The sequence below is a fragment of the Mercenaria mercenaria genome, chromosome 7 (assembly GCF_021730395.1).
Source record: "Mercenaria mercenaria strain notata chromosome 7, MADL_Memer_1, whole genome shotgun sequence".
Taxonomy (NCBI): domain Eukaryota; kingdom Metazoa; phylum Mollusca; class Bivalvia; order Venerida; family Veneridae; genus Mercenaria; species Mercenaria mercenaria.
In genome coordinates this window covers 12,471,707-12,615,885 of record NC_069367.1, presented here as the reverse complement: position 1 = coordinate 12,615,885, position 144,179 = coordinate 12,471,707, and the positions used below count along the sequence as shown (strand labels likewise).

At 35.5% G+C, this 144,179-nt stretch overlaps 7 protein-coding genes across 8 annotated transcripts; 4 read left to right on the top strand and 3 right to left on the bottom strand.

Annotated features, from left to right (window-relative positions):
* Nucleotides 1-1,481: 1,481 nt before the first annotated feature.
* LOC123554908 (fibrinogen-like protein A) lies at nucleotides 1,482-3,653 on the bottom strand. The gene has a single exon (XM_045345332.2). The coding sequence runs from the start codon at nucleotides 3,651-3,653 to the stop codon at nucleotides 2,202-2,204; it is 1,452 nt and encodes a 483-aa protein (XP_045201267.2). The 3' UTR covers nucleotides 1,482-2,201.
* A 2,140-nt stretch (nucleotides 3,654-5,793) lies between these two features.
* On the bottom strand, nucleotides 5,794-7,624 carry LOC123554909 (fibroleukin-like). The gene has a single exon (XM_045345333.2). It carries the CDS (start codon nucleotides 7,462-7,464, stop codon nucleotides 5,929-5,931), a length of 1,536 nt encoding a protein of 511 aa, XP_045201268.2. The 5' UTR covers nucleotides 7,465-7,624; the 3' UTR covers nucleotides 5,794-5,928.
* A 6,943-nt stretch (nucleotides 7,625-14,567) lies between these two features.
* Nucleotides 14,568-27,150, top strand: LOC123554914 (acid sphingomyelinase-like phosphodiesterase 3a). 2 transcript variants are annotated; one of them, XM_053547584.1, is made up of 7 exons: nucleotides 14,568-14,645; nucleotides 20,658-20,684; nucleotides 21,601-21,799; nucleotides 22,056-22,300; nucleotides 23,174-23,337; nucleotides 24,502-24,676; nucleotides 26,294-27,150. In XM_053547584.1, the coding sequence occupies exons 1-7, from the start codon at nucleotides 14,588-14,590 to the stop codon at nucleotides 26,794-26,796; spliced, it is 1,371 nt and encodes a 456-aa protein (XP_053403559.1). In that variant the 5' UTR covers nucleotides 14,568-14,587; the 3' UTR covers nucleotides 26,797-27,150. The 2 variants fall into 2 exon arrangements, with proteins under 2 accessions (XP_053403559.1, XP_053403560.1); XM_053547585.1 differs by lacking the exon at nucleotides 14,568-14,645 and adding an exon at nucleotides 15,156-15,288.
* Nucleotides 27,151-50,486: 23,336 nt separating this feature from the next.
* On the top strand, nucleotides 50,487-54,845 carry LOC123555629 (uncharacterized). The gene is made up of 3 exons (XM_045346223.2): nucleotides 50,487-50,603; nucleotides 53,129-53,292; nucleotides 54,687-54,845. The coding sequence occupies exons 1-3, from the start codon at nucleotides 50,518-50,520 to the stop codon at nucleotides 54,785-54,787; spliced, it is 351 nt and encodes a 116-aa protein (XP_045202158.2). The 5' UTR covers nucleotides 50,487-50,517; the 3' UTR covers nucleotides 54,788-54,845.
* Nucleotides 54,846-66,903: 12,058 nt separating this feature from the next.
* On the top strand, nucleotides 66,904-72,047 carry LOC123554910 (fibroleukin-like). The gene has a single exon (XM_045345334.2). The coding sequence runs from the start codon at nucleotides 67,180-67,182 to the stop codon at nucleotides 68,713-68,715; it is 1,536 nt and encodes a 511-aa protein (XP_045201269.2). The 5' UTR covers nucleotides 66,904-67,179; the 3' UTR covers nucleotides 68,716-72,047.
* Nucleotides 72,048-75,690: 3,643 nt separating this feature from the next.
* On the bottom strand, nucleotides 75,691-76,755 carry LOC128558434 (uncharacterized). Its single transcript, XM_053547583.1, has one exon. The coding sequence runs from the start codon at nucleotides 76,751-76,753 to the stop codon at nucleotides 76,043-76,045; it is 711 nt and encodes a 236-aa protein (XP_053403558.1). The 5' UTR covers nucleotides 76,754-76,755; the 3' UTR covers nucleotides 75,691-76,042.
* Nucleotides 76,756-88,878: 12,123 nt separating this feature from the next.
* LOC128558433 (DNA polymerase alpha catalytic subunit-like) lies at nucleotides 88,879-142,482 on the top strand. The gene is made up of 39 exons (XM_053547582.1): nucleotides 88,879-88,997; nucleotides 90,302-90,398; nucleotides 92,165-92,242; nucleotides 92,625-92,746; nucleotides 93,193-93,323; nucleotides 94,326-94,413; nucleotides 95,147-95,270; nucleotides 95,728-95,881; nucleotides 96,851-97,023; nucleotides 97,686-97,798; nucleotides 98,522-98,638; nucleotides 99,375-99,449; nucleotides 99,954-100,027; nucleotides 100,953-101,017; nucleotides 104,535-104,572; nucleotides 105,221-105,343; nucleotides 105,774-105,858; nucleotides 106,308-106,369; nucleotides 108,877-108,972; nucleotides 109,749-109,865; nucleotides 110,598-110,779; nucleotides 116,364-116,493; nucleotides 118,389-118,502; nucleotides 118,840-118,942; nucleotides 119,388-119,506; nucleotides 120,385-120,534; nucleotides 121,316-121,438; nucleotides 121,724-121,756; nucleotides 124,313-124,405; nucleotides 125,016-125,221; nucleotides 125,469-125,601; nucleotides 127,538-127,669; nucleotides 128,200-128,275; nucleotides 129,210-129,308; nucleotides 130,341-130,525; nucleotides 133,366-133,497; nucleotides 136,867-136,983; nucleotides 139,426-139,519; nucleotides 141,453-142,482. The coding sequence occupies exons 2-39, from the start codon at nucleotides 90,329-90,331 to the stop codon at nucleotides 141,596-141,598; spliced, it is 4,272 nt and encodes a 1,423-aa protein (XP_053403557.1). The 5' UTR covers nucleotides 88,879-88,997; nucleotides 90,302-90,328; the 3' UTR covers nucleotides 141,599-142,482.
* Nucleotides 142,483-144,179: the final 1,697 nt, after the last annotated feature.

Genomic DNA, 144,179 nt, shown 5'->3' with positions numbered 1-144,179 from the left:
TCTTTGAAATTTATTGTTTATACACCAATTTAAGTATTGCACATACAGTCGAACCTTGTTAACTCGAACTCCGAGTGATCAGCAAAGTTTGGTCGAGTTATTGTTGTTCAAGCCATCAAGGTTTTAGCTTGCCTCAACTTGGTTCAGGTTGAGCTAATGGTATAGGTGGATGGTCCGGCATCAGTATTTATACTTGTGCATCTCCTTTGAAACTACTGGTCAGAATTACACCAAACTTGGTCAGTAGCATCCTGGCATGAATGTGCTCAAATTATTCACCTTTGACCTTTTAAGAGGTTTCCAGAGCTAATAATAAAAAATCTTTAAACAATTACATTTCATTAACCGCCAGATGGATGTTCATCAAAATGGTATGAAGCATCACTGTAACATACTCTCCAAAATTTGTTCAAATTGAGGTATTAGGCGTCTTCAAGGGGCTGCTAGAGATAAGCCTAGAATTTTTTTTAAACAACATCCAAGACACTAGTCAGAATAATAAAATAATTTCATACAAATGGTCCTTGTGTAGCTCACTACCAAGCAGTTCAGTTGTTCAGTTATTCCGATTCTTACCAAAACATGGCCGCTAGGGGGCGTTGTCACTTTCCCCTATATGTATATAGTTGAAAATTTAAAAATCTTCTTGTATGAAACGTCTGGACCAATATTTAAATAATTTAACATAACGGTCCTTATGTGACCCTCTACCAAGATTGTTGAAATTATACTGATTGGTAAAAAAAAATGGCGTTGGGAGCGTTGACTCTTTTTTTTCCCTGTATGCATATAGGCCTCCTTGCATGATATACGACCAGCAAATAACCTACATACATGTAGAGCAAAATCTCGAGTTATTCTGCAATAAACCACTCGCGTGCAGTGACGTCATCCGATTCAGGTGCGTAGCACGGTCGTAAAAAGTAGTTACCATTTTTTTTAACACTATTGATACTTGTATGTCGTGTTAGAATCGAAATAATAAGTTTCCAAGTGTGATTTATCGTAGAATAACCCGAGTTTTTTGTTCTTATGCGAAATAATATATCACTCAGGCTACGATAAACCACGTTTGGGAACTTATTATTTCTTAAATAACACAAATGTTTCTTGAGTTACCCTTTAGGAAGATTGTACGAATTTATTCTGTTTCTTCAAAAAGCATGGCCGCCAGGAGTGTCGTCACTTTCGCTGTATGTATACCTACGTTGTGGAAACTTAAAATCTTCTTGTTGGATGTTGTCTCTTAGTATCTTATGTCATAATTCCCCCCCCCAGCCTCTTACCCAACCTCCCGAACACATACGTACATAACTGGCCTGTATGTATCTAGTAGAAACTTTTAAAATCTTGTTTGATGTTGTCTCTTAGTATCTTATGTCATAATTGTCCCAGCCTCTTACCAGACCTCGCCGACACTTACACCAACACACATACGTACATTGCTCACCTGTATTTATCTAGTAGAAACTTTTAAAATATTCTTGTCAGAAAACTGGCTTTATTTCAAAATAATTTCACAGACATTTTGCGTGCACAACATTACCATTTACATGCACAAAAACTGTTCAAGCCAGCGGTAAAACTCAGATGGACAACTAATCAATTTGGCATGACTGTATCAGCAAACTTGGTATATAGCATGGAGTAACGTAACTTATATAAGGAGGGTGTGTTAGTACATTTTCTAGGGACCTGCACTGTGTGAACCGTAATCTTAAACCTCGGTATATTCCGTTTCATGACAGACCTTCAATATCTACGCTTGTTGTACCTTAGCTTCTGAATAGGGTGATTGGATGCAGTCAGATTTGTATAATCAACATTATATGGCATGATGCAAAGGCTGAAAACCTAATGTTTGTGGAACTTCCACGTTTCTTGATGAAACTTTGATTTTGTACAATACATGGATACGATGCAAAAATGCATTATGTTCAGTATGTGTATATAAACACTGAATACAAATTTTAGAATGAACTTCATATCTGTCTGACAAAAAGTATATGAGTCACAACTAAACATTTTAAACACACAAATAAGGAAATCAGTTTGGTTTGTGCATGGAAGTAGTATAGATATACTACCTCCATGGCATGTGTAATGACAACATGATTGTCTGCAAAGACAAAAATTATCTAAATAAAATATTCTAGGGTGTACAATCTCCATTTAAAGATGTTGAAGTTAGTCAATCAATCTTATCTAAACTTCATTTCAGTGAATTTCATGGATGTTTGTGAACCTTTCCATGTATTCCAGACAATGCACTTCCAGCTGGCCTTGCATTTTGACTGGTCCTGATAGAGTCCATTTAAATGCGAATGAAAACAATTATTGAACCACCATCCACCATCCCAGTTTGCAGCACAGTTTCCAGATGTGTATTCGTCGTTATCTGCATCAGTGGTGGTGAATTCCATTTGATCATGGGAGCCAAAAGATAGATTAGAATCTGCTAGCGAGTCACCAGCATTTCCTGTGTAACCACTCACGTATAGTTTGTAGTTTGTTCTCTTCGATCCAACCTTGAAACTGCTGTATTTGGCATAGGCACGGTTGCCGTCATGATCTTCTAGATCGATTCTCAGTTCATGTGGTGCATCATTATCAGTTAGTAGATTCAAATATTTGTTCCCGAGCCAAAATTCGCCCGTCATGTTGCCAAATCCAGTTTCATATTCATTCCAATCTCGGACAAAGTCGACAGAGCCATCTTGGCGTCGTTGAAATACTGTCCACCCTCCACCATCAGTAGTCATGTCACAATATACAGAAATGTATCTTTTCTTTTCAACTTCTATACTGTATTTAGCGTTAGACTTAAATCCGCTTTCATATAATTCCAAGCAAGACTTGTAAGAAGTCTTTGGATCATTGGGAGAAGGTGTCCTATTTACCGGACATGATGAAACTGAGCAGTTGCACTCCCTCTCATGGTAATCCTTTGTTATTGAATCGTTCTCTTTACTGACAAACTTCTTTCCATTGACAAGTTGTTCCACCAGTCTCTTTGTCAAATTGTTATTAATGTTTATATTTTCCAAACACTGTTCTTCAGTATGTTTCAAATCTTCTATGTTTTTCTTTATCTCTTCTGTGTCATTCTTTATTTTGTCAAAATTTTCTGCTTCAGTAAATTCTGTTTGTTCAAATTGTTCAAGCAAGTTTAATGAATATCCTTTTAGTTTAGGTATTTCATCTTCAAGCATAATAAAAGTTTCTTGTCTTTCTGTGTTCAGGGTTTTTATGAATTCAACACCTGTGAGAATTTGGTCAGGTTTGGTTTTCAAATCCTGAACTTGTCTTTGTAATTCTGGAATTTCTCGCCGGAACCGCTTGTTCAATATTTTCTCTTTCATAAAGGCATTTGTCAACAACAGAAATTTTTCCTCTAGCTCTGAATGAGTAGTTTTAGTGTCCTGGACAGTCTCAGTATCTTTGACTTCAACTTTATTCTCTAATGCTTGTTGAAGCATTGTTTTCAAGGAACCTATTTCATTTATGAGCGTCTTAAAGCCATCTCTTCTGAATTTGCTCTCTTTATTTAGTCTGTCTTCAATATAATCTACTCTCTCCATAACTTGCTCTAGAGTGAACCCAAAAGCTGAATTCGTAATCAGGAATAAATAAGAAACAATATAAATCCTCATTTTTCCACTTACTGTTGAATCTATTGGTATCAATAACAATGGTTGTAAACTTTGCTGAAATTATTTAATATGAAATATAACATTTCTGTAAGATGTAAATTCCAAATATACAATTTGATGTCTTCAGGAGCATTTGATATCTCTTTCTTAGAAAATTGTTAGAGAACATCACTATATATTTCTCAGAAAAACAGCTACGTGTCTATCATATTATAGGAGTATGAGTTATCATAAAATCTAATCTTGTTTATCTTTAGAAAACAGATCTGTGTTGTTAACATCTTAACAGTACTGTAGAGTTGATGCTTTTTGATTCAATTTTATCCCTCAGTTTAATAAGAAACAGACACATGTGTGTGATCAAAACGATCACGAGTTTGACTCTGTTCGCGATTATAAAAGGTTTATTAGATTCAAATTTCCTATTTTAAAACATGAACAATTTTTACATAGTGTATGTAAACATGAAATTAACTTTTTATGTGTATTAACAGTACTAAGCATTATCTAATTATACCCTTATGGGGATCAATTCATTCCGCATTCAAATAGATAATTATTATCTTAAAATTGATTTTTTTCATTTCTATTATTTCTATAGTTTTTTAATTATCAAAGTAGTGGGGGTGTTGACCACAGCGGTCAAAGTTAACAGAGAGGGGGTGGGCAGGTATCGGGGGTAGGGGGTGTTCTACACTCACATTACTCATCTGTGATTAGACTATGCTCTATTTTTTGCGTAATTCAAGTTTATCATAATTATTATATTAATCGAATGTTAATGATTTCTGCTTTACCATAGACCCACCCATACGGATAAAACTATAGCCATTTGTAAACGGATCGATATGACATGGTTAATTCTAGTAGAGAACCATTTAAAGAACATTTCGCGAATTTACGTCAGAATCGGTGATAAATGGGAAGGGGAGGATGGCGTTTCAAGTCAATTTCTATTTTAAGATCTAGTGGCCATTTTTGGACAAATTGAAATAATTTGAACAATCTTGGTAGTCAAAGAAGGCACATTTATACAGAACGAGAGCTAGCTGTTTGCAAAACACATGCGCCTATGATGGCGTAACGGGTTTACCTGAATATATAATTGTTAGTTGTAAGTGTTCTGTTACCTTACCCTTTAGTTTAATGACCCTTGGTTATGTGTTTATGGAATTTAAAGCCCTTAAACATACATATTCTTCAGTAGTTGATCAGAATCAGTTTTAGTCTCACGGTCATTTTGACATTTCCCTTTGACCTTTTGATCCCTAAAGCTATAGGGGTCGTCTTTTTTGTTTAACTCATACCGGCACAATTTAGGTCACAAAGCGACTTTTTCTGCTTTTTATGGTAGGGAAGACCCCATGCATCATTTCAGACATAAGCCGTCACGCACAGGGGTAGTACCATCGACCGTCTGTAAATCAGCTGGAACCATGAATAATTTCACACCTAAGCTAGGTTTCAAACACACATTGGTGTGCGGCAAGTGATTTGAAGTCAGCAGCTTTAAAGAGAAAGGCAATGTTGTTCTTATGTTAATTCCATCTGCTAGGATTTCTTAAATGATTTAAAGAAGTGAAAGAATTTTCAAAATCGGCTTAAAAATGAGAAAGTTATGAGGATTTGATCAAAATGACGGCCATTTTGTTTCCAGGGCAACAAAAACAAAATGGCGGATTTATTTAATTTTGAAATACATATTTGAACTGTATTTACTTATTTCTGTAAAATAATTTCTCTACTTTTTCCAGCTATAATGAAAGAAATTACCCTGTTTTACATCTTACCTTCAAGTAGCATATCAATTTAATTTTTTTGAAAGGTTATTTGCTAAATAAAGAATTCAGCAGTGTGTAAATAACGTCATAAACACACTTAAATGGCTGCCTCCAGGCTTGAGAATGGCTTTCATATTAAATTAACTTATTATCAAGCATTCCTTGCCTTTTAAGACCTCGGCCTCAGAGGTCCCTGTAGAGGGGATCAAGCACAATCATCTTGTGAAGTTTGACTAATGTATGCTAAAGCATTTTCCAGATATAAATCGGAATCTTTCTTACCCTCAGGTCACTGTATCCTAAAAATTCGACCTGCTGATTCAAAGGCAATAATATCTTGTATTGACCATAGGCAGTCATAATATCATAACTATTTAATAAAGGTTTTTTCTGTGGATAAATATCAATATAACGAAATATTTTGAGATGTACATTTTCTTTATAAAATTAAAGAAACTCATTGTTTAGTTTTTCAGAGTACCTCTGGCACTATCTCATCTAAATTTCATTTCAGTGAATTTTAGGGCGTAATATGAACCCTTCCATGTATTCCAGATAATGCAGTCCCATTCGGACTTGCATTTTGACTGGTCCTGATAGAGCCCGTTTAAATGCGAGTCATAACAAGCTTTGAACCACCATGCCCCTTCCCATAACGAAGCACAATTAGAAGATGCTTTGTCATTATCTGCATCTCTGGTGGTGAATTCCATTTGATCATGGGGGCCATAAGATGAATCAGATTCTGCTAGCGAGTCACCAGCATTTCCTGTGTAACCACTCACTTCCAGTTTGTAGTTTGTTTTCCTTGATCCAACCTTGAAACTGCTGTATTTGGCATAGGCACGATTGCCGTCATGATCTTCTAAATCGATTCTCAGTTCATGTGGTTCATCATTATCAGTTAGTAGATTCAAAAATTTGTTCCCGAGCCAAAATTCACCTGTCAAGTTGCCAAATCCAGTTTCATATTCATTCCAGTATCGGAAAAAGTCGACAGAGCCATCTTGGCGTCGTTGAAATACTGTCCACCCTCCACCGTCAGTAGTCATGTCACAATAGACAGAAATGTTTCTTTCCTTTTCAATTTCTATTTTATATATAGCGTTAGATTTAAACCCGCTGTCATACAATTCCAAACAAGACTTGTAAGAGGCCATCGGGTCATCGGGAGAAGGTGTGCTATTTACTGGACATGATGAAACCGAGCAGTTGCACTCCCTCTCATGGTGATCGGTTGTTACTGAATCGTTCTCTTTACTGACAAACACCTTTCCACTGACAAGTTCTTCCGGTCTCTTTGTCAAATTGTTATTAATGTTTATATTTTCCAAACACAGTTCTTGGTTGTCTTTGAGGTGTTCTATGTTTTTCTTTATCTCTTTTGTGTCATTTTTTATTTTGCTAAAATTTTCTGCTTCAGTAATTTCTGTATTTTCAAATTGTTCAAGCAAGTTTAATGAATATCCTTTTATTTTAGGTATTTCATCTTCAAGCATAATAAAAGTTTCTTGTCTTTCTCTGTTCTGGTTTTTAATAAATTCTATTCCACTTAGTGTCTCTTCGACACCTTTGAAAATTTGGTCAGATCTTGATTTCAAATCCTGAACTTGTCTTTGTAATTCTGGAATTTCTCGCCGAAACCGCTTGTTCAATATTTTTTCTTTCATAAAGGCATTTGTCAACAACAGAAATTTTTGCTCTAGATCTGAACGAGTATTTTTAGTGTCCTGGACAGTCTCAGTATCTTTGACTTCAATTTTATTCTCCAATACTTGTTGAAGCATTGTTTTCAAGGAACCTATTTCATTTATGAGCGTCTTAAAGCCATCTCTTCTGAATTTGCTCTCTTTATTAACTCTGTCTTCAATATAATCTACTCTCTCCATAACTTGCTCTAGAGTGAAACCAAAAGCTGAATTCGTAATCAGAAATAAATAAGAAACAATATAAATCCTCATTTTTCCACTTATTGTTGAATCTGTTGGTATCAGTAACAATGGTTGCAAATTTTGCTGAAAGTATTTCATTTAATGTAACATTCTATAAAATGTAAACTCCAAATAAACAATTTGATGTCTTCAGATGCATTTGATCCGTCTTTCACAGAAAATTGCTAGAGAACTCTTCACCGCTATATATTTGTCAGAAAAAAACAGCTCCGTGACTATCATATGATAGGAGAACGAGTTATCATAAAATCCCATCTGGTTTATCTTTAGAAAACAGATTCGTGTTGTTAATATCTTAACAGTACTGTAGAGTTGATGCTTTTTGCATCAATTTTATTCCTCAATTCATTAAGAAACAGACATAATATTAGGTGTGTATTGAATAGTTTTAGTGTTGTTTTTTAGCGAGAACGCTTCTTAACGTTCACGAGAGTTTTGAATTCACGCGTTGCTGTATCCGCGAACATCTGGAAAAAAGTAACGTTCACGAGAGTTTTGAATTCACGCGTTGCTGTATCCGCGAACATCTGGAAAAAAGTAACGTTCACGAGAGTTTTGAATTCACGTGTTGCTGTATCCGCGAACATCTGGAAAAAAAGTAACGTTCACGAAAGTTTTGAACATGAGTTTTGCTCTATCCGCGATTATAAAAGGTTTATTAGATCCAATTTTCGTATTTATAACATGAACAATGACTTCTTAAAAAGATATGTTAATATAAAATTAACAAGTTTATGTGTATCAACAGTAAAGCGCATATGGTTTAAATAGTGCACACTGTATACTATACATGTATAGATAAACATAGTGTAAATATGTACTTTCACATAAACATAAACAAAACGGCTGTTTTTTTTTCATAACATGATGTAGCCCTATATGTAAACTTAATTTATATTTTATTTAGTAAAGTTAAATATTATACATTTGGACTAAATTATCTAAAGATAAAATATTTAAGTGAAAGATGGCCACTGGATATTTAATAACGTTAATAAATTAAAGCTCACGTTTATTTTGAATTCGCGTATTGCTCCTACCACAAATATTCGAAAAAAATAACCTTTATGAAAAGAATATAATCTACAGTTACTGGAAAATCCTGCCTTCCCTGTGTGCCAAATTATCCAGAAGTCATCAGCTACATTTATGTTTTTAATGCTAAAAAACGAATATCTGAGATTGCTGGTAATTTATCTTTGGCTAGCTTTCAAAAGTTTTAAGAGACCTGAACGTCTAGACAAAACTATGCCTGTACAAGCTTTCACTATATAGTATCAAAATCAAAACCTATTAAATATTTTGAACTGAAAACCTATTAAATAAATTATTATAACGCAGTAATTTTTCATTTTAAACTTAGATTTACCCAAAAACTTTAATTGAAATGGGAATTAATATTTCAAGAGAAATTATTTTACAAGTGCTTCAAAAACACAAGGATGAACTAATGCCACATATGTTAACATTTCAAATAAAAGGAACTTTACGATGGAATTTTTTTTAATTTCAATAGAAAAAAAACAGTTTAGGTTCATGAATCAGTGCATGAACAAATTGCCAAAATTCATCTCTCTTTTATGGTGGCTGATTTCTGCCATTTTCTGTGTTCGTGCCGGCAAGGCGAAATGTCGAAGTAACGAAAACATGAAAGGTCGAAATAATGCTTATTTGTTGTGTGTTCGCCTTTCGACGTTCGAGGCGAATACGCGAAGTAACGGAACATTGAAGGCAAAATAACGAGCACACGAACTTCTGTATTAATCACTTTTCGTGTCGGCGGGTATTAAAGCTTCGTGTTGTCGCCCTTCTTTTGTCGTGTCTTCGTGTATACGCGTCGAAAGGCGAAAACACGAAAACTGAGCTGTTTTGACCTTTCGTTACTTCGACCCGCCGACATAAACAGGTTCTGCTTTCATACAGTAATGTACAGTAATGTAGCAAAATGATGCGTCAGGACGCAAAATGGGGCGTAATGTATATATAAGTTTAATACAAGAACTGAAATACTTGAAGTGTGACATGTTTTATTGCATATGAAACATTTTCTATCATAAATTGAGAAGATTTTTTGTAGAAATGGTAAAACACGTTATCTAGATAACATTCAAAGCTCAGGTCGGCTTAATGATATGCCCCGTAAGACTGACAGAAGCTTAATGTAGATTTAATACCAGTGGTAAAATATTTACACAATGACATCTTTTTATGGAATATAAATCATGATTTCATAAAATTAGGGCATCGTTTATAGCAAATTTCATTTCAGCAGCATATATGTAATTTAATGCATATGGTTAAAAAACAAAGGTAGATCATGCAACAGAGCGAAACGGGAGACAAATTAAGAACACACAGATCAGTTCAATGGATAACAAAAAGCATCACAAAAACCAACACACAATTTGTTAACTGTTGTAGGAATAAACAAAATATTCAGCTGTTTCAATTTCAAAAGCAAATAGTTTATCAGCTAGGATATTTTTACGCTACTTCAAAGCACAATTAACAGCTTTAATAGAAAACAGATTACGTCCTTTGGCGTAACGTTCAAGTGTAGCCTCCCTAGACATTACAATATCTCCTTTGTTTTCCAGGACTGTGGGAGGGAGTGGCGAACTCTGATCTACATTTGTTGGTTTGTTCGTTGGGATATTGTATCGTGGAACAAAGCACGGAATCAACGAAAATGTATGACTTAGATAGACGATTTTAAAGAAGCGCCACAAAATAACTGTATTTTGTATTTCCATGATGGTAATTATACGTGCTTAGCATTAAGAAAATGAGAAGTAACAAGTATCTAGTTAGAAATTGACAGTGACACATTTAAGACCAAGACAATCTTTTTAATGTCTAGATATATTATTATTAATGTTGTATGCAGAGTACTTGATGTATTAAGGAGAGTTTACACTTCACTCTGTTTCTGCAGTGTAAGACAATTAGGTGAGCTAGGCAGATTTCCATTGTCAATAATTGCAAAAGAGCACTCGATTAAGTTTTGGACAAAACTAATGAAAAATAGATACTTATATACTATTATAGGTAACTGCTGGGCTCGAAAAATCCATTCCATTATTGATCATCTCGGTTATAGGTACGTTAGGGAAAATTATAATATTGAGCATAGTTACTTTCAGACTTTTAAGAGACGCATTCGTGACCAATATATACAGGATTGGAGTGCATCTGTACATAGTATGTCTAAACTTGTCTACTTCTGTAAGTTTAAAAAGCAATTTATGTATGAACCATACTTCGACAAAGTGTTAAATGAGTCATCCAGAGTGTATTTAACCCGACTAAGATTGAGCGCATATTCCCTTGAAATTGAATTTGGTAGATATAACGGTATTGATAGAAAAAAATCGTCTTTGTAAAATATGTAATCTTAACTGCATTGAGTCTGAATACTATTTCTTACTGTGCTGTCCTAAATATATTGAAATACGTATGAAACATTTCGGAAATATTTCATGGCCGTCTTTAGGTAAATTTGTCGCTCTGTTTTCTTCTTATAAAATCAAACTAATAAACAAACTCGCAAACTTTGTTAGGGGCGCAACTAAGCTGACAAAATACTACTTTGATTTTTATGACCAAATCTTGCAGTCCTTCCATTTGAAAGTCAATAATTATCATGTTAAAAATTGTAGTTTATTTTTATTTTTCTGTTCATTTTCTCCTAGAGGTTTTATTTTTTCCAAAAAACCAAAGGCCTAGGTTAAATTGAGCAGATGGGGTTGGGGAGGGGGAACGTGTCGAGGATTTTGTCTTTCATTCAAATTTTTTTAATAATAGAGATAATCCACCTTTAATATAATAGAGACTGTATGACCTTTTAAACTTAAAACAGCATTTAGACAAAGCAAAGTCACAATTTTTCTTTTTATATTAATACCTAAAATATTGAATATGAAGTTGTCTAAATTATATTTGTTTCAAACTGAATTATTGAACAGACGTTGGCTAACTTAATGAAATAATGGGTATATAACGGTCAGAATGGTTAAGGTTTTAATATGTAATATGTATGTGGTATTTCAGTACCTACTATTGAAAGTTTACACACTTATTCGCTGTGATAAACTGACTTACATTTCACAGGTTCCATAACTCTATTTTGTTTTTTTTACAAAATTATGCCCCCTTTTCGACTTAAAAATTTTTGTTTAAGGTTTTATATGTAAGCTGGTATCTCAGTACCCACTAATGGGAATGGATTGAAACATGACACACTGTCTTATTCACTGTCATAGGTTCCAAAACTCTACTTGGCATTTTTACAAAATTATGCCCCTTTTCAACTTTGCAGCTTTGGTGAAGTTTTTGTATGTAAGCTGGTATCTCAGTACCCACTAATGGGAATGGATTGGAACTTAACACACTTGTTCACTGTCATGATCTGACATGTAATGCACAGGCTCCATTACTCTACTTTGCAGTTTTACAAAATTATGTCCCTTTTTTGACTTAGCAGTCTTTGTATGTAAGCTGGTATCTCAGTACTCACTAATGGGAATGGATTGAAACATTACACAATTTTCCATTGTTATGAACTGATATGCATTTTACAGGTTTCATAGTCCTGTTTTGCATTTTTACAAAATTATTCCCCTTTTCTGACTTTTATTTCCATTTAACTGACACCGAAGGCTGTGGCATAGTTGAGAAATTTAGGTAGGTTTTACGTCTGCCCCAAGATAATTTTGAATAAAGTAAGCAAAATTCAAAACAGAAACACAGGATTCGACCTTATTTTTTCAATGTTGAAGTTAGAATTCTGTCTCATTAAATCCGTTTACTTGAGGCACCCTAGAAAAAATGATATTGACATTTCATATTTTGTGTTTTATAATTGTTTACTAATAGTCTGATGTTTCTTTTATTAAAATTAATGATAAAATGAGTCCTCTGCAAATGTTTTGGATAGTGGCCATCACTTTGAAATTTGTCTCTACTTGAGCTTAAGTTATACAAAATTTATAAAAAAACAGCACAGTAAAAGTTGTTTAAAAATTGCAAAACAGTGCATAACACGGTCACCTTTAAGAATATACCAAGCAAATGCCATTTTGTAAACATTACTATTAGGCATCTAATACCTTAAGGTAGTTCTGCACGTTTAATAAACCGGAAGTAATGGCGTAACGTCATTTATCCGGAAAACATAGAATAATGCCTGGATTCGGCGTACGGAAACGAAAATCATTTTATAAATTTATGGCAACCAGTGAGTAAATTTATTAAAATGGCACTGTTACTATATTTATAAAGTTAAAATATGATATTAAAACATCTGATACTTAAATAACTCAAAATAATGTCTTAAAATTAGCTTAAAATAGGCGGTTCACTTTAATCATAGCCACATATCTCGAAAATAAGCACACGGACCTATATATTTTATTTCGTCATATTATAGGCCATATATATATTTACAACTGTGAGAAGTTTCATTAAAATCTACATTGTAGAAAAATTTCTATTCGCGAAAATGTTATGAAAGTTGCGATTTCCCCATAGACTTCCATTACGAAAACTTGCATGAGGTCGAAATTTTTCAAATCAGTCTAGCAAAAAATCAAGCACACGATCCTATCTTTTTTATTTGCTGGATTTTCTTAGTATATTCTGAAGTTTTGAAAAATCAGAGTTTAATCAAATTCTACATTGTAGAAAAAATTTCGACCGTAACGTGCAGAACTACCTTAAATATGAAAATCCTTTAGATAATATAAAGTAAAGATGGTATTAAACAGAATGATCCAAAGCAGAAAAAAATAATATCTGATCTGAAAAAAGAGGCGTAAATGAACAACTGGTTTGATATTATTTTTAGCTCATCTGATTTTTTTTGTCATCACTTGATCGACGTCGGCGTCGGCGTTGCCTGGTTAAGTTTTATGTTTAGGTCAGCTTTTCTCCTAAACTATCAAAGCTATTGCTTTTAAACTTGCAACACTTGTTCACCATCATCAGCTGACCCTGTACAGCAAGAAACATAACTTCATCCTGCTTTTTGCAAGATTTATGGCCCCTTTTGTACTTAGAAAATATCAGATTTCTTGGTCAAGTTTTATGTTTAGGTCAACTTTTCTCCTAAACTATCAAAGCTATTGCTTTTGAAACTTGCAACCTTGTTCGTCATCATAAGCTGACCCTGTACATCTAGAAACATAACTCCATCCTGCTTTTTGCAAGAATTATTGCCCCTTTTGGACTTAGAAAATCAGTTTTCTTGGTTAAGTTTTATGTTTATGTCAGCTTTTCTCCTAAACTATCAAAGCTATTGCTTTAAAACTTGCAACACTTGTTTACCATCATAAGCTGACCCTGTACAGCAAGAAACATAACTCTATCCTGCTTTTATCCAGATTTATTGCCCCTTTTGGACTTAGAAAATCAGTTTTCTTGGTTAAGTATTATGTTTAAGTCAACTTTTCTCATAAACTATCAAAACTATTGCTTTAAAACTTGCAACAGTTTTTTCACCATCAAAAAGCGGACGCTGTACATCAAGAAACAAACCATCCTTTTGTTCATTATCAGATCCTTTATCAAATCATAAAGAAAAATATGTTTACAATTTTTTTAACAATGTACCGCAGAATGACATGATGGGCCGAAATATACCTCCGTCCTCATACACTATAAGGCGGAGCTTAAATGTACCACATGACGTGTTACCTTACAAGTTGATACTGTTATCTTCCGTATAAGTTGATACAAAGCGATATCCATGACCTTCTTCATGGCATCAGAATTATTTCATTGTGCGATATAAATAGACCCGGCTGGCTTCAAACTACTATATCGCGGGCAAGTAATTGAAGGACATAGACCTTGACTGCTCTATGTGTGCGTGCGTGCGTACGTGCATGCGTGCGTGAGTGTGCGGCGTGTGTGCATGTGTGTGTGCGTTAGCAATCAGATAATGTATATTGATACAAATCTGTAATTGCAGAAAAATGAAATTGTTAGATCTGAACATTTGACAAATACTAAACGTATTGAAATTGAGTGAATGTAGTCTGCTGAAATTGAGAAAGTATAATGTATATTCATCCTATGCAACTGAATGATTATTTGATATAGACTTCTACATTTACTTTCTGATAGATTATATCTTTGTACTGATTAGTTTATGACAAACTTTCAATATCTTTCAGAGTTTTCTGCTACCTCGGAGAGAAGCATGAATTTTCTGTTCTTAGATTTTCTTCTTTTCACAGTCACTTTTGCATTTCCAGGAGGTATGTAAATATTTATCTAACATGTATATGTAAATTCTAACTTTAATTTCGGAATTTGTATTATCGAATTATGAGTACAAGTATTTGCCCTAGTAAAACAAAGTTTTAACCGATCAGTATTTAGCTGTGCATCATAAATATTATTCATTTGAACCGTGCCATGAGAAAACAAACATAGTGCGTTTGCGACCAGCATGGATCCAGACCAGCCTGCGCATCCGCGCAATCTGGTTAGGATCCATGCTGTTCGCTAACTGTTTCTCTAATTACAATAGGCTTTGAAAGCGGACAACATGGATCCTGATCAGACTGCGCGGATGCGCAGGCTGGTCTGGATCCATGCTGGTCGCAAACGCACTATGTTGGTTTTCTCATGGTGCGGCTGATTTTTCTATACATTGGGAACAAAATAAGTTTCATATCTTATAAAAACCTTTACATGGAATTCAAAGTAAAAACGGGGCATAATGCGTTAAATGTTGGTATCAGAGTTATGTCCTTTGTATCATATGATGATGCTGATGGACGTTGGACAACTGATCTGTCGAGTGATAACAGAGATAAGGCGAAAGTGCATCTTATCTTGAACCAACCTCTGGATTCGAACGCGGATGCGGACCCCACCCCCGACGCTGACGCAGTGGTGAGAATGATAGTTTTCCATAAACTGCGTAAAGTCAAGCTAACAGAATGGACAGGAGGTGCAGCTCATTTGGCATTTGTTAAATCAGTTACATTATGAACAAAATACAAGATGGCCGCCGTTCTAAAACTGGCTTCCTGAGAAACTATAAGGGCTATCAGAAAAGACAGCGCGCTCGACTATTTCAATGCTTGATGCTGGATAGTAGAATACTGCATATCTGAGGAGAGTAAAGCTCTTACTGGAATGATTAAAGCCTCAAATGCGGATTGCTTAAAATCAGTTCCGTTCAGTAATAACAGAGATAGAGTGAATGTACATAAAAACTGTTATCTAAACTTCTAAGTAGAAACGGGACATAACCTTGAAATATTTGAGCAGGGGTTATGGAACTTGTATGTTAATGCATGAAAACTACTGTAAGCTTAGATCAAACTCACTTAGTTACAACAGAGATAGAGTGAAAGTGCATAAAAACTTTAAGCTGGAATTCTAAGTGAAAACGGGTCATAATTCATAAGATATTGGTACGAGAGTCATGGGTTTTGTGTCTTACGATGTGGCACGAATGTTTTAAATTTAAAGCAAACCCGTTAAGTAATAAGAGAGATAAAAATAAAGTATAAAAAGGCTTGAGCGAAGTCGCCGAAGTGCACGCGGACGCTGTCGCCGAGGCGAGTTAGAAGGCTCTCCGTATCCATCGTATAGTCGAGCAAAAGCTTTTCAAATATAAATAGAAAACGATAACAAAAACATTATCGGAAAAGTTGATTATGTCTTTATTGGTAATTCAGGGTTTACTTCATGGTAAATCAATTCAAAACTAGTACAACTACTCTGTCACAGATAATGGTTTCACTACGCGATTCCCCTTTTCTCAATAATAGCATAAACATGTTATTGCTACAAATACTGTGCGCGAGTAATAATCCGTGTTGCACTAGAAATCGTAAGATTTGAAATAAGTAAACTCTTTTCACGATTTCAAAATGGCAACCTGAAGGAAGACAATTATAAACTAATTTATGAATAGGATGTAGCTGTCGAGTTATTTATTTCCGATATTAAAAAAACCCACCACAGGGTAACTGTTGCCTTTTGTGTTTTCATGGTGGTATCTATACATAATTTAGAGATACAAGTATCTAAAGTTACAAACTGACAGCGACATACATTAGGCCATAGTACCTGATGTATTTAGTTAAGTTTAGATCGCACTTTGTTTCTATAGTGCAAGATAATTGTTTATCTACTAGTATGTTTTGAACTATACTCAAAAGAGTTTGAATATGAAGTTGTGAAAACGCGTTTATTAAAAAAAAAGCCTAAAATATCCACCTGACATAGCTGTATTCCACTTGTGCAATCAGAATGATTTTAATTAAGTTTATATGGGCGGTAAAGTAAGTCATTAAGTTGTCGGGTGTCTTTAAATTACCTGACAGTTATCATCTTCAACAAAGTAAACCATTAAATTACCCAAATTATGTAGATTCTATATTCTAAATTTTTGCGATGTAATATTGTTCGTGATTTTATCTGTTCATATGCACGACTGAATAGTAGTGGGTATGGAAGTGGATTTTCCATATCCATCAGTCAAATATTCAAGTTTTATTTATGTTGTAAAATTAAAATATGAGACATTATTACTATATTTTGGGTCTGAAGTTGTTTTTAAGGACAATAACTGCATGCGTGTTTGATCAGTGTTTCAGTTTGTAGTTATTGTAGTTCTCGCCTGCATGAATTGCGATATGTTGAATGCAAGATTTGTTCAAAATTGTGATTACAAATTATTTCTCTAACTTTCTTCACTTTTATGATTTTTTTGGTAGATACATAATTTCCTATTTGGTCATGTGATCACTGACTGAGATTGGAATGATAAAAAGAAATTATTGCTGCTATCTGTTAATACTATTTATATGCTATTTGTTAATTAAAAAATAATAAGTTCCCAAACGTGGTTTATCGTAGAATAACCCGAGTTTTGAGTTCTTATGCGTAAGAATATATCACGAAGGCCGTAGGGACGAAAAACTTGGGTTATTCTATGATAAATCACACTTGGGAACTTATTATTTCGATTCTAACACGACATATTAGTATCAACGGTTTTAGAAAAAATGGTTACTACTTTTTACGACCGTGCTACGCACCTGGATCGGATGACGTCATTGCACGCGAGTGGTTTATTGCAGAATAACCGGAGATAGATTTTGCTCTACATGTATGTAGGTTATTTGTTAGTCGTGTTAGAATAGTATTTATATGCAGGTGGACCCAATCAATAATACTATAATCCTAAAGAAGGAGAAAGTGCAATAACGATCGGGACTCTTTACCACTGCCATAGGATACTATCTATAAGAAGAAATCCACATTTATATTAAATGGTGATGACCAAATTTTACGTCAGCTTTCACCAATATTTTCACACCATAACCTTATAAGGTGATCAGACTAGAATCCATCTGAAGATGGGCTTGTAATGGGCTATAAGTGATCATGGAAGACATACACATGTATTTACACGGGAAGTTCTGAAAGCTATGAGCTGACTTAATCTAAGTGCAGCTCGACTGCTTATGAGTTAAACTCCAAGAAACTCGAGATTTTACTATATAAAGGTACATGTGGTCCAAAGTTCCATAATGGTTTCTCCTGTGTTTCACGCTGTTCCCTTTCCAAGACCAAGTGACAGAATAGCAAATACATGTTTGTATCTAAGCAAACTCACATGATCCAGTTGTTATACTGAATCTTATGTTTATTTATTTTCAGATTTACCTTGTTTATGTTAATTTACCAATGCATTCTCGTGCTGCACATTGTTATGTGATATATTCAACATGGTTACCATCTGTCGCGTTTTCTAACACAATGAAAAAAAATGTTTAACGTAAGTCGATATAGAACTCTATTCAAAATGTTTCAGATCTTGATTCGGTTTGTTATTTACAATGTCAAATTGTTTTGCTCTGACGCATTCAACTGATGTAGTCGTCCCAGTTAATTGTCGTAATGTAACAACTATTTGCTTAAAGCTTTAAGACTTTAAGTGGTATTTCATATTGATACTGTGTCCACATATGAGCCGTGCCATGAGAAAACCAACATAGTGGGTATGCGACCAGCAAGGATCCAGACCAGCCTGCGCATCCGCGCAGTCTTGTCAGGATCCATGCTGTTCGCTTTCAAAGCCTATTACAATTAGAGAAACCGTTAGCGAACAGCATGGATCCTGACCAGACTGCGCGGATGCGCAGGCTGGTCTGGATCCTTGCTGGTCGCATACCCACTATGTTGGTTTTCTCATGGCGAGGCTCATACATACTTTTTTCTTTCCTTCATTTTTCGTTAAGGGGTATGTGGGTTGGGGTTAAATGTTACCCCGACACAAATACAGGTCATATGGCATCAATAATGCTTTGGCTGCAAAGCCATTGACCAATATTTCATGAATTATCCCCCCATTTACAGAGTTTCAGGTATATGTCTTGGTGCACTTTCACTCTACTATATCTCTGTTATTATAAAATGCATTTGATTTAAACTTAAAATATTTGCTCACCACCAGCATACGATACAAGGTCTTTAATTCTAGAATCTTTATTTCATAATTTTGTTCGTTTTGTTCTGATGGGTTTAACGTCGCACCGACACAATCCAGGTCATATGGCAACTTCTCAGCTTTGAGTGTGGAGGAAGACCCCAGGTGCCCCTCCGTGTATTGTTTCATCACAGGCGGGCACCTGGGTTGAACCACCGACTTTCCGTAAGCCAGCTGGATGGCATCCTTACATGAAGAATTCAACGCCCCGAGTGAGGTTCGAATCAACATCGGTGAGGGGCTAGTGATCTGAAGTAAGCGACCTTAACCACTCTTCTACGGAGGTCCCTTTTATTTCACGTATCATACCCGCCCCACTTTTTTTAGTTAGAATTGTAGGTTAATTTGATGTATTTCACTCTGCTATTACGAGAGGGGTTTAATTCAGACTAGAAATAATTGATCCACAGCATCACCAACATCATACGACACAAGGGCCATAACTCTTGCAACAAAATATGATAAATTATGCCCCCTTTTAACTTAGACTTCAGGCTAATTTTAACTATACATGTATCTTTAATATTACTTCATGAAAACAATTCAAGCCTAAAACAGTGTTTTCACATCATCGTCCTCATGAAATGACATAAGATCCACAGCTCTGGTGCAAATACTTTATGAAGTATGTCCCCTTTCGTATTTAGTATTCCAGTTTATTTTAGATGCTTTATCACCATATTTTTGTTGTTGCTAAATGAATATAATTTAGATTTAAAATCATCACCCGCATCATATCACCGATATATTTTGAATTATGCCTCAGTTTACTCAACAGATTTGATTCAAACCTAAAACAATTGATCCACATTTTAAGCCACATGATATGAGACACAGAGCATGACTCTTGCAGAAATGTTCCATGATTTATGTCCCTTTTGTACTAAGTTAATATTTTTGTACATAAACTTAACCTTTATCTCCGTTATTCCTAAATATATCTGATTCAGACTCAAGCTTTTGTCCAATATCTTAGTCCATATTAAGGTCAATAATCACTCCATTGAATGCATCAGCTTCTTTAGATATGCTCTATTTCATTATCCAGCATCGAAAATTTAAAAAACAGCTCTCGTTTATATTTTACATTTACATAAGCAAAGCACATATTCATTTTGTTAAGCATTCGCGTTTCCTGGTGGTTTATTCTTCCTATATATTCGAGTGTGTTTTGAAATCACGCTTCGCTCTGCTTGCGACAGTTAGCGAAAACAAAACCATCACGAAAAGTAACCGATCTACCGTACGAGGGTGGCCTGCTTAGGAGTGTTTAGCCCTGGCAGCGTACTTCCAGGAAATTTACTTAACTTTTTAAAATTTTTTAATATATATATACATATATATGGAAGAATGACTGACAAGCAAGCTCAGACCGACAACGTCGAGAGCAAATGACAAGTAGTAACAACTAGTTTACTCGGTAACAGAATGATTAGGTGTTATATATCTCAGTACCATGCTCTTGTAATCAGAAATATGCCCTAAAACATATTATATAAAATGTAACAACGCGTGTTTAACTTACATTCTAATATGCTTGTCTCTGTTAAAACACTCTTACGCTAGAATGACGTCACGTTAACGCGTGTTTTAACACTATTTATGCACTCGGGTGGTTATACGTCGTTAAAATAATTTCACTCAGGCTGGTCCCTCGTGAAATTATTACGCCAGACGTATAACCACCCATCGTGCATAAATAGTGTTAAAGCACTCTTTCGCTATAAATTATTTCTTAAATATGTATTTTCAGGGAGGTTTGACCAATCCAGTGATTACGGTAAGTGTGTACAGTTTTTGTTTTCTTTGATTAAAATATTAGTATCCTGTATTGATTAACTGCGACTTGAACTTGAAACCAGGATATGTGGCATATTTTCCGTGACTGAAAATATCAAAATGTTACCTGAACGACTGCATGATGTGGTAATTTTAAGTGTCTACTGTCTTGGTGTTGCATGGCTAACAGTAACATTTTCTAGTGGGAGCTGATATTTTGGTTCATGATGCTAAATAGATAACCTTAAGAATTTTAATTACAGTTCACAAATTGGATAAACAGAAATGTATGTGAGATATAATTCCACATTGATATTAGAACGGAATTATCTGAACATTACAGTTTAATACTATAATGGATCACGGGTATTTGCAAAAAAGCACTTCCTGTTTCTTACCATATTATCAAGGCCAATTTGTATTAATTCTGATCTTGGTGCGTGTGCGATACAGAACAGATATCCAGCTCTCCATAGTGATCCTTGTGTCCATTCCTATAAGATGCGTTTTAAAACATACTGAAATTACAACAAAAAGTTGGCAGGACGGAGGAGAAAGAGAAGGGGTTCTGACCCCAAGTGTCAATGAGAAGACACAGTTTCGGGTAAGAAAGGTTAACGTGAAGGTAGCTTATCAGCTGGACCAATGTATAAATTATCTATGAGACATACTCTAGCAGACTTTCACTATGCCCAAACATATTCTTCCAGGCTATTTCTGACACGTATCATAATTTCATCATGCTCGAACATATACTTCCAGGCTATTTCTGACACGTATCATAATTTCATCATGCTCGAACATATACTTCCAGGCCATTTCTGACACGTAACATGATTTCATCATGCTCGAACATATACTTCCAGGGTATTTCTGGCATATCACAGACTTTCACTATGCTTAACATGTATTTTCAGGCTATTTCTGGCATATCACAGACTTTCACTATGATCCAACGTACAATTCGTCATCATTGTCATGCGAGAAAAATGAGAGTGGGGCTCAAATGGGTCTTTTCGGGAACATATGGTGTGATCCACCTTGGACACTGGTAGAAAGTAGTGTTCAGGCTATGAAGTCAATAAAACCTGATGTAGACTTTCTGTTGTGGACAGGGTAGGTTGGCAAATATTTAAACAGTACTCGTGAAATTTCTTAACAATGTTTAATCATTTTCCGTTTTATAACACTGTTATAAAAGTTTCTCATAAAGCCTAAGAACAATAACATGAATAACGTGTCGTGATTTTATGATTCAAACAATATGTGTCTTTATTGTTTTGTGTCACAGCTAAGGGATAAAGCCAATTATTCTCTCGTAAATATCAGAAAACATCTGTTTGTTATTTGCTCTTTACAATTTCTTTCTAAGAGACAGTGTCCTACATGCTGATGTTGCAAAAATTAACCACACGTTTAACGGAATCATTCTGGACAACGCAACAGAGCTTTTTAAGACTACCTTTCCGGATACACCAGTTTATGCGTCATTTGGTAACCATGATTCATATCCAATGGACCAGTTCAAACCTAGGAACACAGCCTTATATAACGAAACACTTGCAAGATGGCGTACCTGGATAGACGATAGTTCACAAGATGAAAACTTTAGAAAAGGTAGATAGTTTTGCAATCTATGGGCTATCTTTAAGATAGAGATCTTTGGTTTAAGCTGGATAATCCGTCTCAATAAGGTTAAAATTTATACCATACATTAAAAGGGATTGCATTGCTTCATGCATATTACGGTCTGGGCAAGCAGAGAAATGATTTTTGACCCCAAGGGTAACCTTGATCTTTGAGACCGGGATCTTGCGTTTGCGCATGACACTCGTCTCATCGTGATTAACATTTATGATATATAAAAAACGATTTCTCTATGTATGTCAAAGTAACAGCCCGGACAAACAATAAAATAAACTTTGACCCAAACTGTGATCTTAACCTTCGAGAGAGGGGCTCGGGGTTTGCATTCGACACTCCATCTTATTTAGGTTAACACATTCGCCAAATGTGAAAAAGAGTGCTCCATGCATATCAAAGTTATGGTCAGGAAAAGATCTGACATGACATTTGACATCCTACTCCAAAATGTAACATCGACCTTAAAGACAGTAACCTGAGGTTGGCGCGCGAGTCGCCGTCTCATTGAGGAACACCTTCATGCCAATATAAACAAAATTGCTCCATGCATGTTAAAGTTATTGTCTGGAAATAATCAGAAGGACGCACTAGCAAATTAACACTCATACACCGAACAGACATTTCACGACTTTGCTGAGCTCACCACAAGCGGGCTTGACAGTAATAGTTGACCGTATAGTACCTTATATTAAATGCCTGGTTTCTCTTTCTGTCGTCTATAAAATATGGATATTGGATTCTGAAATCATCCAATACCATCAATTTCGTCGTATATTATCTTTTAATATCTTTAACGAAAAACAAACTTTAAACAGCAGATGAAGATTTAAATGTAATGTTTTATAGGTGGGTTTTACACAGTGAAGACTGCCAAAAACATCAGGATAGTGGCTCTTAATACGAATATCTACTACAAGGACAACAAAGCTGTACATGCAGAAGGTGACCCAGCTGGACAATTTGACTGGCTAACTCAAACACTTGAGGCTGCCAGACAGAAAAAGGAAAAGGTAATATTCATATATCAGTATTTACATTCCCTATGTATTTTGTATAGAAAGCAAATAACTTCTATTTTCGAATAAACAACATTAGATTTATGAAACCTAGGGCGACCTTTTCCTTGAGTCTGATCGTGCGATCGAGCACAAACTAAACGGCGTTGGTTAAAATAAATCTTTGAAAATCGGTAATCAAAATTTCAAAAAGAACAAATTTCGGTATAGAAAGTAGAACACGGATGAATATACAAAGGGAATGTCACCTTCCTTAATCACAGCTACACTACAACAATAGCGCAGACATTCATGTACCAAAGATAAACACACAACCACACGCAACTAACTAACATGAAAGAAAACCCCAAAAAAACAAGTAAGATGGATGGTGAAACTGGGCACATCAGAGGAAGCTGGAGCTGTTATTTGTGTGTTTAATGACTACAATGGCGGATGAAGATATTGCACAATAGCTTAAGTCTGAGTAAAAAAAAAGCTTGAGTCTGCGTCAAAAACATTAAATTATAGTAAGAGAGATATAGATAAAGTGTATCAAAACAAGATGTAGTGAAAACACTTCTCAATACATAAATGTTATGCCGTAAACTTGTCATAAATACATATTAAATATGAAAAAAAACAAAGCGTAATTATTTTCATTTACATACATTTTTGGGATAGATATTCTTATGATCGAATAATACATTGTATTTGTTTGAAAAACGCCGCACTTTTCAATTGGTTACAATCTATTCATATATCAAGAATACTGTGAAATCATTTTATTTCGTGAGCATGAAAATTTCGTCTTATTTTTTGGCCAAAACAGCTTTTTTATGTGGATAGAAATTCGTGAATTTGACCTTTGAATATAAAATGAATATTGATTTTCACTGACTCGTTTGGATTGAATTTCGTAGACTGACCCAGTCGCAAAATCCAATCAAATCTGTCCCCTTGAAAATTGATAATTTCCCAGTAGCAAATAATATTAGTATATGAACGAAGTAAGAATAATTGTGGCTCCTGTCAAATGTATTGTGACCGAGCAACAGCACTTGTCTATTTAAAATTCCTTGATTCTAGTTTCATCCTATTTTCTTGGATGCCTTTATTTAAAACGCACGTACTGCATTTATTCAAAATAAACATAATTTGTTCCAATTGTTTTTTGAGGTGATCATAACAGGTCATATCGCACCAGGATTTCAACTGAATCAGGAAACGGAATTGTATACGCACCAAAACGGCAGACTTGTCAAGATACTGAAACAGTATTATGACGTCATCTCCGCCATGCATTTCGGTCACGAACATGCTGATGTTTTAAAACTGCTGAGAAATGGAGATGGTAAGTTTGGTGGGGATGGTTTGTTAGTGTTTTACGCCGTTCAGAACAATATTTCAGTGACATGACGTGTGTCAGTTAATACACTTCCCCGGGCATCAGCCCATATATCCTGCTTACTAGTATCGAACATATAAATCTGCAAATGCATGACCGCTTGCTTTACATTTATTTATTTATCTATTTGGGTTTACGGCGCACCAACACAGTATAGGTTATATGGCGCCAAACAGGACTACAAATTTTGGTTTCACATCTCATTTACATCGAAATAAAAACATGAGATATGGAATCAAAATTGGCATACCTGCTGGAATAACAGAGTTACAGCAAAAAAAGTGTTAAGACCCTATTAGTCGCCTCTTACGATCATGCAAGGGTAAGGCAGTGGTTCCAATTCTTTTCATACACAGATCGTCCCAGAACAACACGGGGCAGCTTGCTTTACAGGAGGATGTGTTTGGCTAGTAACACACGTAACAAATGAATGTAGATGGGAAAGTATTACGCATTATTCAGACCGAGCATTTTTTATTGTCATTAGGGATTTTTTTTCACAGAGTTGAAATTTAAATTTTTACAACAATTATCTTTGATAATTTTTCTACATTGAATATTGGCGTCAGCAGTATGATGCTTTTATTGAATGGTTTTAACCCATAGACAGTTTATGAGAAGGGCTTTAACGGTAGAGGAAGAGTCCGAGTGACTTAAAGAGCTTCTCGATGCTAGGAAGGGCATTTGGGTAGAATCAATGACCTTCCGCAGGCCATGTGGGTTACTACCTTTTAATAACAAACTGAGCGAGGCTGAAACTCACTTAAGCTAGGGGCACTGATTCTTAGCCAGCCGAACCAAAACGCTTTGGCCACGGAGCCAAGTATGGTATTTAATCTTCAATATTCGGGAATTAAAGTTCATTCTTGTTCATGTTACCTTTATCTTCATCTTTCTCCTATCAAATACAAAAAAATGACAGCTTTTATTTAAGTTCAAAAGAACGTATATTTAACCGGTTGGTTTGTTGACCTTGTGCATTGTTTCAATTCAATTGGATTCAAGACAGATATCACATTTAGCAGGTTGTCCACAGCAACAAAACTGACGCGTGTTAAGAATTGCCTAAGCTTAATTTACTTATGGTTAAAGATAAAGAATGCCTCCACCTACCGAACAAGGTTTGAGAGACTATGTAGGAATTACTTTGTCCTGTCCCATCCGTTCCGCATTGTTTTCAAGAAGACATGCAGATATTGTAACACTTTAGGATCACAATAGAAGTCCACAAACCAAGTTTCATAACTCTATTTTTTTCAGCAGACACAATTATTTCAATTCTTACACTCAAAAAAAATCCCCTCCTGTCTTTTTGTATATTTTTCCTTCATTATCTTTTCAACCGATACAGATATTATTTTGAAACATAACGCAGACTGTATGGAAATAAAAAAAATCAGATACCAGTTTTCGAATCTGTGACTTCTTTTGACAAAATTTCTACCCTTTTTGCATTCCAAAACGGGTCCAATCAAACTAGCCATAACACCCTATAGGAATTTTACTAAGACTCATTAATTTTGCTGTTATAACTCTAGACAAGATATCTTTGTTATATTTAAGGAGTTCCTTTGATACCAGTGTTCTTAGCCCCTTCGGTAACACCGATCACTCTTGGTCCGCTGCACAATCCTGGGATCAGGTTGGTTAAGTATGACAGAGTCACTGGAACACACATCGACATATCACAGTACTATCTTGACTTACATGCAGCAAATAAAGCTGAAATCGCTAGATGGAAGCTCGAATACAACACATCCGGTGCATATGGTCTTCCGGATTTATCTCCTGAAGCACTTGACAACTTAATTGACAAAATGAAGGATCCGGCCAGCCACGAATTCAAAAGGTATTGGAAATATTATGTGGTCAGTCCCGCCGACGAGTTCATCGAGGATTGTGACACACTGTGCCATGCTACGGTTATATGTGGAATGACTGAATTTATTCAAGCGGACTTTGTGAACTGTTTTGCAGAAATTATAATATCTTTGTCAGTGCGAGTGACATATTGTATGCCTTTGCTTGGTCTTTCTCTTTCGTTATCACTGTTTCTTTTTATGTAATATTTCAACTTAAAAAATGATTATAGAAAGTAGTTAGTGTTAATGAAAATAAAACGTTGGTACTTGTCCTTAGATGTATTCCTAACAAGTTGATGAACTAAACTTTCGGGTAGGTGTATCTAGATGCATTAAATATCAGATATAAACATATTCGTATCATGAAAATGCTGTCTTCTATGTTTCATGATATGTTAATGTATTATATTATTATTATTATCATTATTATTATTATTATGTATAAGTTATGCGAATGCGTGCAATTTCAAATCCTGGCTCCGGTCATCTCGACTATTGTGCATTTTCAGTTATGAATATATTTATCGCTAGCAAGTTCTTTTTTTTTTTTTTTTTTTTTTTACAAAATTTGCAATTATATAATATGTTTTTAACATGTTCTTACATGTTTTAAAAAACTATTTTACATATTTATTTTTTTTCTGTAGAATATAATTCATTTTATGAAGTAAATAGAATACCAAAATATTATTTAATGTATTTTATTCAAATGTTTTTTTTTCTTCGAGATACAAGGTTCTGGATATTTTTTAACATTTTGTAGAAACAAAGTGAAAATTCGATACATGTTATTAAATGTTTTTTCTCAAGATTCAGTGTTCTGAATTTTTTTATCAAGTTGATATATACTATTTAAAAAGTTTTCGTCTCGAGATACAATTACACGTTTTTCAGCTTTGTGCAACTGAACTAAGCAGTACACAGATAATCTTTGCTATGATATAGTTTGGATCATCACTTTGTACATTCTTGCATACATTCGACTGTTCTTTATTTCATATTAAATCCGAATACTGGTCATTTCGTGTTAACATTTTTACGAATCTCCCATTACAACTATGCCTAGCTGTACATTTTGTGATATTGATTGCATCTCCGGACTCACATATTGTTTTTGCAACGGAAATCCTTTTCAAATGACGTCATTTAACGTCAGAAGGGCGTTAGATATCGTTTAGGGGCATTTTAAGACGGGGCGGCTGTTTTACAGACAAACAAAGTAACTAAATCACTGTGACAACTTGTTTTTTATCCAAAAGGGTAGGGGAATAAAATCACATGTACCGAAAAACTTTAGTCTGTGGTGACACCCCCCCCCCCCCCCCACCCCCATTTTGTTTGTTATTTGGACTCGGTATACTTTACAAAAACCGTGTATTGAAAAAAAAAGAAAAAAATAATTCAGGGACTTTTTAATATGTCAATTTGAAGCTGAAAAATGCAGCGAAACTGAACTTCAATTCTTAGACAAAAACGACGATTTTCTTCCCATTTATCAAATATTTGTCGGCGTATAACAATTATTTTTATATCAGCATAAAGGAAAAATTCATTATCGTCGAATAATGTAGAATTTGAGAAAATTTGTTTGCTGATGCCGTTGCAGTATCCGTATAAGTTGCCAAGGATACGCGGCGACGTCATTTTCAAAAACGGGCTTTGGTGGTCAACTTTGACGTATAGTGTACAAAACTGGTTGCTCTATTGCTATAAAATAAACTGCACCATGTTCTAAATATGGTCAACTTCACATACGCCAAATTTCAAGACGCTACTCGAAAGTTCGCAAAGTGTCGCGTTCTACCTAATGCCTAAGGGCGCAGTGCGATAAATTAGTCTACGATTTTCCTTGGGATTTTGGGGGCATCGTAGGTACTACAGAGTACGGCGTAGGTGTTCACATTATATATGAGCATCGTGCCATTTTTGTACAGGCTCTTTAGGGAAGGCATGAGAAATCGGTACGGATGCAGCGCGGAGATTATACGGAAATCATGCCATTTCAGTGCAGTTGCCGTGCAATCTCCGCAAGCTTCCCACGAAAATCGTACGACGCCTGCTGGAGATGACAAATATATATAACAATCTGAAAAATGTTTTGCCCATATCAAGGCCGCCGCACGACAATGGTGCGGCCGCCGTAGGATTGCTGCGCGATGATTGCTCAATATCCGTGCGATTTCACGAGTACTACACGGGCAGCAAGCGGCAAATTGCAGCAGCTGTGCGATGCCGCGTGCGAAGGTCTCACGAGTTGCTGTGCGATGCCGCGTGCGAAGGTCCTACGAGTCTATAATCTCCATACGATTTCTTTTGGACACCATGTCCACGGAAAATGCACGATCAGCGCGCGGCTTCCTAGCGATGCCCGTGCGGGTATTGTGAAATGCCAGCTGCGACATGTCTACGGGCTTGCAATTTTTTTTTCAAATTTGTAACTTTTCGCTGAACAAAATCGTAGAGGCTGCGGAGCCCGTGAATCCGTGTGAAAATCGCACTGCCGTCTCCTGTGTCAGCACGGAGGCCGCACGGAAAGGTGGATACAGGCAGTGCACGGGTTCTGAAGACGCATCACAGATAAAATGTTACCTAAGCATTAATGACGTTACTTCGACATTTTCGAGACAATCAGATTTTCATAGACTTATATTCTCATAAAGAACTGAATCCCTACAGCAGAAAAAGTAAAAGAACAAAAGGGGATGGGATTTGCGTGTGTGTTACTTTTATATAAACTATAATACGTCTGTAGGAGACAGGGTGTGTCCCCACTGGTACATTATATCACAAATAAGGGGCAAAATTTCACATATTTGCAGTCTTAAGTGGGTATAGCCTCAACAAACATTTTGAATAAAGGATTCATTACTCCAGGCCATATACTTTTTGAGCTAAGCTATGAGCATCACAAACAAAAATCCACTATTTTATCTCCGTAATTAGCGCTAAAATCTCAAGAAGAATGCCAAGTGTGCATAGAAATCTATGTTTAATCAAGGGACTACACGACGAAGTCAATATTGACCCTGGGATCATAATTTAAACAGCCTAGGAAGCCCATTAGACAATGCCCCATCTACACATTCCTAAGTTATTCCGCGGGGCGTGTTACTTCCCGTATCTCAACGTTGTTAGCACAGTAATGCGTTGGCAACACGTCGACTACAACATTTGGCGACGTACATGCGGCAAGAAGTAGTGCTTCCCCATTCCATCTACGTGTTTACATAAAAAAACATATTAGAATCGAAATAATATATCGCAGAACCATGTATACTTAAACTTTTAGTATATCGCAACAATACGAGTCGGTTACACGCTTCGTGGATAATTCACTCGGTCTACACTCGATATGTTAATATATGGTTATCTTATATATTATTTCTAACATAAATAATGAATGAATGAGTTAGGTTTTACGGCGAAATAACGGCTAACGTCCACGACGACGCGTATACTCCAGTAGAGGCCATTGTGTGCTGTATTTTGCAGACGATCGGATTTAGCGTTAAATGCTCTCGGAAAACGCGAGCCACTTCAAAGTCAGAAATAGTCGAAGAAGTAAAATGTAAGATGTTGTATGTCCACGATTCATTTTCCTTGTTAGAATTAAAACAATACAACCATTTCCAAACAGGGGCAAAATCTTGATTATTAGATATCCATAGGTATATATCACTCTGTAAACCGTTTCCTGCTCTTCGGATAGTTAAGGACCTGCTCCAGTCCTACCTTTTAACCTTAAATTGCCATTGAAAAAGCATGAAAATCCTGACTATGAACAGTGCCGCCTGTCAAAAGAGAGTCTATTTCATATAAATTTCTATATAAAATACCTGTGGTTTTGCGTGCTAAGTGTGGCGTGTGGCCGTTAACTGTTACCTATTGTAATCATGGGTTGCATACACACTAGTTCTATAAATAAACGTCGGACTTCAATATTTTACGATTTTGACATTTCATATAGTCCGACGTTTTATCGAAAGTATGAATTTCCCGGTAGAGCTTTCCGCAAAAGTTCTTGCGGAAGGTTTTACAAGTTCACGGTCGAAGTGACTTGAAAGCGATAGCTAAATACCAACAACGGACAAAGAAACCTAATTTACACATCCGTTGAACATACTGTCTTACTGAAGTTATTGAAGATCAGTACGCACTTTGAAAATGAAATTTACATCCAGTCACTTCCACAACACAACACGAACTGTCAAATCTTCTTTATTATAAAGATTAATTTTAGACGAAAAAATATTCTCACGGTCGGATTTGAAAAAAAATGCGGCCCGTTACTAACGTAGTGTCTATGTCTCCAAGACTCACCAGTTTCGACGCACATAACAAGCAACATGGCCGCGCTTTTTCATTCAGTAACATACGTGACTCTATTAGATGTTGCATGTGCACAAACCTTTTATGCATTGAATCATACCAATAACATCTTATTCTAAACAACTGACTGCCAGAAATCAAAAGGTAAGCAACAACTAGTGTGGTCGGCCATACTTTTTTCTAACACACCTATTTCGACGCACCTTACATGATACTTGTTACGAAGCTTTTGATTGGCTTAAATATTTGTGCAATCACTGTAAGTAATGTGCTACACCATAACTGTCATGGACGCTGCAATGTAACTTGACACAAAAGCAGATGCAAGTAGGTCATCAATATCAAGGCCAAATGATACAAATAAATCTGAAAACATTTAAACATTCACGAACATAAGGGGCTAAGAACATAAATAATCACTCTGCTTTTTTAATACACACTGTCTCCTGTTTTTTCTTTCATTTTTCTGGACTGCAGTGTTTACAGAGGAATTGGGTACATTTTGTTTTATACAAAACTTTAGATGAACCCAGTGTTCGCAGCCTACTTGACAAGAGAAAAAAAAATGAAGTGAGTAGAAATGATCGCATTGATATATAATCCGTACACCTTCCAAAACAGTGCATAAAATAGTGCGACTACATATGTCACATGGCAGTGATGTGACCTTGATAGCACCAAAGTCGGCTGCAGACGTACAACAACATTTCCAGTAACTTTTTTAATCTAAGCTTCCACAGTGACGCTTTTAAAATGGATGAAAATTTACATTTAATTTAGTAGAAACATTAAAAATCATGTATAGGGTAAATGTAACTTGATAAATATCTTCATATCCTAAACTTTCCAACTTTTTTATCGGTAAAATTAACCATGATGTTTTCTGTCATTACACCGAGTTACTACGTCATCGGAAACCCCAAGTTAATCGAGAACGAGGTCAAAACAAAAATGGCGTCGAAATAGGTGTGCGTAAAATTATGTGGTGCGACGATAGTATGCATATGTTTATAGTCGATGGGTGTAATCAGCATTTATTGGTTGTAATTTTATTAAAAGTTACTTAAATTAGTTGTAAAGTCCTATCAAAGCAGTTTAAAAGGCTAGTCCACATGCGTTCGGCGGTACCCATGCGTTAAATAATGGCCGCAGATTTTTACAAGTGTCGTAGGCTAAACGTATTTGTTTTCGTCTAAGCATGTATAACTGATTCTATATATTTATTCGGTGTTGTATTGTTCGTGATATTTCAATAAATTACGCTAGAAGTTTCTGTGAAATGCGCCGGGGAAGTGATTGGTGGTGCAGTTTTAGTTACGGTAAACCAATGTTTCACGTGTTTGAGAGTTTTCCTACATTACACTTCAATAAAATAAAGTCGTAATCTGTGCTATGCAAATGGCTGACATTCGATTAAACTTGACACAGGGACATGTTGAACGTCCAAATATTAAAAGGCGCCCTGTGCAAGTTTAATGTTATTGAACTACATACACACAACTGAATTTGAATAGCCGCGGAGCAGCGCTTTAATCAAAATTAATAACAACATCACTGATATTCTGGGGCAACTCTGAAACGTTGGTTTCCATGAATATATTTTCACCAACAAATCCGTCTACTTTTCCTACCGGAGAATATAAAATACACCGTAAAAGTTAAAAATAAAATTCTGCAAACGTTAGAAGTCCTATCTCTTGCTTTAAACTAGTTAACTGCAGACGAAGAATTGATTCGAGTACACTGCACATTTATAACAAAATTCTGGAAACTATCGTGACTCCAACATTCTCGTGACTAATAACACTAACGAACATGAGAGGTTCTCCAATATCATTAGGTCAAACACATGCCCATGGCAAGACAAAATTATATAAGGCTCTACAAGTAACACTTCTTGGAAAAATCAAGCACATTGCTTCTATATTCATTAGACGTGATGCGAGTTAATGAATTAGCCCAGCAAAGCTGCGTTGAATATAGATAGAACCGTCTCCAATATCATTAGGTCAAACACATGCCCATGGCAAGACAAAATTATATAAGGCTCTACAAGTAACACTTCTTGGAAAAATCAAGCACATTGCTTCTATATTCATTAGACGTGATGCGAGTTAATGAATTAGCCCAGCAAAGCTGCGTTGAATATAGAACCGTCTCCAATATCATTAGGTCAAACACATGCCCATGGCAAGACAAAATTATATAAGGCTCTACAAGTAACACTTCTTGGAAAAATCAAGCACATTGCTTCTATATTCATTAGACGTGATGCGAGTTAATGAATTAGCCCAGCAAAGCTGCGTTGAATATAGAACCGTCTCCAATATCATTAGGTCAAACACATGCCCATGGCAAGACAAACTTATATAAGGCTGTACAAGTAACACTCCTGGGAAAATCAAACAAAATGACGTAATGCGAGTTAATGAATTAGACCAGCAAAGCTGCGTTGAATATAGACCCGTCATACAGCACAAACTACAGACTAGCCTTTTATATAAGTGGAGTTCCAAGGAGCTGTGACCTTGGCCCTTGCAGCCGGGGGTCTTGTTTAAGTCTAAGCTACCTCTGTGCAAAGTTTGGTACTTTTGTCCGGTCTGTCTAGATTTGGAACTAAGCTGTATAATTATGTTTTACACTGTCTTGCCATATATCATGTACGTCCTCATGGATCATTTGGCCTAATGGAATATTGAAAATAAACTTACTATAAGGAGAGATGTTATAATTGTGACCAACAAACCATCCAACAAGTGTATCAGGTTGTAGGTAAAATTTGTTTGCATGTAATTTAGACTACTGAACAATGAAAATATACAGTTCTTGTTTTTTGTCGAAAAAAAAATTAACTGCCATGTACATTATGCATGTCATGCGCAGTAGTACACTCTAGTACCTTAGGATATTAATATGGTCATTTATTCGTTTAATTCTCCATTTTGTATTTCTCTCATTGCATACTGTGTATGTTACGTTTCATCTTCGTCACCATTTTTCATGTTACTTTGCATGTTACTCATGTCTAACTTTAATTTATTATTTGAAAATAAAATGCATGTACAAGTCTAATTATTTTCAGAGCACGACTGACGAAATCACAAAATGCACAGGTTTATGGACGTGTACTTTGTAACCCGCAAATCTCTACTTCGTTTTATGTGCACAACTTTTAAAGAAAAATGCCAAAAAACGGCGGAATATTTGAGGCGATACCAGTCTACATAACTTATCTCGAAAGATTTTCAAGTAATTTGAATACTGTATATGCTCATGTGAGGTGCCGGTTTGATGAAAAGTTCTTTTGCAAGAAATGCAAGTTCTCGATAAAATGAACTATAACATTTCAAAGGCACTGACCTTCAGATTTTGGCTAAAATGATCGTTCTTTAAAATTGATGTTTGGTCATATCATTAATATGAGAACACACATTTTTGTTTCTAAACTATCTTAAAAATGCGAAATCAAAAGAAAAAAAACATGTCCGTGTTTGGAATCGAACTCGGGCCGCGGCGGCAATAGAAATTTCCCTGCGTTCTTGACAAATACATAACGGAGGATTACGAACTTAACTATCGTTACATATAATAAGGTTATTAACTTATTATAATAGTGGCTTGAACTTATCCTTATGTGTTTCCGTAACATATAACGTAACTGGGTTTCAAAGCCTTCTTAAGATACGATGTATATAGAAATAAATTGTTTTATATCTAGAAGTTTTCTTGTTCTTTTTTTTTTGTCGTACGATCTGGAGATCAGTGCCTTAAACATATAAGACAAGAGCTCCAAAAGCGGGGCAATATACGTCCGAAGGGTTACATCAGAGGTTGGGAGCAAAATTTTAAGATCTAGATTGTTGTAGCCCAAAGGACAGGAACAAAAAATTAAAGAAATTCAATAAAAAATTCTAAGTCCACAAAAAAATCTTTACCAGGTACAGGTATGTCAAAATTCACCTAAAATTGGAGGTACAACCCATGTTGTACCACAGAAAAGTGGTCTCCGTTTTCCCTTCGGCCAAGAATAAAAAAAGTTTCATAATAAACTATTTATAGTAACATAAAAGGGAAGTAATTCATGTTTTAATTGTAAATTAACAAAAAAGGGATCTGCCAAATAAAAACAAGAGCACTGCAATGAAGAGTGATATACACAAAGCAACGTCATATATGACCATTGACCCCTAAGTGTGAACTTGACCATGAAGCGAGTCATCCAAAACATGCACTCTGCATCGGTGTGGTGAACATTTGTGACAAGTTTATTTGAAATCCTTCAAGCAGTTTAAGAGTTACAGAACGGGCACGAAACAAACTGGTATGACATTTGACCCCCTAAGCGTGACCTTGATCTTGAAGCGAGACATCCGAAACACGCGCTCTGCACGTCGTCTCGGTGTGGTGAACATTTGTGTCATGTTTCTTTGAAATCCTTCAAGGGGTTCAAGAGTTACAGAGCGGACATGAAATTGCTAACGGACGGACAGACGGACACTGGGGGTATAACATAATACGTCCCTTCGAGCGTATAAAAATGAATCTTTTATTGGTAATACATGCTATTTATTTCTATGTCTTTAGAAGCTTTTATGTAGTTCTATTGATTTTTAAAATGCATTGTAGGTGAGTAAACATTTTCTTGACTTTTTTTTCATTTTATCAGGTGAAACAGAAGCCCCTGTCTGTATTTTTTTCTAAAACTAATTTAACAGGATCATCCGGGCCGATATACTTTGCCAATAACACTTTTTTAAATTATTTACCCCCATAATGCTTCATTTTAATGGAAGTGGTAAGTAATAACATAGAAAAAGCCCTTTAACCTTTGACCTTCGAGTGTGACCTTGATCTTTAAGCTAGGGGCCTGGGTGTTGTGCATGACAAGTTGTCTCATTCTGAGGAACATATGTACAAAAATATTAATATCTTTTTATGGATGACAGAGTTATGAATGGCACAGGAAAAAAATTCCTATTGAGCATTGACGTTCAAGTGTGACCTTGACCTTTAAGCTAGGGGATTTGGTGACGTGAATGACACATTGTCTAATTATGGGATACATTTTTGACAAGTAATATTAAAATCGCTTCAACGATGACAGAGTAATGGAACGGACCGAAGCACTACTGACCTTGACCTTTGAAGTAAGGTTATTGGTTTTGCACATAACTTATCGTCTGTTTATGGGGAACATTTCCGCAAAGTAATTTTAAAATCCCATTATAGATGACTGATGTACAAACCGGACAGGAAAAAGTCCTTTTGGCCTTGACCTACTAAGTGGCAAGCGTGACCTTGACATTTAAGTTGGGAGCCTGGGTCTTGCGCATGACACACCGTCTTTTTATTGGAAACATTTGTGAAAACTAATATTAGAATCATTTGATGGATGACAAAGTTACAGACCGGTCACGAATTCTGGACGAACGAATGAACGTACGTACGGATGGACGGATGCCACAATTACTATATGAAACCTCTAAAATTCTCAAAAAGTATAACATGTTCGGAAAGAAAGTGTGTTAACGTTGGTGTTCTCGCGCGCGCTTTATTTGAATATTCGTTGATACTGAACAAAACGTTTTATCTTTGTGTCCTCAGAACAGCGATCTGTCCAACACGTGCAATACAACGCTTATATAACAGGACTTGTGTACCTTAAGACGATATTGACATACATAGCCCGCTTTCTTGTAACTGGTCTTGACTATTGATCTTCGTACCATTAATCAAGTAATCACGATAAAAATCATTATTGATATCAGACTATAGAAATAAGGATATTATATAATAGAGCTCGTAATTTAAGATATTAAATAGTTGTATTTTTGACAATTTGTCATATGATAAGGATGGTTATCAGGAAAAAATGTTTTAGCTTTGAAAAAAAAAGACAACAAATCATTAAGTAATTACAATTACAGAGCTGAAGTGAAAACTACACTGAAACTTAAGCCAGAAATCTGGACGAAGACGCAGACGCAGACGCGGACGCCGACACAGGGATGTGTAAAATAGCTCTCCATATACTTAGTATAGTTTAGTTAAAAGATCCTTATTTCGTCGGATAACGCATATGTTTTCGTGTTATAACATCTGCAGAGTCTCTAGTGATTGGTAGGTACCCGAGCCTGGTAGGCCGAGGGCACCAACGTATCCCGAGGGATTCTGAAGATGTTATAACACGAAATGAACATGCGCTTACGCTATTCTAGCGTAAAACATGACAAATATATTGTCCCTCAACGTTACCAAATTTCCATGAAATGTGCGGGAATGTCTGTGTCGTTTTATCACGTTGACGTCACATTTTTAATTATATGTTTCGGGGTGGTCATGCGTCTAAGCTTTGCCACGAACCGCTCATATATAACAAGAGCTATCCCTAAGTCAGCGCGCTCCACTATTCGGCGATTTGACAGTAAAATGAATATATATATATATATATAATAAGTATGAAAGGGGCATAATTTGGTCAAAAAATCCAAATCAGAGTTATGGGGATTGTTACCACACATGCAGATGATAATGATAAAGAACCATTTTAAGTTTCAAGTTATTATCTTATATTGTACTAAAGTTTTATCCAGAAAGCGAAGATTGCCAAAAAACTTTAAGTATGAAAGGGGCATAATTCTGTCAAAAGTACAATTAGACTTATGGGGATTATAACCACACATGCAGATGATGATTATACAGAAATGTTTTTAATTTCAAGTCATTGTAGGGATAATACCCGTTTTTTGTGTATAAACGTCTGCAGAAGCCCGCGGGATTGTTTGCAACATATCCCAAGGGCTTCTGCAGACGTTAATACACAAAACAAACGTGTATTGTCGCTATTCTTGCATAAAAAATATTTTACGACGATTTATGTATTGTTTTCATATGTGATGACTTGACGATTCCGGTACATTTTTTATTTACCATTCCTGTTGTTCTTGGAAACGGTAAACATGTTTTAAATATCCGTATCCAGGGCCCGGAAATAAACAACACTATCAAAAGCACATCCTGAAGGGTTCTAAGTGATTTTTTTATCTCTCATTATTACAAACATAAAATTACCAATAACTGTTCATATCATTTCACAATTTGGTGGACTCGATCACTATTTCAAGAATAATAACTTTGCATTCGAGTTATATTGAGTACGGACACGCAGTTGGAGTACGGATAAGTACGAACGTAGTGTCAAGTTTCCAAGCTGTTTATATAAATTCTTCGAGAAATTAGATAAAAACATACCGACTAATACTTACCAAAATCATAAATATAATACCTAAAAACGAACAATAGCACAAGTTACACGCGATACTTATTTATTCACAGTTATTTACAATAACTGAACAGACGCTTTGTAAAGGGAGTGAACTCTAAGAGAAGCTAGTGCGTACATTGATGGGGGCAGTACGTTTGGGGTTGGAAACAGGTACAGCTAAACATACTATGGATTACATTGTATCTATAATGCTACAAGATGAGGTTGTTAAGGAAGAAACAAGACGCAGATGCCAAATATTAGTGTGCGTAAAAATACATACATATATCCCTGGCAAAGCATTTCAAAAATAAAAATCATGTATTAACAGCACGTGAATTGCCTTGTTTGCACACGACTTTTCTCCCGTTTATACATGGGCGGATCCAGTGAAAAAAGTAGTTTTTATGCAAGAATATCTTTTAAAGTACCAAAGATATGTCTATAGACGAAGCTTTCGAAAGAAATTAACATGAAAATAATTCCAAGTATAACGACTTGGTGACCTTGACCTTGGGTATAATGGGCCCCTCCCCTGCATATACGTTGTTTGTATGCTGGACAATGTTTATGTGAAGTTACAGTAAGATATAAGCAATAGTAACACAGAAAAATCTGATATGACAGAAAACAAAGGTTACCAAAAAACTTTTAACCTTAAAAATAACCTAAGTATAACACCTTGGTGACCTTGACCTTGGGTATAATGGGCCTAGCACCAGCAATACTTTGTTTGCATGCTGAACAATGTTAATGTGAAGTTACAGTAAGCTATAATCAATAGTAACAAAACAAGAGCTGTCAGTTGACAGCGCGCTCGACTATTCTCAGTGCTTGATAGTATAATATAAGCGATGAGTAAAACATTAACATAACAATAAGCATATTCTAAGTCGAAAAGGGGCCATAATTCAGTCAAAATGCTTGATAGAGTTGTCTGCTCCTGTTTACAGACTGGGGTCATGATGGTAAACAAGTATGCAAAATATGAAAGCTATATCTCAATGGACTTTGAAAATATTTAGGGTGGTACGCAAACTTTAACATTTATTCTAAGTCGAAAAGGGGCCATAATTCAGTCAAAATGCTTGATAGAGTTGCCTCCTCCTTTTTACAGACTTGGGTCATGATGGTAAACAAGTATACAAAATATGAAAGCAATATCTCAATGGACTTTGAAAATATTTGGGTGGTACGCAAACTTTAACATTTATTCTAAGTCGAAAAGGGTCCATAATTCAGTCAAAATGCTTAATAGAGTTGCCTCCTCCTTTTTACAGACTGGGGTCATGATGGTAAACAAGTATGCTAAATATGAAAGCAATATCTCAATGGACTTTGAAAATATATGGGGTGGTACGCAAACTTTAACATTTATTCTATTATAAGTCGAAAAGGGGCCATAATTCAGTCAAAATGCTTGATAGAGTTGCCTCCTCCTTTTTACAGACTTGGGTCATGATGGTAAACAAGTATGCAAAATATGAAAGCAATATGACAATGGACTTTGAAAATATTTGGGGTGGTACGCAAACTTTAACATTTATTCTAAGTCGAAAAGTGGCCATAATTCAGTCAAAATGCTTGACAGAGTTGCCTCCTCCTTTTTACAGACTGGGGTCATGATGGTAAACAAGTATGCAAAATATGAGAGCAATATCTCAATGAACTTTGAAAATATTTGGGGTGGTACGCAAACTTTAACATTTGTGTGACGCTTACGCTCACGCTAACGCTCACGCCGACACCGGGCCGAGTAGGATAGCTCCCCTATTCTTCGAATAGTCGAGCTAAAAAAACAACAAACAAAGGTTGCCGAAAAACTTTAACCAAGAAAGCTCACGCCGACGCCGACGCGAGTCAAATAGCACCCCTATTCTCCGAATAGTGGAGCTAAAAAGACGTTTTAACAGCACGTGAGCACGTTTACTCTGTTGTTAAAACACCCCTAAAAGTGACAAAAACAACCGTTTCATGCTACCATTTTCATTAAGAAGATGTGTATAAAGAAAAGACGACGTTTTTTGATGGAATATGCAAGTCTTGTACATAAATCTGTTTAAACTGCCAAAACTAATTATCTAAAACAAATGTTACCTCAATGGCTGCTGCTTGCTCTGTTGGGGCAGGAGAATGCACGGGCACTGCGTTCAATGGCTATGAATAAATGGTGAGTCCACATCACTTGGGGTGCTTCTTTCTTAATCACAGAGACGTCAAAGACAAGTGATTCAACGAAGCGACATTCAACAGCCCTTACAGAAGACCCTAGGGAGAGAACTGCCTATTTATCTAAACATAAGTTACAAAGACATTTGAACCAGATTCTGAACAAATTTTGTCAAGTCTTACTTTAAATTAAGTTATTTTTCTTGATAAGTAGTCCTAAATCATAGCAAAGTGGAAAACAAACCATAATTATTACACAAAATTCAACAAGACGTGCGCGTGCTAGATAGTGAAATACTGTGACTCACTGTAGACCTGGAGCGCCTGTATAAATCAGAGACTCAGGTATATACCGGATTCAAGCAATTTGAAAGAAAAGATTATTTCATGTATATATTTTATAACTATGGTAATATTAACCCTAACCTTTAGTCAATATATTATACATATTATACACTAAATGCGTGCGGACATACAATTATTTGCGTATTTTTGCCGTGTGCCCCAATAGATAATCACTTCCGGACATGCGCAGAAGACCGCTTCAGGTCTGCAACGAGCAATAGTGAAATATGGTGCATCAGAGTAGCCTAAAGCTAGCACTGGAGAGATAAATGTCCGCAATGGTAATGTCGGCTTACAATTAAAGTTTGAGGTCTATTTAGTAAAAAGCAGAGAAATAAAGTGAAACAAAAAATAAAATAGACTTTCTAAGTATGAAAGGGACATAATTCATGAAATATTTCAGCCTGTCTCATATAACTTTGGTGATTATATGAAACAATTAAGTTTTAATGAAAACCATTTAATCATAATCGAGACAAAGGGCAGGCAGTGCAGCACAACTTTAACCTGAAATTCTTAGTACAAAAGGGGGCATAGATCTTATTCATGAAATATTTGAGCCAGAGTTAGGTGTCAAACGATATCATTAATAACATATGTTGAAATCAAATTTTTTTAGTCATAACAAAGCTATAGTGAAAGTACATCAAATTAAACCCGAAAGTCTAGGTAACAGGGGATATTGGTACAAGAGTCATGGATCTTGTGTTGTATGATGATAATGAGGAACAACTCTCCTTAGTTTGAATCAAATCAATTCAGTAAAAACAGAGATATAGTGAAAGTGTATCAAATATATCCTGGAATTTTAAGCAAAAAAGGGTGAATGATTAACGCAATACCGGTTCTAGAGTTATTGACCTTGCGTTGAATGATGGGGATGAAGATGTATATTAACAATTTTAAATTTTAAACAAATCCTTTAGTGATAGAGTGAAAGTGCATTAGAATTTTAATCTGGTATTCTAAGAAAAAGGGGACATAATTCATGAAATAATGGTGCGAGAGTTTTGGCCCTTGTGTCATATGACGCGGGTGGGAATGAGGCAAACGATTTTATATTGAAAGCAAATCCGAGATAAAGAAAAAATGCATCTAATAAAAATTAGACCATGGTATGAATGTCAACACTAATGTCGAGGAGAGTAGGATAGCTCTCCATATACTTTGTATCGTCGAGCTTTAACACAAAATCGTCATGTAAATTAATTTCAATTCTACAAAAAGAAACGAATCCTAATGTTGCAAATAACTGAGATAAATATACATATTTGCAACATCAGTTCACTTCGTACAGTCGAGGTAAAAATTGAGAAAAACAAATTTAAGACACCCCAAAACCGTTTAATATTATGTATATTATCATACAACCTATTTTAGATAACATAGTTGTACAAAATTGAATTTTATAACTGATGCCCATAGCCTGAAGCTTGCACAATAACCGAGTATTGGCATTCTATCCGACATTCAAATAACTGGAAGTTACGTTTAAATATATCATAACTGGAAATAAAGTACCCGCATTAGTTACTGGCACTCCAAATCTGGAACACTCTCATGTCAGCACAGAAATTGTTAAGCCAATACCCACTTAGGGCACGGAATTGCCGTAATAACGTAACGCTAGCTTTTTTTCATTGGCACCAAGTATATCAAAACCATTGGCTACACCTTTATGTATGGTCTAAATGTCTTGTAAGATGCCTCTCCGAGCAAGTTATGGTGAAAACTTGGTAGATCCACTGACCTTGGGCGAATACCAGTGAGACGGCTTTCTCATAGACTGACAGAAAATGGGCTCAAACACAATGACAAAAGTGAAGTCAGCGACTTTAACCAGTGTCAGCGACTTTAACCAGCTGGCCACCAGAGAACCGAGCCCTTACCTCATCAAGATAAAATCCGTCTAGAATAAGCATAACATCATACAATTATTCTAATATTACAGAATATTAAACAAGAGCTGTCGCAGGACAGCAACGATAGACTATTCAACAGCCTTGTCAACTGAATGAATACGAAAGTCTAAAAAGGGGCATAATCCTGTAAAAATGGGAAACAGGGCTATAGAACCTGCACAGTGCTTATCAGCTCATGACAGTGGACAAGTGTGTGAAGTTTCAATCCATTCCCATTAGTGGGTACTGAGATACCAACTTACATATAAGAATTTAAAGAAAAACAAATTTGTTGAAAAAGGGGCATAATTTTGTAAAAAATGCAAAGTAGAGGTATTGAACCTTTGCACTGCATGTCATATCATGACAGTGAACAAGTGTGTGAAGTTTCAATCCTTTCCCATTAGTGGATACTGAGATACCAGCTTACATACAAAAACTTAACCAAAAACTGCTAAGTTGAAAAAGGGACATAATTTTGTAAAAATGAAAAGTAGAGTTATGGGACCTGCACATAGCATGTCAGATCAAGACAGTGAACAAATGTGTGAAGTTTCAATCCATACCCATAAGTGGATACTGAGATACCAGCTTACATACAAAAACTTAACCAAACTTAACTGCGCTAAGTGAAAAAAGGGGGCATAATTTTGTAAAAATGCAAATTAGAGTTATGAGACCTGCTTAGTGCATGTCAGAAAGATGACAGTGAACAAGTGTGTGGAGTTTCAATCCTTTCCCATTAGTGAATACTGAGATACCAGCTTACATACAAAAACTTAACCAAACTTAACTGCGCTAAGTGAAAAAAGGGGGCATAATTTTGTAAAAATGCAAATTAGAGTTATGAGACCTGCTTAGTGCATGTCAGAAAGATGACAGTGAACAAGTGTGTGGAGTTTCAATCCATTCCCATCAGTGGGTACTGAGATATCAGCTCACATACAAAATCTTCACCAAACATTTCTAAGTCGAAAAAGGGGCATAATTTTGTAAAAGAAATAAGCAAAATAGAGTTATGGAACCTGTGCAATGCAAGTCAATTATCAAAGTAAATAATTGTATGAAGTTTCAATCCACAAGTGGTTACTGAGATACCAGCTTACATACAAAAATTCAACCAAATCGGTACACGGACGCGGACGCGGACGTCGACACATGGGCGAGTCCAATAGCTTTACTATTCTTTGAATAGTCGATCTAAAAATGTAAAATGGATTCAAATCAATAAAAACAGAAGACATCAAAAATAAACAAGTGTTCCTGGATTCTATAGCAGTACTAATATGTCCTCCTTAAGTTGCTGTAAAAAGACGTATGATTTTAGATATCACCATCTCTTCTATCAAATCGTGATGGAGATCATAAACCTTGCCCGGGGATCAAACTCAAGACCCAACGATCCGTAGATCTCATAAAACATTTAACATGTAATGTAAAAACGGTTAAAATGAAAAATATCAAATATCAAAATACAAAATATATATATGTAATCATTAAATCATATTTGTAAGTTCCTGATTAGAATGATTTAGGCAAAATAAAAGTACGGTTCCACATTCTTCAGGTCAAGGAAAGTGGTATATTTACAGATTATCTGTATTTACAGATAATCTATAAATTCACAGATTTTTCGATCTATAAATGTACAGATTGTGTGTATGAAAATTGATGAAATTACATTTATTCACAAAACCGCAGCTTGAAATTAATTGGTTTATTTACAGTATGCACAAATTAACATCATTGTTGAGTTTCAGCCATTCTTTATTGACTTTGAATTTTTGGCATTTTCAAAAAATCAAAGTCAACAGAAATGACTGAAAGTTACAACTGGCCTTTATTTATGCGTACCATAAGTAAATCAATTAATTTCAAGCTGCGATTTTGAGTCCAAGTATGATTTTAGCAGTTTTCAAACATTTGATCTGTAAATTTATAGATCGAAAAATCTGTATAAATTATAGATTATCTGTAAATTTACAGATAATCTGTAAATATACCATTTTCCTAGACCTGTTCTTAGGATATGGTATAAGTGTATTTTACAGAATGACATATAAGCACAAAATACTTTTATAAATACCTCATCATGCAAATTAACTAAAACACTTACCTAAATATATGTTGGTTTCTCAGCGCTGGTAGGTAGCCAAATGCATGGACATTCATTGTGTTAAAAGTGTTCAATTCGTATCGCTCTGTTCGTTATGACACAGCCTTTTGAAAAGAACAAAAGATAAAAACACAAATGTGCGAAAATATGATTGAAGGGCGATGAATTGGGATTAAGGGTTATAAAGAACGTATAAAAGTAACTGGATAACATACACTGTGCCTTTTTGACCTTTCGCCTAATTGATCTCTTTGACCGTGTGGGTGTGTTGTACAAATTTGTTGTAATAACAACAACAACAGTAATAATAATAATAACAAGAGCTGTCCGTAAGACAGCGCGCTCGACTTTTCTCAGTGCTTGCCTCTGAATTAAGAGCTTTGCCAGTAAAAAAAATCCCAAGTTAAGAAGGGACATAACTCTTCAAAATTCAAATCAAAGTAATGGAGATTGTTTCTCCTGGTGTAGATTTTGATAGTAAATAACTATTTTAAGTTTCAAGTAAAAAACTTTAATAGTAACTGAGATATTTGACTTTATCAAAAATTTTAACAAAAACATTCTAGGTTAAAAAGGGGCATAATTCTGTCAAAATTCAAGTCAGACTTATGGGGATTGCTTCTCCTGGTGTAGACTTTGATGGTAAATAAATATTCTAAGTTTCAAGTCAATAGCTTTGATAGTTACAGAGATATTTGACTTTATCAAAAAATTTAACCAAAAATTCAAAGTTAAACAAGAGTGCAAGAATGTCACAATATACGCCCGTCACAGCAAATTTCTTTACTCTAGCACCTGTATTTGCAAATGGAATTTTAATTTTGTAGTTGTTTAGTAATAACTAAGTGTTTTGTTTTTCTAAGTCCACAAAAAAACTCCTTACCAGGTAGAGATACCTTAAAATACACCTAAAATTGGAAAGTAACATCTATGTTGTACCACAGAAAAGTGGTCTTGGTTTTTCCCTACGGTCAATTATAAAAAAGTTACAATATAAGTTATTTATAGTAACAACTAAGGGAAGTTAATCTTAAAAAAAAAAAAAAAAAAAAAAAAAAAAAAAAATCAAAAAAAAAAATTGTAAGTCCACACAAAAATCTTTACCAGGTAGAGACTGGTCAAAATACACCTCAAAATTGGATGTAGCATGCATGTTGTACTACAGAAAAGTGGTCTCGATTTTTCCCTACGACTAGTAATGAAAAAGTTACAATATAAGCTATTTATAGTAACAACAAAGGGAAGTAATTCTAAAGAAGGGAACTGCGCATGACACTTCGTCTCATGATGGTGTATAGTTGTGTCAAGTTACATCAAAATCCCTCTATGCATGAAGAAGAAATGCTTCGGACAAGTCATTCTTGTATCTGACCTTTGGCCTCTAAGTGTGACCTTGACCTTAGACCTAGGGACCTGGTTCTTGCGCATGACACTACGTCTTGTGGTGGTGAACATTTGTGCCAAGTTATATCAAAATCCCTCTATGCATGAAGAAGAAATGCTCCGGACAAGGTTTTCATTCTTGTATCCTTTGACCTCTAAGTGTGACCTTGACCTTAGACCTAGAGACCTGGTTCTTGCGCATGACACTCCGCCTCATGGTGGTGAACATTTGTGCCAAGTTATATCAAAATCCCTCTATGCATGAAGAAGAAATGCTCCGGACAAAGTTTTCATTCTTGTATCCTTTGACCTCTAAGTGTGACCTTGACCTTAGACCTAGAGACCTGGTTCTTGCGCATGACACTCCGCCTCATGGTGGTGAACATTTGTGCCAAGTTATATCAAAATCCCTCTATGCATGAAGAAGAAATGCTCCGGACAAAGTTTTCATTCTTGTATCCTTTGACCTCTAAGTGTGACCTTGACCTTAGACCTAGGGACCTGGTTCTTGCGCATGACACTCCTTCTCATGATGATGAACAATTGTGCCAACTTTAATCAAAATCCCTCTATGCATGAAGAAGATATGCTCCGGACAAAGTCATTCTTGAATTTGACCTTTGACCTCCAAGTGTGACCTTGACCTTAGACCTAGGGACCTGGTTCTTGCGCATGACACTCCGTCTCATGATGGTGAACAACTGTGCCAAGTTTCATCAAAATCCCTTCATGCATGTAGAAGATATGCTCCGGACAAGGTCTGTGGACGCCGCCCGCCCGCCCGCCCGCCAGGGGCGTTCCCATAATACGTCCCGTTTTTCAAACGGGCGTATAAAAATGGCATAATTCTGTCAAAATCAAAATCAGAGTTATGGGAATTGTTTCTCCTGGTGTAGACATTAAATAATAAATAACTACTTTAAGTTTTAAGTCAATAGCTCTGATAGTAACAGAGATATTTGACTTTATCAAAAACTTTATCCAAAAATTCTAAGTTAAAAAGGGGCATAATTCTGTCAAAATTCAATCAGAGTTATGGGGATTGTTTCTCCTGGTGTAGACTTTGATAGTAAATAAGTATTTTAAGTTTCAAGTCAATAGCTTTGATAGTAACAGAGATATTTGACTTTATCAAAAACATTAACCACCGGGCGAGTGCAACAGCTCTACTTTTTCTTCGAAAAGTCGAGCTAATAATAATAATAATAATAATAATAATAGAAGTAGTAGTAGGAGGAGTAGTAGTAAAAATAATAAATTTGCTTATAAATGGCTATAGCCAGACTAACATAATATGGTCCTTTGGACTCTGATTTAAAATTCAATCTTTTTATTATCATATATATCAAATAATTTAATAGACCTTTCCAAATGAAATGCACGAGTTTAAAGCGACACTTGAGAGTTTAATATACAAATCCTTACTATATTTGGAAAAATGACCTTAAAAGTTTTAAAACGTAAACTAAAACGAAAACAGGTGTCATTTGTCTTTCAGGCAGATAATTCTAATATACAGAATTACATGAAAATTACCCTGTTGTTACCATGGTAACCAGATATTACTATCCATACAGACACTGAGCACTGCCTACCACCAACACCAGTGGAATTGGGAAATGCTTTCTTGGAAATTGTCTTAATTGGGAAAAATTTGCAAATTACTACAATATAAGTAAAGACATTTTTGTGTAAAATATTATGCAAATGTATTCCAGTAATTGTTTAACAGTATAACGTACACTGTTGTTATGAAAACTAAAATATACATACATATTCGCAAAACTATTCTAAAAAAGCAAAAACCGTAAAAGTTAACACTTATTTGGGAATTTCAAATCCAGAATTGCGGACAAAACATACTTTCTTGCTTTGGGATTATCTCCTTTTACCGGAAGTAGATTTATAGGGGAAAGCGCCCTGACTGCTTAACCAACAGTCTGGAAGGACCAGGTTACTAAGGTAACTATGTTACATGTATAGTAGTCATTTCGTTTTCATTCAATCTTACTTTCTTCAATTAATTTTAATACACAATTTGTAAACAACGAGGTCTGTGACTAATCACTCTCGTGGAAATATACAATCCTTTATACTTTAATAATTATTCTATTTTTTTTAAACCGCCGTTCTTACAGTTTCAGTCATGATCTGAAATATTTAAAAAGTTAAAAAAAGACATACCAGAGTGGTCCGTAAGACAGCTATGTTGGACTATTCGAATTGTTGTCCCAGAAGCAGGAATATTACCCTAAATGTTATCTATAGAGTTTCAGTCCAGTATCTGCATAGTAACTTGCATGCAAAACTTTAACCAGAAGTTTTTAAATTCAAAAGGGGACACAATTTTGCAAAATACATGTCAGAGGTACGGTACTTGATGCTATGACCTAGTTTTATAGACCTGAAGAAACGTGTGACGTTTCAATTCAATAATTGCACTAATTTCTGAGATATTAACGTACATATAAAACTTTGACCCGTATTTTCTAAGTTCAAAAGGGGGCATAATTTGGCTAGAATAAAATGTTAGAGATTTGGAGATAGTAACTTGCATGAAACACTTTAGCCAGGATTTCCTATGTCCAAAAGGTGACATAATTTGCCCAAAATACATAGAAAAGGAAAACACAATAACTTTCAAAGTTTTATGCCTTTAAATGATAGCTATATGTTCTTGCCTGCAAAACTTTAAACAAGTTGTGACACCGACCCCGAAGCCGACGCCGACGCCATGGTGAGTAGAAATATAGCTATTCTTTGAAATATCGAGTTAAAAATCATTCTTCCAAAGTGTCTTCTTGCAAATTGCATTGCATATATATGCTAAATGGCTGTGCCTTTTTCGAAAGATAAAAACAAACTTGTGCATATTAGGACATTTTTGTGCAATTACATACATGTATACACTCAAACTTATGTTTTTCGAAGCTCATTAGAATATAAGTGACACATTTGTTTTATTAAAATCATTTGAAAAAATAGCAACTTCAGTTAGAACAAAGTATATGCTTACAGATATCTTTTCTTACATTTCGTGTTTCAAATTTCATAATAAGTTTGTCATTGACAAACAACCTTTGCTAAACCATTAAATTTTAGCTAAAAACAAACAAAGGTCAAAGCTAAATTTATTCGCCGTGCTGATTCAACTTAACTATTTAGGACCAGGTAAGCATGAATTTGATCTGACTTTAAGATATGCGCCGTCTCTGAAATGTCAGCCAGTGCCTTTAAAAGTTTATTTAGTATTCTAGGCACTGTCCATTCTTATCTTCGAGACAGCTACTATTTCACTGCTAGGGTTGTCTAAAACAACTGAAAGTTTTTGACAATATTTCAGCATCTCATTGCAGAAAGTAAATATATGTTATTTAGCTTGCTCAACACACACATATATATATATTATAAACAGATATAATACAAGAGTACCGTCTGAAAGTATCGGGCAATACGTTAGAAAAGAGTTATAGTTCTTGGCCTTTTTCTTCAAAGCTATTATAGTAATTAAGTATTCAAGAAAAGTTAACTTAAACACTTAGGAAATACTGACTTTTTAGTACAAAAAGGGCCATAAGTCTGACAAAATGCAGGTTAGAATTATGGTTCTTGATCTACTTACTCATCTTATGATGATAAACACGTGTGCAAAGCTCTTATATGTTTTGGAAAAAAGTGGACTTGAACAAAAAATTAGTTCTAAGTACAAAAATGGCCATAATTCTGACAAAATGCATATCAGTGTTGAGCTATAAATCTTGGCCTACATAGTCACCAATAATGATAAACAAGTGAGCAAAGTTTCAAAGTCGTAGCTCTTATAGCTTTTTGAGATAATGGTAGACCTAAACAAAACATTTAACCAACGCCGACGATCAAGTGACGACTGGCCCTCGAAAGAATCAGACGAGCTAAAATTGGTCACAAATGCATCCTTTTCTGTTATAGAACGAAATTATTATTTTGCCATTTTGAATGCAAAGAATTGTAGAGTGGCATTGTATGATGTAAATATATTTGGTGAGAAATATTTAAAACAAGCCAGTGAGAACTATGAACACGAAATGAAACCGAAATAAATATATCCCCTCTCTGAAGACGTTCCACACTCTAATCATAGTTTTTCCATTAAGGCGCATTGACTGAATGACGCTGAATTGCATTAGTGAAGTCGTAAAAGTGCACCAAACCAGTTATACGTAAACAACACTTGATTACCTTAAACCGGAAGAAGAGTTTAAGAACGTCTAGATAAAAGTGTTTGAATTTCTGTAAGTAACAAGTAAACAATCTTCATCCATCTGGCATTTCCCAAAGAGATATGAATAACCTTTATTCATATTTTTTTTTAAAAAAAAAGGTCGTAGCAGCAATATATAAGGAGAGTTACGTTGGCCCGCAACCCACTACCATATGAAATGAACGCTTTGCAACTGATTACGTTTGTGTCCTGTATCTTAGCAGCCGACACATATCTTTTTGGGAATGTGTGCGACATTGACGTGTAAGTATGTTAAATATATTCAATTTCATTATACTTGAATGCATGAGGCTCCAAGTATCACGTGTAAGTGCAAAGTAATATTATCCTGTCGTGTACAAAATCCCATTTTTAGTCATTATAATATATTGTTTCTTGCAGCCTACAATGAACGGATCATATGAAATTTGATCACTTGAACTTGCGCGAAATAAGACGCTGCGAACTTTGTTCATTTATTGGTTTTAGTTTATATCCTTTATTTATTATTTTAAATTAAACTAACCATTTTTGCAAAGACACTAAAGGCCAATATTTTTATTGTTGTATGGCATCACCAGACTTGCTTAAAAGGGAATCGTGAGTCCGATTTACCAGTGAAGTCTTTTAACTGGAGTGCGCCTATTGCGATTTTATTACGCGAAATTGCAGTTATCTCGGTTACTTGAAATGATTTTGATACTTCTGTTTAGATTTAGTTTAATGACATTGTGTTCTTTTAATAGTTTGAAGTTTGAATTGTTTGGAAACTACATTTAAACCTGTATATGGATTTGTTATTTTAGACATTATCTACTTCTTAAAAAACATCAAATGGACATTACACATACACAAATACAATCAATCAAACACGTATTGGACCACTATAGTCATATTTAAAGATTATCTAAACAGAGACGAACCGATTTCTAATATTGGCAAAACTTGTGGTCCAACCCTTTTGTATTATCGCACCTTTGCAACGTTACCGAATATTTCTTAATGTACAGTAGCATTATATATGTCTTGATGTAATGATAGTTTGCTGTTGTATATATATTTACATACGTATCTGTATATTATTGTCTTGATGTACATTGACCATAATGTCTTGTGTGATAATTACAATAAAATATGATTAAAGCGCAAAAGACTAGGACAAAAGTTCAGTTGTAATCGCTACGTCCCAAGTCCCCAAAACCAAGCCCCGTCAAAACAGTGTATGTATGGGTGAGTACGTCAATCAGACGACCCAAAACTGATGTCCTGGATCACCGTTTAGAAAGGTCTGGGCCACATTAACCAAATAAATGTTATGTTAATGTGAAAGAATAGTTATATCCACGCGTTACTTTTAACATGAATTATGAAATTTACATACACTGACGTCTGGATATTTAAGCGAGAAAATTAATCGATAATAATTAGGAAAACAAAATGTGCAACAATAAATCGTAAGTAGTATATTGTGCAGCTTGGGAAAACTTTTAGCTAATTTTGGCAACAATTGTTTACGGTAACTTTTATGCTATGCACCAATGTTTTCTTGTAATTTCTTTATGAGGCCAATATATACCGCATGGGACATAAAGTTTTACTGAAATTTCAATTTAAGTTTGAAAACCCATCTGCTTTTCCTGCAAAAGCAAAAGACGAACCTCAACGACTTCAAATAAAAGACAAAATTATGATACTTGTAGGTCATATTTATTTGAAATTGTAATACGCATTCACCATTTCTTTACGCGTTCTTTCAAACAGTGTAAACGTTCCATAAATAAGTCGGAATTAAGACAGTAGTAGTTTCATTCTATTTAAGTTATATTAGACATGTAGTATTAATATTTCCAAAGTGAGTATTGGGCGAAGTTAACTCTTATACAAGCAAAAACCAAAAAAAAAAAAAAAAAAAAACAAATCACGACGTTGAAAAGAATTAGTGATCAGGAATATCCTCATTTTTCTCAATCGTATTGTACTTTCAGCTTGTAATCAATTAGTGATAAAAAGTACCAGATTTTACAATATTTATATACTATAAAAAAGTATTACCTTTAACCTAAGTATTCAGTTTTATATCACATTTGAACACTAAGAGGTCAGGTGTGCACATCTGTGATTATAAGGATCTTACATGCCTGCCTGTGTAAGACGGTGTTTTCCCTACCTGAGGGACAGTGTGGAATGGAAAACCGAGCATTAGCGAGGTTTTTTATCCATGCTGTCCCGAGGGTAGGTAAAACAGATGTCTTACACAGGCAGACATGTTAGATCATTTTTCTTGCCTATCATGTTCAAAATAGATCGAGGAGACAAATAGGTTTGGGTATTTCCTGACATAATTTATAAAGCTTATGACGTCACAATCGTACAAGTTCTATGTGACGTCACCTAGAGCACGCTATTTTAGACAAGGTTTTTCCCTAGGGAAAGACAGTAATATCTATCCCCGGCGCGTGCTCGGATAAATGTATACTTTCTCCGCTAGGTAGGCAAGAAACGGTTGTCTGTCGTCTGTCCGTGGACTTCAAGTCTTGCTAGAACTCCAGACGTCACAATTTTGTCATAGTCGTATTTTAACGAAACCCGGTCAAACAGTTTGTCTCCATAAATATTTCGGACAAGTTTGATACGTGATTATTTTGGGTGAAAGTATTTGACCCCTTTTCTTCTTATTGTTCTTCTTTTGCTTTAAATTCTGCACCGACAATGTTCTTCAAGAAAATGTAAGTTGCAGGCATTTAATTAACCTGACTAGCTATTTACTGTATGTGTGTCCTTTTATGCAGAGACTCTTCGAACGGAGTGCTTGATCCGAGTTGCAGATCCGGCACAGTGACGATCCGGTCTACCAGTAAGGTTGCCTACATTCGCTTCAGCAATGTCGGACGCATTTGCATACATAGCATATCCGGATTAACTGTGACAGACGTGTTGACAAACCAAGATCTAAGTATATTTGCTTTCTTGTCTAATGTGTACAAATTATAAAACAATTACAAAGATCAGAATGGCACGAAACAATATGTTTAGTGAAACTTATTTTTTTTTCAAAGCTCTCTGTAATTTTTGTATATTTTATTATACGTTGTAAATCATACGTTGTAAGGTCATGGCAATTTGGATCTATGTTTAGCGTCCCTATCAGTTTTTTAAACCTATCTATTTGGCGAAAAAGGGTAAAAGGAAAACAGCAAAATTTAGTTTTTGTATTTACAGCATCTTCATAGACTTAAAACACATTGACTTAGTGTCAAGTACCAACTTACAAAACAAAACAAAAAATAATACTAAGAAATTACTAGTCCTTAAAACGCAGGTACTAATTTTGAACGTATTTTTGAAAAAAGACTGAAAAAAAGATTGAATAATTGCGTTCGGACTGTCTGAACGAAAACAGTAACATTTTTAGACGATCTATACTGAACCTGTATTTAAGGACACGTCACGGCTGAGATATTTATGCATTATTGCAATACACAATAGGTATTCAAATTGTGATTCTAACACATATACTCATTTGATAAATCCTCAATATATATGTGAAAAAAAGGGATGTGCTTTGTATGATTGCAACACTGTGAGTTGCTCTAATTAGTGACAAATGACTAAAACAATAGGAATTTTTACGTGATTTGGATAGACAAAACGACAGTAAGGTAACAATATATTATTCTATTGTTTTGATCTATGAGTTGTAAGCTACAGTAAATAAGATACATTTTAAGAAAATCAAACTGGAAGGCAGAAATAACAGAAAAATCTTAATTAGGTCAAAAGTCATCATACACCTGTCAAAATTTGTCACTACTTTTCACGAGCTGTCAAAATTATTTTTATCTCTCCATTCTGCATATGCATTATTTTTGTAATTATCTTGGTAGGACATTCTAGTGTGTAACTTACTTTACATTCCACACTAATATTTGTGCTTGAAATTGCTTTGTTGAGCTGACTGAACTCACGTAAGAATTTCTATCATTTTAGTTTCCTGTCTGTAGTAAAGGTACAAAACTTCAATATAAGGATATAAGAATTGTTCCTTTCTGGTGGACAAATGGAACTATTTTGGTTGAATCATAACATGACGATTTTTGGAAAGAACTGAATATTCTTTGTTTTCTATCATTCACCGGAAATTCAAAACATGATGCCACCTTAAAGCTTATAATGTAGGCAGCGCAGTAAACAACAGGAATACGTACATCACAATCTGGTCAAATCAATTCCCGCAAAAATCCACCAAAAAAATAACATATCAAAACCTTCATGCATCTTTTTTCAAATGTGTATTTTTATATATTAGATGAAAGGAATTAACCTACCGACTGCTATTTATTTTAACAGGTAATGTGCCATGTGAAAGACAAACTGTCGGGGATGTTGTCTTACACGTTCAGGTCCGCATACCTTATTCGCGTGGCAGTTTCCACTACACAATCAGTTAGTGACGAAAATGTCAAGCAACACTGTAAAACAGAATATAAATAAAAGTTTGCAAATGAAGCAAGTTTTTTTTTTTTTCTATTTACCTATTTTAGACAGGAAATCAGAACCTTGTAAGTTTACCTTTAAAACACAGACCAAACTACTGACTGAAACTCTTACGCATGAACAACACCGGTATATTTATCTTCTATGTGTCTGTCTGTAAAATTCGTAAGAAACAACAGTGACATTTTTGATTATTTATGTCCCGTTACGCTAGCGGGAAGAGGAATATAAAAATGGCGTCCATCTGTCCGTCTGCAATCGAAAGTTATCTTCTGCAATTTAAATGCTATTATAGGGGGGTAATTGCGTTCATGTAAAGAGAGAATTTTTGCTTGGTTTCAAGATCCCATTAACAAAATACCCATTCAAAACATTTTATTCTTTAATGTTCTTCAGTGTGTACCATAAAGAGAAGACGAGTCAGTTTCAACTGAATTCATGCGGGTACATTTTCTGTATAGATAGCTTTACGACAATTTGAAAGCTTCATCAGTTGTAAAATATCTTAATTATAAAACAAGGATACAAAAAAGAACCAATTAGTACATAAAAAAAGTTTTATACGCGTTTAAAACTATGCACAAACTATTTGAGTAATGAAAGTTATTTTTAAGAAACAAAAATGATGGCTATGATCGATAGATGTGTCCTACGATTATATCTGATAGTTATTACGTGCACACGTGTTAATTAACACGTTCGCACATGTCAGCTAACACGTGCACACGTGAGAAATGAAATATTTCCTATGTCCCCTCTATGCCACCGTTGATTCATGATTATAGGCAAAGTTCACCTTTCAAGCATAGATTTTCTCTTTGAATGATGTAATTTACATTCAACATATTTTTTTTTTGGTTTTCTTGTGTAAAAGTGTGTAGTGTTTTCGTTCTTTGCATTTTTTAACAGTAATGCAATCATCATAGTTTTTAATGACAGGAGAAACGACTTATTTAAATAAAATGTTTATAACTGGTCAAAATGTGTACCTCTTACCAATCACGATGAAAAAAACGACTGCACATGCCCACTAAAGTTCGTCTCGGGACAATGCCGAACCCTCTGATGGATAAAAATGACCTTCCACAGCTGTTCGTGTTTTCAAAAAATAGTTGGACATCAATTGTACTTGCATTTTTTTTCAAAAAACAATTACTTGTGTTTTTTTAATGCACAAAACTACTTTAATCAAAAGGTATCTTAAGTTATGACGATGCACAAATGAAAATGCTCACTAGGGAATCGTAAGCTCAGTCTAAGTCCAAACTATGGCCCCTCATCAAATGCATGAATAACTAATAATTTCATCCAATCTGATCACCTCGGCCTTTATGCTACGCAATGGTGTATTTACCGGAGAATACGGAAATGCACGATTGGATTTCATCATCACTATTAACACTGTGCAGCCTTCGTTTAATATAGTTAATAGTGATGATGAAATTCAACGACCAGCATCCGCGCAGTTTGGTCAGGATCCATGCTGTTCTCTGATTGCAACATGCTTTGAAATCCTGACCAGTCTGCGCGGATGCGGATCCATGTTGGTCGCAAAGCCACTATATTGGTTTTCTCATGGCGCGGCTCATTTCTTTATATTTGACATCAGAATAGATCATTTATATGCATAATATTGTTTTTGCATTAAATTTTGTATCAATATAACGTTACGTATTGACTGTTACGAATAATATCTTGAAGATCTACTTTATTAATCTACTTTATCGAAAATAGATAGTTTTATATGTATGCTCTTTAAAAAACATACTTTTATCTTCACATTTAGGAACGTTTTGCTAAAAAGTATATATATATTGAGACCAAAGGGTGGGATGGGGTGCATTGCATACGCGGTTGTGCGTAAGATGTTATACTGTGTACATTCCCATGAGGAAATTATACTATTGTAATAAAAATCATATCTCCTATCTCACTATAACATTTTATGTAAATATTATAATAAAAAAAATGAAAGGATGTTTATAAAAAAAATGCAGATGTATATGTATTTAACCGTAGCTCCCTGGCACTAGTCATAGAAGCTAAATGGATCTAAGGGTCGTGAGTTCGATCCTCGGGCGGGGCGTATGTTCTCCGTGACTATTTGATAAACGACATTGTGTCTGAAATCATTAGTCCTCCATTTCTGATTCATGTGGGGAAGTTGGCAGTTACTTGCGGAGAACATGTTTGTACTGGTACAGAATCCAGGAACACCGGTTAGGTTAACTGCCCGCCGTTACATGACTGAAATACTGTTGAAAAACGGCGTTAAACCCAAAACAAACAAACAAACAACTAAATTTTCAGTGAATACCCCTTTTAATAAATTGTTCTATTAAAATTGAATGGTATAGCAGTTCATTTTAGAAATTTAGGAGGGTAAAGGTTAAATAGAAGCTAAACAGTATCATGTTAATAAGATTATCATCCACTCGTTTAAATCGTTTACGAATTATAGTATTTAATTTGTCGTAAAACGCAATTTATTCCATTGAGGTTGGGTGGGGTAAGTAGCTTGGGGCTGGATGTACCAGATTAACAAGAGCTGTCATAAGATAGCCAATGCTCGACTATTCGAATTGTTGTCCCAGAGGCAGGAATATTACCTTACACGTTAAAATATCTATAGAGTTTCAATCAAGTAAAGTATCTGCACTAGTTTTGCAGATAGTAACTTACATGCAAAACTTTAACCAGAAGTTTTTAAGTTCAGATGGAGACATGAATTTGCAAAATACATGTAAAAAATATGAGATTTGATGCTTTGACCTAGTTTTTAGTAAACACGAAGGAAAGTGTGAAGTTTCAGTTCAATATCTGCATTAGGTTTTTTAGATAGTAACTTGTATGCGAAACTTTAACCAGGATTTTCTATGTCCAAAAGGGGCATAACTTAGCCAGAATACATGTCGGAGTAATAGGACTTGATCCCGTGAGGTTGGTTATTAGTTAAGAAAAAGACAAAATAAGTTTCAAAGCTATATTGCCTTAAAAAATAGCTATATATACTTACATGAAAAACTTTAACCAGGATTTTCTAAGTCCAAAAGGGGGCATAATTTGACCAAAATGCATGTCAGAGTTATGGGACTTGATGCAATCACCTATTTTATAGCCCCGGAGACACATGTGAAGTTTCAATTCAATTTCTGCATAAGCTTTCCAAATAGTAACTTCGCGCAAAAGGGGGGCAAAATTTGCTCAAAATACATGTCAGAACTATGGGACTTGACCTAGTCAGGTTGGAAGTTGACCTAGAAAAAGAAAAAAAATCAAGTTTCAAAGCTACATGCCTTTAAACGAAAGCTGCACTTTAACCAAGGTGTGACGCCGATGCCGGGGTGATTAGAATAGCTCTGACGATTAAGCTAAAATGCCTCTGTATTTCACTGCATTGTTGATTACATTTTCGGTAGATAAGGGTTTGAAATTAATCTTGTGTTTGAATAGAGTATATACGTTACTAATTCCAGCAATGATTAAAACTAATGTGAACAAAAGCGTCTCTATGCTGGTACCTAATATGCTTTTTTTTGGAACATAGTTACTTACAAACTATAGTTCCTCGCCATGAATAATCATATTTCTAGCAAAATAATAACAAACTATGTTTGACTGAGTTTGAATGAATACCACAAGCACAGGCTAACAAAGATTCAGTTTATTGCTGCTACAGATAATGTAAGAGGCACATGCCCTTGGTTTCAATTAGGGTCATTTATGTTTTAAAAAACTATGCTGCATGTATTAATGTTAGTTTTAATAACATACGTCAAAGTGATGTCTGGCGTAATACAAGAGCACCGCCTTGCGGATGCTGACGCTCATCTGATTTTTTGTATAATAGAAAAAAAATTGTCCTACCCATGATTTTCTAAGTCCAAAAAGGGCCATAATTCTTACTAAAAGCAGGATGTAGTTAAGTTTCTTGATGTACAGAGTCAGCTTATGATGGTGAACAACAGCTGCAAGTTTCAAAGCAAAAGCTTTGATAGTTTAGGAGAAAATTTTACCTAAAGATAAAACTTAACCAATAAATCTGATATTTTCTAAGTCCAAAAGGGGCCATAATTCTTGCAAAAAGCAAGACAGAGTTATGTTTCTTGCTGTACATGGTCAGCTTATGATGGTGAACAAGGTTGCAAGTTTCAAAGCAATAGCTTTGATAGTTTATGAGAAAAGCTGACCTAAACATAAAACTTAACTAAGAAATCTGATTTTCTAAGTCCAAAAGGGGCAAAAAATTTTTGCAAAAGGCAGGACAGAGTTATGTTTCTTGATGTACAGGGTCAGCTTATGATGGTGAATAACCGTTGCAAGTTTCAAAGCAATAGCTTGAATAGTTTAGGAGAAAAGTTGACCTAAACATAAAACTTAACCAAGAAAAGTCCAAAAGGGGTCATAATTCTTGCAAAAAGCAAGATGGAGTTATGTTTCTTGCTGTATAGGGTCAGCTATTGATGATGAACAAGTGTTGCAAGTTTCAAAGCAACAGCTTTGATAGTTTAGGAGAAAAGTTGACCTAAACATAAAACTTAACCAGGCAACGCTAATGCCGACGCCGATCAAGTAATGACAATAACACATCTTTTTTTTTTTCAAAAAAATCAGATGGACTAAAAAGGGCTGAGAAAAAAATCTACAATTTTATATAAAAGACGTTTCGCGAAATGATATAACAGATTCGTGTTACATTTAATTTACATACACTGTATAGGTTATTAGGCGCGCGAAAAAGAACTCATTAGACGTCTTTGCACTATTAAGCTATTCAAAGGAACGTGTTATATACTTTCCGTATTTTAACACTGTAAGAACACAGTTACGCGTTGACGTCACGTCGACCTACTATGTTTGACACCATACATGAATCACGAAAAGGTACTTCACTGTTTCATTTGCACTTGTTTACATAAAAGACATATTAGAATCGAAATAATTTATAGCAGAACTGTGTTTTAATATATATCAACAAGACGTCGCGTATATAATTCACTCAGGCTTCGCCCTCTTGAAATCATTCCGCAATCGTACAACATTGCCGTATGACGTCCTAGTAACCAGAATTTACGTTTATGGCAATGGCGTGCATTCATTAGTTGTTTAACTTTTACAATGTAAATTAGAACACGGTTTACGACATCGTGTTAATATATTGTAAATATATATTAAAGATGGAGATCTCTTAATGAAAATCGGCAACTTCCGTGTTATTCCGTATTCTCTCGTCTGTTATTTCGGCATTATTCGGCCGTAAATCCAGAGAGTAATGGTTTCCCTTACAACCGGAAAATGCCGAAGTTACATACAGAGAAAACGTAGTCGGACGGAAATTACCGATTGTCATTACGGATCCATTGCCCCAAACATGCTGATATCCATATAAAGCATGACATAGACGTTTATTAATTATGTGATAACACCTCACTTGCGTTTTTAATGACGCTTAGTATAATAATTCCATTGGCTAAACTGTGCAGTAAGGTTTTGATACAACCTATAAAGGTTGTATCTAATCAGCAATACTCAAAGAACAGACGAAGTTCAATGTTACAGAATATCGCTTCCTCAACCGCACAAGAGCACCACCTACGGGTGCCATCTCTCGTCTGCAAGTGCTGGACAATATGTAAGAAAAGAGTTATAGTTCAGATTTTCTAAGTACAAAGGCCATAATTCTAGCAAAAAGTAGGTTATAGTTATGGTTCTTGGCCTATATAGCCCCCTAATGATGATAAACAGGTGTGCAAAGATTCAAAGCTGTAGCTCTTGTAGGTTTTTAGAAAAGGCGGACCTGAACAAACATTTTCACCAAGAAACTTAAATTTCCTTAGTACAGACATGGTCATAATTATGACAAAATGCGTTTCAGGGTTATGGTTCTTGACCTAACTAGTCCCTCACATGATGAAGTGTGCAGAGATTCAAAGCTGTAGCTCTTATAGTTTTTGAGAAAAGGTGGACCTAAACAAAAAATTCAACCAACGCCGTCGCCGACACCGACGATCAAGTGACGACAGTACCTCGTAGATTTTTTTCAAAAACCAGATGAGCTAAAAATGAAACCTTGCAATACAAATAACTTTAAAGATTGAAGACCTTACCTTTATTTCTGCAGAATCGACATATGTAAGGAAACGGTGTTTCAATGCTGTGAAATGTGGTCAGTCTGCAGAACTTGAATTCCTCCGTTCATAAGATGGAGGGCAGCAACCTTCACCAGCTTCACGGAGGTACCTAGGAAGAGAATTCAAGATAAATTTAACAGATTATCAAATCCTCTAAACTATGTAAGAGCATAGTTAGTACCAAATGTGTTTTATTTATTAACTTGAAATTTCGAAATAAGTAAATATCAACTTAGTATCTTGTCTTTCATCCGTCTGTCAAAGATCAAAGATGGATAGTAAAACTGTGAAGTGGATACATCACATAACCTACCTATACATCCATGAATTGTACCCAGCTTGCAAGGACTTGAACATATACAACCTTACATCAATGTAAGACCTACCCTTGCATCAAGAGCAACTGAACCCAGAATATATATACAGTCAAACCTGTGTTAAAGACCGCATCTGAACAGAGACCACCTGGTTCTAAAGACCACATGTTTTGTTTCCCATTTTAACATTTACAGTGCATTTTAACCTGTGAATAAAGACCACCTCCAAATATAGACCACATTTTGGCTCTCCTAAGGGTGGTCTTTATAGACATGTTTGACTGTACCTGCATTAACATGCATGTTATGCTCCGACACATAGGTGATAACCTATGTATGAACTGATTATTACAACAGCGGTGGGTCACAGTTTGGCATCCATAGATAACATTAATATATTCGTGTGATAAAAAACTTTCTTTTATGGCGTTAAGCTGTTTAAGTACATATGTACCACTGAAACAGACATATATGTAATTAAAGGTCTAAAATGTTTTACCTCTTCAAATGTCCTTGTGTATCAAGTCACGACGAAACAACGTTGGTAAAACGGGGACTCTTCGGCTAAATATGTAACGTGTCCCTTCGAGCAGGTGTGGTTGGACTCCAGGTAGGGCCACTGTCCTTCATCGCAATCCAGTGGGATTGCTTCCTAAAATGATGACATAGGCCTGGCCCTAACACGCTGAAAAAGAAATGATGCGCTTTTATTCAGTTGGCCAAAGTGTATCCTCACCTCATGAAGATAAGATCTAGACATGAGACGATGTCTTCTATCATTATGGAGAACTTAGTCCTTGCCCGGGGAACAAACTCAAGACCATACGATCCGTAGATCTCAAGTAGTATGTGATGAACATGCTAATTCTATAACACGTGGTTTAAAATGATTAAAACGAGAAAAGTTTATGAGGAAAACTACAATACATCTAAATAATTTGAGCCGCACTATGAGTAAACCAACATAGTGGGTTTGCGACCAGCATGGATCCAGACCTGCCTGCGCATCTGCTCAGTCTGGTAAGGATCCATACTGTTCGCTTTCAAAGTCTATTGCAATTAGAGAAACTGTTAGCGAACAGCATGGATCCTGACCAGACTGTGCGAATGCGCAGGCTGGTCTGGATCCATGCTGGTCGCAAAGCTACTATGTTGGATTTCTCACGGCGCGGCTCATTTCTTAAAACATCAAAATATCTATCAAATCAGACTTGACCGTCCTGGTTTAAAAAGTCATGTCATTTCAAAGACAAAATAGAAGTACAATTTCTAATTATTAGCACATATGATGATATTACTAAATGTATTAGTTCCATAAATCTCTTTGACAATGTTTAACAGTATCAAAGTTTGAAATTGATTTTTATAGCTTAAAAATTGTATTGATTATGAGGTAGGTTTAAATTTGGGGATAATTCCTAACTGGTATAGGAAACAGTGCTGGATAAATACAAACTTAGAATGGATAAACATCTAACCAAACGAAAACTATATAAATATCTATTTTTCATTAGTTTTGTCCAAAACTTAATCGAGTGCTCTTTTTTTACAATTATTGAAAACGGAAATCTGCCTAGCTCACCTAACTGTCTTACACTGCAGAAAAAAAGTGGTCTAAACTCTCCTTAATACATCAAGTACTGTGCATACAACATTAATATAATAATATATCTAGACATTAAAAAGATTGTCTTGGCCTTAAATGTGTCACTGTCAATTTCTAACTAGATACTTGTTATTTCTCATTTTCTTAATGCTAAGCACGTATAATTACCATCATGGAAATACAAAAGAATACAGTTATTTTGTGGCGCTTCTTAAAAATTCGTCTATCTAAGTCATACATTTTCGTTGATTCCGTGCTTTGTTCCACGATACAATATCCCAACGAACAAATACTTCGAACGGACTAACAAATGTAGATAAGAGTTCGCCATTCCCTCCCACAGTCCTGGAAAACAAAGGAGATATTGTAACGTCTAGGGAGGCTACACTTGAACGTTACGCCAAAGGACGTAATCTTTTTTCTAAGCTGTTAATTTTGCTTTGAAGAAGCATAAAAATATCCTAGCTGATAAACTATTTGTTTTTGAAATTGAAACAGCTGAATATTTTGTTTATTCCTACAGCAGTTAACAAATTGTGTGCTGATTTTGTGATATTTGTGTTATCCATTTGAACTGTTCTGTGTGTTCTTAATTTGTCTCCTGTTTCGCTCTGTTGCATGATCTACCTTTGTTTTTTATTTATTTATTTCTTTATTTGGGTTTTACGGCGCACCAACACAGTATAGGTTATATGGCGCCAAACAGGACTACAAATTTTGGATCCACATCTCATTTACATCGAAATAAAATTATGAGGTATGTAAACCTTTGTTTTTTAACCATATGCATTAAATTACACATATGCTGCTGAACTGAAATTTGCTATAAACGATGCCCTAATTTTATGAAAGATAATGATTTATATTCCATAAAAAGATGTCAATGTGTAAATATTTTATCGCTGGTATTAAATCTGTACATACATTAAGCTTCTGTCAGTCTTACGGGGCATATCATTAAGCCGGCCTGAGCTTTGAATGTTATCTAGATAATGTGTTTTACCATTTCTACATAAAAATCTTCTCAATTTATGATAGAAAATGTTTCATATGCAATAAAACATGTCACTCTTCCAGTATTTCAGTTCTTGTATTAAACTTATATATACATTACGCCCCATTTTGCGTCATGACGCAATTCATTTTGCTACATTACTGTAGATTACTGTATGAAAGCAGAACCTACATTTGTCGTGTGTTCATGTGGGCGGTTCGAAGTAACGAAAGGTTAAAACAGCTCAATTGTCGTGTTTTCGCCTTTCAAGGCGAATACACGAAGACACGACAAAAGAAGGGCGACAACACGAAGCTTTAATATCCGCCGACACAAAAAGTGATTAATACACAAGTTCGTGTGTTCGCCTCTGAAATTTCGTTATTTTGCCTTCAATGTTCCGTTACTTCGCGTATTCGCCTCGAAAGTCGAAAGGCAAACACACAACAAATAAGCATTATTTCGACCTTTCGTGTTTTCGTTACTTCGACATTTCGCCTTGCCTGTAATGAAGTATTTCGACCCTCTTAGAATAATGACCCCCCGGTCATTATTCTATAGAAAAAGTGCCCCCCCCCCCCCCCCCCCACCTCCAGATCATAGTACTGTGACTCCCCCACGTGAAGTAAACTGAACCTCACGAAGAATATTGACTCCCATAAAAAAACGACCCCCGGTCATTTGGTCAAATTTAGTGGTAACTCATGTATCTAAGGCCTAATTGCTGCATTTTATGCCCCCACTCGTGGGAGGGGGGCATATAGATTTGCCCTTGTCCGTCCGTCCGTCAGTCTGTCCTTCCGTTTGACCATTAGCCCCATATACTATCACTTGACACAGAAATCAGAGCATTCCGCAACGGGAAAAGGGATTCTATTTCTAGACGCTGTATCTTGGTGTATACATTTTTTTCAGGAAAATAACAATTCACAATACGTTCATAAAACACACCAGTGTCAATAATCCCTGCAAACTTCGGTATGAAGTAATTCTTCAGAAGAAAACTGCACAAGAAACTGCTAGCATAGAACTTAGTATTAATAGAAGTTGCAATACTTAGCAGTGGCAGTAAAGTACGGTAGCGGCAACAATAGAAAGTAGTAGTAGAAGTAGTAGTATAGTAGTGGTAGTGGCAGTTGCAGTAGCAGCAGCAGCAGCAGCAGCAGCAGCAGAGGAATAAGTGACAGCAACAACAGCGGCAGGAGAAGAAGAGGTAGATGTACAAGACGTATTAGTGGAAGCAGGTAAGGTAGTATCAGTAGTAGCAGTTGTAGTAGTAGTAGTAGTAGTAGTAGAAGTAGTAGTAGTAGTAGTAGTAGAAGAAGAAGAAGTACAAGTAGTAATAGCACTGTAGAAGTAGCGGCACCAGTAGTAGTAGTACAATCAAAATGTTAACTATTGGCAATGGAGGGTATTAGAGTTGTAGATCTAGTAAAATTGTCCGTTAGGTTTGGTGGGGATCACTTTTTAATAGATATTATTGTCGAAAGTCTTTTAGGAGCCGGTGTTTTACACGGAAAGAGTAACTTTTTTAAATAGAATAATGTCCGGGAATCGATATTGTATGAGAGTTCGAATGTAGTAATTTCGGCAGTGAGTATTTTACATGGAAGGAGTCACTTTTTCTATAGAATAATAACCGGGGTCGTTATTCTATGAGATTCCAAGGGAGTCATCTTTAGGGAGTCAGCATTTTACTTGGAGGGGTCAGTTTTTCTATAGAATAATGACCGGGGGGTCGTTATTCTATAGAGATTTCAAAGGGAGTCAGTTTTTTATAAGGGGAGTCAATATTTTACAGGAAAGGAGTCACATTTTCTATAGAATAATGACCGGGGGGTCGTTATTCTATGGGGGTCGAAATACTTCATTACACCCAGCACGAACACAGAAAATGGCAGAAATCAGCCACCATTAAAGAGAGATGAATTTTGGCAATTTGTTCATGCATTGATTCATGAACCTAAACTGTTTTTTTTTCTATAGAAATTAAAAGGAATTCCATCGTAAAGTTCCTTTTATTTGAAATGTTGACATATGTGGCATTAGTTCATCCTTGTGTTTTCGAATCACTTGTAAAATAATTTCTCTCGGAATATTAATTCACATTTCAATTAAAGTCTTTGGGTAAATCTAAGTTTAAAATGAAAATTTACCGCGTTATAATATTTAATAGGCTTTCAGTTCAGAATATTTAATAGGCTTTGATTTTGATACTATATAGTGAAAACTTGTACAGGCATAGTTTTGTTTAGACGTTCAGGTCTCTTAAAACTTTTGAAAGCTAGCCAAAGATAAATTACCAGCAATCTCACATATTCGTTTTTTTAGCATTACAAACATAGATGTAGCTGATGGCTTCTGGATAATTTGGCACACAGGGAAGGCAGGATTTTCCAGTAACTGTAGATTATATTCTTTTCATGAAGGTTTATTTTTTCCGAATATTTGTGGTAAGAGCAATACGCGAATTCAAAATACACCTGAGCTTTAATTTATTAACGTTATTAAATATCCAGTGGTCATCTTTCACTTAAATATTTTATCTTTAGATAATTTAGTCCAAATGTATAATATTTAACTTTACTAAATAAAATATAGATTAAGTTTACATATAGGGCTACATCATGTTATTAAAAAAAATCAGCCGTTTTGTTTATGTTTTTGTGAAAGTACACATTTACACTATGTTTATCTATACATGTATAGTATACAGTGTGCACTTTTTTAACCATATACGCTTTACTGTTAATACACATAAAACTTGTTAATTTTATATTAACATATCTTTTTAAGAGGTCATTGTTCATGTTATAAATACGAAAATTGGATCTAATAAACCTTTTATAATCGCGGATAGAGCAAAACTCAAGTTCAAAACTTTCGTGAACGTTACTTTTTTCCAAATGTTCGCGGATACAGCAACACGTGAATTCAAAACTCGTGAACGTTAAGAAGCGTTCTCGCTAAAAAAAAATACACTAAAACTATTCAATACACACCTAATATTATGTCTGTTTCTTAATGAATTGAGGAATAAAATTGATGCAAAAAGCATCAACTCTACAGTACTGTTAAGATATTAACAACACGAATCTGTTTTCTAAAGATAAACCAGATGAGATTTTATGATAACTCGTTCTCCTATCATATGATAGTCACGGAGCTGTTTTTTTTTCTGACAAATATATAGCGGTGAAGAGTTCTCTAGCAATTTTCTGTGAAAGACGGATCAATTGCATCTGAAGACATCAAGTTGTTTATTCGGAGTTTACATTTTATAGAAATGTTACATTAAATGAAATACTTTCAGCAAAATTTGCAACCATTGTTACTGATACCAACAGATTCAACAGTAAATGGGAAAATGAGGATTTATATTGTTTCTTATTTATTTCTGATTACGAATTCAGCTTTTGGTTTCACTCTAGAGCAAGTTATGGAGAGAGTAGATTATATTGAAGACAGAGTTAATAAAGAGAGCAAATTCAGAAGAGATGGCTTTAAGACGCTCATAAATGAAATAGGTTCCTTGAAAACAATGCTTCAACAAGTATTGGAGAATAAAGTTGAAGTCAAAGATACTGAGACTGTCCAGGACACTAAAAATACTCGTTCAGATCTAGAGCAAAAAGTTCTGTTGTTGACAAATGCCTTTATGAAAGAAAAAATATTGAACAAGCGGTTTCGGCGAGAAATTCCAGAATTACAAAGACAAGTTCAGGATTTGAAAACAAGATCTGACCAAATTTTCACAGGTGTCGAAGACACACTAAGTGGAATAGAATTCATTAAAAACCAGAACAGAGAAAGACAAGAAACTTTTATTATGCTTGAAGATGAAATACCTAAAATAAAAGGATATTCATTAAACTTGCTTGAACAATTTGAAAATACAGAAATTACTGAAGCAGAAAATTTTAGCAAAATAAAGAATGACACAAAAGAGATAAAGAAAAACATAGAACATCTCAAAGACAGCCAAGAACTGTGTTTGGAAAATATAAACATTAATAACAATTTGACAAAGAGACCGGAAGAACTTGTCAGTGGAAAGGTGTTTGTCAGTAAAGAGAACGATTCAGTAACAACCGATCACCTTGACAGGGAGTGCAACTGCTCGGTTTCATCATGTCCAGTAAATAGCAAACCTGCTCCCGATGACCCGATGGCCTCTTACACGTCTTGTTTGGAATTGTATGACAGCGGGTTTAAATCTAACGCTATATATAATATAGAAATTGAAAAGGAAAGAAACATTTCTGTCTATTGTGACATGACTACTGACGGTGGAGGGTGGACAGTATTTCAACGACGCCAAGATGGCTCTGTCGACTTTGTCCGAGATTGGAATGAATATGAAACTGGATTTGGCAACTTGATTGGTGAATTTTGGCTCGGAAACAAATATTTGAATCTACTAACTGATAATGATGAACCACATGAACTGAGAATCAAACTAGAAGATCATGACGGCAACCGTGCCTATGCTAAATACAGCAGTTTCAAGGTTGAGTCGAAGGGAACAAACTACAAACTATACGTAAGTGGTTACACAGGAAATGCTGGTGATTCTCTAGCAAAATCTGATTCAACCTTTGGCCCCCATGATCAAATGGAATTCTCCACCAGAGATCAAGATAATGACAAAACATCTTCCAATTGTGCTTCAAGGTGGAAAGGTGGATGGTGGTTCAATAATTGTTTTGACTCGCATTTAAATGGTCTCTATCAGAAGCAGTCAAAATGCAAGACCGAATGGAAGTGCATTATCTGGAATACATGGAAAGGTTCCAGATACGCCCTGAAATTCACTGAAATGAAATTTAGATGAGATAGTACCAGACACACCCAAAAAATAGTTAACAATGAGTTTCTTTAGTTGTATTTATTTCTCTTTTTGCACTTGTTTTTATTTTTGTCGTTGGATTATGATGTTTATAGTGCTGAAAGGGTTGAAAGGAAACTTACAGCAATAAGGGGAAGAACTTTTTCAGTCAAAGAGCGGACACTGACAATTTTTGCAGTTTGAGGTAGTTCATGACTAGAAGTCACTTCAAGAGGTTTTCTCTGTTTTTAGCCTCAGACGCCATTAAAAGGGATCAAGTGGAACCTTTTTAGCAGATTTGAGAGATAACCGTAAACGAACGCTACAGAACAAGGTTGCTGAAGGTCCATCGTTAGTTCATGGGAAAAAGTGTTGAACTTAAATGGTCCCAGAATCATCACAGCAGTTTACCATGAACCTTAGCTTCATGTGAGCTAAAATATGTGTATACCCAGAGTTTTACATGATTTCATGTGCTGAAAACTTTAATTGATGGCGCCTGGATATTTTCAGATTTGCAGACAGCGAAACACGGTTTTCCTATTATTGTAGATAAGATAATGTTTGCGATGGTTTCATTTTTCTTCTAATTTCTGCGGATATTCTAAACGCTGATTTTTTTCTGAGATTCATGAATAAAGCAACACGTGAATTTGAAGCACGTGTGAACATTATTTATCCCAATATTCGTGGATATAACACTCGTGAACTTTATTTTTTGTTAATAATATTGGATAGAGCGACATGCAAATTCAAACCATTCATGAACGTTAATTTTCCCGATTTAATTTTACGATCTTTTTCTTAATATTCAAGGATAGAGCAACACCCGAATTCAAAACTCATGTGAACGTTATTTTTCCTGATATTCGTGGATGGAGCGACAACCAGTTCCAAACAATCATGAACATTAGTAAGCATTATCGCTAGACTATTCATAATGCAAATACGTCTATTGTTTAACAAAGGTTGTTAATCAGCTTTTGGTCAAATAACCGAAACAAGTCATTTGAAACTTTTACATCTTATCATTTACACTTATTTCGTTCAAATTGAATTGTGCTTTATACAATAGTTCACAAAATAATTTATCTTGAAATTGCAATACCTTTATTACTTCCCTTTTCAATTAAGGCCTAAAAGAAAGTTTCCGGTATCCCTACCTACCCTAAGTTTTTGGCCCGACCCTAAATGTTTTTATGGCCTTGGAGAAATTGTTTTTTAACTTTTTAACAAAAAGTTGCAAAACTGCACTTTTTATGCTTTAAACATGGTCAGTGATGTTAGAAATCAACTGCCTGATGCTCTAAGGGCATAACCCCAACATTTGTATTCATTTTGTGACACAAACGTAATTTCTCAAAAGTCCCATTTAATAATAATAATACCGACCTGCCTACCCTGAATTTTTAGCATGTTACCGGTGTAACAGCCCAGCTTTTCCCCCAGTCAGTTTTTCCTAGTTTTTGTGCATAATCAAGGGAGAAAAAACCAACCGGTTGGATCCCCCCCCCCCGCACCCCCGCCCCAGTTTTTGTACAAAACAACGGAGAAAAAACAACCGGTTGGTTTTTTCTCCCCCTGGTTGTTTTCCCCCTAGTTTGTGTGCATAAACAAGGTATAAACAAGGAAGAAAAAAACAACCGGTTGGTCCCCCCCCCCCCCACACACACACACTGGTTGTTTTCTTCCCCTAGTTTTTGTGCATTTACAAGGTATTAAAAAACAACCAATTGGTTTTTTCTCCCCCTAGTTGTTTTTTTTTCTCCCTAGTTTTTGTGCATAAACAAGGGAGAAAAAAACAATCAATTGGTTTTTTCTCACCCCTGGTTGATTTTTTTCCCTAATAACTAAGTTTTTGTGCATAAACGAGGGAAAAAAAACAAACAACTGGTCCCCCCACCCCCTCTAGCAAGTATGTGTGAATAATAGACGGTGAATGGGGAAGAAACTGACTTGTTCGTTCTTTCCCCCTAATATGTATGTGCCTGCATGTGTGCATAATAGGCGATGAAGGGAGGGGGTGGGGGGGGGGGGACTGACTGGTTGGTTCTTTCTCCCTTAGTTTGTATGTATGTACATGTGTGAATACTAGGCACTAAAGGGGGAAGAAAATGACAGGTTGGTTCTCTCCACCTTAGTATGTATGACTGTATCTACATGTGTGATTAATGTACAGTAAAGGGGGAAGAAACTGACTAGTTGGTTCTTTCCCCTAGTATGTATGTATCTACATGATTGTGTGAATAATAGGCGGTGAAGGGGAAAGAAACTGACTGGTTGGTTCTTTCTCCCCTAGTATGTACAAGTGTATGTGCCTACATGTGTGAATAATAGACGGTGAAGGGAGAAGAAACTGACTGGTTGGTTCTTTCCCCCTAATGTGTTCTTCTTTCTCCCTTGTTGATGCACAAAAACTAGTGGGGAAAAACAAACTACAAACTTAATCATACATAAAACAGAACATTTTGCATCAATAGATGACGACCCCTTTTGTACATGGGTATAGTAGGTCACATTTCAAGACTACAGTGCCTCAGCCATCAAACTAACATCATATTTACATTGACCTTGAAATTCGTTTCTTATCAACCGAATAACTGAAGAATGTTTGCACCAGAGACTTTAACACTAAAGGATCATTTTCTTTGGTTATATATGAGCCTTATCGGATGTGGGCCTTAAGGTCAAAGATCAAGGTCACATACAAAGACCTTGAGATAATAAAGCGTTTCAAATCGTTAACTATAGAAATGCTTAGGCCTAGTGCCATCAAACTTATAGCATGATTGTCTTTGCTTATTAGATGAACACTATCCTTTTCAGGGTCAAATGTTTAATAGTCAAGGTCACAGCAGACTGTAGACGATTCACTGCCCAGTTACCTCTGACTGACATTAATGGGGGCATATTCTGTTCCATCATGTTTTCAATCAGACTTTAGCAGGCACTTCTTACTTAGTAAAGTTAAATTATATTCTTCAGGTAGATACATGTATAACCCCTTGACATTACAGCTAAATATTTTCATCAATAGGAATGTATTTCAAGCATACAGTGACTGTTCCCAGTACAGAAAGAAAACCAAATAACTACCAAAATATTTTTCTGACATTTTAATACAAATAAACCTTCATAAAAGTTTTTCTTTTCAAATAATAATTACCAAGAGCAGTGAAATTATATAGCAGGCTGTTATGATTTCTGTTTGTAGAAATGTGTAAAAATTCAAGCTCCTTTGTTATTGAAAGTGTTTATTCATGAATGATAAATTACTGTGTAACTGACTTTAACCTTAGTGAAGGTTTTAATACACATCAAATAAATTGTTAACAATTTTACTTCGTTACTGTAGAATAATACCATATAACCATGTTAAATTCTTGAGCTTGATAACGTCAAAGATTTCAGCTGGCTCAATTTTGCACAACAACTGTATAAGGAAAATGCATGTTGATACAACAGTGGTAAAAACTTGTTAACATTCCATTAAAAGTTATAAACAATTTCAGTGATAGTATGATAACCCTTTTCTGAATAACAGAAACTTTAACAATTGTCTTAAAAAAATTATCAGTTAAAAATAGTCAAAATAGGGAAAGTATAGTTACATGTTCACAAACAAAGTGTTTTGATAGTTGAAAATGAAGTTAGTTGCATTTTTTGTCAAAATAGGCAGAAAGTATATTTAATTTTCCTTTAAATGTCTTAAGTTCATATGAATATTGTCAAAGTATGCCACAGGTTTTCAAACTGCTCCATACCCTACTTAAACCAAAGTTTCCATAGTAATCTGCAAGGGCCGGTTAGTAAATTATGAACAATGACATCACTACTGAAATTGGTTTGGACTTTGAAATAGCATATTTTGTGGACTGCTGACAGGCTTTAATATTTCTGTTAGCTGAAACATTTGTAATCACATTTGCTTTACAGGTATAGTGGACGCAACTTGACCCCGATGGTTGACCTTTGTATTATAATATATAACAAGGCACAACCTGTTATTGAAAAGGTGTGTACGTAAAACGCTGTATACAAATTCATTCAATATAAATATAAACGGCCACCCTAAGCACCCCTTATTTAAACAATGAAATAATCGGTATGAATAATCCGCCTAAGGTCAACCATCGCGGTCAAGTTGCGACTACTATAAGGTCAATATATTTTTCACTGTTTAATATTTTATTGCATATGAAAGATAAATATTATATTGTGCTCATACACTGAAGCAAACAAATATTTGCAAACAATGAGTATCGTTCTTGTAAAATGTACAAATATATACAAACATTTACAAAACAGGTCAAATATTTCATCGGCAAACAACTGACTAAAAATCAATGAATCTCATTTTTTTGTACATTACATTTTACTCACACTTGAACGTTCAGTAATTGTATGCCTTTTTCTGTTCCATTTTAATATTTTTTTCCATTGTATATTAGCACTTTCAAATAAAATAAACTGCCAAATATACATTTTTCAAAATTAAAATTTTCAAACTTTAAAATTAAATTTGATATTAAAGCTTTATTATGAAATTAAATATAAAAATCCAGTATTAAGTTAAGCAAACAATTTCCAAACTGAGGAAAACATTATTCATTTAATAATTGGCAATATAACTAGTTGTTTACTGATTCTGTTACATATGTACACATGGAATAATTCTGATGTAATCAAGTATTTTACACCTAAGAGTGGTCAATAAATTGATCTCTTTAAGTAGTTAGTTTTCAGGTCTATAATTTCAATCATGAACTGATAAATAAGCACCTATATTCTGTCAGTTAATAACATTGCCAGGAGTTCCATATCACAAGTGCATGAAGCACAAGTGATACAAATAAGTGATGTGAATGGGTGCCATTAATACTGCTAAAAATACACACTGTACATAAGCATATTCATTTCATGTAATAAAAGTAAACAAACATATTTTTCGGCGACGCCGTCTAAATTCGTTTTCGTTACCTATGCCACGTGACTTCAGTTTGCAAATCAAACTACTTGATAACGCATTATAGATAATTTATCAAAATGGAAGATTTATGCAACACTCTGCCTGATTGGACGAGAGTGTCAATTTCTTTCACTCTGTTGATTGTGCTACGCTGAGTGAAATGTAGACAAAGTGTTTATCCTAAACGACGCTGTTCACAGTTTTAAAGCTAACTTTGGCTCAGTATATTTAGCCAGAATATTGATATACCTCAAAATGATAAGTAAGTTTAATAAATATGATAAAAACCTGTTCAAATACCAACATATATCAAATTAAAGAAAGAGCTGAATACGGTCTGCGTATCACATGGATAAGGGTATGATAAGAGTCTTTTATGTAGAGAAGTGCTTTTTAAAAGATTTTCTTTGTTACAATTGTCGTGTGTATATGAAAAGGTTTCTTGCTTTTGTGACTTATTCAGATTGCATATTAAAATGAGTACTTGTTTGCTTTGATATATTTGTTATAAATTATTTAACTGATTTATTATATATGAATATTTTTCTTTAGTGTGGTATGCAAATATTGAACTCAGTTGAAATCTGTTTTATTATATATATGCTATATAATGACTGAATCTCATTACACTGAAATGAAGGTACGCTGCATACAGTTTATCTATGTGATATGACTACGGTCAAACTTTGCTTATGAAACAGAAATATTGAAATAATTACAATTGTATGTTTTGCTTGACCTTCACATTTTTATTGGTGTGACGTCATTGTCCAAAGATTCATGAATAGCGAATATGCATTTGTTAAAGCGGGATCAGTTGGCCTTTTTTAGAAATAAATAAAAATAATAAATAAAAAAATCCTTTAATTGATTTTTTTCTCATGTATTCTAATCAAACTTGATTTGAGGCATCTTTATTAGGCCCGCAGCCAACTTTGTTCAGCTGGGACATTTAACCCCTTTTAGGGGCTGCTAGAGCTAAAACTAGAAATACCTTTATACAGCGTTTCATGAACAGATCTTTGTCATACTTGGTCTGGAGCATCATTATAAGGTTCTCTTCCAAATTTATTTATATAGGAACTTGGGCCCTATTAGGGACCACTATAGCTAAAAGTAGATATGCCTTTCTTCGCATTAACCACTAAAATGTAATGGATTTTTATCAAACTCGATGTGTAACAATATCGTAAGGTCTCCTGCTATTTTGTTACAAATGGGGATAGGGACCAATTTAGCTAAAATATAAACACGTCTAATGACCTCTTCTCATGAACCGCTTCATGAATATTCATCAATCTACTGCTGTAATTATTCGTCTAAGGATAAACGAAACAAATTGCAACCCTACGAAACCTTTGCGAAAAATTAAAAGAGAACCATTTAAATTGTTAAAATGCGGTGTTTAGTTTTGCAATTTGAAAAATGTTAGATGAAAGATGAATGTTAGATGAAAAATTCATAAACTTCTTTCCTTATTACAATTCGCCGACCATCATTTTTAAAGATATTTCTTGTTTATATCAATTTTTGAAATTAAGCCCGCCCGCTTAGCTCAGTAGGTAAGAGCGTTAGTCTACGGATCGCGGGGTCGCGAGTTCGATCCTCGGGCGGGGCGCATGTTTTCCGGGACTATTTGATAAACGACATTGTGTCTGAAATCATTAGTCTTCCACCTCTGATTCATGTGGGGAAGTTGGCAGTTACTTGCGGAGAACAGGTTTGTACTGGTACAGAATCCAGGAAAACTGGTTAGGTTAACTGCCCGTCGTTACATGACTGAAATACTGCTGAAAAACGGCGTTAAACCTCCCAAAAAAACCCAAAAAAACAACAACATTTTTTTGAAATTAATTTGAAAACTTACTAAAGTTCAATAACAACAAATCAAGACTTGTATCAATTACACTTTTGTTTTACTGTAAATGTAGTAATCACTCCTTGTCACTGTTGAAACCTGAATACATGTTTATCTTTAAGAACTTCTCATTTGACACTTTTAACAGGACAACACAACATCAAAATGATCATGATCATTTCTAAGGTACAATGATTTGTTTGTTCTTTGGTTTAAACTAAATGTTGAAGGGTACCTCAACCAAATGTACTTCCTGTTACCATTTATGTCAGAACCATTTGCTGCATATACCATAATATCTGTCTGCAGAAGAGAGGAAGCACCCATGATCTCTGCGTCAGTTGCCCAAATAGCATTTTGTTCCATTTTACTGTGGCTTAGATACACTTCAGGTTTTTCATTTAGATAGCCTTCCAATTTTTTTGAAACTTCAGGAGAGCTCATATGTTTTACTATTCTACTTCGAACCTTAGCATGTGGCTTTTGGGTGCCAGAAATAGCATAGGCTATCGCTCTAAAAAGCAGTTACCATCTCCTTTGATATTCTGCACTCTTACAGGATTTTTGGCAAGTCTAGAGGGGCGATATGGGGGTTGTTGAGAAAACTGGATTTGTACTAGTTCACACATGTTTTGGTTTTCCTTTTCTGAAGGGGGAGAGAACCTGTGTCTAACCTGATATGGGGACCTGTACATTGTTTGTTTTTTTCTACTCCGAAGCTTTTTAAGAGACCTTTTTCGATGTCTTACAGACCTGCTGCGTTTTTTTGGCTGCTTCTTGATCTGCTGGTTTGTCTCTTCGGGGCAAGTTTCTGTAGCCTTAGATTTAGCTGTATATATCTTCAAATTACTTGTATGGTACACATTGGACAGCATTTTGTTTGATGATTGGTTCATGAGCCTGACTCTTCCTTTGGACAATGTTTCAGTGATGATGTAAGGGTCAACCCATATTTGGGCAAGTTTACTACCGAACCGCCGAATCTTGTTTGCATTCTTTATGAGAAGTCTTGATCCAGGTAAGATTACTTTGTAGGAGCTATTTCTTTTGTCATAGTTTTCCTTTTGTCTGGCTTGGGCTTTCTTTATGTACTCAGCAATAGCGTTATTCAAAATTTGTCTGGTTTCATTGAACGAATCGAACATTTTCTTTGTCAAATCACAATTTACAGGTTCCTTTTTGGGGAGACCAACTAGTCGTGCTTGTCTTCCAAACATCACTTCAAAGGGTGTATGATTTGTTGAAGCGTGAACACTAGTACGATAAGCAAAAAGTGCACTTTCTAGTTTACTGTCCCAGTCTGTACCAGCCTCACTTGTCACTTTACACAGTATTTCTTTCAATGTTCTGTTGTGTTCTCTTTGTCCATTTGTTTGCGGGTGATAGACAGAGGATATCCTGTGGTCAATATTTAATTCATCTGTTAGTTCGTCAACCACTTTGTTTGTGAACTCCTTACCATGATCTGTGATTATGGAGTCCATCGGCCCATACATACATATTATACTTATCAAAAATTTGGCCATATTTTCAGCTGTCTTTTGAGGGATTGCCTGCGCAGTTGAAAACTTTGAAAAATGGTCTGTTGCTGCCTCAATATACTTGTTTCCTAGATTGGAAGTTTCAAAAGGACCAATTATGTCAGTTCCAATAAGACTCGACACTTTGTTTGGTACAGGTATTGGGTTCAAAGGAGGAGCTGTCTTTGGTGGCGCAATATTTACACGGGAACATCTGTCACAGTCTTTAATGAAGTTACCAATATCTTCTTTCATGCCTGCCCAGTAGTAGTACTGGTTAACTTTCTTATATGTCTTGTCTCTACCAAGATGTCCACCACTGTATTTGCCTGAAACGTAAAAAAGTACTAGTCAGTTAAACAACAAAGACTATCACACAACTGAAAACCAGCAAATATGTACAACACAATTGAAACTACACTCAAGGACTTAGTTTATACAAACTTTATACAAGGATTTATAAAACTGCTCCATCTAAATATTTTATTAAAGAAGATTTGATATTACTTATTTTTCATCATTTGTCATTTACATACTGCTGAAGTGTATTTTTAGCAAATAACCATGTGTATTGACTAATTACTAATGTCTATGAAACAATGTAATTTCTTGCATTAAAGCCTGAAAAAGTAGAAAAATCATTTTACAGAAATAAGAAAATACAGTTAAATGTTTAATCTGATAAAAGTAATGGATATCTTGACAAAAATGGTTGCTCATGAGGTTGCATGTAATTAAATTTGATAGTATGAACACTTTTTTTGTAAATGCACTCCATATGCACAGGTGACAATGGTCATACTTGATCACAAAAGACGACGCTTTTTTGGAAAAGATTAAGCAAACATTGAATGTATGCGTAAAACTTAAATAAATGAAGTATAATTTCTAAGACAAACAAGAACAGAAAAGCACAGGTCACTGCACTCATTACTTCATAGAGCATTTGTTTTACCCACTAAGCATTTCTGAAATAAAGTAAAAGTGAAACAAGAGCGGTCCATAAGACAGCCAATGCTTGACTATTCATTTTGTTGTACCAGAAGCAGGAATATTAAAATATCTAGAGAATTTCAATCCAGTATCTGCATAAGTTTTAGAGTTGCGTGTAGCAATATAGCTCAGTTTGATAATACACACTTTCTAACAAGAGCACCGCCTTGCGGGTGCTGACTCTTATCTGATTTTTTTTATAATAGAAATATTGTCCTACCCATGATTTTCTAAGTCTAAAAAGGGCCATCATGCTTGCAAAAAGCAGGATAGAGTTATGTTTCTTGATGTACAGCGTCCGCTTATGATGGTGAAAAACTGTTGCAAGTTTTAAAGCAATAGTTTTGATAGTTTATGAGAAAAGTTGACTTAAACATAATACTTAACCAAGAAAACTGATTTTCTAAGTCCAAAAGGGGCAATAAATCTTGATAAAAGCAGGATAGAGTTATGTTTCTTGCTGTACAGGGTCAGCTTATGATGGTAAACAAGTGTTGCAAGTTTTAAAGCAATAGCTTTGATAGTTTAGGAGAAAAGCTGACCTAAACATAAAACTTAACCAAGAAAACTGATTTTCTAAGTCCAAAAGGGGCAATAATTCTTGCAAAAAGCAGGATGGAGTTATGTTTCTAGATGTACAGGGTCAGCTTATGATGGTGAACACGGTTGCAAGTTTCAACAGCAATAGCTTTGATAGTTTAGGAGAAAAGTTGACCTAAACATAAAACTTGACCAAGAAATCTGATATTTTCTAAGTACAAAAGGGGCCATAAATCTTGCAAAAAGCAGGATGAAGTTATGTTTCTTGCTGTACAGGGTCAGCTGATGATGGTGAACAAGTGTTGCAAGTTTCAAAGCAATAGATTTGATAGTTTAGGAGAAAAGCTGACCTAAACATAAAACTTAACCAGGCAACGCCGACGCCGACGCCGACGCCGATCAAGTGATGACAAAAAAAATAATCAGATGAGCTAAAAATAATATCAAACCAGTTGTTCATTTAGGCCTCTTTTTTCAGATCAGATTTTTTTTTTCTGCTTTGGATCATTCTGTTTAATACCATCTTTACTTTATTTTATCAAAAAGATTTTCATATTTAAGGTATTAGATGCCTAATAGTAATGTTTACAAAATGGCATTTGCTTGGTGTATTCTTAAAGGTGACCGTGTTATGCACTGTTTTGCAATTTTTAAACAACTTTTACTGTGCTGTTTTTTTTATAAATTTTGTATAACTTAAGCTCAAGTAGAGACAAATTTCAAAGTGATGGCCACTGTCCAAAACATTTGCAGAGAACTCATTTTATCATTAATTTTAATAAAAGAAACATCAAACTATTAGTAAACAATTATAAAACACAAAATATGAAATGTCAATATCATTTTTTCTAGGGTGCCTCAAGTAAACGGATTTAATGAGACAGAATTCTAACTTCAACATTGAAAAAATAAGGTCGAATCCTGTGTTTCTGTTTTGAATTTTGCTTACTTTATTCAAAATTATCTTGGGGCAGACGTAAAACCTACCTAAATTTCTCAACTATGCCACAGCCTTCGGTGTCAGTTAAATGGAAATAAAAGTCAGAAAAGGGGAATAATTTTGTAAAAATGCAAAACAGGACTATGAAACCTGTAAAATGCATATCAGTTCATAACAATGGAAAATTGTGTAATGTTTCAATCCATTCCCATTAGTGAGTACTGAGATACCAGCTTACATACAAAAACTGCTAAGTCAAAAAAGGGACATAATTTTGTAAATCTGCAAAGTAGAGTAATGGAGCCTGTGCATTACATGTCAGATCATGACAGTGAACAAGTGTGTTAAGTTCCAATCCATTCCCATTAGTGGGTACTGAGATACCAGCTTACATACAAAAACTTAACCAAAGCTGCGAAGTTGAAAATGGGCATAATTTTGTAAAAATGCCAAGTAGAGTTTTGGAACCTGTGACAGTGAACAAGACAGTGTGTGATGTTTCAATCCATTCCCATTAGTGGGTACTGAGATACCAGCTTACATATAAAACCTTAAACAAAAATTTCTAAGTCGAAAAAGGGGCATAATTTTGTAAAAAAAGCAAAATAGAGTTATGGAACCTGTGAAATGTCAGTTTATCACAGCGAATAAGTGTGTAAAGTTTCAATAGTAGGTACTGAAATACCACATACATATTACATATTAAAACCTTAACCATTCTGACCGTTATATACCCATTATTTCATTAAGTTAGCCAACGTCTGATCAATAATTCAGTTTGAAACAAATATAATTTAGACAACTTCATATTCAATATTTTAGGTATTAATATAAAATGAAAAATTGTGACTTTGCTTTGTCTAAATGCTGTTTTAAGTTTAAAAGGTCATACAGTCTCTATTATATTAAAGGTGGATTATCTCTATTATTAAAAAAATTTGAATGAAAGACAAAATCCTCGACACTTTCCCCCTCCCCCACCCCATCTGCTCAATTTAACCTAGGCCTTTGGTTTTGTGAAAAAATAAAACCTTTAGGTGAAAATGAACAGAAAAATAAAAATAAACTACAATTTTTAACATGATAATTATTGACTTTCAAATGGAAAGACTGCAAGATTTGGTAATAAAAATCAAAGTAGTATTTTGTCAGCTTTGGTCAAATTGAGCAGGGATTTTGTCTATGGGGTGAGTGAGTGTGTTAGTTTTTACGGAGAACCGACACAAAAAGGCCATATATCGCCGAAAACGGGTTAAAATATTAGTGACAAACAACAATATTGCAAAATGTGTAAAGAAAAATATATGATTTCAGATTTTGTGATAAATGCCTATCTGCTTTAAAAAGGACAAGATATTGCTGGCTGAAATGTTTTCAAACAACTCTCTCAAAGACTGAACGTCATAGTATATACTGCGCTGTGGAACGAAGTCCACACAGTCGACCAAAATATGTTTAATAGTAAGCGGTGTCTGACATGGTACACAATCATTCGGGTTGTTCTTCTTTGTTCAGAAGATAAGAATGAGTCAAACGGGTATGACCTATTCGACAACGAGAAAGAACAACTTCCTCCCTGTCTAACAGATCTGTTCCCTTGGTGCCATTCACCTAAAGTAGGTTTAACATCATGAAGTTTATTGAACGAAGCATTGTTCCATGACGGTTGCCATTTAGATAAAATGTACTTCTTGACATTTGGCCTAAAATCAGTATATGGTAATTTCATATTAGATTGTGCTAATAAAAGGGATTTCTTTGCTGTAGTATCAGCATCCTAGTTTCCATCAATACCAACATGACTGGGAATCCAACAGAATATGATAGACTTTTTGAAAGATAGTGCATGAACCCTGAGAAGAATGTTTTGAATCAAAGGATTTTCCACGTTTCGGTTGTGAATTGACTGTAAAACAGAAAGCGAGTCGGAAAAAATTTCTAGTCTATAAAATGTTTGCTGTTTTTTATAAAGAAAATAAACATGAGCTAGGGGGCCGGGTTGAATCATGAATATATATATTAACTATTATATTAATTATAACGTCCAAATAGTTTTTATCTAGTCTTTTTTAAACGCTCAAAATTCTTGTTTGCAGCTCATGAATATCACCATTCACACTTACTCAGTTGTTCTCCTTTCAGTATAGTTTTATAAACATAGAATAATAACAATTCAATTTTTTTCAATTCAAAGTTTATTAGCATAAATATCGGCAAAACTTTGCCTTTGGCCATTTACATAATATATACACGGAATAAAGCAAAGACAGTCTAAGTACAAAACATACCGTGAAACAACAAGAGAATATAGACAACGAAACATACAATTGAGAAATCATGATAAACATGCAGATTCATGAAATATTAAATGTTTATAAAATATGATTACGAAACAGCAAAGAAGTATAAAATACACAGAATGGCAACTGGCTGTAATCTCGCGTGAGCTCGTGTCAGAGCATGATTCGGCGTTATCTTACTAAAAACAAACATCGGCGAGCACGGCGTTACAATTTGTACCTTTAAAACTACATTGTAAATACATGTTAGCTTCTAAAACAAAATTAGTTTAATCTGAAATGGTCTTAAAACACGAAGTACACGGTTTTTTTGCCATCGAAAGAAGCGTGGTCATACGGTGATAATTATTTTACCGATGAATAATTGCTTTCGCATACAAAATGGCGCTTGGAGAAAGTGCCACTGTCGGTAAACGAGATCTCGTTTTTTTGTCACGGGAGGTTGGCGAGATTTGCTCTATATGCCTTTCAAGTTGCCAATCTATTTATTTTTATAGCTCTTTGGAAACAGTTATGATTTCAGAGTATTTTCACGCAGAGTAGTTGCGCCCCTAACAAAGTTTGCGAGTTTGTTTATTAGTTTGACTTTATAAGAAGATAACAGAGCGACAAATTTACCTAAAGACGGCCACGAAATATTTCCGAAATGTTTCCGACGTAATTCAATATATTTAGGAGAGCACAGTAAGAAATGGTATTCAGACTCAATGCAGTTAAGATTACACATTTTACAAAGACGATTACTTCTATCAATACCGTTATATCTACCAAATTCAATTTCAAGGGAATATGCGTTCAATCTTAGTCGGGTTAAATACACTCTGGATGACTCATTTAACACTTTCTCTAAGTATGGATCATACATAAATTCCTTTTTAAATTTACAGAAGTAGACAAGTTTAGACATACTATGTATAGATGCACTCCAATCCTGTATATATTGGTCACGAATGCGTCTCTTAAAGGTGCAAAATAAAGACAAATGAATAGACATAAATCTTAAAAAAAGACTACACATTTTGAAATATAGTACTAAACATTACGATAGCCGTGCAATATTCCCTTGAAATCAACACATGTACAGAGAAACAAATGATTGTTTCTGTATTTTCTTAGACTGACATGGGGGGTCATTTTGTCCTACTTTCGTGTTTATCGCTTTTCCGTAATCGGTCGGAAATTCTTCGGGATCACGTGATTTTAAAATTGTTTCAAACGAATATCCATCTAAGACGCGCAACAAAATAACTGTATTTCCATGATGGTAATTATGCACGACTTGCACGAAAAATATGAGATGTACAAAATTTAAATTTAAAATTGACAGTGACATATATTAGGCCAAGACAATGTGTTTAATGTCTAAAATCTTATTAAATTAATGTAGCCATGTGTACATAAATAAGTGTGTTTAGGTAAATTTCAATCATACTTTGTTTCTGCAGTGTAAGACAGTTACTCATTTATATTCTTAAAATTATACTGAAAAGAGATTAACTGAAAAAGTTTACAGACGAAGTTGTAAAAACACTTTTATTCGGGAAGGGCCTGAATTGTCCTTATGAAAACTTGTAGTATAGCTGTATATTACCTGTATTATAAGAATGATTTTCATGAAGTTTTTGTGAGTTACAAAATTGTTGAATTCCATGTGCTAAGTTTGTAAAAATCACGTTATCGTTTGGGCATATGATATATTTTGCATTTATTTATAAGTTATATGGCCAGTTTTTCAACTCTAGCACTAAGAAAGGCTCAAACCAGTATTAGTTAAGCCATCGCTCAACCTTGTTTTCTAACGGATTTTTACTAATACTCGGCGGGTATATTTGCGATGTATTAGCTAAGCCTTGGTCACACACTATAAACATGTAGATACAGTCATCGGACCGTTTCGCTGTATTTTTCATATATAAAACGTGTTAGTTTGGTGATTTACTACTTTCGAAAGAGAATTTTTCATAGAAATCATAGAAAAATAAAAAGACACAGAAGCACTAGCGCCCGTCTAATGAATGAAAAAAAAACATTTGCTGGGAGAAAAGGTGAATTTATTTCAATGTAAGACTACAAGCATTCCTATGTTTGCTCATTGTCTTATTGTTTTCATTATTCTTAAATGTTCCACCTTTCATGTACAAAACACGTGCAATATGCACTTGTAATTAGGAATGAATTTGTAAATTTAAATTAATAGTATAGGTACTCAAATTGCACTTGCAAATGCACGAATTTCAAAATCCACACGTCATTGAAAGACGTATATACACAGACGTGCGTATCCATATATAAATATGTTCACCTACTTATTTGTGCGTTACATGTACTTATAATTAAATACATGCACTTACTATGCCCCAACGATAACTTGATATTTACAAACATGACTATAAATAGATTAAAATGGAACATAGGGAATTCAGCATTTTTCTAGCATGTTACAATCTTATATATTTCTAGATTTTGTACAGGTTACAAATTTGCTCAGTGGTAAAGCATATCTTTTGCCGTGTGGGTTCGAAACTCAGCATTGAGAATTAATTTTTATTTCACTTTTGTATAAAAATTAAGTTTCCTTCATGAGCTCTGTGACAATACGACAGAGACTGAGAGAGATACCTAAAGCCGATTTGGCAGATCAGAATAGTTTATTATATATCAAAGATGATATTGATTAAATACATGTACTTAAGCCATGCAAATAATGAACATACTATTTTGTTATATAAAGACATATATACAAATTCAAACCATCAAAGAAAGAAACAAAAATAATGAAACAAAAATGAAAACGAATAGAAAAAATATCTGAAAAAAAAAACAACCATGAAGATTCGAACCCACAAAACGATTTGTTTATACCCAATTGTTGTCTGCAGTTTACCCAACTGAGCTATTTTTCCATGTACATAGTGGATATTTCAAATGAAAGAAATACTAATATTTAATTGTCAAGTAATGGGTAACCATTATGATTATTATTTCATAAGTTATCACGAAATAAACTCGTCCTCGCGTTTCGGCGGAAATCACGTTATCATTGGGGATTAGTATATATTTATGCTTGCATGTATATTTTGAAACGTGTACAAATGTAGCGAATTTAGTAAAGTTAAAACTGAAGAGTTGAATCTGTTACATTTTTAGCTCGACTTTTCGAATAAAAAATGAGCTTTTGCACTCGCCCCAGCGTCGGTAATCTGTAATACTAGCTTTACTGAGACGAAATCTATCCAAAGCCCGCCGTTACATGAGTGAAATACTGTTGAAAAACGGCGTTAAACCCAAAACAAACAAAAAATCTATCCAAAAGTCCAAATCATCGTACATAACGAAAGGGTTTGCTCAGTCCCGTATCATTCCCTCCCTCCTCAACATTTCCGCTTTAACTTCATACTGGAAATTTAAATCCATGTCTAAATATTCCGCTTCCCTCTTTTCTTAAACCACCTATGCCCCAGGTTTAAAATAACAATAGAAAGATAAGCCATTGCTGACACCGCTCAAAGTAGAAAAATCCAATCGAAGGTTTAACTTTTGTCGAGCCCCGTTATTCACGTGCTGACTTAATCGTTGTAAATATATCCGACACGGCTTAAGTCAGAGCTTAAGTCTTTACTTAATAGTTGAAAAACTGGCCAATAGCCTCGTTTCGGAGGATTCTTCCGAAAAAGTCCGAAGATGCTCGACGGGTTCGTAAGCAGTCGGAAAGCATACTTTCGGTTTGACATAGGCAACATTTTTTGTTTATTTGTTAGTTATTCTTGAACATATTCATGACTATTTGGTCAGAACCGATGCAGTGGGCCATATTTTCAGTAAATAGGAAGTCTCAGCTACAAACTCTGGTTTTCATATAATACTCGTTCGGGTTTTAGTAATGGACCTTTAAAAGTCTGAAAGTAACTATGTTCAATATTATAATTTTCCCTAACGTACCTAAAACCGAGATGATCAATAATGGAATGGATTTTTCGAGCCCAGCAGTTACCTGTAATAGTTTTGCATTGGTCTCTAAAAATATCGTAAAGCGGAGATTCCCTATTTTTCATTAGTTTTGTCCAAAACTTAATCGAGTGCTCTTTTGCAATTATTGACAACGGAAATCTGCCTAGCTCATCTAATTGTCTTACACTGTAGAAACAAAGTGAAGTCTAAACTCTCTTTAATACATCAAGTACTGTGCATACAATATTAATCTAATAATATATCTAGACATTAATAAGATTGACTTTGCCTTAAATGTGTCACTGTCAATTTCTAACTAGATACTTGTTATTTCTCATTTTCTTAATGCTTAGCACGTATAATTACCATCGTGGAAATACAAAAAATAGTTATTTTGTGGCGCGTCTTTAAAATTCGTCTATCTAAGTCATACGTTTTCGTTGATTCCGTTCTTTGTTCCACGATACAATATCCCAAAGAACAAACTAACAAATACTTCGGACGAACTAACAAATGTAGATCAGAGTTCACCACTCCCTCCCACAGTCCTGGAAAACGTAGGAGATAGTGTAACGTCTAGGGAGGCTACATTTGAACGTTACGCCAAAGGACGTAATCTTTTTTCTAAGCTGTTAATTTTGCTTTGAAGAAGCATAAAAATATCCTAGCTGATAAACTATTTGTTTTTGAAATTGAAATAGCTGAATATTTTGTTTATTCCTACAGCAAATTGTGTGTTGATTTTGTGATGTTTTGTGTTATCCATTGAACTGTTCTGTGTGTTCTTAATTTGTCTCCTGTTGCGCTCTGTTCCATGATCTACCTTTGTTTTTTAACCATATGCATTAAATTACACATATGCTGCTTAAATGAAATTTGCTATAAACGATGCCTAATTTTATGAAAGATATGACAAACTTTCCAAGATTTCTTTAATATAAATCAGAATTATATTGTATTCTCTTTTCAAAAACATTCAGCTTTTTAAATTTCTGTCAAATACTTTTCATTCACAGACGTTTTTTACATATACACCAATTTAGTCTATAGGGGATAGCTTTATTTTACATTTGATGAGATATGAAAAATAACACAACAAGCAAATATTTAAAATGTATGTCAGAATGTCTGTGTGCATGCCAGTAAAAGAATGATATGAAAATTTATACAATAATTCAAGTCTAAATATAAAATTTATCAATCTATCCTCGATACCCTAAAATCCGCTATACCCTAAAGCACTGTACCAAAGTGTATCCTCCCTTTCACTCTCAACAGGTTTTTTTTTTTACGAAGGTAAAACAAGGTTTTTCGAACGTAAAACTAGGTTTTTCGAAAACAAACCAATATTTTCGAGCGAAAACAGGATAACACCGTAAACCATAGTTCATGCTCGTAAACCGAAGTTCATGGTCGTAAACATAGGATAACGACCGTAAACATAGGATAACGAACAGAATTCATAGTTCACCCGAGAAACCTAGTTTATATTAGGATTATAAAACCTACGAATCTCGGGCTTGAACATGGGTTTACTTACGGCCCTGAATCTATTTTTACGACTGTGAACCATAGTTTACGGACGTGAACCTATGTTTATGACAGTGAACCTATGTTTACAACCGTGAACTTTGGTATACAAGCATCAACCTAGGTTTATGTTCAATAACCGAGGTTTGTCGAAGAAAACTATAATTTTCGGTCATAAACATAGGTTCAAGTTAGTAAACTATGGTTCACGCTCGTGAACCCAGGTTCACACCTCTAAACATTAGTTCTTGCTCAATCGAATGTAAACTTAGTTTCAAGAGCGTAAACTTAAGTTTATGCCAGTTATCCTATGTTTTCGCTCGAAAATGTAAGTTAGTATTCTATAATCCTAGTTTTTCGACCAAGAATGTAATTATTGGATAATTGGCTTGCCGTGAACCTATGTTTACAACCATGAACTTTGGTTTACGGGCGTGAACCATAGTTTACAAACATGAACCTAGGATAATGTTCCGTAAACAAGGTTTCTCGAACAAAACTGATTTTCGGTTGTTACCCTATGTTCACGAGGTTCACACCCTATGTTCACGAGCTAAACCTATGTTTACGGCCGAAACCCCATGTTCAAGGTCGTAAACCCATGTTCACGGTTGTTAACATAGGTTAAGGTGCGTAAACTATAGTTTACGCTCGTGAACCCAGGTTTACGTCAGTAAATATAGGTTCATACTTGTGAACTTAGGATAACGACCAAAATTCACAATTCTGTCAGGAAACCTAGTTTATAAAACGTAAGCCTGGGCCCGTTATGTTTTTCCTCGAAAATAAAGGTTGGTATCCAAAAAACCTGGTTTTACGTTTGTAAAACCTAGTGTATCCATCGTTAATCCTAGTTTTTCAGACCGTGAACCTGGGTTCACATAATTATTGGACAGTTGGCGTGCCATAGACGCTCCCGTTGCAGAAGCTTCCCTGGTTCTTTTAATTTTGAACTTGCCTTGTGTAAAGCATCTATACATAGGACTGTTATCCCAATGTTGGTAATTTTTGAAGGAGTGGGGGCTTAAACTTTGGACCTCTGGTTTCTTAGTCAAACAGTGTTACCATTGGACCACTGCATCCACTCTCGCAGTTTCAGATTCGAGCATTTCAAGTGGTCCGACGACCCAGGATAACCTGTCTGACTGATTGGAAGCTCGTCTGACCGGATGTTATGAAAAATGAACATGTGCATTAGAAAACTGAGTCGCAAAAACACTTTGGCCATAGCAAAAAAACAACCCACTCCTTATCATATCAGACATATGGTCAGATGGACGATCCTCGATTTCGGACTTAAGTCATTATATTTTGCCGGACAAGTCAGACTGTCCGACGGGACTGCTCTTAGATGAATAAATGGTCTGTAGGCTAACTATTCACTTCCATTTTATATTCATGATGACAGTTTAAAACTAATGATTTTTTAATATTTACATTGAAAATTTATCTATGGCTTTAAATAAATATTTCCAGAGTATTTCAGTATTGTATATATATTTATATTACCTTTAAGATTAATGTAAAATTTTGAACATATATCTAAAATACGCTTAAAAGAAACACTTATTTTCCAGTGTCACTGGCACAAGGTCGCTCCAGGAGAGAGAAGAAAGACAAGGGAGGGAAATTGGCAGCACTTGCAAGATTGAAGGAAGTAAAGTCAAAAGGTGGAAAGAACAAGTATGATGTAGGTATAGTGCGGTAGTTACTGCAGTTTTTAGTCACTTTCTCCTGCATTTAATTGATGTAATCACAAAGAAAAAACTTGTTTCCATTCAAGAAGGATAAATCTAGGATCGTGAAGTGGATACATTGCTATATCTGATTTTGGTCTGCATTATTTCAGTTTATTTTCGTTTAATATAATTTTTGCATGTGATAATAAAATACAGAAGAAATGGTACAGTTTGCATAGTGTTTGATCCACAGTTTATTTTATTACCATACTGACTTCATGGACTAAGGATTGAAAAAGTCAGAATTAATAGCTGTGTATGGTGACACTTTTTCACACAAAGTTACCAACAGTGCAAGTCAGAAACATTAACTTGCTTGCACAGGCTGCCTTGAGAAGTTGTATCTACAAAACTAATTTTAAAAAAGTTTCCCGTTACTACATCCCAGCAGTTTTGCGGACAATAAGTGAAGACTAAAGAGTACTTCTGTTTCTAGCCTTGAGTTTCCCTATTTGTAGGGGTGGGTATTGCCACGAAAATTGGTATTGCGATATATTGCAATATTGTATGTGGATATTGCAATATACTACGATATATTGTACCAGTTATTTTATGAACAAAAACATGACGAATCCTACTGTTTTTTTTTTCAAATTTATTCAATTAAAAATGAGTAAAATGACTAGTATCAACAACACGAGTGTTTGCTCGACCTTCGCAATAAATAAAAATACCAGTAAACAAAAAACTCCGATTACCGGATATTCAAAAGCGAAAGTAGACTGCGTCAAAATGTTATTTAGTTTATTGTGCGGCACTACATTCGGTTTACGATACAGTCATATAACACAGGTTGCTCAAATCACCGATTATAAACGAGGAAAGTGGTATAACTGTTGTATGAATAATAAATTCTAGTTGATAGAAAAATTACTAAAGTGTCGCTGACAAATACGAAATTATATTTATCTAAATTTTCTTATTGGTTTTATTATGTGGAATTGGGTCCGTAAAATAGCTGTAAACCAGTCTGCTACCTGCACCGGAAATGAAAGGAGAAAAATCAAAACAAAGTTGAATCGTGCTGGCAAGAAAAGGATTTTTTTTGTGAATCTTCTTGGTTTACGTTAGTGTTACTTAATGTTATAAAATAACCGGTATTCGAAAATCATATCGCAATATCGTATCGTCGGAAAAAACATCGCAATAACCGGTCTACCGCGGTATATCGCCCACCCCTACCTATTTGGTACCTGGTTTTCATGATTGTTGATCTGTTGGCTGGTTTATTGGACAGCTGGTTATTGTATTGCAGAAAGATGAGGAAGATGATGTTTATGAGATGGTGGATGAAGACGAGTACTCGAAAATTGTCCGTAAGCGTCAGGAAGAAGACTGGATTGTGGATGATGGTAAGGTTATAGACCTTGCAGCAATTTTTTTCCCTTCTTTGTAAAGTACTGGCAGGGTTCTCGCCAGGCTATTATCGCCTGTCGCGTGCGACATGCCTTCAGACTTTGAGTTGTATATTCGACATCCTTTATTTCCCCCGTCATCCCTTAATTGAAGAAGCGTCTTGTCATAAAATCATCCCAGTAAACACCCCGCTTAATCCGATAGTGTATTCGAAAAGCTTCCACGTGCTTACCCGATAGTTTAAGTAAAGCGATGCCAGTTAAGATAGCCGATAAACCAATGACAGCTGCCTATGTGGAACGTGTGATGTAAATTTCATCGTAGCTCCGCCTTAAAATCCTTTGACAGGCGGTATCTTGTGATGTGTACATGAAAGTGACTGTGACCTCCGTGCATTATTTCATCACGAACGGACACTTTGGTAGAACCACCGACCTTCCGTAAGCCAGCTGGATGGCTTCCTCACATGAAGAGTGAGGCTCGAACCCACATTGATGAGGGGCAAGTGATTTGAAGTCAGCGACCTTAACCACTCGGCCACTGAGGCCCCGGTCACAATTTTAGAATCCCCCCCCCCCCCCCCCCCCCCCCCCCAGCCACGCCAAAAGAAATCGGGCATTGATCCAAAATGGAAACCAGCGTTTCCCTGGATGACAGTCTCAGATTGTGTTGTTTTATGTACAACAAACAATGGACATTTTCAAAAACTTAAAAATGGATAAGTTTTCAGCAAATAAACTCCACAGGATATATAAATAGAAGACATAAACTTTAAACAAATAGATCTGTGTGCAGTGCTGAAATTGTGTTGTTTTATGTACAATAAATAGTAAATGAACATTTTTAGCAACTTAAAATTGATAAACTTTTAATTGTCATTCAGCAAATAAACTCCATAGGATTTTTTATGACCCAATATCTTTATTTGTTCTTGTTGTGCATGTAAATAATGCTTATTAATCACTGAAAATACCACTATGTTTTTCACTCTGAAATGCACCAGAATGCACCAAAACGAGTTGTAGTAACACAAAATTTTCTGGGGTGACCCCCATACCCCCCAGCCGGAGGGGTCACCCCTCCCGCACCCACCCCTTTGTTCGTCAAAAAATATCCTTCTGCAACATGCCTTCACAAAATCCTGGTTAGAACCCTGACTGGTAAAAGGATCTTTTCCCAATTTAAAAAGTGATTTTTTTCCCAATTTCCATAAAAAAATCCCCCAAAGACAAAGGAAAACAGTCAAATTCATAAGTTATTTGGAAATTTATTGACTTGTAGGCAAAACAGATCCTTACTTTGCAAATACTAATGATTGCTTGCAATTTTATAAGTATCTGGTGCTTTTATTACTGTTGATTAGAAAAACAGAATGACACATACAGTTTCCAAATTGAGAAAGAATGCAGCGATTTTTCCCAATTCATTCGGTACTGGACCTTTTCTCAGTGACCAAAAAGCTCACTGCCTTGTTCACTTTTTTACTGGTAAAAATAAATTTGGTTGCATATTTTGGATTATGAAAAATTTGTATGAACTTTTAAATGAAGATGAATTGTATAAAAGAAAAAACATTTGATCAAGTGTCAGTATATACTATAAAGTTATTATATTTGAAACGTGTTTGTGCCGTCTGAAAGGTACAATTTAATCAAAACTCTGTGTGTGTGTGTCAAAACCTAGTAAAAACATAACAAAAACAAGTCCATTACATAAATAGTGTGTTGTGCAGATTTTGCTAATGAAGAAATTCTGTTTGTAGATGGAAGTGGCTATGTGGAAGATGGTAGGGAGATATTTGATGAAGAACTGAATGATGACCAGTTTGCTAAACCAGATAGTAAGCATTATTGTTGATTTCTTAAAAGTTACATGTCTTATTTTAATTAGTGAAATAAGTCATTTCACAATATAATTTGCAATTTTGTTTTCTCCTCATTTGCTGTTATAAATATTGAGTTTTAAGAGTTCAAAGACCAGGGCTTTTTCCCCCTATAAATCTGTGCCTCCGATAATAGGAGGCAGTCCCAAAGCAAAAAAATGGTGTTTTTTTTTTTCCAATTCTGAACTTAGAATTCAAAAAGACCAGAAATTGCACAGAGCTAAAGCCTTTTCACTTGGTCCAAGGATGCTTTTGAAGGTCCAACAGTCTACTTTCCCAGTATCAGAGCAGCATGGGGTATTAATCACAGTTAGTGATAAGTCTAGTTTTATTTATACAGAGAAAAAGGAAGCAGAAAAGAAGAAAAAGAATCCCAACATTATGAGACCAGGTGCAAAACCAAAACAGAGCATTAAATCCATGTTCATGGCACAAGCAGCTACAGGCAAAAGAAAACCAGAGGTGATTTAAATCATACAGATTTTTTAATTTTCAAGGAAAAAAATTATGTTTAACCTGAACAAAATATTAGTACTCTGCTTGTAAAAGCATTGCAACTTGTCTGATCAAAAACATGTCGTAAAGAGTTAAATGCTCATGTTGTTGTTACAATGTTTTGTATGTTGTTGTTCTGATGTTTTGCAGGAAGTAATGGAAAATGAACAGGTGCGTAAGAAAACTGCTTTGTGAAAAACACTTGAGCGGTAGAAAAAACTGACCCCCTCCATACTGTATTGGAAATATGGTCTGATGCCCCGACCCTCCACTTTGGACCTAGCCAATTTTTGTCGGACATGTCAGATGGGATTTTTGCAATGCCTGTCATTGGTATAATGATGTTAAGATTACACAGGTTGAAGGCTTAAGCTGAATTGGTAATTATAATTGCCATGTAAATTGTTTTACAGAAAGATGTAAGTTTGAAAGGAGATGAACTGCTTGGAGATTTGATGAATGAGCTTCACAGTGGACCATCTGAAATGGGGATACCAAAACCGGTGAAACTTACAAAGAGGCCTTTAGTTCAACAGCCAGCAAGGTATCTACTAAACTAAACTAGAAGTAAAGAACTTTGATCTAGTATTGCATAACACTGGTTTTATGCTTACACTCACAAAATTTAGTGCTTTTCTCTATATGACCATTTTGTGTCGATTCGCTGTAAAACCCAACTCACTCTCTGTTAAAACACTCTTAGGCTAGAATGACGTCATGTTGACATGCGATGACGTCAATGTTTTTGTTGCGACCAAGAAAGAGCGCTTCTGTATTTTATCTACTGTTTTAGATTAAGGGCATATTAGAATCAAAATAATTTATACCCAAACCATGTTTCAACACTATACACTCCGGCCCTCGTGAAATCATCACGCCCGACGTATAACCAACCATCATGCATACATAGTGTTAAAACACTCCTTTGCTATTAATTATTTCTTAGTTGAAAAATGAAATGGAAATGAATGGCTTCCATGTCTTCAACTCTCAGTTTTGACTGCTGTAAATGCACATTTTTGAGGACGTTTTACAGTACTGTAGAACAAATTTATGATTAGAAATTTCTTATACGTGTACTAGCAAAAAATATGAATGCAAAAAGAGAAGTTTTGTTGTAGCTCTATTAAATTTTGTCTCAAAAATGTTACGAAGAAATAAGGACAAGACAGTGTCGTAATTGAAAGTCTTGATTGTGTTTGACAAGTTCTGAGTAATGTATGTAATGATTTTTTAAAACGTTAAACTAAGTCATTTTTAATCAGTTTGTTGACGATGCAGTAGCAGTTGTATTTAATGTGTATTCATACTACTTTATAATCTGTTTTAGCTTTTGGCATTGAATATATTATACTGTTTAACCATAAATATTTGTTGAAGGACTAATTTTTGTGGATTTTCTAGTTGTCAAGTTCCCAGTCTTTTATCTTGGTAAGTGGATAATACACAAATTGATATACTAATAAAACAACCGTTACAGCAAAACCAGGAAATTTTATACCTACAAAATAAAATGTTTGAACAGAATTCAATCTGTTGATTTCAGATCTCCACATATGCCATTCAGTACAGCAAAACCTGTCAGACTGCCACCAAAACCAGTCTCAAGTGGTGAAAACACTTTCAAAGTGAAGGTAACTGTATGTCTTAGCTTATTGAAAAATAAGTGAAAAAATGTTGGATTTGATACTGGAATGGGGGCTTTCTCGGCCAAGTGGTTAAAGTCACTGACATAATCACTTGCCCTCTCAGATATGTTCCAAACCTCACTTTTGTTTAAGAATTTTTTATGTGAGGAAGTCATCCAGTTGGATATATGAAAGGTTGGTGGTTCTACCCAGGTGCCTGCCCATGCTGAAACAGTGCCCTGAGGGACGCCAAGAATCTTCCTCCATCGCCAGAAGCTGGAAAATTGCCATGTGACCAACATTTTTGTCATTGTAACTCTTATCCCTACAAAAGCAAATCTAAATAGTGGTACAGGGGTAAATAGACTGTTAAGTGTATACTGTGAGGCATATAATCGCTAACTCGGCATATGTACAAAAATTCTTGTGAAAGTTTGTGTTATCATTATTATAAAAAATCCTATATGTCTCACAGGTTGGCAATATAAAAAATGTTTTACCATGTTAGTCTGTTCCCATTTCAGAAAATGAAAATTTCAACTTGCTGAAAGTATCAAATTTTGTCAAAGTAATACAAGAAAGTAGGGGCGTTACCTGAGCAACAGTTTTCTCATTTCCTTAACATGGTGTGCTAGTCAGAAATACAGGTAACTGTACACTGATCCTAGTTAAGTCATATTGAAAGAACTTTCCTTGCAGTATATTCCAAATGAATGCGTTTTTGCTTAAATTGTTACAGGGCTTGCCGAGGCCAGTGATCAAGACGGAGCCGATGGAGGACACTCCACAGATAGAAGAATATGACAGTCAGGCAAGTCCTATGGTAGAAGATGAGAAAGAAAATATAAAAGACACTATGGAAGGTAAAATATTCTCCAAGTCACAGTTTTGGGAAATCATTTATATTCATGGTGAACTAACTTTTCAGAGATTTTGTGGTTGTGTCTGTAAATGAAATTTAGTCCCAACGAAAAGAAATTTTTTTATTTTAACTTGTCTTTAAGCTTTTTAAAAATCTAATCTTTCACGATATAGCCACTTTGGCAAATCCACAAACTTACATGTGAACAACATTAAATGTTTTCACTGTTCAATTAAGTTCCAATGAATAAGAAATATTCTCATTCATTTTGTAAATTTAGGATTGAAATCCATGAACTCCTGTGTATACCCAAAAAATAGTTGTTCTAAGCAAAACCACAAAAATTTGTGGTAACAAATTTAAAAATATTTAACAGTATTTGTAAAGACTTGCATACACGTCTTTGTATAAAGACTGGTAATTTCAAGTAACTGTGAAAAAAACAAACTTTTTTCCAGATGTCTCTGGAATGGAGTTCCAGGATGACGACTTTGATGAGGAAGTTGCAGATATAAAACCAGTCCAGGTGAAACAGGAACCAGGCGTGATCAAACAAGAACCAGTCATTAAGCAGGAACCAATGACCAATATTAAAGTGAAGTCTGAAAAGATGTAAATATTGAATGACAATTTTTTCTTTGTCTCGGTTACAAACCAGAAAATAAATTTTCAACAACCCTGAAAAATATGTTTGTAAAACAAGAGATGATTTATATTGCATAGTTTTAAGTTACCATGTCATGTGAATATATGATTGATGAAAAGTAACTTCATTGACCATTACTCAAGGGCACAACTTGTCTGCACACTTAAGTAGAAAGCGTATGGCATGTGTAACTTGCTTTAGTATACGTCCTGTAGAAGTGCAGTTATTTATAAAAAATACATAAAAATGAAAATCGAGTTCATCTAAAATCATTATGATGGCATTAGCTAGGTGCTTGATAGTCACAAGATTTCATAATGCTCCTTTTATTACCAGACTTAAAAACTGATGCATTATGAGTAATACAGTATGATAAGACACTTTTTTAGCGAATTGAAGAACATGTACAATCTGCCGGAAGATTTGTAATAGTTGTAAGCAGCTCTCCTGCAGAACATCTTGTTTTCAAAGAATTTGTCGAGTCCAGTGTGCCATGACATTTAAAATTCAGTACCTTCTGTGTCATACATGGTCATTAGGGATGTGCTGGTTAATCATGAATGAATGGTCAATGACGTGATCATTGTTGAAAACTTCCGTCGTTGACATCCTTATAATGCCTCAAAAATAAACTCAGTTCCGAAGATATGCTATGTTTTAATAGCTATTTAAATAATGTGTAAAATGATGTCTTACTAGACAGACTTTTGAGTAAGGGAAAATCCTGGGCATAGTATGTTCAGAATTATTATAATTATTTCCTTTCATCGAAAAGTTTAGCTTTGTCATCTCAATTCGCCCAAAGTTGATGCATCTCATTTTCATCATGATTAATCAATGACCGGTTTTTTTTTTTTTTTACTGAGAAATCAATGCAGAAATTTTGACGTATTCCCGACACTAATAATCAGGAATTAAGAAATAATATTTTGAAGGTCCATTGAGTCCGTAACAACAGGATGGGACAGTTTCCAGGACAATAGCTCAGCTAGCCAATCAGATGTTCAAGTAGATACCTCTCAGATTCCCATGGTAACTAAAGAAAATGGTGAACAGGTGCTGCGATTCTATTGGTTAGATGCTTATGAGGACCAATACAAACATCCAGGTTAGTAAGTTGTAGAAAAAGTTTAACACTGCTGCTGCTGGGGTTTCTTAAGCAGAATTGTTTAGGCTGCTGAATTGGAACTCTGGGTGAGAATGTGTTCATGCAAGGAAGCTATCCATCTGAAGTATGTACGTTTTTTTTTATCCAGATGCACGCCAATAACAGAAAATTTGTTTCTTTTCCATTATTATTTATGAAATATTCCTGTATCTTGACTTTAAGTTGTGTTGTGTCTTTGTGACCTAAAACATGTAAAACTGTTTAAAAAGATATGTGAACATTAAGGCAGAATCTTCCCACATGTTTGTGCGAAAAAAAATCTGCAAGACTTTGCCTCATTTGATACTGAGACTTGTATACTTCCTCTTTGATTTTCAATGAAAAATATTTTGCACTTACTGTTAGACTACCATATAATTGCTGAAATCTAATAAACCTGTGTAAATATAAGAACTGATTCAGAAATGGCTGCAACACTGGTATTTGCTACAGGACTTTTCCGCTTTCTGTAATAGGTTTCTTCCCATCAGAAAAATTTCTTCAAATTTTTCAGAAAATTTATTCCTCTTTGTAGAAATACCAAACATGATCGCTTTGCATTGGTCAGATATTTGAATATGATGTTGAGTGTACAAGCCTTAACAGGTCTTTGTTATTTTCAGGAATTGTGCATTTATTTGGCAAAGTTTGGGTAGAAGAAGCCAAAGTGCATGTAAGCTGTTGTGTCACAGTGAAGAATATAGAAAAACGCCTATTTATTTTACCAAGACCTACGGTAAGTTCTTGTTATATTGACAGTGCTTGTGAGGCACTGGTGTTGGTTTAAGCTTGGCACAGTTTTTCTGTAATGCAATCCAGCTGGCTGGCATGCAAGGGCTGTTGTGTCTAAGTACCCATCCCAGTCTGAATTAAGATCATTAGGACATTCAGGGTTTTACTCGTAACATGTAACTGGAAGGTTGATCATGGTTATAAATGTGACTCTAAACCTGTATATGATAAAAAAGTGAACTGATACAACAAGTTACTTTCGTTTTCCATAGCTGTTTTAAGAAATGACTGGATTTGAGAATTTGTCTGTAATATTTGAAGCTTCAGAAGATGAAGGGAAGGAAAAATATAATTTGCGAAGCAGTTCACATTGCCTACGGCAAATGGAATTTACAGTTATGATATATGACCTGTCTGATGACACTGCAGCAAATGGAACACTGGAAATTACATGAGAATTTACAAAAAATTTGTTGGGATCACATAAAATCCTGGGTAAGTCGAGCATTTGCTCAAACTCTTGCGCTCTGAGGGAAATTGCTTGGTGCCTGTTATATTGCTTGTTTTAGCCTTGACCCCCAAGCAATGCACGGTTAACATTGTTCCACTGTTGTTAAATATTACAGTTTTTCCACCAGTTCTTCGTTTGCACATTGAAAGGTATTGAAGTTATTTCTTTGATAAATACTACTGGCTTTGATTTTATTATGCAGCTTTAACATTTCAGAGAATGTGTATGAAGACGAACACAGATACAGGGTTTGAGGTTGGAATGGTTGATGTATATACAGAGTTTAGTGAGAAAATTGTAGACAAATATAGAATTGGCAAGTTCAAAACAAAGGTACAATCTGTTCAGATACAAATTATATTATCAGTTAATCGTTTGAGCAAAAATGGTTTGTTTAGCATCTGCTCATACATTATGGACCATGAAGTTAAGTTTGCCAGGAAGCTCATTAGATCGAGCAAGATTATAGGAAATCCTGAGTTTGATCCCTTAGTGAGGCAGATACTCCCCATACCCACCACTGATTTATATGGGAGTGGGTCGTCCTGGCCAAGTGGTTAATCATTTGTTTTAGGCTGATATGGGTTTTACACCTCGCTGAGGGTTTAGGCGTCCAGCTTGCTTACTGAAGGTTGGTGATTCTACCCATGCCCAGAGGGGCAACTGGGGTCTTCCTCCATAAAAAAATAAAGAAGTCGCTATTGGACCTTATTTAAGTATGTTACTGAAAACCCAACGAAAAAAAAAGGAAAAAGGCAGTTTTCAGTTTCTTCAGTATGTAGAACAATCTGGAACCCAGGAACACTAGTTGTGTAATACTGTTGAAAAAATGGTATAAACCCTGCATAAAATATAAAGCATGTAATGGGTACTGATAAGGCATCCAGGAACACTGGTTAGGTTAATTGCCCTATATTGCAGAACTGAATTAGTGTTAAAATCTGCAGTCAACTCAAAACTAACAAATCATTACTCTTGACTCTTGCAGAAAGAAGTGCTGTGAAGTAAATTTATTAAAATAAGTATTGTCAGAATTCTGAAATAGTACATTCTGAAATTTCGATTTTAGCCGACGTCGAAGTTCTACGCTTTTGAAATAGCTGATGTTCCGGCTGAATGTGACTATCTAGAGGTTAGATATGAGGTAAGACTTGTAATTATTTGTGTCACAGGATGCTGTAGCTCTATTAATAGTTCTGATTTAAAAGGTTTAGTCCTATCCATTTCTTAAATTGAAAGTCTTTTTAAATGAACTTGTAAAAACAATACGCCCAAACTTTTATTGAATGAATTTCTTAAGTGTTAGGTGCAACAGGGTTTGCACAGACCTTGAAAAGTCCTTTAATTTGATGCTAGTTATTGAAAACTTCTTGAAAATTATTAAAACCATAAGAAAAACATGAAAAAGGAATTGAATTTAAACAAGTATTGCTTGAACTTTATCTTGAATCCATTTAAATTTAAAAAGCTATTTAACTTTTATTAATCATTTACAAGTTGGAAGACGACTTGCTTTTTGAATATACATGTACCGTTTCTTTCAAGAAAAAAAGTAATTTTTAAGTTTTTAGGGTGTCAAGTTTTGACTAAGGTGTAAGCGGACTAAATTATGCTGATTTTAAGAAAAGTTACTTCACACTAATTGCAGGCAGATGGGCCGACATTGCCAATAGATCTGAAAGGAGAAACCTTTAGCCATGTTTTTGGTACAAACACTTCAAGGTAATGGCTGTTGTGATAAAATGGTGTTTGTAGAACATAGTTTAGTGTATACTAACTTGTTTTAGCTTGATTGTGATGAAAGCTTCAAGTCGATTTGAACCACTTTCTAGTCCACTTCCTGGAAAAAAAAAGTACTGGTGTAATGTTAGAAGTCATGGTCATGACCTGAATGGGGCTTGAACACATGATCCCCGATTGAGGTGTGACCACTAGACTACCGCTTCCATTGAGCATTGGAGAAAATATACTTATTTTTCAACAACAAGTGATGAAAATTAAATAGAGTATTTCATGTTTGCTAAAAGAAAAAAAAGAAAAACTCAAATTAATAATATTCGTGGGTGACTTATTTTTGTGATTAGTTCAATCCATGGAATGAAATCCTAGTGAAAAAGTAAAATTCCTACTCATTTAATGTTCATTGTGTGAAATCAGGAATTGATATTCCCCTATAATAGCCAATTCACCCCGCAAAAAATTCTGTGCCAACAAAATTACATACTTTCTAAATTTACGGGCCTCCGTGGCCGAGTGGTTAAGATCACTGACTTCAAATAACTTTCCCCTCACAGATTTTGGTTTGAGCCTCATTCAAGGTGTTCAATTCTTCATACGAAGAAGCCGTCCAGCTGGCTTGCAGGAAGTCAATGGTTCTACCCAGGTGCTTGCTAATTATGAAATGAGGCATAGAGGGTCACCTGGGATCTTCCTCCACCATCAAAGCTGCATGTAAAGTTGCCATATGACCTATAATTGTATCGGTGTGACATAAAATGCAACTGAAAAAATACATCTATATTGAGAAAAAGTGCTTGAAATTATGTCATAACACCATTTGATACTGTCAACTAAAGAACAAACTTGCAAAGGTATTTTTGGATAGAATTTGAAATCTGATTTTTTATCAAGATTGTTTCTGTTACAGTTTGGAAAGATTGTTGATAGACAGAAAGATGAAAGGACCTGGTTGGTTAGATATAAAATGTCCACGTAAGTTACAATTTTCTTTTCTCTCTATGAACTGAAATAAAGTGCATGGAGCCAAAAAGAAGTTGTTAGATCTTTTAAGGTTTTCAGAATCCTCTAGACTTTAAATAGGTATAGTAAGGCCAGCATTTTTTAATTTTCTGGTTTACGGGAGCGCCGACCCTATTTTTTGACAAAACAAAATAAAAATAAAAGTCATTTTCAGTACTTTTATTTTCACTTTACCCATAATTGCTGCTGCCAAAAATAAAAGTTTAACTGTATGGTAGAGGTTTTTAATCTAGATCAGTAGACGCATGAAAAATGGCAGCCTGCATGAATGTAAATTGTGTGAAATTAAATTGGAAAAATATACAAGATTACAGACAATAAGCTTTGGAATGAGTTGGGAGAGATAAGTGTTGTAAACAAATTGGATCTGAGTAGAAATTACCACACCTAAAGCTCAACATTAGGAGTAATCACCTACGAAAAATGGCCTTCAGTGCTTCACTATCAAAGCTGTCCAGATGTTGAAAAATCTGGCGTATCACATGTACAAGATTTGTTGTCTGTATATTATAATTGGACAACGATCGAATTCATGTGGGACTGTCAGAAAAATACCACAATTGATAAAAAGGAAAGAAACCAAAGAAATGGCAAAATGGAAGAGCAGAAGTGAGTATCAACTTGCTAAACATATATTTTTTTTACTTTGAAGTCTTGAGGGTTAGAGAAGAAAAACTAACTAATACCACAGTTTTCAGTAGTTCTGTTTAAAAAAAGTGCAATTTCAATGTCAAATGACATGTCCCTGCAAATGCTTGACAATGATAAATGTTATAAAAGATTCAAACTAGTGGAAATAATTGGACCGTCAGATTAACGGTTGTTTAATATTTGTGACGGGCAGTCTAATCCAGTGGAGATATTGGCCATATATAAAAGATTATCTCAATATTTCCTACCATCAAATTCTAGCCAGGTACTATAACTCAAAAGATAATTATGAAACTCCGAGCAATATATTGTCATGTTCACTTAATAAAGTATACCAACAAAATCTGTAAGAAGACCCTTTGAAAGTGTGTTTGGGACAAACATTCAGACACTATTTGCCACATGTGCCTTTGACACTGAGGAACACATAATGACATATCCAGTAATAAATGTTTTTTCAGACACCTAACTTATTAATTCCAAGTCCCATCTCAGTGAAGAGTCTTATAAATCTCCGAAAATGTTGTCTGAACATCGGCTGATAAGGTTGTTATTTTGTACACATTTTACTTTTTAGCTGAACCAAAATTCAGATTGTTTTGGCTTGTCGTACAATATAGGTGGCACTGACAGTCGGCAAAATATAAAAAAATATTCAAGCCACTGAAACTTAACCAAAGCAATTTAATTTTAAAGCCAGTGTGCATAATATTTATCAATTCGTAATTTTTCATTTCTAGTATGACAATGCCTGTCTTTTAAGACTCCATCTCTAGCCAATCAATATGCATATATGCAGGATGGAGACCTGAAGTAGTCATTGCATATCCCCATTTTAAAGCAGTTTTTATTCATGTTTAAATAATAAACATTATGCAGTGGTCTTATGATATGATAATGTCAACTGTGGTATATGTATATTTAATAATGAAAAATGTTTTCACAAGTCTAGTTTTACTTCAAAATAGATACATACAAAAACACAAATAGTGCATATCCTTGGTGAATTTGAAAATGGCATTATTCATACAAGCTACACATAAAGAAAACAACAGTATACTGAGATGATGAGATATAAACCAGTTCAGAATAGGTCATTTGTGAGTGTGTATGCAATTTAAGCTTGCAAGCTTTTGCGTTAAAAACCTGAGTTATTAGATTGGGGTATGTCGTTGGTCGGGCGGGCGGGCTGGCGGCATCAAACTTGTGTTTCCGGTAAATAACTTTTGTTTCGGTAAAGATATTTGAATAAAACTTGGTATTTATGTAGCTTATATCAAGACAAAGGCTGGGATTGATTTTGGGGTTTCTGGGGTCAAGGTCACTGTTACTTAAAATAGAAAAAGGGTTTCCGGTCAATAACTTAACTTAGGATTGAGCTATCATGATGAAACTTGGTGTATAGAAAACTTATATAAAGTTGTAGCTTGGGATTGATTTTGGGGTTTCTGGGATCAACGTCAAGGTCATTGTTACTAAAAATAGGGTTAGGGTTAGCATATCTTCTACATGCATGGAGGGATTTTGATGAAAGTTGGCACAATTGTTCACCATCATGAGACGGAGTGTCATGCGCAAGAATCAGGTCTAAGGTCAAGGTCACACTTAGAGGTCAAAGGATACAAGAATGAAAACTTTGACCGGAGCATATCTTCTTCATGCATAGAGGGATTTTGATGTAACTTGGCACAATTATACACCATCATGAGACGAAGTGTCTTGCGCAGTTCCCTTCTTTAGAATTACTTCCCTTTGTAGTTACTATAAATAGCTTATATTGTAACTTTTTCATTACTAGACGTAGTGAAAAATCGAGACCACTTTTCTGTAGTACAACATGCATGTAACATCCAATTTTGAGGTGTATTTTGACCAATCTCTACCTGGTAAGGATTTCTGTGTGGACTTACAATTTTTTTTTTTTTTTTTTTTTTTTTTTTTTCTTTAAAGATTAACTTCCCTTAGTTGTTACTATAAATAACTTATATTGTAACTTTTTTATAATTGACCGTAGGGAAAAACCAAGACCACTTTTCTGTGGTACAACATAGTTGTTACTTTCTAATTTAATGTGTATTTTAAGGTATCTCTACCTGGTAAGGAGTTTTTTTGTGGACTTAGAATCATAAGAATTACAAGGATTACTAAACAACCACAAAATTAAACTTACATCTGCAAATACAGGTGCTAGAGTAAAGAAATTTGCTGTGACGGGCGTATATTGTTCTGGCACTCTTGTTTATTCTTATGAAAAGTGTTGAAAAGTGTTGAAAACCTGGTTTCGTGGCATTGCCGCGTTTCTTGTTTTCTGTGGTTTACAAAAAATAAAAAAATTGTATCCTTTTGCATGTTTTATTTTTATTTATTTGGTCGACTGCTCAAAATTGGGACTTTTATTTTTATTTTTATTTGTCCCCTGCGACCCTAATTTTTTTAAAAATCTCCCGTAAACCAGAAAATAAAAAAATGTTGGCCTAAGGAACAAACAAAAAGTTCGAATTAAAGATGCCAACATGTTTTGAAAACAGACCTGTCTTTTGAGGTCTCATAATATTGTTTAGTTTAAGTGGAAGATGCAGTATTATGCACATGTTTCATAAAGACTGATAAGTGTTTCTAAGTAATGAATTTTTCATTTTCACACTAGTTAATACTAAATAAAAATGATTAGAAAACAAAGAATTATGAAATGTGTTTTGATTTTGAACACATTTAATTCAAAGCATTTTTTTTCTGTGTAAGGTTTTATGAAGCAAAAAAAACAAAAAAAGGTTGAAATTTTACTTTTCATTATAAAAACTGTTTACCCTATTTACAGAGATAACAAATCCTCCAGTCAGTTGGTGTAAACTTGAGGTATGTCGTAATTCTTTCCCTCAGCAATAGAGACTCCTGCTTTGTCTAAGCCATTTGTAGATTGAAAATTTTCTCTCTGCTACTTTAACCTTAAAATCTGTTATTCCATCGCCAAATTGAGGATGAAACAAACATATGCGCATTGATTTTATTCCTTTTGAGATTTAAGTTCAAGTTGTAAGACTAATGATTGCTAAATTATAATGTGTAGAAAAATCTACACGCTGTTGTAACAGTGGGCATTGGCCAAGTTTATTTACAGTATATTCATTTCCATAGATAGGGTCTCTTGGCCAAGTGGTTAAGGTTGCTGACATCAAATCACTAGCCCCTCATCGATTTGGGTTCAAGCCTCACTCAGAACGTTGAATTTTGTGTGAGGAAGCTGGCCTACAAAAGGTCGGTGGTTCTACCCAGGTGTCGCTCATGGTGAAATAATGCATGGAGGAGCACCAGGGGTATTCCTCCACCATCAAAGCTGTAAAGTTGCCATATAACCTATAATTGTGTTGGTACAATGTTAAGCCCAACAAGAAAAAAAAAAGAATACAATAATTTTTTTTCCGATCTCGAGACCCTTTCTGCCATTTAAAGTAAACGTTGATCAGATTTTATCTTGACTTTTTTTAGAGAAACACTTAATTTCAGGTATGCGTGTCTGGCCCAGACAGTGTTACAGTGTGCACAGAACAGAACCTCACGCCTCCACCTCTCACAATCATGACAATGAACATGAGGACATTGCCCAACAATAAAACACATCAGAATGAGGTATTTTAACCCTTACCCTACTAAATTTCTATAATGGACTGGTTGGGCAATACCATTTATTATTTGAACGGATGTGCAGGCTGATCTTTGTCTGAACTGTTTGCTAATGCAGTATCACTTGCCACCAGCGGGCTAAAGGTTCTAGGCAAGGTTTGGCAGAAAATGTTTTGTTGTTGCGTAATGATATGCTTGTGATCTGCTTTTGGTACTGTCTGATTTTATAACATTATAAACAAGCTCCAAAACTAGTATAAATAAAATGCCTGTTTTGGGTTTTAGAAGAATCACATACATTTTTAATTCTAAAGTAACTCAAAAATTGCCGTTTCTTAGAATTGATTTGGTTTTAGATCTCGGTTACACAGACATGCTGAACCTGTAAGAAAAGAAAATGGTTAATATTGCGTATTGTACCTTTCTATTTCCTCAGATTGTAGCAGTATCATGTCTGATTCACAATTCTTTCCATATGGATAAACCTGCCCCAGAACCAGCATTCCAGCAACATTTCTGTGGTGGGTATTATACATTGACATAACTTTCCCTTTGAGTAGTGTATTTTGCAACATGTTCTTGTGTAGAGCATTTCTTCTTGTGCCACATACGCTGCAAGAAATTTTGTGGAAGGTGGTTAATGTGTCAGCATTGATTCATGCTAAAATGTTCAACTGGTTGGCAGTTGTAACAATATGGTGGTGTATCTTGTCAACTGGAGCTAGTTCCATCCGCGGCATGGTCCTGTGATTTTTTGCTTGTCTCCTGCCTTTAGGTGTGCAGAAACTACCCCAAGAACCAGTAATTCGTGTTGATGGATTTCAACAGCCGACTCCTTACACAAAATAGAAAAGTTGATTCGTGGTAACATTGCTCGGACAATGCTCGAAAAAAGTTTAAAAATCTGCATGCAATAACTAGTACTAAAGACAGCAGTTACTAAATCAGTTACATTATGACTATGTTTCAGTTATCAGTAAGCCTAATGATTGTATATTTCCGTGGGATTTCAAGGACAAAGTACAGAGAGAGGTATGTTTATATATTAACACTTTTGCTTTAAAGATTTCTGAATGTGTTTGAAATGGACATGCTTGTGTAATACATTTGCAGACGGTGCTATTCATATGCCATAAGAAACTAGTTGGGTTTTTATTCCGGCATAATTAGGGCAGGCAGTGGCAAATAATACGTTAAAGTTTCCAAAAATTTAGCAGAAATGTACTTGTGAAACTGAACCTATTTCAGGGTTGCCAGCAGTCTTGAAAAGTCAGGGAAATTGGTTTCTTTTTCAGGGTCAGGGAATTGTCAGGGAATTTTAAAATTTGGTCAGTGAAAAATGCAAATCCTGGAAAGTCAGGGAAAAGTCAGGGAAAAATGATTTCAAAGCTCGAAGAAGTTAATCATTTTAAACTTTTATGGCTATGGCAGTCTTCAAGCATTAAATTTAAGTAATTAAAAACAAAGTTTAATGATGTAATACTGTATTATGCATTTAATATGTTTAAATCCCCCATTTTTCTTTAAACACTGATTTTGCTTGAAGACTGAAAGGCTTTGCAACCCTTGCCTCCAGAGTTAACTAACATTTTTTTGTTATTTTGTAGGAAAGTGACACATGAAGAGAGCCTACAACTAACATTATTCTAATACACTTTTTTTGTTGTAGGTACTCCAGGTGTTTTCTGTTTGTTAAATAATATCATAACATACACATCTAAGTACATTGTTGATGGCATGTATTATAAACAAGTTACTATTTCAGGCACTTCCCTACTAGCATGACAAACTAACCTTGTTATTATCAGTGCTTTATTGTTATGCCACTAGGAAACTATTGAGAGATCTTGGGTTTTGAGAGAGATGTTTTGCCAATAGGATTCCAATAGTCTTGCTACTACAGTGTTAGTCATGATGCTTTATTGTTTTTGCCACAGTGACTAGGACACTGTATATAAAGAGATCTTGGATTTTGAGAGTGATGCTTTGTCAATACAATTCCAATGGTCTTGCTATTAGTCATGGTGTTTTATTGTTTTTGCCTCTAGGAAACTGTATAATAACAGATCTTGGATTTTTGAGAATGATATTTTGCTAATACTAGCAGGGTTCCAATGGTCTTGTTATTAACCATACTTTATTGTTTTTACTATGAGGAAAGTGTACCTTAAAAGATGTTAGATTTTTGATAGTTACATGTCTTGCAAAGATGCTTTTGATATGTATCTCTTAATAATTAGGTTTCACTGACCAATAGTCACAATTATGTTTCATTGACTTGACCACAAAACAGTCATACAAGAAAGAAAACCATGTTTATTATCATTGTGTTTGATGTTTATGTTTAATATATTGGAAGATAAATACAAAACATTTGGAAAAAAAATAATGGGAGGATTGGACGGCTATAGGGGAGGTTAGGAGGCCATTTAAATGTTTGGCGGTTTTGGTCAGTGAAAAACATGAATTGGTCAGGGAAAAGTCAGGGAATTTTATTCACCCAGAGTGCTGGCAACCCTGTTAAAATACTTAGGGTGTTTTTATGCCCCCGAAGGGAGGCATATTAGTTTTCAACTGTCCGTTCGTTAGTTCGTCACAGCATTAAATTTTTGCATGAAGGCACTTTACTTGCGAACCACTGAACCCAGGACCTTCAAACTTCACATGCTGAAAGTACTTATTGAGTACACGACCCCTACTGACTGGGGTCACCAGGTCAAAGGTCAAAGTCACAGAGGCCAATGTTAACTTTTTGCATGAAGGCACTTTACTCGTGAACCACTGCACCCAGGACCTTCAAACTTCACATGCTGATAGTACTTATTGAGTACACGAACCCTACTGAATTTGGGGTCACCAGGTCGAAGGTCAAGGTCACAGGGGCCAATGTTAACTTTTTGCATGAAGGCACTTTACTTGCGAACCACTGCACCCAGGACCTTCAAACTTCACATGCTGATAGTACTTATTGAGTACACGACCCCTACTGACTTTGGGGTCACCAGGTCAAAGGTCAAGGTCACAGGGGCCAAAGTTAACTTTTTGCTTGAAGGCACTTTACTCATGAACCACTGCACCCAGGACCTTTAAACTAAACATGCTGATAGTACTTATTGAGTACACGACCCCTACTGACTTTGGGGTCACCAGGTCAAAGGTCAAGGTCACAGGGGCTTATGTTACTTTTTTGCTTGAAGGCACTTCACTCGCGAACCACTGCACACAGGACCTTCAAACTTCACATGCTGATAGTACTTATTGAATACACGACCCCTATTGACTTTGGGGTCAAAGGTCAAGGTGCTGCGGGGGGGCATTTGTCACCATTAGTGACAGCTCTTGTTTTAAACAGTTCTCAAAATGGATGCTTCTTAAAGCTTTTTCCCAAATTGTAAAGACCTAGGGCCGTTTCGTAGATCTGTTGGAAAAAATGCTTGCAGATGGGGTTGTTATATTTCTTTATTGATCATTTTCATTGAAAAAAATTACCACTGTTCACTGGTAAAACTTGACAAATGTTTTTGGTGATGTGTTTTCAGAGTAAGAAGATGAAGGTAGAAGTACTGCCAACAGAAAGAGCTTTACTTGGCTACCTACTGGCTAAAATACACAAAATAGATGCTGATGTTATAGTGGTAAGTTACAAAATAGATATTGGTGTTATAGTGGTAAGTTACAAAATAGATATTGGTGATATAGTGGTAAGTTATAATGTAGATATTGGTGTTATAGTGGTAAGTTATAATGTAGATATTGGTGTTATAGTGGTAAGTTATAATGTAGATATTGGTGTTATAGTGGTAAGTTATAATGTAGATGCTGGTGTTATAGTTCGATACTCGGGTGGGGCATATGTTCTCCGTTACTATTTGATAAACGATATTGTATCTGAAATCATTTGTCCTCCACCTCTGATTCATGTGGGGGAAGTTGGCAGTTACTTGCGTAGAACAGGTTTGTACTGGTACAGAATCCAGGAACACTGGCTAGGTTGACTGCCCGCCGTTAAATGACTGAAATACTGTTGAAAAATGGCGTCGAACCCAGAACAAACAAAACAAACAGAAAATGGATGCACATGTTGTAGTGGTAAGTTGGAAAATAGATGCCGCTGAAATAGTACTAACATTACCTAGGCTTTTTGCCGAAGTTGGCTTTTTTCCGGACATGTGTTTCCTCAGCATTTGCACACATTCACTTTTTCACTCTGAGCTATGTCAACTCCTACAAAATGATTTGGTCTTGTTGATAGATCTCAAAATAGGGTAAAAATCAAGATGCATTAAAGTTTGTCAAACCTTTGGGAAATAAGCTGAAAACTGTTAAAAAAGTAGCTATAATTTGGTAAATAGAGACTCACATGCTTTACAAATTGGCATTTTGACACACTGGAATTGTGTATTTATTTCAGGGACATGACATATTTGGCTATGATTTGGATGTGTTGTTACACAGGATAAATGCCAACAAGATTCCACACTGGTCCAAGATAGGACGCCTTAAGAGAACTGTGATGCCAAAACTTTCTGTAAGTCAGATGTAATATTTTTGTAAAATCAGATATTTTCACAAGGCTAAAAGTTCATTATAATTATTGATACTTGTGGGGAACTAATTTTCATGCATTTCTTTGTTGTATAATCTACAATATTTGATCCAAATGAACATATGATTTCACAGTATTGGAATTTGTTCACATAGTAGACTATTCAGAATATATGGCAAACTTGTGAGACTATAGAGCTATTTGTACAAACAATAACACTTCTGATAGCTTTCCATGACTATGGACACTTAACAGATACAGCGAAAATAAATCCCTTGCGAAAATTATTGATATTTAATTACATTAGTACATTAGTAATTACAGCCTAAATAGATCCTAGAAATAAGAACAATAACCAAGCTTTCTTTTAACAGGTTTAGAGTCAGATGATAACATACCAGCTATTGATGGCTTAGGAAGATGCAACATACCCATCCTTGTAATTTTGCAAGCACAAGCGAGCATCAGAATAGAACCACAGATATTCAATAAGCCAGACTGATGTCTTCATCGCATGAAAGAATTCTACATCCCCAGCAAGGTTTCGAACCCACTGTGGTGCTGGGCAAGTGATTCAAAGTTGGCGACCTTAACCACTCGGCAATGGGAGCCCCTTTTACTTTGGTACTTTCAAACCATTTAATAGAACACAATTTACAAGGAGCATGTGAAAACCGTTTTTATCACAAAAAAATTAACTTTTCAATTTTACAGAGTCATGCCGGTCGAGGATATGTTGATAAGTCAGCGACTTGTGGGCGGGTTGTGTGTGATATCAAAATCTCTGCCAAGGAACTTGTTCGCTTGAGGAGTTTTGATTTGACTGAACTTACTTCACAGATTCTCAAACAGTCTAGAGTGGATCTGGATTTTGACACCATTAGAAATATGTACAGGTTGGTCTTCACATTTCTTGAGGGGTGGGGGAGGAGGGTTAGCTTAATTTAAAATACAGGACTTTTTATCCCCTTGTTGCATAGATCTTTTTATGCCCCCGAAGGGAGGCATATAGTTTTTGAACCGTCTGTCTGTTGGTCTGTCCGCAATTTTCGTGTCCAGTCCATATCTTTGTCTTGGATTGATGGATTTTCAAATAACTTGGCATGAATGTGTACCACAGTAAGACGACATGTCGCGCGCAAAACCCAGATCCGTAGCTCAAAGGTCAAGGTCACACTTAGACGTTAAAGGATAGTGCATTGATGGACGTGTCCGGTCCATATCTTTGTCGTCGATGGATGGATTTTCAAATAACTTGGCATGAATGTGTACCACAGTAAGTTGACGTGTCACGCGCAAGACCCAGGTCTGTAGCTCAAAGGTCAAGGTCACACTTAGACGTTAAAGGATAGTGCATTGATGGGCGTGTCCAGTCCATATCTTTGTCGTCGATGGATGGATTTTCAAATAACTTGGCATAAATGTGTACCACAGTGAGACGACTTATCGCGCGCAAGACCCAGGTCCATAGCTCAAAGGTCAAGGTCACACTTAGACTTAAAGGATAGTGCATTGATGGGCGTGTCCAGTCCATATCTTTGTCATCGATGGATGGATTTTCAAATAACTTGGCATGAATGTGTACCACGGTAAGACGACGTGTCGCGCGCAAGACCCAGATCCGTAGCTCAAAGGTCAAGGTCACACTTAGACGTTAAAGGATAGTGCATTGATGGGCGTGTCCGGTCCATATCTTTGTCATCGATGGATGGATTTTCAAATAACTTGGCATGAATGTGTACCACAGTAAGTTGACATGTCACGCGCAAGACCCAGGTCTGTAGCTCAAAGGTCAAGGTCACACTTAGACGTTAAAGGATAGTGCATTGATGGCCGTGTCCGGTCCATATCTTTGTCATCGATGGATGGATTTTCAAATAACTTGGCATGAATGTGTACCACAGTAAGTTGACATGTCACGCGCAAGACCCAGGTCTGTAGCTCAAAGGTCAAGGTCACACTTTGACGTTAAAGGATAGTGCATTGATGGGCGTGTCCGGTCCATATCTTTGTCGTCGATGGATGGATTTTCAAATAACTTGGCATAAATGTGTACCACAGTGAGACGACTTGTAGCGCGCAAGACCCAGGTCCGTAGCTCAAAGGTCAAGGTCACACTTACACTTAAAGGATAGTGCATTGATGGGCTTGTCCGGTCCATATCTTTGTCATCGATGGATGGATTTTCAAATAAATTGGCCTGAATGTGTACCACAGTAAGATGACGTGTCGCGCGTAAGACTTAGCTCCGTAGGTCAAAGGTCCTTAACTCTGACATCGGCCATAACTATTCATTCAAAGTGCCATCGGGGGCATGTGTCATCCTATGGAGACAGCTCTTGTTCAGTTCCAGTCTTGAACATGGTTCACACAGGCCATGAAAAGTCCTTGAATTTGACGCCTACTCCTTGAAAACTACTTGAATTTTGCAACAGTCAGAAACTACTTGAAAACTACTTGAATTTAGGAAAAAACATACAAAGATGGCAAGTAGTCCTTAAATTCATCGGGTGTGAAGTGAAAACGGACAAACATTATAAACAGACCAAAATAAACTAAAAAAACGACAAAAAAAAAAAACCAGCCGTTACCACCATAAGGGCCTGCCACGGAGTCTGCGATAGTACGGTACGGTACTGTACTTTATGGGTTTTATGCTGTTTCAAGTAATTTTCACACTGTAATTTATCCGCGATGCGTTGAAGGTAAATCTTGTGTTACATTGTTCAATTTTGTCCTAAATTGGATTTAAATTGGTTATTTCATGTCTCAGCAACAGTGACATTGTGCCCATTTTAGTCCTTGAAAATGGAGGAAAACTACTTGAAAACTCCTTGAAAACTGCTTGAATTTTTTTTAGGAAGGTCTGTATGAACCATGTCAATGAATAGTCTGCACATTAATAGATTTTACTTGTTTAATAATTGCTTTGTTTAGAAAAAGAGAACAAAGATTTCTTTTGTAAATATCTTACAGTCTAAAAATTTAGGGTTTTAAAAAGTAATCTTGTTTGAAATGATGAGTGGTTTTGATAATCTTTTTGTACAATCCTGAATTATAAATGAGCTTGTCTTTTAAGGGAATTGTATATTTCTATCCAAGTGCATTTGACAAATTTCCAGTGTTTATTTTTATCCAGATCTTGAATTTTTCCTGGTTAACTAGCTTGTTAGATAGCTTTGAAACATTTGTTACGAACAATTCAGTTTTGTTGATGAGTCATTTAATGTATTGGTATAATTTTTTAGCTCACCTGTCACAAAGTGACAAGGTGAGCTTTTGTGATCGCGCAGCGTCCGTCGTCCTTGCGTGCGTCCGTCCGTGTGTAAACTTTTGCTTGTGACCACTCTAGAGGTCACATTTTTCATGGGGTCTTTATGAAAATTGGTCAGAATGTTCATCTTGATGATATCTAGATCAAGTTCGAAACTGGGTCACATGCGGTCAAAAACTAGGTCAGTAGGTCTAAAAATAGAAAAACCTTGTGACCTCTCTAGAGGCCATATATTTCACAAGATCTTCATGAAAATTGGTCAGAATGTTCACCTTGATGATATCTAGGTCAAGTTCGAAACTTGGTTCACATGCGGTCAAAAACTAGGTCAGTAGGTCTAAAAATAGAAAAACCTTGTGACCTCTCTAGAGGCCATATTTGTGAATGGATCTTCATAAAAAATGGTCAGAATGTTCATCTTGATGATATCTAGGTCAAATTCGAAAGTGGGTCACGTGCCATCAAAAAGTAGGTCAGAAGGTCAAATAATGAAAAAACCTTGTGACCTCTCTAGAGGCCATATTTTTCATGGGATCTGTATGAAAATTGGTCTGAATGTTTATCTTGATGATATATAGGTCAAGTTTGAAACTGGGTCAACTGCGATCAAAAACTAGGTCAGTAGGTCTTAAAATAGAAAAGCCTTGTGACCTCTCTAGAGGCCATACCCTTGAATGGATCTTCATGAAAATTGGTCAGAATGTTCACCTTGATGATAGCTAGGTCAAGTTTGAAACTGGGTCACATGCCTTCAAAAACTAGGTCAGTAGGTCAAATAATAAAAAAACCTTGTGACCTCTCTATAGGCCATAGTTTTCATGGGATCTGTATGAAAGTTGGTCTGAATGTTCATCTTGATGATATCTAGGTCAAGTTTGAAACTGGGTCAACTGCGGTCAAAAACTAGGTCAGTAGGTCAAATAATAGAAAAATCTTTTGACCTCTCTAGAGGCCATATTTTTCAATGGATCTTCATGAAAATTGGTCTGAATGTTCCCCTTGATGATATTTAGGTCAGTTTCGAAACTGGGTCACGTGCGGTCAAAAACTAGACCAGTAGATATAAAAATGGAAAAATATTTTGACCTCTCTAGAGGCCATATTTTTCATGAGATCTTCATGAAAATTAGTGAGAATGTTCACCTTGTTGATATCTAGGTCAAGTTCAAAACAGGGTCACGTACCTTCGAAAACTAGGTCAATAGGTCAAATAATAGAAAAACCTTGTGACCTCTCTAGAGGCCATATTTTTCAATGGATCTTCATGAAAATTGGTCAGAATTTTTATCTTGATGATATCTAGGTCAAGTTCAAAACTGGGTCACATGAGCCAGGGTTCGCACAGGTCTGGAAAAGTCATGGAAAACGAGATTTGTCTGGAAAAGTCAGGGAAAATTGAAATTTTGCATTTTGTCATGGAAATGTCATGGAAAATTTAAAAATCGTCATGGAAAGTAGGAAAGTGATCTGGAATAAGTCTGTATGTGCATAAAACGATTACATCTGTTTTAATTTATTACAGAAAAATCCAGATTTAAATGCGTAATCGAACATCAATATTGGGGTCGAATCTGGTTGGGTACGAAATGACCGTTAAGTTTACTATTGCACCGTTTCCGGTTTATTTACGTTGTACTTTTGAAAACGATAGCTTAAAAAAAAAAGTAAAATATGAGTCAGAAAAGAAGTTGCCGATACAATACTAACTGGGAAAGGAATGAACAGTACAAAGCTTAAAGCCTTTCAAGTCGGAGTGTGATATAATGGTTTCAAAGAATCCATTATACCAGATACTTCTTAGGCATTCTTTTCAGATAGCTTTTCGGTCGATAATAAGTCATGTACTTTAAGAATATATTTCGCATTCCTTTTCACACTTAGCTTTACGGTCTAGAAATTAGTCATGTGCATTAAATGACAGGTTACATTATATCGCCCAGTTAATGCATTGTCCAGCAATGCATGTTTCAAAATTACTAATTGTTTTGACAACTGACTAACTGGATAAATGACAGGGTAATTATAAACACCCGGTCTTTTGATCACGCCGCATGACTCAAGTCACGAATCATTTCTTTCATAAGCAGAAGTTTTGAGACAAAACTTCAGTATCATTCTGGTACTCAGTTAGGTTAGATGCGTATGTCCAATACGCACAAAATGAATAAGTAAGGTTAAGGCCGAGGCAATTAACGTTGAAGAATAGAAGTTCTGTTAATAACTGAGACATATGTTAGAGAATTATGAAGAAAGGCATTGATGTATATATTATCTTAGAACTTAGTACAATATTAAATAGCAGTTATTATAGAGAACAGTTGTTGTTGTTGCTGATAGCTAGTAGCGTAAACCCTTAGTAACTGTTACACCACACGGGTAACAGGAAAGCCTTATACACCGTCTGTGACAAACTTATCGATCTGTCAAATATGGGCGAAACTGCAATAAAATCGCACATGAAAGGTGGAAAACACGTTGCAAGCATTGAACTCCATGATGAAACGACAAAAACTTGTGACACATTAAAATCTTTTTTCAAACCTGTGGAAACAAAACGCGAGGAAACTGTCTTTCTGATATGTGTACTGTATTCCTCCACCCACTCAAGAACAATGTCCAAGACAAAGTGCCAGTGGAATAGACTCCTTTGTGTCTAAGGAGGATGTAACAAGGGCTGAAATAAAAAGAGTAAACAGCTGTTGGAACTTGAACTTTACTCTTGAAAAAGGAAAAAAAACAACTGAAGTGTTATTTTGCAAATAGTTTGAAATAAAAGTCTTTGTATGCCAATAAAATGAGTGTATCATTGCATTTATTTCGAGTTTCGTATGTTTGGATTGCGTCATGGAAAACCAGGCAGTGTCATGGAAAAGTCATGGAATTCTTGTATCCAAGATCTGTATGAACCTTGTGAGCTCAAAAACTAGGTCACTATGTCAAATAATAGAAAAAACGACGTCATACTCAAAACTGGGTCATGTGGGATTAGGTGAGCGATTCAGGACCATCATGGTCCTCTTGTTTGCTAAGAGAGCTTTTTTCATGTGAACATAACTTAATAGATCTGTGTTTGAAAATTTCTTTAGATAAATTGGATTTAATGTTGTTGATTGAAACAGACACAAGATCAGAATAAGTCTTTCCCAAAAGTGCAAAATTACAAAATTGTTGTTAGGTAAGAGTCGTTTTATGCTTTTCTGTTACAGTAATTCTGAGATGCTGTTAAAGTTGATAGAAATGACGCTGATGGACTCCAGTCATATATTGAAGATCATGTACGAGTTAAACGTTATACCTCTAGCTTTACAGATTACATCGATTTGTGGCAATGTCATGGTATGTGCATTGTGCTCTTTAATGCTTCATCTAGAAGATTGAGTCGTATTTACTGTAATTAATATTAATTTAGTTTCATTGCTGGAGTGGAGTGGACCTTTGAATAAGTTTAATCTGGAATTTGAAGCTTAAATCTTGGAATGAGCTTCACCTTGTGGTTACTTGAAAGCTGAAATGTAACCTGTGAGAATTTGATGCTTTAACCTTGTAATAAGTTTAACCTAGAGCTTTTAATGTAACCCTGTTTGGATCTGAAGTTAAAACATTGGAATGAGTGGCAGTTTTATTAATCCCCCGCCACAAATGGTGGGGGGGTTGTAGGAATGGTCTCCGCCTGTCAGTAACACTTTCGTGTCCACTCCATGTCTCCTAAACCCCTTGAGGGATTTTCATGAAACTTAAGTCAAATGATCACATCATCAAGACGATGTGCAGAACCCATGAGTCAGTCTTGTCGGCTCAAGGTCACAACTCGAGGTCAAAGGTTTGAGCCTTCCATTTTGTGTCCGCTCTATATCTCCTAAACCCCTTGAAGGATGATCATGAAACTTTGGTCAAATGATCACCTCATCAAGACGTTGTTCAGAACCCATGGGTCAGCCTTGTTGGCTCAAGGTCAAGGTCACAACTGAAGGTCAAAGGTTTGAGCCTTCCATTTTGTGTCCGCTTGGTATCTCCTAAACCCCTTGAAGGAGTTTCATGAAACTTTGGTAAAATGATCACCTCATCAAGACAATGTGCAGAACCCATGAGTCAGCCATGCCAGGTCAAGGTCAAGGTCACAACTCAAGGTAAAGTTTTTAGCCTTCCATTTTGTGTCCGCTGTGTTTCTTGAAGGAATTTTATAAAACTTGGGTCAAATGATCACCTCGTCAAAACAATATGCAGAGCTTATGAGTCAGCCACTATCTCCTAAACCCCTTGAAGGATAATCTTGAAACTTGGGTCAAATGATCATCTCATCAAGATGATGTGCAGAACCCATGAGTCAGCCATGTGGGTTCAAGGTCAAGGTCACAGCTGAAGGTCAAAGGTTTGAGCCTTCCGTTTTGTGTCCGCTTGGTATCTCCTAAAGCCGTTAAGGAGTTTCATGAAACTTTGGTCAAATGATCACCTCATCAAGACGATATGCAGAACCCATGAGTCAGCCATGCCAGCTCAAGGTAAAGGTTTTAGCCTTCCATTTTGTGTCCGCTCTGTATCTCCTAAACCCCGTGAAGGAATTTTATAAAACTTTGGTCAAATGATCACCTCCTCAAAACAGTATGCAGAACTTATGAGTCAGCAATGCTGGCTCATGGTCAAGGTCACAACTTAGGGTCAAAGGTTTGAGCCTTCCATTTTGTGTCCACTCTGTATCTCGTAAACCCATTGAAGGATTTCCATCAAACTTTGGTCAAATGATCACCTCACCAAGAACTCATGAGTCAGCCATGTCAACTCAAGGTCAAGATCACAACTCAAGGTCAAAGGTTTGAGCTCTGTATCTCCTAAACCCGTTGAAGGAGTTTCATGAAACTTGGGTCAAATGATCACCTCATCAAGACATTGTGCAGAGTTCATCAGTCAGCCATGTCAGTTCAAGGTCAAGGTCACAGCTAAAGGTCAAAGGTTTACCCTTTCTCAATCCATAGCAGTGGTGGGGGATTTAGCTGTCTTTCAGACTGCCTTGTTTTAACATACCAAACTTACGCCTGTTTATACATGCTATTTCGATAATACAAAATAAACTTAAAAATTTGATGCACTTTTGGATAGTGCACTTGCTTTTAGAGTGTTTCAAGTGATATAGATTTTAAATGCAATTTACACGAAGAACATTTTCTCAAAAATGTATTAAAATACCAATGAAATATTTTAGTGGTTACAGGAGTTTATGTCTTGTATAATTTCAGAGTCGGACACTGTTGGGAGGAAGAGCAGAGAGAAATGAATATCTTCTGTTACATGCCTTCTCAGAGAAAGATTACATTGTTCCTGACAAGGAGTACAAGAAAAAGGCAGTAGTGGTGAGTTGCCTATTAATGCTTGCGATTAATTCTAATATTTACAAAGTTACCTTGATTGATAAGTTTTTATCTTGCCTAAATTAAGAGGAGATACTAGCCAAGGGTTGTTTTTTGGGGTTTTTTACCAAGAGGGGAAGGGTCCCAGGCCTGTGATTTGGGGGGAGGGGGGTGGGAATAGCTTTGTATTTGGGCAAAGGGGAATAAAAAAAATCTGATGTGAAGTCATTTTTTGGGGAAACTGCATGACTTGAAAGAAATTTTCTTAGGGGAGTGACCTGTTAACGACCCCCTTTATAAAGGGAAAAAACCTGTACTAGCCTGTGTATTTCTGTTTTAGGTAGAAGATGCTGATGAAGAAATAGACTCCAGTAAAACTAAGTCAGGACAAGGACGCCGGAAACCAGCATACGCTGGAGGTCTGGTGCTCGAACCGAAAAAAGGTAATGATGCTGTCCCTGTTTTAGGACATAGAAATCTTTATATTTTCAGGGGAAACTAACTTTTCATAGATCTTGTAGCTGCACAGATACACAAATTTTAATACTATTGAACAAAATGTTTGGTTTGTTCTAGCAGTTAAAAAGTGATCCAAGTGTTAGGAGGCTCAAACCTTCAACTTTTGGCCTTGAATTTTCCAGTTTGACTTGATTTGCAATTAGAACCAACTTTTTTCCCCAAGTAAAATTTTTTCATTCAGTGTCTGATTCTTGTCCCAGTGTTTCGAGAGTGCATTGAAAAATTTGACAAATGAAAAATGTACTATTAAGAAAACAGTACATTGAACTGGTTCAGATGAAGAATTGATTCATTTTAGATTGTAAGTTAAGCTGTTGAAGAGTGTTGGCTCAAACTTGATTTAGTATTCTGTTGTTTTTTTATCTTCAGGATTTTATGACAAGTACATATTGTTGCTGGATTTCAACAGTTTATACCCATCTATCATACAGGAATACAATATATGCTTCACTACCATCAACAGAACCGACGCACCTTCTACATCTAATGTAAGTTTCCATAATACTGTTTGCAATATAGTAACCTGCCTGCATAGTTATATAGGGACACTGCAGATCTACAGATCATAGTTTCGTGAGTTCCATTCATAGGCAAGGGTATCTTTATGATGATTTGATAAAAGGCATTACATCAGAAAACTTGTGTCCCCCACCTGTGATTCTTGCAAAGATGTTGACAGTAACTTGTAGGCAGTTGGTTTAATAGTACTGGTACAGAATCCAGGAACATCTAAACTGTTGACTAGTAGGTAAGTTTTATTCTATTATTTGTACTTCTTCTTTCTTCTCTGTTTGAATGTTAACACTTAATAGCTGTAAGTTAAAAAAAAAAAAACCCAACTATTTGCGAAAGATGTTATGATGTCAATCTCGCCTGTTTTGTAACTATATTGATACCAGATACATAGCATAGTCAGACGGTAAAACATTTTGTATTCTTCATCTCTTCTTTAGTTCAACATGGTAACTTTTGTTGGATGGTAAACTAACATTTTCATTTCCACTTATTTTTGATGGTTTTCTTGATGAATTTAGTTGTACTTCTGGGTCTAGGATTATAAAACTGAGTTAGGAGACCAGTCCATGAAATCCGCCATCTCATTGGTTCTTTCTGAGCTCACATTTGAAACTGACCAATGGCAATATCTTGGAGATATTTGTTACATGTAATTCTGTATCTTTCTCATTATGATGACTTTTAGTTTGTTCAAGATAGAGCTCTTAGTTGTATTCTGGACAGATAATTAGTACATTTGAGGAATTGAACCACTGTTACAAGATTATGCAAGAAAAAAGAAAAGCATTAAACTGATCTCAAAAGAAGCAGTGATTGCATACTCTTGATGAATATCTTGTATTCTATTTAGGATGAAGAAGATCTGCTGAAAATGGAACTCCCTGATCCAGATCTAAAACCAGGAATTTTACCAACAGAAATAAGGAAGTTGGTCGAGAGTCGGCGACAAGTGAAAAGTTTGATGAAACAAGATAATTTACCCTCGGAACAGATGATGCAGGTACGCACCTTCTTAAAGATTTTGATGATAAAACCATGGAGAAATTATTTCTTATTTCTGAATTTCAACCAAATCAGACAATTAAATGTATAATGTTTGACAAGCAGAATTTTTAGCTCTCCTGAATAAAAGGTTCTTCTAGTCTTATCTGAAAAAAAATCTCATTTAAAGCAACTGTTACTTTTCATGATGCAATATGTTGGAACATATGCAAGGTCAGATGATCGAGCTTGGGTGAGCAACTTAGGAAACCCCTTTAAACTTTTTTGAAGTTCATGACATTAGGTTTATGATAACAGAAATCAGAACTGCAGCATTGGGTTGTTTGATATAAAATGACAAGAAGATGAAGAAACATAGAATCACTGCTGTGCATCTAGCACTAACATGCCTTCGATAGTGCAGATCTACGGATCATTGGGTCACAAGTTCATATCCCAGGCTAGGCATTTTTTCTCCATGTGGATTTGATAAAAGGTAATGTCTGAAGTCATTACATCCTCCACCTCTGATTCATGTGGGAAAGTTGGCAGATTCTTGCTAAGAACAGTTTAGTACTGGTACAAACTCTTGGAACACTGGTTAGGTTAACTACCCACAGATACATTACTAAAATACTGTTGAAAAAGGGCGCTAAATCAGAACAATATTGCAACAATTTGGGAAAATAAAACCTTTTTCTTCATTTCTGGAAGAGGCCCTAAATTGACCACTATTTATATAATTTTAAAAAGCTGTGACTGATTCATATCTTTTACTACCATTATTATGTATTTTATAGTATGACATCAGACAGAAAGCTTTGAAACTAACAGCTAACAGTATGTATGGTTGTCTGGGGTTCACGTTCTCGAGATTCTACGCTAAACCACTTGCTGCGCTCATCACAATGAAGGGTAGAGAGGTAAGATAATATAATGGCACTACAAGAACTTCTGTGTATTTTATGATATTATTTTATACAAGGTATATTAAGTCACACTGTATTTTATAATACTTATGCATTTTACTATTTTGTAAAATAGAGACACTGCACCTGTTCGAACTAAAATTTTCAATAGAAGTTATGTACCAGTATTTGAAAAAATTGGCTATGGTTAGTCCGGTTCTTACGTTAGTTCAAGAAAATTTATGAAGATTCCTACATATTTTAATATTACATACTGTTATATGACTACTATTTCTGCAGATTCTGATGAAAACGAAAGATCTGGTTCAAGCAGTAAGTATAATGTATATATAACCTTGGATAGTTGAAAATTTCTTAAAACTATCTTGGAAATACTAAAGTTTAGCTGTAAACTTTAGACTAAAATCTTTCACAAGCTTCTCATTCTGAGAAAACATGGCTGATTTTCATCAGTGTTTCAAGTGTAAATCTAGGCTTAAACCCCCAACTGCCATATAAAAGCCAGAAAATGGCGCTGGGGCAGGTTTTTATATAAATTATGCATGTTTCACATCAGAGAGCCCTTTTTCAAAATTTTAAATAAACTACTGAATAAAAAGTTATGAAAAATTGCATAAATCCACTTTCAATTGGTGTTTTTATTTTTTTAAACAAAAAATTGTGAAGTATAGTTTCAAAAAATTATTTAAACCTAACTGCCAAAAATTTGAATTTGCCGGGAGGAGCTAATGAGGTCATGAACCCTAGAGAAACAGAGAATGTAAACAATTCCCACGTGGTTAATTTTATCAACAAACTTGATCAGCAGAAGGCTTGATGTATGAATAGAATTAACACCTAGAGTGCATTGTAAAACTTTTCCAGAAAAGTAATTTTGAATTTTTAAACTGAATAGAATATCATAATCATTTCTACAGTTATATTTTTATGTGTTATTTAAAAAACGTTTTAAAGGTATAGGGGAACTAAATAACAGATATACAGTGATAAATTATTTTAAATAGCTTATCATTTTTATTAGACCTTATCACAGCAACACTTGCTAATGATGTGTGCATTGTGCTACATCTCAGACTTAAATAGTTTATTATTTCTGCATTTATTGCTACATTATCTCAATTAATGGACCTGCCAGTAATGACAGAAAAGTTAAGACTGTTTGATTTCGAGTTTCACTGTTCAGTTTACATTAATAAGAAGTTTGAAAATAAGGAATGCTAGTCTAGCTCAACTCAATTTTTCATAACAATGATATTGATATGGATGCACAAAATATGTATGCATGTAATATTAATTTGCAATCATCAAAACATGTAAGTTCATATTTATTCTTCAACTGACCATTGTTTACATTTGCTTGTGAATCATTGAAAGTGAGCTATTTTTAGCTGATAGACAGCCTGGAGTAGCCTTGTTATTTGATAGGCTCCTCCTACAAAATTTTCTGCCAGGGTAGTGTAAGTTGGGGCTTTAAGAATGGCAGATATTCAAATGCCATTTGGTAAATATTTAATGTTCCCATTCCTTTGCCTATAGCAAATACATACGGATGAAATTTTGCTGAAGTATGAGCTATGTTTAGGTGCACAAAGTACATTCATGCAAAGATTCATCATAATCTAAGCTTACTTAAAATCGCAAGTGCAAAAAGAAAATTTAGATTTTGGAATGTTGATTAGAGTAGGCCTGTTGGCTACGGAGATACATCTGTTAACTACCGCCTCCGTAGCCTAGTGGCAGAGCGTTCGCTTCGAGTGCGGGAGGTTGTGGGTTTGATCCCTGGTTGCGTCATACCAAAGACGTAAAAAATGGTACTTGTAGCTTCCTCGCTTGGCGCTCAGCATTAAGAGGATAGTGCTAGGACTGGTCAGTATAATGTGACTAGGTGGGGTATCATGCCACGTGTCTACGGCGTGATATTCCAGTGAGGCAGCACTATAATGTTGGGTACTGTGCTCACTGCTACAAGTAGACACCAAGCCCGCCCACTTAGCTCAGTAGGTAAGAGCGTTGATCTACAGATCGCGGGGTCGCGAGTTTGATCCTCGGGCAGGGCGTATGTTCTCCGTGACTATTTGATAAACGACATTGTGTCTGAAATCATTAGTCCTCCACCTCTGATTCATGTGGGGAAGTTGGCAGTTACTTGTGGAGAACAGGATTGTACTGGTACAGAATCCAGGAACACCGGTTAGGTTAACTGCCTGCCGTTACATGACTGAAATACTGTTGAAAAACGGCGTTAAACCCAAAACAAAGAAACAAACAAGTAGACATCGTCGTTTATATGACTCAGAAATTGTTGAAAAAGACGTAAAACCTGAACACATACACATCTGTGAACTGGAAGACGTATTGCATGTCGTATTAAGTACTTCATTTATAGAATATGCTCCAAAACATCAAACAGTATGGTTAGCGAATGTTACCAAATTATGGATAGTTTAACCTTCCCCATAATTATTAGTTCACATGGTGAAATACAGTTTCACTACTGAAATATGCAAAGTAATTGTCAGTAATTGAGATTCGACTCACACTTTTTGTTGTTTGAGCAAAAAGATGTTATCTGCCCTATAATATAATCGTTGCTGGAGGTATGGAAATACCCAGTGATCTGTGTTTATTGATCTGAGGCAGACTAACATGTACTGTATAGGGATTTTGGCAGGAGTGAGAGTTTGTTTGAAGAGAAGTATTCAAGTGATCCAAGTTCAATGGAACGATGTTTGGCTGTACTATATATTTCTATAGTTTAATACTACGAAAATTTGATGTGAAATAATTTACGCTTAGGTAATTGAAAAATTATACTAATTTTGTTTAAAATTCAGTGCCAAGTATTTTATTAATTGTGGTTTATTTCAGATGAATTTAGATGTTATATATGGAGACACAGATTCTATCATGATCAACTCCAACTGCACAGATATAGAGCAAGTTACAAAGCTAGGAAATAAGGTACGTTACTGTAGTTCTATGTTCTTCGCGACAAATAGAACGGGTTTTTGTTGTTGTCCAGTGAGGGAGATTGGGAGTTACATCTTTTGTCAAGTATTTAGTAGGTTCTTATTTTTTTGTACTTTCCTGAAAGGAAAAAAATGTAGAGAAGTGTTGATGCTTGTGTACTTATGAGTGGCGACCATATTTAAGATGAACAAGAACTATTTTACGAAAATGGGAGCTGTCATACATGCGTGTAAGGTCTTTCGTGGCAGTGTTCAAGATCGTTGACTTCAAATCACTTCTCACCATTACGAGTTTGAAACCTCGCTTCTTGTGTAGAATTCTTCCATGTTAGGTTTGTCTTTGTGCACAGGGGCCTGCCTGTGACGAGATATTGCCTTGAGAGGCGCCTGGGGTCTTCACCACCATAAGCTGGAAAGTGACTGCATGACCTGTAATTGCGTCAGTTTATTGTTGAAACCTAACTGAAAAAGTAAACCAAAACGTTGTAGTTTACGAAGTACTTGTTCAGGGCTGATTGACTGCTTTAATACAGTTAAGAAAATGAAAGGAAAAAAAAAAGAAACCTGGGATAATTCCATCAGTAACACCCTATCTTTCATAGATCAAAGCTGAGGTAAACAAGCTGTACAAACTGTTGGAAATTGATATAGATGGTATATACAAGAGTATGTTGTTGCTAAAGAAGAAGAAATATGCTGCTCTAAGTGTACACAAGACATCAGATGGGAAATACGTAACACAGGAAGAAAAGAAGGGTCTTGATATTGTCAGGAGAGACTGGTCAGGGCTGTCGAAAAATGTCGGAGAGTAAGTAAATGTATTAGCATTGTATTGCTGATAGTTTCACAAAGCTAATACTTTAGCTATTTCTAAAATTGGAATTGGTCCACAAGGTAAAATAATTGCGATACAAGGCTATTTTGCAAAATACGTAGGGTTATTTATATAAGAAATGTCAATTTCGCAGCCTCTCCCATTCTAGAACAGGATTTTGGTTTTAATACTAAATTAACAGTTTTGTCTGTTGAATTGAGAGATTGTTGTGTTATTTCAGTTTTGTTGTATCAACAATTCTGTCCGGTGAATCTAGAGAAACTGTTGTAGACATTGTGCATGCTAAACTTAACGAGGTCGGTGAGCAAGTGAGGGACGGCAAAATACCTCTAGATCAGTACCTCATCACAAAGGTAAATTTTCTGTTATTTCTCCTGCAGCCAAGTTTTACAGAAGTGGCAACATGTTTCTGTATATCTAGACTTGTATGTACAGCGTTCGACACTAACTTTTTTGCCAGGTATCCCGAAGGAATACCTGCTGGGAAATTTAGGAATCCCTGCTGAAAATTTGGAGTCCCTGATAACAAAATGTGGTAAGAACATGAAAAAATTAAAATCTAACAAACACAACTGTTTACAGTACTACATGTATTTTATTTCCACTTTATTTCCATTTTACATCAATGACAACAATAGCTTGTATGACTTTTGCTGTAAAAGAATAATGTCATTTCTGTCCAAGTCCTCTTCCCCCTCATCTTCACTACCATCGCACTCCTCTGTCATTTGTTGTAGTTCGTCTAAATGTATGCCGCCTAGTTCATTCCCCCTTATAACCCCCTTATTAGTAATCATTTTTTTGACATAAAAAAAATTCCAAAGTCTCCCTTAAATAAAAAAAATTCAAAAAAAAAAATGTTCCGACCTACCTACCCTAATTTTTTTAGCATGTTACCAGATACAAAGATTTTTTAGGCCTTATTAATGCAACTCCCAGACTTTATCTACAACTAGTACATTGGTCATAACAGATTTTCTTAAACATTTCATTTTAGTTGTTTTATTTTGCACATTGCCTAAAAGTGGGTGGGGTTTAGTGTTTGCATGCTTTTATTATCAGCAAATTCTTCTAAATAAGAGCTGCTTTGGCAACAGTGATCATATTTTTCGCAAATGCAGACGTTTTATTGGCTTTTTATTTTAGTTTGTACTAGAAAAATCTTGTAAGAATTGATAAAAATGTTCGAAATTGTCGGTCTAGAAAACGAATGACAAATACGAAAAACAAAAGTAACAGTTAAAGTTCTTGAAAAGATAACTGTTTTAACTTTATTTTCTCATCATACCACGTATAATTTCTGCTTATTTAATTTGTTTTGCCCAAACAAAGCCTCGGCAATGATAATAAATTTGTTATAGACCGTAACGGCCGACCGGCTTACGTAATCGTATCGAGCACACAAAATAATGGTACAAACATGATAATCTAAGGCTGCATTGTTTATCAATTAACATGTAAACATTGATCAATAAACACCTTTGATAATGACAAGGCATATTGTACTAAATACAAACCGCGAGATAAGCAGGTGTCATTTGGCGCGTGGCGTGACTGACATCTGTCGGTAGCTAATTAACATACTACGCTCCGCCTACTGCCATATTTCCGCTTGTGCTGGCGAACAATATTGAAATTCACTGGGCTTTTGATTGAAAGGTGGCAGAACTATCGAACTTGGAACGCATCTAAGTAAATTTCCGCGAGTCAAGCTGACGCACGTGCCGTAATTTATGCGGGTAAAATACGAGTTTTTCTCGATTTTCGCAGGTCAAAACCCGGGACCTCGGGTCAACTGAACGCTTAGCTTAGCAAAAGAGCGATGTTTGAGCGAACAAGACTGGGAAATTTCATTTTTTTAGAATCATATTTTATCTGAAAATCAAGAGTCCCGACGGAACACCGAAATTGTGAACTTTAGGATCCCTTGCGGATTTTTGGTGTCCTCGGGATCCCGGGACACCGTTAGTGTCGAACGCTGATGTACAAAAAAACAACATTATTTACACTGCGGTCAAATACACAACCGCTTGAAGTCACAAGGGGATGGGAAAAGTTAAGTTTTACAGAAATTTGAGTGATATGATAGATACATAGGCAAATATAAAGAAAATAAGACCATATGAATTGCTTAAGTGAGCTGGGCTTCACTGATATAGATTTACTCTGATAGCTTAACAGAGAACTTGAAATAGTAGTTCTAAATAACTTTGATTCACAAAGAATGCAGATTTCAAATTTATTTTTTTGAAAATTGACACTGGATTAAGCTTTTTGCTTTACTTTCAGCAACTGACCAAGAATCCAGAAGATTACCCAGACAAGAAGAGTTTACCGCATGTTCAGGTAGCTCTTAGACTGAATAGCAAGGGAGGCAAGAGGTTGAAGGGCGGCGACACTGTCTCTTATGTTGTCTGCGAGGTAAAATCAATTGGGTTTTTTCTGTGTACTGGTTTTCAGTTAAATTTCAAACTTAACCAGTTTGTTTTTCAGTTTGGGCGACTTTTTTAAAGTCAACACTAAAATTCTGCGTATATATTGCAAGAGCCTTTGTTTGGCTTAACATTATAGATATCAGTTCTAAAATGTGTTTAAAACTTTATTATTGGATGTTCTGCTGATTCCTAAACCATGTGGGATACTATTGGCAAGTGGCTTAAAAAAAATTTAAGCTGAAATACATTTGCTTAAAAAGGCCGGTTTTATGGCCAGTCTACATTTAAAATGAAACAACCCTGAAAAATAATAAATACCCATGCAACCATAATGGAATTAGCGAACAAAGTGGTCTAATTCCTATAAGGTCTTAGAATTAATGTATAATTGAGACAGTGGCCTTACTGCTTAATCCCAACAAAAGAGAAATTTTGGATAAGATGGCAAAATTGCACCCCAGTGAAATAAAATAAGACATATATAGGCAAAATCTAAGCATATTTTTTCTTTTGCAGGATGGTTCTAATCTCCCAGCGTCACAGAGAGCCTATCATCCTGATGAATTAGCGAAATCAGAATCCCTGAAAATAGGTAAAAGAAATTTATTGCTGAAAAAATGGGTAAAAAGTTCATTGCTGTAAATAGGGGGAAAAGCACTTCATTGCTGAAAATAGGGGGAAAAGCACTTCGTTGCTGAAAATCAGTAAATAAAATCTGTAAAAAGATCTTTTGGAAGCAAGAATGCAACCAAGAAGAATAATAGCAGACTCAGTTCATTACTGGTAACGGTAAAAACAGTTCCTTGCTGGAAAAGGTAAAAACTGTTCTTTGACAATAGGGAAAACACAATCCTTTGCTGAAAATAGGTAGACAATTCATTTTCACAGAACTTTGAATTTCATTGTTAATGTTTGTGATTTAAAACCTTGTACAAAGAATGTTTGAAATAAGCCATATAACAAGTACTAGTATTTATGCAAGGTATTTCTTGATACAGAAAAACACCACTTATTGGAGGTTGCTAAGGAATAAGAAAAATGTTTGAGTTATCCAGGGTTTTGAGCAATTCAGACAAAACAAATTACAAAATTGCTCGGAACCACATGAATTGTTTTAGTGGTGCTGGTGCCCTGTTTGTTGAACCTCTAGCAAGTGAAGTTTTGCTGTATTTTAATTAATATTGTATTGTATGCACATGCCTGAATGAGGGTGATCCGTGATTGAATTGTTAAAGTCACTGCCTTCAAATCACTTGCCCCTCACCTATGTAGCTTAAAGCCTCATTTGGGATGCAGATTTCTTCATGTCTGGAAGCCATCCAGCTGGCATACAGAAGGGTGGTGATTAAAATTATAGTAAATTTACACATTTGTTATCCATGCTTATACTAAGTTATTTCAGCTCAGTTTTGATGAAAACTGTTGAGCTTATTTGAATCTCTTGTATTCTCCTGTTTTTTTCTTCAGTCTGTTCAACTTGAAAAGGTATGAAGTAAAACAAAGATTTTATTTTTGTTTTTCTACAGATGAGAAGTATTACCTGGCTCATCAAGTCCACCCAGTTGTATCTAGGTTGTGTGATCCTATAGAAGGAACAGATGCTGCTCATATTGCTGAGTGTTTAGGTAACATCTCTTTGTTTTGTGTCTCCACAGATTATTAGGGTTATGTGTAGGTAACACTCCTTGTTTTGTATGTTCCCAGATTTATTAAGGTTAAATAACATTCTGAATACTTACCATTCTTAAGATTTAAGCATGACCTGCCAACGTGGAAAAGCTTTTAGCGTCATAATCCTGTATCCAAATTTAGCTAGATTTTCTACTTGGATAGATACTGTGGCCATGTTGTCAATATCAAAATAAACAAACATATTTCCTCAAGTCTAGGGAACTAAAAATCTATGTAGCCTGTATTTTCGCAGTAAAAGATAGTTTCTAATTATATTTAATAGGGAAAAAAATCATTGTAACATGTGGTAAATCAATATTGCTGCATGTACTCACAAATCATATGGTAATACACATGTATTACACTTTCTACATGTATAATCCCAAGCATTCTTGAAGTATCCTGCCTAAATTCAAATTCAGAGGTTTCTGAATAAAACAGTCCCACCTTCTTTTCATATGTTAATTATATTTACAATTCTGATTTAAATATACAGTAAGAGTTTTTGCCTTTGTTGGAGAATGCTTAGTTTGTCTTGACATTGAATCATATACATGTCAGCATCACGTTCCAGTTTAATAAATATTCAGATAGCAGTTGGCAACATTTGGTGCTGTATTTGATTTACACAATGTGCCCGGAATAATATTCATTATACTTGACCAAATTTATGAGAGCCGTGGTCATTTATTCACAATCTGAGAAGGAAAAATTGTATCTAATTTGTGAACAGCTGGGTAGTATTTGTTGAAAATCCAGGAATCCTAGGAAATAAAATCACATCTTAAACCTGAAGGAGAAAAATGTACATCATTTGTGGAGACTTGAGTAGTGTAAGTGGAATATCCATGACAGTTGGGAATTAAAATTCTGTCATACATTTCGTGGTGAAATTAGTATATCCAAAAGCATTGGAATGCAAAAGTCTGTAGTAAACTGATGTAATTAGTAATTAGAGTTTAAAACAATATTGCTGTTATTTATAGGTTTAGATGCGTCTGGTTACCGTCACTCGGTACAACATCATGATGAAGATGATGATGATGCCCTTTTGGGTGGCGTTGGCATCACTGATGAAGAAAAATACAAAGATTGTGAGAGGCTGAAAATCGTATGTCCATCTGAAACATGTGGAAGGGAGATCATTCTTGATGCCCCTCTTACTGGAGCTGTGAGTAGTCCTTCAGAATAATAGTTATTTATTCAGTTTTCTTTCTAGTCTTTCAGAGGTCACCTTTATATATAGCACTTTTCATATAATGCAAAATGTTCAGTGGTTAGTTACTGGTAAATTACAAGAGACATCAGACACAAATTTGGTGCCTGCCTGTGATGGAAAAATGCCCATAGGAGCATCTTGGGTCTTTACAATGAAAGGCTGGACGTCACCATCTGACCTATAATGTGGGTGTGGCTTTAAACCAAACAACAACAAAAAAGACAGACACAAATTACTTTTTGTCGAGCCCGCTTGCGGAAGCAAAGACATAATTGTCCAAATGGCTGTTCGGTGTATGTGCGTGTGTCCGTCCGGATTTGTTTGTCAGGACCTTAACTTTGACATGCATGGATCAATCTTGTTTATATTTGGCATGAATGTTAACCTCAGTGAGGCGGAGTGTCATGTGCAAACCCCAGGTTCCTATCTCAAAGGTCAAGGTCACACTTAGAGGTCAATGGTCAAATTCAATAATGACTGTCCGGAGCATTTCTTCTTCATGCATGGAGGGATTTTGATGTAACTTGGCACAAGTGTTCACCATCATGAGATGGAGTGACTTGCGCAAGAATCAGGTCCCTAGATCTAAGGTCAAGGTCACACTTAGAGGTCAAAGTATACAAGAATGACAACTTTGTCCGGAGCATTTCTTCTTCATGCATGGAGGGATTTTGATGTAATTTGGCACAAATGTTCACCACCATGAGACAGAGTGTCATGCGCAAGAACCAGGTCCTTAGGTCTAAGGTCAAGTTCACTCTTAGAGGTCAAAGGTCAGATACAAGAATGACTTTGTCCGGAGCAATTCTTTTTCATGAATAGAGGGATTTTGATGTAACTTGGCACAATTGTTCACCATCATGAGACGGAGTGTCATGCGCAAGAACCTAGAATTACTTCCCTTTGTTGTTACTATAAATAGCTTATATTGTAACTTTTTAGCTCACCCGAGCACGAAGTGCTCAAAGGTAAGCTTTTGTGATCGCTCTGTGTCTGTCGTCGTCAGTCCTTCGTCAACAATTTGACTGTTAACACTCTAGAGGTCACAATTTTGGCCGAAACTTAATGAAACTTGGTCAGAATGTTACCCTCAATAAAATCTTGGACGAGTTCGATATTGGGTCATCTGGGGTCAAAAACTAGGTCACCAGGTCAAATCAAAGGAAAAGCTTGTTAACACTCTAGAGGTCACAATTTTGGCCCAATCTTAATGAAACTTGGTCAGAATGTTACCCCCAATAAAATCTTGAACCAGTTCGATATTGGGTCATCTGGGGTTAAAAACTAGGTTACCAGGTCAAATCAAAGGAAAATCTTGTTAACACTCTAGTGGTCACAATTTGGGCCCAATCTTTATAAAACTAGGTCAGAATGTTACCCTCAGTAAAATCTTAGACGAGTTGATATTGGGTCATCCGGGGTCAAAAACTAGGTCACCAGGTCAAATCAAAGGAAAAGCTTGTTAACACTGTAGAGACCAGATTTATGACTGTATCTTCATGAAACTTGGTCAGAATGTTAATCTTGATGATCTATAGGTCAGGTTTAAATCTGGGTCAGTTGGGGTCAAAAACTAGGTCACTAGGTCAAATCAAAGGAAAAGCTTGTTAACACTCTAGGGGCCACTTTTATGACTGTATCTTCATGAAACTTCGTCAGAATGTTAATCTTAATGACCTCAAGGTCCAGTTTGAATCTGGGTCATGTAGGATCAAAAACTAGGTCACCAGGTCAAATCAAAGGAAAAGCTAGTTTACACTGTAGAGGCCTCATTTATGACCATATCTTAATGAAACTTGGTCAGAATGTTAACCTTGATGATATATATGTCAAGTTTAAATCTGGGTCAGGTGGGGTCAAAAGTTAGGTCACTAGGTCAGATCAGAGGAAAAGCTTGTTAACACTCAAGAGGCCACATTTATGACTGTATCTTCATTAAACTTAGTCAGAATGTTAACCTTGGTGATCTTTAGGTCAAGTTCGAATCTGGGTTATGTTGGGTCAGAAACTAGGTCACTGGGTCAAATCAAAGGAAAAGCTACTTAACACTTTAGAGGCCACATTTATGACCATATCTTAATGAAACAGAATGTTATTCTTGATAATCTTTAGGTCAATAGGTCAGGTGAGCGATACAGGGCCTTCATGGCCCTCTTGTTTTATTACTGGTAGTAGGAAAATATCAAGACCACTTTTCTGTATTACAACATGCATGTTACATCCAATTTTGAGGTGTATTTCTACTGGTAAGGATTTTTGTGTGGACTTTTTTTAATTATTTTTTTACTTCCCTTTGTTGTTACTACAAATAACTTATATTGTAACTTTCTGCAATCTTTTTTTTATTTGGCATAAATGTTTGCCTCAATGACACATAGTGTCGTGTGCAACTCCCAGTCCTTTTGACAGCTGACGGGCTCGACATGTTGCCCGTGGGCATCTAGTAATTATCATTTTGCATACTATCTTGGATCTCAAAGTGGGACATGCTTCAAAAGAATATCAGTAGTTGTCAAGAATACCTGCCCTAGTTCTGAGACAAAAATGCTAGAGTCAAAAGTCTCCAAAGCTGGACAGAAGTGCAAAGATTTACAACTGGCATCTGCAGCTTGAGGGCTTATACAGTGACTCACCACTGTTTCTTGAATCCAGATGTTCCCCAGCTGTTTTTCTTATTTTTACTTACGCTTTTATCGCGCTAAATCTTTGATAACTCGAGCATTTTCATCATTCCTTTGTGAGCTGGAGTAATCTGATGAACTGTAGTCCAATATAGGATTTCTCTTTTACAGGACATATATATTGAAGTGTCCCTTGGTAAATGTCCCAACAATCAATGTAACGTCAAACTGTATGAAAAAAGTGCAGTTGTCGCCAATAAAGTAACAACAGCAGTAAGACAGAAGATTAAAACATATTATCAGGTAAGATTTTATTGGAACATCAGGGATATAAACTAGCTGTTATTATTTAGGGGCCCAGACTTTCAAAATTAATGTTTAACATTAGGTATATAAGCATTTTCTCCCAACAATTCAGGGGCCCAATCCAAAATCTAGGGGCCATGGGCTCCTGGGCCCCTGCGAATTTATATCCCTCGGACATGCCTTGTAGGAAGGTTTTTATTAACAGTATTTTTTTTTTAGCTCATGTTGAGCTTTTGTGACCGCTCAATGTCAGTCATGCGTCGTCCGTCCGTCAACAATTTGTAAAAAAATCTTCTTGAAAACCACTAGGCAGAATTACACCAAACTTCACAGGAATGATCCTTGGGTGGCCCCCTTTCAAAATTGTTCAAAGAATTGAATTCCATGCAGAACTCTGGTTGCCATGGCAACCAAAAGGAAAAACTTTAAAGATCTTCTTGTCCAAAACCACAGGGCCTAGGGCTTTGATATATGGTGTGTAGCATCATCTAGTAGTCCTCTACCAAAATTTTTCAAATTTTCCCCCTAGGGTCAAATATGGCCCCGCCCCGGGGGGTAACATGGTTTATATAGACTTATATAAGGAAAACTTTGAAAATCTTCTTGTACAAAACCACGCGGCCTAGGGCTTGGATAAATGGTATGTAGCATCATCCAGTGGTCCTCTACCAAGAGTGTTCAAAGTATCCCTATATGGTCAAATATGGCCCTGCCCCGGGGGTCCCAAGTTTTACATAGACTTATATAGGAAAAAAAGTTTAAAAATCTTCTTCTCTGAAACCACAACACTTAGACCTTTGATATTTGGTTTGTAGCATTGTCTTATGGTCTTCAATCAAAATTGTTCAAATTGTACCCCTGGGATGAAAAGAGGCCCTGCCCTGGGGGTCCCAAGTTTCATATAGACTTATTATATAGGAAAAAAACTTAAAAAATCTTCTTGTCTGAAACCATTTGACCTAGGCTTTTGATATTTGGTATGATGCATTGTCTAGTAGTCCTCTACCAAAATTATTCAAATTATGCCCGTGGGGTTAAAAGAGGCCCTGCCCTGGGGCCACTTAGTTATTATGTGAGTTGTATAGGAAAAAATATTTAAAAAATCATCTGATCCTATTACCAAGACTGTTTGATTATAATTACCTGATGACCCCAAGTAATATGATGTCACTTGACTGTGACCTTGACCTACTGACCTACTTTCCTGTTTTTTAAGATACAGCCTTGAAATTTTGATGACATACACAGTTTTGCACACCAATCGTAAAACTGAATTTCATTGACCATGAATGTGACCTACTGACTTTCTTAATATTTTATTATCAGTTTGACATTTGAAACATGTAGCTCATATTACTCAGGTGAGCGATCCAGGGTCATCTTGACCCTCTTGTTTTTTTAAATGGGTGATTTTCTTGTAATTTTCAGTGCTGAGTTTTGCATTGCTTTAAAAAATATCCAACAAATTTAGGCAGTGTTGTATATGGCATGTTCAAAATTGTGATGAACAGCTTTTAGTGAGTGTGCTTGTTAAAGGTTAAAGGTCATAGATTTGTTGCCATTTTCAGTGTCAACTATACAACTGCTTGGTCTAAGGTTACACAAACAAGATGGCTTTTAGGGCCCTGAATTGCTTGCCTGACCTAGTTCTTACTCCAGATAGCCTAGTATCTAATTGATCTAGGTATCATTAAAAGAAACATTTGGCCATGTTTTATATAATTAGGCAGATCAATAACCATGTACTAATTTATTGACTTAGTGACCTACTTTTTAACCCAGGTAACCCAGTTACATATTTACTGTAGATTTTAAACGGACCAAGTTTAGTGAAGATCAGGTAGAAAATGTGGCCTTTTTGGTTGTTAAGAGTGCTTTTCTTTTATTTGTTATTGTGACATAGCTTTAGACCATGGATAATCCAGTTTCAAACTTTATCTAGGTTTTACTAAGACAAACATTCTAACAAAGTTCAGTGATGTTCAAGTAGAAAATGCGGCCATTTGAATGTTAGCCTGTTTTATGTATGAGGTTTATGTATGATTCGGCATAATGAGGCAGTTCTTAACCTTTTTGAACTTATTCCAAGTCGAACCCAGTTTTGAACTTCATCTAGTGTTTATAGACACAATTATTCTCACAATGTTTTAAGAAGATCATGTTTTTTTTTAGCTCACCTGTCACAAAGTGACAAGGTTTGAGCTTTTGTGATCGCGTGGTGTCCGCCATCCGTCCGTCCGTAAACTTTTGCTTGTGACCACTCTAGAGGTCACATTTTTCATGGGATCTTTTAATGAAAATTGGTCAGAATGTTTACCTTGATGATATCTCGGTCAAGTTTGAAACTGGGTCATGTGCGGTCCAAAACTAGGTCAGTAGGTCTAAAAATAGAAAAACCTTGTGACCTCTCTAGAGGCCATACTTTTCAATGGATCTTCATGAAAGTTAGTCAGAATGTTCAACTTAACGATATCTAGGTCAAGTTCGAAACTTGGTCACATGCCTTCAAAAACTAGGTCAGTAGGTCAAATAATAAAAAAAACCTTGTGACCTCTCTAGAGGCCATATTTTTCATGGGATCTGTATGAAAGTTGGTCTGAATGTTCATCTTGATGATATCTAGGTCAGATTTAAAACTGGGTCAACTGCGGTCAAAACTAGGTCAGTAGATCAGAAAATAGAAAAACCTTGTGACCTCTCTAGAGGCCACATTTTTTAATGGATCTTCATGAAAATTGGTCTGAATATTCACCTTGATGATATCTATGTCAAGTTCGAAACTGGGTCATGTGCGTAGGTTAAATAATAGAAAAACCTTGTGACCTATCTAGAGGCCATATTTTTCATGAGATCTTCATGAAAATTGGTGAGAATGTTCACCTTGATGATATCTAGGTCAAGTTCAAAACTGGGTCATTAGGTCAAATAATAGAAAAACCTTGTGACCTCTCTAGAGGCCATATTTTTCAATGGATTTTCATGAAAATTGGTCAGAATTTTTATCTTGATGATATCTAGGTCAGATTCAAAATTGGGTCACATGAGCTCAAAAACTAGGTCACTGTGTCAAATAATAGAAAAAACGACGTCATACACAGTTCAAAACTGGGTCACGTGGGGACAGGTGAGCGATTCAGGACCATCATGGTCCTCTTGTTATTGTAGATGTTTATAGTCAAATTTGTAGACAAACACTGGTATCAAAATAGCTCATCTTGAGTACTTTGTGCTCAGGTGAGCTTAGGAGGATTCAGCTTGTGTCAAAGAAGAAATAAATGATAATTTTCGCCTTGAAATCTGTTAGTGTTATATATTGGTTAATTTAAAAATCATTCAGTGTTTGATTAATTTCTTGTTTTGTTACAGGGCTGGTTGAAATGTGAGGACTCTGCGTGTCATGCCCGTTTACAGAAACTACCACTCATGTTTCAGAGAGGACGTCCCATGTGCCCCGTCTGTAATAGGGGTTTCTTACAAGCAGAGGTATGCAAAACGTGTAGATTATTTGATTTCCCTTGATTTTTATACGCTCGATGGAATGTATTATGTTATACCCCAGGTGTCCGTCAGTCTCTCCATTCGCTCTGTTACTCTTCAACCCCTTGAAGGATTTAGATGAAACCTGACACAAATGTTCACCACATCAAGACAACGTGCAGAGCGCATGTTCTCGATGGCTCGCTTCAAAGTCAAGGTCACACTCTGTAACTTTTGAACTGCTTGAAGGATTTTGAAGAAACTTGGCAAAAATGTTCACCATATCTAGAATACGTGCAGAGCGCATGTTTCAGATGGCTCGCTTCAAGGTCAAGGTCACACGTAGGGGTCAAAGGTCATGTGGCTTTGTTTTGGGTGTATATTGCTCTGCATTGCAGTGCTCTTGTTTTTATTTGGCAGATCCCATTTTTGTTCATGTACAATAACTTTTTTAAATTGAATTACTTCCCTTTTATGTTACTATAAATAGCTTTTTTTGTAACTTTTTCATGATTGGAAGTAGGGAAAAACCAAAACCACTTTCCTGTGGTAAAATAAGGATGGTACCTCCAATTTTAAGGTTTATTTTGACATATCTGTACCTGGTAAGGAATTTTTTTTGTGGACTTGGATTTTTTTTTCAATGAACGTAGACATTTTTTTTTTGAATTTCTTCCCTATATTGTTCCTGTCCTTTGGGCTTCAACAGTCGGGTACTCCCATCCTCCTGTAATATAACCCTTTGGGCGTATGTTGTCCCGCTTGGCGGTTGTTTACACTTACAGATACTTAATGTTGCAAATTTTTATATATGAACAGTTTTGATATTTTAATTTCTGCTTTGAAGATTTCCAGTATGTTTTGAATTACCATTACTAAACAATTATTTGCCTGTAATAGTTTTAATATAAATTGGTTACAGAAACCAGTAAATCAGAAAATTAAACTGATATTTGTGCCCCCCCGACAAAGTTGTAAGAGGGGTGTACTGGCTTCAGGTTGTCTGTCTGTCTGTCCGTAGACGCAATCTTGTGCGCACCATCTCTCCTTATCCCCTTGACAGAATTTAATGAAACTTCACACAAGTGATCAGTACCAACAGTAGTTGTGCAAGGGGCATGTTAGCTTCTTTTAGAAAAAAATATTTGCAGAGTTATGGGACTTTGTTTTTTTGTTACTATACTATATACATAGACACAATCTTGTGCGCACCATCTCTCCTCATCCCCTTGACACAATTTAATGAAACTTCACACAAGTGATCAGTACCAACAGTAGTTGTGCATGGGGCATGTTAGGTTCTTTTAGAAAAAAAAATTGCAGAGTTATGGGACTTTGTTTTTTTTGTTACTATACTATATACATAGACACAATCTTGTGCACACCATCTCTCCTCATCCCCTTGACACAATTTAATGAAACTTCACACAAGTGATCAGTAACAACAGTAGTTGTGCATGGGGCATGTTAGGTTCTTTCAGAAAAAATATTTGCAGAGTTATGGGACTTTGTTTTTTTTGTTACTATACTATATACATAGACACAATCTTGTGCGCACCATCTCTCCTCATCCTCTTGACACAATTTAATGAAACTTCACACAAGTGATCAGTAACAACAGTAGTTGTGCATGGGGCATGTTAGGTTCTTTCAGCGACAAAAATTGCAGAGTTATGGGACTTTGTTTCTTGTTAACATACTATGTACATACAGTCTGCATATGCAATCTTGTGCGTGCCTAATCTACCAAACCCTTGCACACAATTTAATGAAACTTCACACAAGTTATCAGTACTAACCCTAGTTGTGCATGGTGCATGTTAGATTCTTTTAGTTAAATATTCTGCATAGTTATGGGACTTTGTTTTTTGTTACTAAACTGTATACATACAGTCTATATACATACAGTCCACATAATTATGCAATCTTGTGTGCGTCAAATTGCAATGTACTGTGTCAGTGCATGCGGGGGGTACATTCATCACCTTTAGTGATAGCTCTAGTTAGGTATATTTTTCATGAATTTGATAAATCTAAGGCTGGCATAATTGTGCTATTTTATCCACTGACAGATGGTTAAGGAATTGAAAATTAGTCATCTGGAATATCCCTTAAAATGTGATAAAATGGTTTAGATTTTCAACACTTTACTACATTAAAAATACAAATGTATATATTGATTACGGCATTGAAAGTATGAATGTAATGTTTTGAACCAGAGTGTGGCGAATTCTCTGTCTGATAAATTGGTCAGAAGACAGCATCGTCTGTCTTTGTTAGAGGAGAAGTTGTGAATTAGTTGTGGAGAAACAAGTTAACCTGGAACACTGGATAGGCTAGCAGGCTGTCATTACGTAACAATTATGTTATGATTCGAGGAAACTGGATAAAAATGATCTTCCTATATGCGATCGAGTAACTTAATTTTTTTTTGCAACTGTATTTCAGTACACAGACAGTATGCTGTATACACAGATGTGTTTCTACCAGTACTTATTTGATTTAGACAGAGCTACTCAACAACTCATAGGGAATGAAAAAGGTAAAGTTTATTAAAGTAGTTTCCCTTGAAACATTAGATGGGCCATGCAAGTAATCTTAACATGGTAATTCTAACATGTCCTGATTTTTATGCTTCCCAAAGGACGAGCATATAGTTGCCGCTTTGTCCGTCCTTCTGTCCGTCTGTCACACTTGTCCGGAGTATAACTTGAAAAGTATTAATGGCATTTGATTGAAACTTCACATAATCATAGTGGCCATTGAAACAAAGTGCAGTGTCTAAGAATCATAACTCTACCTTACCTAGTTTTTGAATTATCTGCCTTTATTATGCCCCCCTTCGAAGGAGGGGTGTATTGTTTTGCAGTTGTCAGTCGGTCGGTCGGAATGTAGACCAATCCGTTTCAGGATGATTACTCAAAAGCACTTGGGCCTAGGATCATGAAAGTTGATGGGGAGGTTGGTCATCACCAGCAGATGACCCCTATTGATTTTGAAATCAGTATGACAAAGGTCAAGGTCAAAGTGACCCTAAACATTTAAATGGTTTCCGGATGATAACTCAAGAACGCTTGGGCCTAGGATCATCAAAGATGATAGGGAGATTGGTCATGACCAGCAGATGACCCATATTTATTTTGAGGTAAGTAGGTCAGAAGTCAAGGGCACAGTGACCCTTTTAAATGGATACTCATGAAATTTGATCAGAATGATCTTGATGAAATCTAGGTCAGGTTCGAATATGGGTCATCTGGGGTAAAAAACTAGGTCACCTGGCCAAATCAAAGAAAAACCTTGTGTATGCAATAGGGGCTGCATTTTTCATCTGATATGCATGAAACTTGGTCAGAGTGTTTGCAGCCATGCAGCCATGAAACCTCGATGAGTTTTTATCTCAGTCACATGGGGTCAAAAACTAGGTCAAAAAAAAAGCTTGTTTACACTCTGGAGGCCACATTTTTGATTCAATCGTCATAAAACTTGTTCAGAATATTTTGTATCATGACAAATCTTGTATGATTTTGACTCTGGGTCAAAAACTAGGTCACTTGGTAAAGTCAAAGGAAACGCTTGTTAACACTCTAGAGGCCAATTTTTTGCTCCAATCTTCACGAAACTTTGTCAGAATATTTGTTTTCATCATTGACGAGTTCTAATCTGGGTCATGTGGGGTCAAACCCTAGGTTACTAGGTCAGATAAAAGAAAATGCTTGTTTACATTGGACTACATTTTTGGTCCAATGTTGATAAAAAATCAAGAAAAAAAAACCATTAAAAAGCATTTTTGCTCCAATCTTCATGAAATTTGTTCAGAATGTATATCTCCTTGAAAACACAGATGAGTTTGAAACTGGGTCATGTGGTGTCAAAAAACTGGGTCACTAGGTCAAACATGTTTGTTATGGTGTGTTACTCTGGTGAGTGATCTAGGGCCATCATGGCACTCTTCTCTTGTGTTTCTGATACGTTAATCCTCATATTGAGACAAGCACATGCATCGGGGAGCTTTATTCGGTTTTACCGATTCCTTGTTTTTTTTGTGTCAGTTAAGGATTGTATATTCTGCGATAAATATATAAACGATTGATGCACAGCCTTGTGAGAGAACACTTTGACATAAGTAGCTACAATGACATAACAATATGACATCAGGAGCCACATGGCACACACGATTACTACTTTGATAAATGCACCAGTTCAGTAAGCATGTTATAATGCTTCATATAAACAATGCCTTTATGTGATAGTTCAAAAGCTTTAATATTTAACTACTCAAGCTTGCACTCTTGCGATTCAATTCCTGCTCATCTGTAATCAGGTGATAAGCAGCAGGAAGGCATTGATTATTTGATAACTCTATTTAAGAATCAAGCTTCATGAAATCGCATAATTAAGATTCGGACAGATAGAAGAAAAATTCAACATTTTATTTTGTTTCATTTTTCTTTCATTTAGTATTAATGTGCTTTCAGCTAAAATGTCTGAAGTTAGGAAGGATACAGAACTGTACAAGGCTTATAATTACCTCAAGAAAGTGACAGATAGATGGGTGAAGAAGAACGCGTATTCCGAGGTCAATCTCGACAAGTTGTTTGAAGGACTTTTCGCTCTCAAATGATAACAAGGACTTGGCTGTCGTCTAACCACTCGATCAGTTTCCTTTTACACTATTACATCCGAGATGAAGAATTTAGTAGAACTCATTGAATATACTAGATATTAATTTATTTGTGCTGGAATTGTTAACTGTTGTGTATCAGAGTCAAAGGCCTATTTACATAGACCAGTGTTGACATGTATGTGTTGCAATACCTACAAAATGTTTGGAACAAAACTTCCCACAATGGGCATTTTAGTAAATACTGAAGTATGGCCACCTCATGTGTTCAAATGATTGAAATTGTGTTCATTTCCTTGTATATATACATGTACACTGCTTTTGCAGACTTTCTATATATACTATTTATTGATTTTTTTACTGAAACTGTGTACCTTTATATATAGAATTATAGTAGTAAACAGAAATTAATTTGTGTGAATAGAATGGGCAGTATATATTTGGTATACTCTTGGTAATATTCACATATTAAAGTTTTATTTAGTGATTTCATTATTTCAGCCTTAGTCGAGGTTTGAAATATTGTTCTATGACAGATACAGATTGAAATTCACAAATAGTGGCATTATTCTCAAATATAAACAAAAATAAAAACGATGGCAGTATACTGGTAACCCATTCTGCAGTAATATATAAATTATATTTTGATATTACCACACTGCTCTATTTTCTTACTCTATTGTAAATGTTTACATTGTGTAAATATTTTTGCTTTAAAATCAAGTGCTTATAATATTATGTCCATTATATGTTTGTGTAATTTTGCCCCCCTGTTGAGGGGAATATGCTGTTTTACTAAATTTTAGGAGTAAACCTACATAATGATTTGAATTATATTCTCAACACTACCAAAATGCAAAACTGAATTTTCAAATAAATGAAAAAAAAAAATACAAAGTTTCTTGTTTATGAAGAGAATAGTTCAAATACTGGACACAAAAACACATCTGTATGGCCCAACCTGTACAGCCTAATTTGTGTTTGACCTCTAAATTTGACCTTCACCTTTAATATGCAAGGCTCAAACTAGCAGTCAGACTGATTGTTAGTCACTTCATTGTTGAAAACTAGTTTCTTTGTACTGTAGGATTGCACTTTTTCGTCTTGTTTGTCCATAATTTTGTGTCTAGTCTGTATATCTGTCATTCTTCATAGTATTTAATTATTTTGCACAAATGTTTCCCATAATGAGACGATATGTCGTGCAAGAACTGGACCCTTGGCTCAAAAGTCATGGTCACACTGAGATAAAAGGTCAATACTTCATTTGTCCTGTCAGGTCCATAACTTTGTGATGCAAAACAGGTTTTAACTATTTGCTGTCACAAGTATTCCCCCTGGATGAGACGACATGTCATGTACAAAACCTGAACCTTAGTTCAAAGGTCAAGGTCAACTGGGTTTTATATAATATATAGTAAACTGATTTTAATATTACTTGGCTCAAATGTACTCCATATTAAGATGATGTGTCATGCACAACACCCAGACCCCTATCTCAAAGGTCAAGGTCACGCTGAGGTCAGTGTCAATGGGTATTTTTTCCTATCCAGTCCGTAACTAATTCATTGAGAGATTTTAATATTTCTTTGCACATTTGTTTCCAATAATGAGATATTGCGTCTTGTGCTGTTCCCAGACCCCTAGCTCAAAGACCAAGGTCACACTGACCTCTTGTCCAGTCTGTAAAATATTTTAATATAAGCTCTTGTATCATTAGGACCCAATTAAAACTTGGTGTATTTTCTTCAGAATTACTTTAGGACAAATTTTTAGCTCACCTGAGCAGTAAGTGCTCAAGGTGAGCTTTTGTGATCGCCCTATGTCCTTCGTCCTCAAGAATTTGATTGTGAACACTCAAGAGGTCACCATTTTGGCCATTCTTAAATGAAACGTGGTCAGAATGTTACCCTTAATAAAATCTTGGACGAGTTCAATATAAGGTCCTCTGGGGTCAAAAGCTAGGCCACCAGGTCAAATCAAAGGAAAAGCTTGTTAACACTCTATAGGTCACAATTTTGGTCCAGTCTTTATTAAACTGGGTCAGATTGTTAGCTCAATAAAATCTTGGACGAATTGGATACTGTGTCATCCGGGATAAAAAAACTAGGTCACCAGGTCAAATCTAAGGAAAAGCTTGTTAACACTCTAGAGGCCACATTTATGACTGTATCTTCATGAAACTTGGTCAGAATGTTGATCTTGATGATCTTTTGGTCAAGTTCAAATCTGGGTCAGAAAGTATCAAAAACTAGGTCACCAGGTCAAATCTAAGGAAAAGCTAGTTAACACTCTGGAGGCCAAATATATGACTATATCTTAATAAAACTTGGCCAAAATGTTAATCTTAATGATCTTTAGGTCAAGTTCCAAGCTGGGTCAGGTGGGTAAAAAACTAGGTCACCAGGTCAAATCAAAAGAAAAGGATGTAAACACTGAAGGCCACATTTATAACCATATCTCAAAAAAACATAGGTCACCCGGTCAAATCAAAGGTAAAACTTGTTAACACTAGATACCTAATTTTAAGTTTGAAACTCATGAGAATTCATCAAAATGTTTTTCTTGATGACCTCTAGGT

What these genes read in the sequence shown, in the direction of transcription:
- LOC123554910 (XM_045345334.2), top strand. Translation starts at nt 67,180, where the DNA reads ATGAAATACTTTCAGCAAAATTTGCAACCATTGTTACTGATACCAACA.
- LOC123554908 (XM_045345332.2), bottom strand. Translation starts at nt 3,653, where the DNA reads ATGAGGATTTATATTGTTTCTTATTTATTCCTGATTACGAATTCAGCT.
- LOC123554909 (XM_045345333.2), bottom strand. Translation starts at nt 7,464, where the DNA reads ATGAAATACTTTCAGCAAAATTTGCAACCATTGTTACTGATACCAACA.
- LOC128558434 (XM_053547583.1), bottom strand. Translation starts at nt 76,753, where the DNA reads ATGTTTGGAAGACAAGCACGACTAGTTGGTCTCCCCAAAAAGGAACCT.
- LOC123555629 (XM_045346223.2), top strand. Translation starts at nt 50,518, where the DNA reads ATGAACGCTTTGCAACTGATTACGTTTGTGTCCTGTATCTTAGCAGCC. An exon ending in AATGTGTGCGACATTGACGT is followed by an intron (nt 50,604 to 53,128) that starts GTAAGTATGTTA and finishes CCTTTTATGCAG; the next exon opens with AGACTCTTCGAACGGAGTGC. An exon ending in GTTGACAAACCAAGATCTAA is followed by an intron (nt 53,293 to 54,686) that starts GTATATTTGCTT and finishes TTATTTTAACAG; the next exon opens with GTAATGTGCCATGTGAAAGA.
- LOC128558433 (XM_053547582.1), top strand. Translation starts at nt 90,329, where the DNA reads ATGGTGGATGAAGACGAGTACTCGAAAATTGTCCGTAAGCGTCAGGAA. An exon ending in AGACTGGATTGTGGATGATG is followed by an intron (nt 90,399 to 92,164) that starts GTAAGGTTATAG and finishes TTCTGTTTGTAG; the next exon opens with ATGGAAGTGGCTATGTGGAA. An exon ending in TATAAAAGACACTATGGAAG is followed by an intron (nt 95,271 to 95,727) that starts GTAAAATATTCT and finishes ACTTTTTTCCAG; the next exon opens with ATGTCTCTGGAATGGAGTTC.
- LOC123554914 (XM_053547584.1), top strand. Translation starts at nt 14,588, where the DNA reads ATGAATTTTCTGTTCTTAGATTTTCTTCTTTTCACAGTCACTTTTGCA. An exon ending in GACTTTCTGTTGTGGACAGG is followed by an intron (nt 21,800 to 22,055) that starts GTAGGTTGGCAA and finishes TTTCTTTCTAAG; the next exon opens with AGACAGTGTCCTACATGCTG. An exon ending in CCAGACAGAAAAAGGAAAAG is followed by an intron (nt 23,338 to 24,501) that starts GTAATATTCATA and finishes TTGTTTTTTGAG; the next exon opens with GTGATCATAACAGGTCATAT.